The sequence below is a fragment of the Oryx dammah genome, unplaced genomic scaffold (genome assembly GCF_014754425.2).
Source record: "Oryx dammah isolate SB20612 unplaced genomic scaffold, SCBI_Odam_1.1 HiC_scaffold_8, whole genome shotgun sequence".
In the NCBI taxonomy this organism is placed as follows: Eukaryota; Metazoa; Chordata; class Mammalia; order Artiodactyla; family Bovidae; genus Oryx; species Oryx dammah.
The window spans coordinates 35,130,645-35,262,369 of record NW_024070192.1 but is presented as its reverse complement, the minus strand read 5'-3'; the positions used below and the strand labels follow the sequence as shown (position 1 = coordinate 35,262,369).

Sequence of the window (131,725 nt, the reverse complement as noted above, 5' to 3'; positions counted from 1 at the left end):
GGAAAAACCATAGCCTTGACTAGACGGACCTTAGTCGGCAAAGTAATGTCTCTGCTTTTGTATATACTATCTAGGTTGGTCATAACTTTTCTTCCAAGGAGTAAGCGTCTTTTAATTTCATCGCTGCAGTCACCATCTGCAGTGATTTTGGGGCCCAAGAAAATAAAGTCTGACAGTTTCCACTGTTTCCCCATCTATTTGCCATGAAGTGATAGGACTGGATGCCATGATCTTCATTTTTTGAATGCTGAGTTTATGTTATGTTGAGTGTTAATGTTGAGTGTTAATCGGCTATACCCCAATAAAAAATGAAAAGTTTATATTAAAAATAAAATAAGAAAAAAAAGTTTAAAATATATGAAAAAGATGGCACTAACCAGAAGACCACTGCATGACCCATTTCAAGGTGATTGTCGGAGCTAACACCTGTTGTTGTGCATGTAACCCCTGCCCCCCATGTACCCATGAAAATCCCCTTTAAAGTCTCTTGCCCCCTGATCGGCAAGGAGGAGTTGATTTTTTGGGATATGAGTCACCTTCTTCCCTAGATTGCCAGCTTCCTCAATAAAGTCATAGTTCCTTTTACTCATCTCTCAGGATTGTATTCTTGAGAGATGAACAACTGAACCTGAGTTCAGTAACAAATCAGTAATAACGCTATTTTACAGCCGAAACACAGAAAGCAGACTAGCTTGCCCTAACTTGTATACCTGTAAATAACAAATCCAGGCCTCTTGGCCCGAAGCGCAGACAGTTCTCAGGATGACCCGTTGCCTGCCCAAGACTTCCTAGTGCTGACCAGCCCACTCCCGTTTCCTAATCCCCAGCAAGCAGACAACTCAATGTTTTGTGTATTTCTTTTCTTTTTACTCTAAAAAAATCCAGTTGACATTAATAACTTGCAAACCATAGAAAGCAGCATGGGTTTCAATCTCCTCGTGCCTCTAAACATCATTCTACATTTCTCAGACACCATCCTTCCCCCTTCCCTCTAAAATCTTAGATGAAAATCCAGAAGCCCTAGATAGAAGGGCCCCAAACCAGGACCCCTAGGGCAGGTAAAGGCATTGAGGAAATAAATTAGGGGAGAGGAGGCTCTTAGCTGTCATTGCCTCTGTCCCGACGGGCCTCACAAACCCAGCGGTAGGACCTCAGGCAGATGTCATCATTCCAGCGGCCCTCCGCCGTGAAGTGGGCACAGTCTTCACCCCCTCCGAGCCCATGCCCATACCAGTCGTCTGGCTGCTCTGGTGCCCAGTTCCTAAAGAGACCAGAGAGACGTTGGACCCCAGCGCCTGAGACCCTGAGCCCAGCCGTGGACCCCTGGCCCCCGGGACCTGCCAGGCTGGGATGATGGGCTGAAGATGAAGGGGCAGAGCCTTGGGGTGAGACTCTGAGCCCAGCCATGGACCCCCGGCCCCTGGGACCTGCCAGGCTGTGATGGTGGGCCAAAGATGGAGGGGCAGAGCCTCGGGGGCGCACACACTCACTTGAAGCCCGTCTCGTAGTCCGTCCCGTCCACCCATTTCCAGGGCCCATTTTGATCTGTGAGGCCTATCCAGGTATGTACAGGGCCCATGTGGTGCTGGATAAATTTCTGGGGAGAGAGGAGAGCTGGTGACCTCTCCTTAGACCTGCCAACCTCCCAGCCGGGCCTTACCAGAACCTCACCTGCTCCTCCCAGGAGCCCACCACCACCAGGTGGGCATTCTCCAACTCGCAGTACTTCTCAGCCTCCGGCCAGGGCTTCCCCGAGCGAGAGAACCAGTAACAGCTGCCTTCATAATCGATCCAGTTCACTGGGCAGCAGGCCTTTTCAGAGCCTGGGGTGGGAGTCAGCGGGGGTGGTGAGGGGCTGAGGGGAAGTGGGTTGGGCAGGCAAGCAGGACTGGGCAACCCTCACCCCCTCACCATTGCCCTGAAGGACAGCCATCTGACAGCTGAGGCTTCGCAGGTCAGACACAAACTGCTTCACGTGGAGCAGCAAGCTGGAGTGATCTGGGGAGACAGGGCAGAGGGGGAGGGGGATGAGGGTAGGGGAAAGCAAGAAAGTCACGATGAACACTGGGGCCTGGGAAGGTTCTGTCATCTGCCTACTGGGGCGTGAAGACAGATCGCAGATACTTCTGCCACAATGCCCCTTGGTTTGGTCTGAGAGACCGCCGTATCCTGCAAGCGCATGTGCACTCACACACACACACACACACACACACACCCTCGCTGACCTGCATTCAGTTCCTGCTGCTGTTTCTCCAGCTGGGACTCCAGGGTCTTCACCTTTCTGCCCACATTTCCTCCTAGGGGAGAGACTTGCTCAGTGTCTCAATGGCCCTACTGTTCCCAGCCTCCCAGCCCCAGCCCTCCTCACCCTGAACACTCAGGGCCTTGACCTTGGCCTCTGTGCTCACTGTGAGGTTGCTGAAGGTCTCTCTCAGGGCGCTGAGCTCCTCCTGCAGCTTGGAGTCTGGGCAGAAGAGGGTGCAGACAGGACAAAATGAGGGGGCTGCTTCCCACATCACAGCAGCCAGCTCTACCGACCCCCGCCCCCTCACCATATCACCTTGCTCCCTTCCCAAACACCCCCTACCCCCTGGGGAACCCACTCTGGGATCCGATCACACAGAGAACGACTAGCAGCAGGAGGCTAAGGCCCATGGAGACCAGGAGGAGGCTGGGTCCGGTGCAGAGACGCCGACTGAATGAATGAGGAGGAGGCGGCCCTACAAGAGAGGAGGTCAGGCACTCAGGGATAGATGGGAGCCTGGGGCAGCTCTGGGGTCCTAGGAGGAGGGCAGCCTGAGCCTCCTCTAGGAGACTAGGAGGGACTTTATAGATGAAGAAATCTGGGCGGTAGGTGACCGGGAGGAGCTGGATGCATCGAGAGGTGAGAAGGGATGCGAATCTTTCTGCGGGAGCCCTACCCAGGCTCTAGGCCTTTGCTGGCACCTAGTGGCCAGATCGAGTCACTGCCGCAACAGAACGCAGAGCCTGGAGAACGGAGTTTGCAAGCTGGAGACTGGGGACGAAGGGGTCTAGCAGGTGGGGCAAGAGAAACGGGTTTCTTGTTTTCCCCGTGAATCCCACTCCTCTTTGTCTGGGCGCAGGGAGGCAGAGTAACCAGACTTCAGGTCGACCAAGTTGTGCCCACCGGGGAGCCCTGTCTCAGTGAGCTGAAATGCGGGGGCTTCCCCTCCGTTTTTGCTGGGAGTCCTTTCCCCCATCGAAGGGCACTGCCCACTCCCTTCTGCCAAGCATTCCATCCTGGCTCAGCACCAACAGAAACATCTCTGCTCACAGGAGAAAGAAAGAGGGCTTGACTCATCCTCCTCCAGTCAGAGCTCCCTGAGGCCAGCCACAGAAATTTTCTCCTTGACCCAAAGGATCCCCGACACCTGTGCACTCATACATACTCACACTCACACACACACTCACACACATACACTTGGCCAAGGCTCACGGGTGTTGGAGGAGGAACGAAGAAGAGGGTCTAACTTCTTGCAGTTAACCCGACATCCTCTGGGCAACCCCCTCCCCAGGGTCCTGAGAAGTCGGTGACAAGGCGAAGGGCAGGAGAAGCATGAAGGAGCCTGGGGACAACTGCCACCAAGAAAGGGTCTCCAATCCTACACCCTGCACCTCCCCTAAGAGGGGTGGCTCAGACACCACCGACCTCATGAGCCCGGCAGACCCAGGGAGAGGCGGGGTCAGGGAAGGGGGCGAGAGCCACCCAATGCTCGCCTTTCAGAAATAGGGGGAGGCGTCCCCTTACTTTTTCTGTGCTGATGGCCATTCTCCTCGTTGTCCAGATGCTGAAGATCTTGATACTCCTTTGTCATGGTAGGGCCGGCTAGGCCTGGGACCAGGTCAAGGCTGGGGTTAGGGCTGAGGCTGGGGATGAAGAGCTGGGGTGTGGGGTTCGGTCCCTTTCCAGGTGATCAGCGACTGCGTGGAGACCTTTCTTTTTGCTCGAGTTCCCTCCAGGCCTGACATCCAAAATCTATCTTCTGAAGTTTTTCTACTTCGTTTCCACCCCTCCGGATATGGATTTCTTTCATCCCCTCCCCCACCCCACTCCACAGTTAGTTCCGCCACCTCCTTTCTTCCCCCCACCCCCTTTCTTCCCCTTTTACTTGCCAAAGGTCTCAAGGTTGACTTGTGGGTCCCTCAATGCTGCGCAGATCCCAGGCTAAGAAACAGGCTGAAGCCTGGATAATTAGCACTGACAGCCCTGGGTGGTGGGAGGGGAGGGGGCAGTGTCCATTCAAGGGCCCTGAGCCCTGTGCGTCTGCCTGTCTGTGTGACTGTGTGTCCAAACACACCAAACCTGGCATCTCCAGTGCCCGGGACTTTGGACGTAAACAGAGGTAGAAATGGATTTGGAACTCAGGGAGGGTGTGGGGGTGGGAGCAGGGGTGAGTTGCCTCACTTTCCTTCCCAGGGATGGAGAGTCTCCTTATTCTGTCCCCCATCCTTGCAGGCAGCCATCCCACTCAAGGAACTGTTTGGGAGAGGTCCAGACCAGGAGGGGCCGGGGTGCAGCTGGCTGGTTCCCCTCTGCCCCACTCCCCTTTTACTTCCTGTCTCTGAATTTCCCAGAACTGTTGATCTCTCCAAATATCTCTGACCAGGATCAGAGGGGCTGAGCTCTGCTCTTGCCCAATCCAGACCTATGACCCTGGCATCTGAGCCTGGGCCTGGCTTCCTGGGGCTCAGCTACCAGACACCCCAGCCTGGGGCTGAATGGCTCTCCTGGGGAGTAAAGTCCTCCAAGCTGCCTGGGGGTCAGGGAGTGGGGGCGGCAGGAAGGCAGGCTTTTCGCCCCTGCTCAGCTGGATTAGTGCCAGCAAACCTCCAGTGACTCCTCTGTGCTTCTCCCTTGTTGCATGTGTTGCTTCTGTCGTCAGACTCTTTGTGACCCCGTGGACTGTAGCCCGCCAGGCTCCTCTGTCCATGGGATTCTCCAGGCCAGAATACTGGAGTGAGTTGCCATGCCCGTCTCCAGGGGATCTTCCCTACCCAGGGATCAAACCTGCGTCTCCTGCATTCCACTGAGCCACCTGGGAAGCCCTTTCCCTCATTACCTCCTCTCATTAGCCCCAGAGCACACCCCTATTTGATTCGGAAATGAGGAAAATGAGGCCCTGAATGGTAAGAGCTTATCCAGAATCCAAACAGCAGAGGCAAGCCTGAGATGTGGATAGCCGGACTCCCGGGACCTGTGTGCTGCTCCCAGAACCAGGGTCCCATCCTGTCACCACAGCTGGGCCCCAGGGTCCCAGAGATACTAAAAGTGGTCCCTCACAGCCCCATTTGAGAGTTCACCGAGGGCTAAATTCTGGGAGTGTGTGGATTGGAATTATGCTAAATCAGAAACTGGGCTTCCCTGGTGGCTCAGTGGTAAAGAATCTCCCCACCAATGCAGGAGTCACAGGTTTGATCCCTCGTCCAGGAACATCCCACATGCCAACTAAGCCCAGGCACTGCAACTACTGAGCCTGTGCTCTAGAGCCCACAGGCCCTAGAGCCCATGCTCCACAAGAGAAGCCACTGAGGTGGGAAGCCTAGGCACCACTAGAGTGTAGCCCCCGCTTGCTGCAACGAGAGAAAAGCCCACACAGCCACTAAGACCCAGCATAGCCAAAAATAAAATAATCAATAAAAAAATTAAGAATCTGGACGATGTTAATGATGTTAGTAAGTCTTGCTTTAGACCCCAAATATGACATCGTGGGAATCCTATGTTATGGATACTTCACTGAGAAAACTAGACTCGAGTTAGAAGAGTTTACATTATGTGAGAGATTCAGGAACACGTCCCTTACGTAAAATAAGTCCTGGCTGCACCCTCGTTTGTGACTTGAAAAGCCTCACGTTGTTTGCATGCACTGGGACTGTGGCCAGTAATTTTGGTGACTACTGGGCTGTTGATTTGGCTTGCTCTGGTATTATCAGTTACAATCTGGTTTATTCAGGCAAACAAACCTACGCTGTTTTGGTCAGAATAGCAGTCACCCTTACAGGAGCGAGGATTGGAAGGAGTTTCTGGGCGATGGAAATGTCCCACTGCTTGATCTGGATGTCGGCTGCAAGGCTGCTAGTTTATAAAACTGCCGAAACCCATACCCTGAAGATCTGTGCATTCTTCTATTTGCATATTATACTGGAATAAGATGTTATACAAGCTGGTTCTACCCTAAAGCCATGTTCCCAAAGCCATTGCTTAGGGAGCAGTCTGTGAACCAGTAACGAAAAACACCCCAAAGTCAACAACTTTAGGGTGAGAGTCAGAGGTGATGAAACACCATGAGGAAAGCCAGATAAACAACATGAAACACCAGTGGCTGACTTACAAGCCAGCTCTCTCTGTGAAACCAGAGATAACCCTGAGAAACCAAGAAGTAGCTAAAAACAAAACAATGCCACATGGCGGTAGACACATGCACCCTGAGAACTCTTGACATCTATCCCTTTAAGAATATATACCTTGGGAATTCTCTGGTGGTCCAGTGGTTAGGACTCTGTGCTTTCATTGCAGCGGCAAGGGTTTGATCCGTGATTGGGGAACTAAGATCCTGCAAGCTGTGTAGCACAGTCAAAAAAAGAGAGAGAAAATATATACTTTGCAAGGTCTTCAGAGACAGAGCCTCATGTGTTCATTTTCTATCGCACCCCAAAGGTGGCGGCTTGAAACGACACCCATTTATTAGCTCACAGCTCTTTAGGGCAGAAGTCCAAGAGGAACCCCAGCTGAGTTCCCAGCTCAGGGTCTCATGAAGCTGAGATAGAGGTGCTGGCAGGACCATATTCATTTCTGGAGGCAAAGAAGAAGAAGAATCTACTCTCAAATACGTTCCAGTTGTTGACAGAATCCAGTGCCTCACAGCTATAGAACTGAGGACTCCGTCTCCTTGCTGACTGGAGGCCGGGGGCCACCCTCTCTTCCTCGAGGCCACCTGCCTTCCTCATCACATGACCCCTCCATCTGCAAAGTCAGCAACAGTGCCTGGTATCCTCCTGGAACTCCAGGTCTCTCTGATTCCCCCTGTGCTCATGGGATTAGATTAGGCCCACCTGGAGAATCTTCCTGTCCTAAGGTCAGCCGTGTATACAACATACACAAAAACTCAAGAATGGGAGTCCAAGGGACTTCCCTGGTGATCCAGTGGTTAAGACTCCATGCTTCCAATACAGGGGGTGCAGGTTCAGTCCCTGGTCAGGGAACTAAGATCCTGTGAGGTACAGTCAAAAAAAGATCCTTTGAATTAAAAAAAATTTTTTAATTGAAAAAAAAAGGGGAGTCAGAGGTGATAAAACACTTTGAAGAAAGCCAGATGAAGGACACAATACACTGGATGCTGAATTACAGGTCAGCCCCCTGTACGATACGTATGGCCATCTGTAAGTTTCACTACCTACAACATAATGATTGAGAGCGCCGGCAGCATGCTCACAGATGCTGGGGAGGACAGCGTGGAATGTCCCAGCCACTGTTAGAACTCGCCTCGTTCGTTATGCAGAGCAACCCTGTTCCTTCTGAGTGCTCTTCCCCTTAGGATACCGAGCACCTACCTGCAGAGAGCAATTCAGAGAGCCTGGGCTCCAAAACTGGTAATCCCACCTCCAGGGTGGTCGAGAAAGGCTCCCTAGAGGAGGTCTGTGAAGCTGGCCTGAAAGAACAGGAAGGATTTTATCAGTTGTAATAAGCAAGTTTCTCTTCAGTGGGCTAAACGGCCAGAGGGGTGGCTTGGGCCGCCCTGAGGAGAGCCTTGAATCTCAGGGGAAGGTAGCTTGAATGTCATTCAGGAGCACAGAGGTCTCCTGACTGGGAAGACATGTGCCCCAAGGGGGTCACAAGATCATCCATTAAGAGGGTGGCAAGAACATTTAGGGAATTTCCTGCCAGCCCAGGGGTTAGGACTCCATGCTGTCACTGCTGAGGGCCTGGACTCAATCCCTGGTTGGAGAACTAAATTCTCAAAAGTTGTATGGTCGTGCCAAAAAAAAAAAAAAAAAAAGCCTTATATATGTTTTTATCTCTTTTCTTTAGATGTCTACTTGGGGATATGCATTATAATGTACATGATAGACTTGTACAGTGGTGTATGTGTAATCTATTGCTGTAAAATGATCCCTCAAAACCTGAGCAATTTAAAACAAGGAATATTTATCATCTCAGTTTCTGGGGGTCAGAAACCTAGGTGCAGCTTAGCCAGTTGGTTCTAGCTCAGAGTCTCTTCGGAGAAGGCAATGGCACCCCACTCCAGTGCTCTTGCCTGGAAAATCCCATGGACGGAGGAGCCTGGTAGGCTGCAGTCCATGGGGTCGCTAAGAGTCAGACAGGACTGAGTGACTTCACTTTCACTTTTCCCTTTCATGCATTGGAGAAGGAAATGACAACCCACTCCAGTGTGCTTGCCTGGAGAATCCCAGGGACAGGGGAGCCTGGTGGGCTTCCGTCTATGGGGTCGCACAGAGTCGGACACGACTGAAGCGACTTAGCAGCAGCAGCAGCAGCAGAGTCTCTTATGAGGTTGCAGTCGGATGTCATTCAGTGCTTCGTTCGTTTGAAGACTTGACCGAGACTGCAGGACCAGCTTCCAAGGAGACCCACAGGACTGGCAGGTGAGTGCTGACTGTTGGCAGGAGGCCCCTCCACAGAAGTGTTTGAGCGCCCTCACAACATGGCAGCTGGCTCCCCCCAGAGCAAATGATCCGAGAGCACAAAGTGGAGGCTGAAATTTCTTCTATGACCCAGCCTCAGAAGTAATGCTCCATCATCTCCACAATGTCCTAATGGTTCCTCAGTGCAGAAGGGAACCACGCAAGAGTGTGAATGCCAGGGGGTGAGAATACTCACCCATCTTGAAGGGTGGCTGCCACAGAATGGCCAGAATTATTAGATGAGTGATATACACTGGGGGACACTCACCTGAAAGCATTTTACTGATGTTGGCACCTGAACAACAAAGTTAAAAGCCTGACTACAGTGGCCCACCACATGTCAATCCACTCTAGTATTCTTGCCCGGGAAATCCCCATGGGAGGAGGAGCCCGGCAGGCTACAGTTCCTGGGGTCACAAAGAGTCAGACATGACTCAAGTGAGTTAGCACGTACACACGCAGGCACAGGAGCCCGTGAGGAGCTGCAGGCAGGGTAGTGGTGAGGTCAGAGCTGTAAGCTGAGCAATGGCCTGGCTTTGGGGTGGCCAACGGGTCAGAGGTGCCCCCCCTGAGAGGCAAAGCGCTCAGCCAGGAGGCCACTGATCTGGTCCCAGTGAGAAAGTGTGAGGCTTGAGGCCAGAGAGGGAAGGTAACCTGAACAAAAGTTTGTAGAGGACTGAGTGGACCTCTGGAGAATAGGGATTTCTGGTGATGATAAAGCCAGAGTTCTGGGTGCTGCCCTGTGATGAGGGCACAGTGTGAAGAAAGCAGCCCAGGATGGAGTTTCCTCCTGTGGGGAGAAGCAGAAGAAAGAGCCCTAGGAAGTGGGGGTGACCTTCAGGGCCAGATCTGGGGAACCCAAGTGCCAGATTAAAGATGGTCAAGGAGAAAGGGGACTGGGCCTCCTATCAGGGTGAGTCAGGAAGAGGGAAGTGCTTTTCTGGCAGCTGGAGGCAGAGCCCTGGGCAGCTAGAGGACAAAGAAAGGGTTGGTGGGGACAGGGTGTGTGTGGACACTGGGAAGAAAGGCTATTGATGGCCAGAGGTCCCCAGGAAGGATGTAAAAGGGATGGAAAACTAGTGCAGCAGAAAGAACCTGGAGGCCACTGTCAGACGGATCTGAGTTCATTTTATGTGGAAAGTGCTTTAATGCCCACCTGAGTCAGGTCAAGGTTAAATTAAGCTCATGAGTGGAAAGCCCTTAGCACAGTGGCACATACCAAGTGCTCTGTGCACACTATTTTTATCATTGTTATTAGCAGGACAGCCAAGAGTTGCATTATCTCAGAGCCTCTGCAAGAGGGGAGAGGGGAAGGCTGGTCAGCAGAGCAGGGCGTGTCTTTCCCCAAATCCCAGAGGGTGTGAGCAACTTCCCTGGGAAAGAGCTGGGCTCCTGGGGTGTCTCTTTGACACCCCCAGGTGTCTCAGCACTCTCTGAGTGCTTTCAACCTGGCATTTGGAGTGGACCCCAGACACAGGTTGGAACTGTAGCCGCCTCTCATCACCCTGCAGGCCGCAGAGTCACATACCCAGTACCCCAGTAGAAGAGGTGATGACAGAACAGCTAGAGGGGCACAGAGGAGGCTCAGTGCCCACCTTCCAAAGAGGGTGACCTGTGGTTCCCCAGGTCTAGCCAAGGCTGACTTGGCCTTGAGTGGAGGGAAGACAAGAGAGGCTGGGGAGATGCACTTGGGCTGGAAGGGCTCAGTGCCAGGAGTTTAAAACGTGACCTGATAAGCCCACCCAAGGGCTACAGCATGCCCTCCCTGGGACGGAGTCAGAGCCCACCTTCCCCGCCCCCCTCCCCCTCCCATGGGTGGTCCTGGCCCTGGCTCCACTCTTTTGTGCTGGGACAGCCAGGATCCTGTGACCCAGGACTTCTCTGGGACTCCTCCTTCCTACTTTGATTTAGAGGGTGAAAATTTTAAAACTCCAAATGCTTCCAAGTTTATTTAACTTTCAATTTTATTCAGTAACAAAGAATAGATCAAGAGGCCAAGAGCAACCATCCTTTGGCCAGGCAGTGTGCCAAAGGTTTTATGTGTTTTTTCCCCTTTATTCCTCGTAAGAATCCAACCAGGTGGTTATTGTTGCCATTTAACAGCTAGGGAAACCGAGACCCAGAGAAGTGAAGCTCTTTGGCCAGTGAGTGACACCACATCTCATCTGAAACTCATGACCACCTCCTCCCTGGCTCTCTACTGCCCCCTATCGTACCTTCTCCACCAGGACCCTGGGCAACCTGGCCACTCCCATCTTAACCGCCCTCCAAGGGGACTTTTCACAGCGTTTATAACAGCCACATGGTGTTAACGTGGCTACATGGAGAACACAGGTTTTGCTTCCATTACTGTAATTTTATTACAGTGGTGACAGTGAGACCTGTAACTTTTTTTTTTTTTTGCTAGGCTCATGAGTAAAAATTGGATATAACAAGGCTTTTCAATATTAGGAAAGATGAAGGAATAAATAGCAACCTACTTGCTACATTTAACTTCTAGAGTCTTAAATTGCTTGAAGAAATTGGATCCCAAAGATTACAGGTGGGGAATTTTTAAGTTTGTCCATATACCACTGGTGCTCAAAGAGGCTCAACTAAAAGAATTATGGGCTGACTTACATAACAGCTGTGGCTTGAGCAAAACTTTTTGAAAGAGCTATCTTATTTTGAAGATTATGACTGTGGAGGAACCAAGGTGACTGGCAGTGGAAAAAATCAGTGGAATTTTAAGGAATGTGATTCATTAAAATTTTATTGACTTAGATAAATTTTGCCTATGTTATACACAATTCAAAAGAAAGAATAAACTCTTTACACTTAAAAAAAAAAAAAAAAAAACCACTGACTCCTCTGACCCACTTTGTACTTCTCTCTCTCCCCCAACCCTGCTCCACTCCCTGACCTCCTCCTGCTCAACACTACAAACTCTTTCCTACTTCACTTCCTCTACCTGGCACACTCCCCCACCCCAGACTTTGTCCCCTCTCAACTCAAAGGCTGCTCCAAGAGACCTCCCTGACCAACCTGTCAACCAGCAAGGACACACCCCCAGCAGTTACTTCCTTTCTTCAACAGAATCATTCCCTTAAATTCCCTGAACACCATTACTTCTCACTGTCTGTCCCCATTGATGAGACCCAAGTGCCCTGAAGGCAAGGATACTGTGTCCCCAGCATTTCAACACTGCCTGGAACCAGGGGAGATTCAAAATAAGTATTTGTTGAAGGAAGTAGATGGGGGTGAAGAGAACACATGCTTTTAAAAAATAATAAATTAAAAAATGAATAAAAGTGGTGAGGGGTGGGGGGGGGGGAGTCAGCTTTTGAACTCATTGGAAAAGTCCCTAATGCTGGGAAAGATTAGGGCTGGAGAAGAGGGTGTCAGATGAGATGGCTGGACAGCATCACTGATACAATGGACATGAACTTGGGCAAACTTTGGGAGATGGTGAGGTTCAGGTAGACCTGGTGTGCTGCAGTCCATGGGGTCGCAAAGTCGGATACGACTGAGTGACAATTGTGTGGGAACCCACTGTAAAGAGCTCTTTATAGATTTGGAAGAATTCATCCCAAACTGCTAACACGCTTCTCTCTAAGGGGTATATGGAATGAAATGGGGAAGGAACTTTTTTTAACCATATGTATTTATATATTTATTTGCAGTTTTATAAGGTACATGTATCAGTTCTGTAATCTAGAACACAACGCATGCACAAGTAGGGGATTTTACCCCTTCTTGGTGAATTCTCCTTAACCCCTTAAATACAGATGCATTACCTGCACACACCTTCCTCGGCTCAGCTTTCTCCCTTCGGGCCCAATGGTAGAGAATGTGAGCACAGCCTCAAACCATTTGCTCCTATACAGAACCATGCTAAAAGAAGGGTTATTGGGAAAAGTGGTGCTTTCCATCCAAGCAAGACCTCAGAATCACCTAGGAGGTTTCTTGAAAGGCAGACGGCTGGGCCCGGCCCCCAGGACTGGCCTCTGCTGGATCCAGTGCTGCTCAGAAAACCATGGGGCAGTCCAGAGAGGACCCTTGGTTTAAGGGTCCATCTCTGCCTCTAGCCTTGAATCCAGTCAAGCTAGGGCAGCCCCCACCGTCCCAATCCTCTCCCATACCTACCTCCTCACCCCCATCACCTGAACACTGCCCCTGAGGGTTAGTCTTTTCCATCTAACTCTTAACTTTGTCAGAGATGGCTACAAAAACTGCCCTTTTGCACAGTTCAGGACTTAACCACACCACCTCAGCCTTCCTTTCTGGGGTCTCTGAATGAGAGAGAAATGGGTAGATGGGATCCCCCCAGTGGTGCCAGCAATGGCTCATTTATGCAGTAGTTGAGGCTGGAGTAAAAGGAACCTGTCAATCATATGAACAGTGGCAGAAGGGAAGCTGGGAACCAGTATCCAACAGAGCACCTGAGAAGCTTCAGTTAGGACCGAAAGCCAGCAACATCTGACTCCCTAGAACCACATTTTCTCCTTCGTAATATATTTTATATATATACATTCTTAGTCGCTTAGTCATGTCTGACTCTTTGGGACCCCATGGACTATAGTCTGCCAGCTCCTCAGTCCATGGGATTCTCCAGGCAAGAATAGTGGAGTGGGTTGCCATTACCTTCTCTAGAGGATCTTCCCTGACCCAGGGATCAAACCAACATCTGCATTGCAGGCAGTCTTTACTGTGTGCACCAAGAGGGAAGCCCACATACATACATATATACACATATACATATATATAATGGACCATTTCCCTTTTTGCCTTGTGTACCAGGAAGTTCAGAAATCATATTCATCCTCATAGCTAACACATTGGTTTCTATTTTTATCTTTGGTATCACATTCTATTTCCCCACCCTTATTATCTGCAAAATTGCTTCAAATATCTCCTACAGAGAAGGGGCAGACATAGAGAAATTAAAAAAAAAAAAAGAAGAAATCCAATGAATAATTATGCAGCATTTCTAATGGGCACACTTCTGTGAAGGTCATTGCCAGAGCCCAGCTCTGTCCACAGAGCTCCATGAACATGAATGAACTGTCTTCTCTGGTTTTCTTTAGAGACTGACAGCAGACTAGGCTGCCGGACAGGGCTGAGACGGCTCAGAAGAGGGGTCAGGGCTGGGCTACGTTTGCAGCTCCTCTTCCTGGGTCTATCAGGGACCTAGGATGGAATTCCATCCCCGCCCCCACCCCAGGCCCATTCTTTGCTGGAGCCTTCATCTGCAGATTCCTCCAAGGCCCCCTTCAGGCCACTCTGTTCTGTCTGTGGGTAGGTGGGGGAGGTGATGGGTGTTGGGGGAGAAGGATCTGACTTTACCAGACCCATCCCTATACTCCCACCCGGTCTCCCTCCTCACCCGGGTCCCAAATAATCAGGCCACACAATGGGTTTCAAGTATCCGTCTCTTCCTTTCACTCTCTCGAAAGAAAAAATAAATAAATTGCAGAAGGCGGCAGCATTTCCAGTCTTCCCCTGGCTCCCAGACACCCACCCCCAACCCTGCCCCCCCTTCCCTCCCCCCCCACATTCCCACTCCCTAGACCCATCCCTCCCCATTCCCAAAAGAAAAAAAAGGAAAAAAAAAAAAGAAAAAAATCCCCAAAAAAAAAAAAAAAAGCCACAGTTAGACCTTCCACTCATGCAAACCGGCAAAGAAAAAAGGTGGGGGGCATGTGGAAGGCAGGGGGCCCATCGTGGAATCCCCCCACTAATCCCCCCAAAACCACCTTTGAGAAGAAAAAAAATGGAAAAAAAAAAAGAGAAATCAAGGGACCTGGGGAGTTATGATGGGGTCAGGAGTGACCCCAGACCCTGCCTCGGGGGGAGCGCGGGGGCCTGCAGCCCTGCAATGGGTGCTCCTGGAGGGGGGCCCTGACTTTCGGAAAGTGTGTGGGAGGAGATGGGGGAGAGCAGGTGGCCCCCCAGTGGGTCTGTGTGTGCGTTGGGGGCGGGCAGGGGCAGGAGCAAGGGGTCCTAAGGAACCAAGGCTCGGGATCAGGAGCCTGGGGCTCCCCCCCAGACCCCAGGTTCCTGGGGTTCTGCAGCCCAGTTCTGGGGTGCAGGGATACATGCAGAGGAGTGTCCCCCCTCCAGTGAGCTGGATCCAGTTAGAAAGGAAATAAATAAGAAGGGGTGGGAGGGAGGCTGGGGGTTGGAAGGGCTTGGGCAATTCAGTCCAGACCAAGGGCCCGGGCGGTGGAGGCAGGGCGAGTCCAGGCCAAGCCAGGGCAGGAATCAGAGTCTCTCTCGGGCAGGGACCCAGATGTAGGGGCCTGAGAGGTCCTCGATGACTCGCTTCACCTTGTGGTAGATCTCCTCAAAGCTGTCACCCTCCACGATGGCTGGGGGCAGGGGCAGGGAGTCAGGCCCAGGGCAAAGGGCACCTTCTCCTAATTCTCCAGTCCATGAGCCATGGGATGCACCCACCCAAAGGGGATACCTCCTTCTAAACCACCCATCCTGTGGGGGCCCCTCTTTTGAATCTGAGCCAACGGCACCTCCCGTGCTGGCCACGGGCTAGCCGCAGCCTCACCTGAGAAGCACTCTGTGAATTCCTGCTCCAGCTTGGTGGCTCTGTCGAAGGCTTTGCGGGCTTGCTCCTCTGTGATCCGCTTATTAATCTCTCTGTGGGGAGTGAGAGAGACACAGACCTGAGGGTGGGTCCTGCCCTGCCTCGATCTCCTCTGTCCAGGGATGTTAAGTTGCAACCACTATTTTCTTTTTTTTTTTTCTTTTTTTTTTAAATATTTATTTGACTGAACCAGGTCTTAGATGGGGCATGTGGGATCTAGTTTCCTGACCAGGGAATGAACCTGGGCCCCCTGCATTGGAAGTACAGAGTCTTAGTCACTTGACCACCAAGGTCCCCACTATTTTCTTATTTAGAGCATGAAGCAAAAAGTACAATTCCCAATATCCTCTGGGGCCACAGATGGGCCCCTCCCCATGACCCACCCCAGCCAGGTGTGGCCACTTCAGGGACCTCTCCAGAACCTCATCCTTCCAGCCAGCAGCCCAGTGAAGGGATTGACTCTAACTCCCAACAGCCCCGATGCCCAGCAGGTGTGTGTCCCAGGGGTTGCTGGGAGTTGTAGTCCCACCTAGCCCAGGGCAGAAGAGGAGGGAAGAGGCCTGGGCTTCCCTGGGCCCTCTGGGTTCTAACTCCAATTCCCCTCAAGGGCTGCTAGAGCTGCTGTCCAGGGTTCTGAGGGAAGAGCTCTGAGGCCCAAGGCTTGGTGTGGGAGAGCCGAGGGGAAACCCCCTGAGACCATACTCACAGAACATTCTCCAGGGAGCGGGGGCGGATGAAGATGGCGATAGGGTGCAGGTGGGCCGCCTGCAGCCGGCGCACGGCATTGGCCGAGACATCGAGGATGCAGTGCTTCCCCTGGGGGCAGGCAGGGTGGGTGGAGGGGGACCAGCAGGTGGTGGGAAAGGACAGACAGAGGTGGCAGGACAGGACCCACACACAGGACGTGGAAAAGTGGAGGACATGAGATTGGCCAAAAGGGAAGTGAGATGGATGTCAAAAGACGTGTGGGCAAAGAGAGTGGAGGCAGGAAGGGTACAGACAGACAGAGTGAAAAAAGGAGAGGGACAGAAGGAGAGCAAGGGAGGGGCCCACACAGGAGGGAGGGGATGGAGGGAACAGGGAGGACAGGCAGGGAGGGGACCCAAAAGATGGCGCAGAGCAAGGCCCAGGGGGCGGAGTCAGGCAGGCAGGGCGAGAAAAGGAAGGAGAAAGGAAGTAGGGTAGAGGGAGGAGGGCGGGGAGGACGGACAGAGGACAGACAGATGGAAGGAACAAGGAGAGACAGATGGGAGGGAGGAGAGGCAGATGGAGAAAGGGGCCGTGGAGGGAAGAGAGCAGGGTGGGGGCAGCAGGGAGAAGGTGATCGCAGGGGAGTGGGAGAGGCAAGTGGAGACCCCAGGAAAGGCGAGGGGGGAGGGGAGAGGGCCAAAGGGAAGCCGGCAGGAGGGAGGGCCCAAGTTGTAGGGGGCCAAGCCACCAAGGGCAAGGCCACAGGAAGAGAGGTGAAATGGGGCAAGGAGAGGGGGAGAGGGGACAGATGGCAGCATGGAGTTTGGGGTCAGGGACCGAGGGAGGGAGGGAGGAGGGGGCGGGGGCGGGGGAGCAGGGCACCAGAGAGCAGGCAGTCAGACAGAGTTGCCCAAGAGGAGAAGGAGGTGGAGGAGCGGAGTGGAGACCCAGCAGGGAGAGAGACAGAGAGAGAAAGAGAGTTAGAGAGCTGAGGAAGGCCATGGGGAGGAGGTGGAGGGGGACGGGCCGCGGCTCCTACCTGCTCTGCCACCTCTCGCACGGACTGGACGCTGGTTCCATACAGGTGGCTGTTGTACTGGCCGGCCTCAATGAACTTGTGGGCCTGAATGTCCTTCTCCATTTTCTCCCGGGATGACACAAAGTGGTAATCCCGGCCATCTATCTCGTACTCCCGCTTGGGCCGCGTTGTATCTGCCAGGAAGTCACCCCATCCCCCAAAGATCTAACCACCATCCCTCCAGCTTCAACCCTGCCTACAGCAACCCCCCGCAGAGAGCCCAGCTGGTCTTCCAGGGAAGGGGGCTGCTGGGGAGACCGAGGCCAGGGGAGAGGGGTGGAGCTGCCTCCCCCAGCACCTCTGGGTCATCCGAGTCCCAGGCCTGGGACGGTCCCGGCGGACGTGAGGGTGGCTGAGCAGCACCCTTGTCTGAGAACCCTGTGTTCGGAAGTGGCTCTGCCTGTGACCCCTTGGGCACCCCCCACCACCCCCCAAGGCCCTGCACTCACGGGGAACACAGGATCCGAACTTGTCGGGGAACTCGGAGAGGAGATCATCGTTGGCGCGGTCCTTGGTGGGCCCGAGGATAATGATGGGGCGAGCATAGTGCACTGAGGAGAGCGTGGCGGTTAGGTGGGGGCAGAGATCGGGGTCAGGCAGGGGGGGTGGGCAAAGCCGGGGCAGGGGGGCTGGGCCAAGGCGCGCTGCCAGGGCTCACCTTCCATCTGTGTCACCGTCTCGTAGCTCAGAACCGAGTCTTCTCGACCTAACAGGAGGCAGGGCATCTGTAAGGGCCTTGGAGGCAGGGGATGCAGGGCCCCCACCAGCCTTCCCAAGGACTCAAGAGAAGCCCAGGGCTCCTCTCCCCGAAGGTCTTCCCAAGCTGACCCAACCTACCCTGTGATCCAGAGCTGGAGCCCCAATCCTAGGGAGACAGAGCAGGCCATGCAGTCAGTCAGGAGTCCAGACCCAAGAGCGCCACACCACCTCCACCTCCGCTCTTCCACCAGGGCTCCCGGCCTTCACTTACCTTGGCCTTTAACCGTGACCACTCCCGTCGCTCAACCCTGAGGGATACATGGAGGGATGGGGGTAGAGAAATGCCCAGTGAGGGGCCCTCTTGCCCCCACCCCCAGGGCAGCTGAGAACTCTGTCTCCCAGCAGCCCCTAGGCCCCATGCTCCTAAATGAGGTGTTTGTCCCAAAGGCTCATGTGAGTCATAGGGCTCATGTGAGTCATGGTGGCATGAAGGGTCAGCAGACAGATCCCCAAGAAGCTGGGGGTAGACCCATGCCTTCCCTGCTGGCTGCCCACCCTGGGGCCCTTGGGAGCTTCAGGGGCAAGAAGGCTCACCGCCGCTTGCTGGGGATAAAGCCGATGTCATCGGTCTCGCTGTCGGAGTGGACCCGCCTTGCCTGCCACCACTCCTCATCGCTGGCGTCAATGACATGAAGCACATCCCCGAAGCGGAAGCTCAGGGCCTGGCTCAGGAAGCCGCAGTCCTTGGTCTTGTCATAGTCAAACAGGGCCCTGGAGGGCAGGTAGCCTCCAGTCAGTCTGGTGAGGGCCAAGGCCCCCGAGACCCAGCCCAGAGGTTCTGCCTAGGGGTCTACAGACCCGCATGGCCGCTGGTGGCTTTCCCAGAGATGCTGTGGATTCTGAGGAACCCCAGAACTGTGTGGGAACCTAAAACTCTACAACTATGAACAGCCATTCAATCCTCGCTGTGTCAGCGATCAGACAGCCTACGGATCGGGGGTGATTTTAAGAGTAAGAGTGAGAACAGCACCCTCCTAAGAAAGCAGCTGCAATATGCATGCACGTCACAGTCACAGGGGTAACAAGGACCCAAGTCCAGCTACCCTCAGCAGTAGAGTGGCCTTAAGTGACAACCTGTAAGTGACAACTCCAGGGTCAGGACAAGGGAAGGAAATGACCGCAGAGACACCAAAGATGCTGAGCAGAGCACCAGGGCTAGAAAGATGGGAAGGGACTCCAAGATCATCAGCATCATCTGGGAGTCAGAACCAACCTGCCCTGGGAGCCAACCGGACCCGGCAAGGAGAGAAGGGCCGAGCGAGGCTGATTTGAGCCAGGCGTCTTGGCAGACAGTGGTGCCATTCAGGAAGAGAGACACTGACTGGGCAGGACGGAGGGCACGCACGCAGGGGAGAAAAGGTGAGCTAGCTCTGGGACATGCTGAGTGTGAACACCTGTGGGACAACCCCAGGGTTGTGTCCAGAAAGCAGATGGCTGGAGCTGCAGGTCTGGACCGTGGGGAAGAGGTCAGGCCTGGGCTGACTGCTCTGAGAGACACTGGCAGAGCAAGCAGAAGGGGAGGCCATGTGAGCAGACTGGGAGCCCAGAGGGAAGGAAGGGAAGAAGCTCGGACAAAGCGCCTACACCTGGGGCAGATAAGAAAGAGGAGCCCAGTGGGAGAAGAAGCCCTAAGAAGGTAGCAAAATGCCACCCGGGAGACAGGGTCAGCTTGGAGAGAGCAGTGGTCCCCTTCCCCTGGAATGTGTTATCCCATGAGGATATTCCAAAAGTTGAAAGGCCCCCTGCTCTGCCAGGCATTAACCTTTGAGTTACCAGACTGTGCGGCAGCTGGGGGTCCCAGGGGAGGTGCCAGGGTGACTAGGGGCTAGGAAGCAGTAGGGATCACTGAGGCTGAGGCTGTTTTCTAGTCGCTATGGAGCATTTCTCAATGCTAACCTATGCGTCTCCAGCCCTAGAGTGGGAGGCGGGACAGGAGCCAGGCAAGATTGAGGGAGAGCTGGGTGGGGGACAAGGGGCCATGAAATGAAGAGGGGCCCAGCCAGGAAGCCTCTGACCTGATATAGAAACCCCTTTTGGGGTTGCTCCGCAAGGAGGCAGTCCCTGAACCCAGGCTGCTGTTCATGAGCTGTTCCCGAAGGTCGTGGATCTTGGCCTCGAACCGGCTGTACTCTGAGAAAGGACAAGAAGGTTCCTGAGCTCTGGCCCATCCCTACTGTCAGCCTCTTCCCTCCCCCTCCCCCAAACTCTGCAGAAGCCAGGAGACAGAGTTCTGAGCACCATGTGAGAGGGGGAGCTTCAGGCTTGGTAATTCCCGTTTAGTTACTCAGCCATGTCTAACTCTTTGCAAACTCATGGACTGTAGCCCACCAGGCTCCACTGTCCATGGGATTTCCCAGGCAAGAATCCTAGAGTGGGTAGCCATTTTCTTCTCCAGGGGAACCTTCCTGACCCAGGGATTGAACCCGTGTCTCGGGCCCAGTACCTTCGGGTTTATACTGAGCGATGATCGTGACCGTCTGACCCGCGTTCTTCAGGGCAATGGCAGCCTGCTCATGGCTGGCATTGCGGAGGTCAACTCCATTGACCTAGAGAGAGCGGGGAGACCTTGAGTCACTGGAGATGGGGGCTGGGCTCCAGCCTACATGAGCTCTGGCTGGAGGGGAGGGGGCGGTCCGCAGAGCTGGCCTTCCCTTACCGAGAGGATCTGGTCCCCCTTCCGCAGCTCCCCACTGAGGTCCGCAGGGCCGCCAGCCAGGATGAAGGAGATGAAGATGCCTTCACCATCCTCGCCACCCACGATGTTGAAGCCCAGGCCCGTGGAGCCCCGGTGGATCACAATCCGCCTCGGTTCTCGGGGGACGTCTTCCTCCCCAAGCAGGTCCTTGGCCACGGGGGAGTAGCGCCGAGGGGAGGTGGGGGTCATGGCGGTGGGGTAGTCAGTGCCCAGGTAGCTGCTGTGACTGATCTCATTGTCCAGGTGCTGGGAATAAGCTGAGGGAAGACATGGGCGGAAGGACGGATCCATTGGAAAATGCACGGAGGGAGACAACGCCCACCACTCCACCTCCTCCCCAGGAAAGCAGCAGAACCAGGCTCAGGGGAAGGGGACGTCACTGTGCCAGAGAAACAAGGCTGGGGTGTAAGGGGACATCTGGTCACAGCAATGTCAGGGGGCAGGAATTCACAGGTCATGGTAGGGGTGGGTTCTCCTAGGGGTGAGTGGATCTGAAGGGTACATAACCTAGGTATGCCAGGGGTATGGAACCAAGGGGAATATTAATACCAGGCTTTGGGGCTTTTAGTTCAGTTGAACCATCTCTTATATCATCTATAACATTCCTCTCCCTTTGTTTCCCCCCTTTCGTGGTCATTCATTTGGTGAGAAAACGAGGTCATTTGTCTAGCAGGATTTCCCACCTTCTTTTAGGAAACAGTGGGAAACCCTAACAAGTAGATCACTGCTTACATCCCTGCCCTGCATCTGCTGTCAAGTGGTCACGTGTATAGAGACCCAAGTTTAATTTTTGACAGAAGTATTTCCTAGATGCTGCTGCATACTTTCTGCATCACGACATAACATGATGTCAGGTTGCGTTTTTTGAGATACAAATCTGTAGGTTGGGGTGTTGTCAGCCTGATCCATTCATTATAAAGGTCGCCATTAGCCTCTCACCTAAGAGTTTTACCAGCTACTGACCATCACTGCCTGGACTTGACAGTTCACTGAGGATGGCAAATAGTGCCCATGGATATTTCTTTCTTTTTTTTTGAGGGAGGAACATTTATTAGTCAGAATTGGTCTGTAAAAAAGAATGTTCCCAGGTCAACTACTGGTCACTGTATGGTGCAATATGCATAGGAAAAGAGAATAAATGCTTGACTCTTTCCCTTTGCTTGCCAGTATTCAGAATGTACAAGTTCCCTAGCATCTTCCAAAGGTACCGAGTTGTTTTGAAGTATCCTTATAATCCTGTAGATTTTAAAATATTTACTGAGTTCTGGTTAAATGGCCAGTTTCAATTTGGCTCCTGCCTTTGACACAACTCTTGAATATCTTCCTTGCTTTCTTCGTTTAAGGTTTAAAAGATAACTTGTTCTTTTAATGCTTTTGCTAGAAAATGGGAATGTTCTCAAGTGAAAACTTGGTGGCTCAGATGGTAAAGAATCCACCTACAATACAGGAGACCTGGGTCTGATCCCTGGGTCAGGAAGATTCCCTGGAGTAGTGCGTGGCAACCCACTCCAGTATTTTAGCCTGGAGAATTCCACGGACAGAGGAGCCTGATGGGCCACAGTCCATGGGCTCACAGAGAGTTTTCCTAATATGAAAGATGTTACAAGTTCATCTTACCCATTCCCTGCTCAAGTCTTAGATCTGGCCCTTTCTCCAAGGAGCCAAGGTTCCCTCTGATAGGTTATGGTGTCTAGAAACAAGACCATGTGATTTTAATATGGTCTTACAGTATGATTTCAGATTTGGATGAAGTAGTCACATCTCATTATTCTTTTCCAAAAATTCCTTAGCTCTTCTCCCAAATGTAATTTTCCAGTTGGGGGTGGGGGGGTGAACATTAACATTCTGATGAGGATTGCATAAAATTAGAGAAAAACTTGGAAAGGGTTGAGATCTTTAGCATATTATGTTTTTTGCATCAGGAAACATGCTGTGACTTTCCAGTTCTTTAGTGTTCTTTTATGCCCTTCGGTAAAGTTTCATCATTTACCTGATATAAATCTGACACAGGTCATTTACTGATATAAATCTGTCCTCTGGTCAAGCTTATTTTTCTAAGAATTTTTTTAGAGATGTTTTTAATGTGAACCATTTTTAAAGTCTTTATTGAACTTGTTACAATATTGCTTCTGCTTCATGTTTTGGTTTTTTGGCTGAGAAGCATATGGAATCATAGATCCCTGACCAGGGATTGATCCATACCCTCTGCATTGGAAGGTGAAGTCTTAACCACTGGGCCACCAGAGAAGTCCTCTAAGAATTTTATAGCTTTTTTCCTATGGCAAAAAGGATCTTTCTACCCATTATATTTTCTTATTGCTGGGCAGTCACTAGTTCTTGCTTTTTATCTTACATATAGCCACATTCTTAACCCTACTTATTATTTTTAAGGTTTTCATTTAATTCACTTAAGATTTTAATCTAGATGGACAAAAGTATAATTTACAAATAAGGATTAATCTGTTTCTCCCCACTGAAATGTAACATTTATTCTTTTTTCTCTTGCTACCCTGCCTGAAATCTTTACAGCAGTGATTCGAAGCAGGGTAATTTTGCACCCCACCTCGCCCCCAGGGAACATTTGGCAAAGTCTAAAGACATTTTTGGTTGTTCTGACTGGAGGGGAAGGGTACCACTGTCATCTGATAGAGGCCAGGGTTGCAGTTAAACATACTACAGTGCACAGAACAATGCCCCCCACAACAAAGAATTGTCAAGTACAAAAATGTCAATAGTCCCAACGTTGAGAAACCCTGCTCTAAAGCAATGTGGACTAACAGTAGCAGGAAGAGACTTCCTTGCCTAGTTCCTAACTTAATGGACACACAGATAAGATTTTATCATTACAATGTGTTCACTGTTTATTTCTGATAACACTTTTCAATCATGTTAAGGAAAACTCCTCTGTTCCTAGTATACTAAGTTTCCCTCTCAGAATAGGATGTTGAATTTCATCAAATGCCTTTCCCACATCTGTTTGAAATGAACTTACTGTTTTTTCTACCTTTTTTTTTTTTTTTTTGCCACGCTACTTGGCAGGTGGGATCTTAGCTCCCCAATGACCAGGGATCAGGGATGGAACTGGTGGCCCCTGCAGTGGAAGCACGGGGTCTTAACTGCTAGACTGCCAAAGAAGTCCATCCCTCCCTTAACTTTTTAAATACAATGACTCATACTTAGAGGTTTCATAATATGGAAACACCTTTAATTCCCTGAAATGAACCTGACTTTGTGACAATGTTACTCCCTTAGTATGCCACTGTTTGTTTTGCAACTATGTTATTAGAAACTTTTACATCTCTGTTCAGAAGCAAAATTAACCTATACTTTCCTCTTTTTTTTTTGGCTGAACCATGGGGTTGCAGGATCTTAGTTCCCTGACCAGGGACTGAATCCAGGCCACAGCAATGAAAGCCCGGAATCCTAACCACTAGGTCACCAGGGAGCTGCGTACTTTCTTACATTATCCTTGTGACCATTTTCAGATGCCCTTATAAAATGAAATGTGAAATGTTTTATCTTTTCCTATGCTCAGAAAAAGCATAAGAATTACCTATTCCATGAGGATTTGATAAAATTAGCCATAAAACCATCTAGTGCCTTCTGGGGGAGGGACTATTGACAATCTTTTCTAGTTCTTTGATGGTGACCAATTTTCCATCTATTCTCCAACCAAAGGAAGTGACAAAGGTTGTGGCCAGCTCAGGGGAAGGATCTGAAGAGGCAGGGTCAATGGGGATGTTATGGGGTGACTGGTTGGGGGCATGGGGAGCTCCAGGGTTTGGAGGGCTCTCACAGGTTGTGATGTCTGGGGGAGCATAGCTGTCACTCAGGTAGGCATTGCTGGGCTTGGCCACCTTTAGGTAGACCACATCGTACGTGTTCTTCAGGGCTGCCACGGCATCCTCATGCATGACGTCCTCCAGCCCCACGCTGTTGACCTGGGGCCAAGGGAAGCACAGCTCAGACAGAACCGGAAACAACCTCAAGATGGACGTGCTGAAGGCGAGCCCATCAGGAAGCCTGGGCAGGCACCAGGCCAGCAGGCAAGACCCAGGTGTGGGCTAGAAGAGTGATGGGGGTCCCCACTCACCGCTAGGATCTTGTCTCCGATCTGCAACCTCCCGTCCTTGTGGGCAGCACCCCCTTCGATAATCTTGGTCACATAGATGCTGTTATCTCCAGGGATATGTTGGTTCCCGACACCTCCAGCGATGCTGAAGCCAAGACCTGGGCGGAGGGAGGGCAGAGGTGGGTCCCCAGGTCCCCTGGGGCAGAGGACAGCGGGAGGCGGGTGGCAACCTAACTGGGTCGCTACCTTTAGGCCCCTTGATGAGCTTGATCTCCATGAGCTTCTCAGCCGGGGGCTTCCGGCGCATGACGTAGAGGCGGACGATAGAGCCTGCCTCTTTGAGGGCCTCCACCGCCGCTGAGTGGGTCACCTCCCGCACGTCCACTTCATTGACAAACAAGATGCTATCGTTGACCCTGAGGGCAGCAAGGTGGGCCTGAGCCAGGAGCTTCCTGCCGCCCTGGTCCTCCCTTTCAAGGGAGCCAGCACCCTAACCCGTCTCCTCTCCCCACCTGAGACGGCCGTCCTGGGCTGCAGCCCCACCCGGAATGATCTTGGTGATGAAGATGGAAGGGTCATCACCGATGTGGGGGTTATCAGTGCCACCTGCGATGCTGAAGCCCAGACCCGAGTTACCCTGGGTAGAAGGAGGGGAAGAGGGTCAGCTCCCCTCACCGCCTACTCTAGACTGGGTGAGAGGGGAGGGGAGAGGGTTGGGGAGCTGTGACCGGAGCAGGAAGGGACAGGGTTAAGAGGCTGGCCACTGAGAAAACACGGGCACAGAGAGAAGCACAAACAGGGGGCAAGGGGAGAGGACCTGGGCTGCATGAGCCTGCTCACCCTTTCCAACGTGATCTCCTCGTATTCCATTTCCCCCTCTGTCCCGTTCACCTGCAACTCCAGCACGGGCCAGAAACACAAGAGCCGTGAGCCAGACTTCCTGCCTGAGCACCTGACCCTACCCTGCTGCTGGGACTTGGCCTTCCCCCTCCCTTCTGTAACAGCCCCGAAATCTAAACAACTCACATATCCCGGGGCTTCTAGGGTATCTGTGTTGACAATCACAGGGGGAGAATTGGCCTGTGAGGGAAAAAAGGAGATGAAAAGCTGCCTGAGCCTTGGCTCAAGAGGGAGCCTGTAACCAAGAGATCCCCCCACCATGGCTACCCTCTCAGCCTCTTAACCTGGCCCGCTCTGTTCCCCTTGACTCCCTGAAGGACCCAGCCTTGATCCACGTTACAAACACACAAGTACACGTGCTGGCCCCAGCTCTGCCCAGCCCAGGCCCCCTGCATGTGGAAGGAGGTGTCTGAGAAGCAGGAAGAGAGAGACAGCCAGATGGGGGAGCAGCAGATGGTATAGAGCCGGGAGAGGGGGGGCCGGCTGGGGGGGGGGAGCTTCTCACCGGATGTAACACCACAGAGTGCTACATGCCTTATGTACTACACACACATACCACAGGGCTCCTGTCCACTAGGGCCTACCCCATCCCTGTCCCTATCTACCCACTAAAACCCAGATCTTTTCATAACCCTCCCGCAGACTTGCCCCTCATTTTCACACACATGTGCCCTAAACCCTGGGCCCCCGGAATCCGGGGTTCCCCAAGATGCAGGCCCCACCCACCTCGCCCACCCACCATTCAATCTACTCCTTCCTCTAGGGATCCTGTTGCCAAGCAACGGTATCTAAGCCCAGCCAAGGCCTGGGGAGACCCACCTCCTGGAGGCCCTGTCGCCAGGACAACGGGAGGCGGAGATGGGGCGTGGCCTAAAGAGACCAGATTCCCAAAGGCAGAATCTGGTCCGCTAGCCCCGCCTCTCCTGCTCTGGGCCCCGCCCCCCAGGTAGCCCGGCCGAAAGGAGCCCGGGCTGAAGAGGTGTGAGGGCGCAGCGCCTCCTGAATAACCTTCCTTCCTCCTTCCCCTACGCCCCTCACCCTACGCAGTGGAAAGAACGTCAGGAAAGGGGAGTGGTGAAAGACATCCGGGTCCTACTCTCTCATTACTCTTACCCCCACCCCTGGCCTATTTCATCTGGGAAAGGGTTAAAGTGGGGTGTGCCCAGTTCCCTGACGTCAGTAGCCTCGACACAGCAGGGTCTCTAGATTCTAGGGCAGGGCCGCTTTAGGCCGGTCCTAGGGGCTTCCCCAGTTGCCAGGGCAACCGAAGCCACGTTTCCATAGCAATGGGGGAAGGCATCCAAAAGCCTCCTTCCGGGGTCCCCAACCTGTCTCCTCCTTAAACAAATATTTATTTGGAGCCTACCAAGCGCGAGGCACTCATCAAGGATTCCCCAGACTCCTCACTCTCTCCTTCCCAAGGGATCTTTCTTCTCTCCTACTGCGATATCTCAGTACTACATATTTTCAAGCTTCGTAATAGATTTCATACCCATAAATCTATTAAATCCATCCTCTGACCCTTCAAATCTCAGCAAATGCTACTATCCAGCCAATAGCCACTGACTGCCAACATCCCATCTGCATGTCCCTCCTCTGTCCCACAGCCTATCCTCAATTGCCATCCCCATCCTTACCCTAGACCTCCCTGCCCGAGGCTCCATCTTTTATCCCCAACTACCTTCATCTCATCTCATCTGTGTAGCTGTAGATAAAACACCCCTCTCTCCACCCAACCCAATCTATCCTCCAACCCCAGCCTCCGTTCTCCATCCGCTTCCCCGCCCTGTGCCCCTGTCCAGGCCCATTCGGCATCAGCCTCCTGCTCTTATCCTCCATCCTAACTTATGATCCTCAGAGGGATCACCACCACTCCCCCTAACTTCATTCTCTGACCCTCAAGATTCTATACCCAAATCACAATCCTTCATTCTCAACCCTCTGAAAACTGAGGCTCCTCCTGCCCCCCAGCTCAGGCCTTGTTGTGGGTCTTCCCTCCCACACCCAGGGCCTCCAGCACTCACTTCCCTCTGCTTCCTGGATGCAGATTCCAAGTCTCCCTACCTCTGTACGACCACCTTCACTCCTCTTCCCCTTCCCCAAGGACTGAATGGCCCCATCTTGAGGGAAAAAAAGCATCTCTAGTCTGCTTTCCTTAGTCCTTGCAGCCCCCAGCCGTCCACAGGAATTCTCTGCACCCATCTCCTCCTCTCCTTGCTCAACCTCCTCCCTGATTCCACATCTCATCTTTGCCTGTCTCCTGTCTTAGGACCTCTCAGCTTCCTCTTGTGTCTCCACTTTTCTACCTGCAGGAGAATGGTATTTCCCTCTCCAACTACTCTCCTACCACCTCCTTCTCACCCCAGAACCTACTGCTGCCCAGCCTCTGCCTCCTCATTCCCAGGCTCAGGAACTCAGGAACCTCCTCTCCATCTTCTTGGTGAAACGTCAACAACTTCCCCTTTCCTGGGAACATCCCACAAGATCCTAGAATCTCACCCCTGACCCCAGTGTTCCCCTGAACCTCACAGCCAGCCTGGTACACTCCATTCCTCCCAGCCTACACCCCCAGAAGAGGAGACTGAGGGGGAAGATGGGAAGTGGCCTGGAGAATGGGAGATCTCAAAAACAGGGCCTCCCCAGGACTGGAGAAGGGAAAACATACTGTGAGCACAGAAAAGAAGGGGAAACAGGTGGTGGTGAATAATAATGGGGGGGACACAGAAAGAAATTTGCATGGAGGTAGAGTCCAAGAGGAGGAGAGAGAGGAGGCATAGGAGGAAAGGACAGAAGTGATGAGTAGGGAAGGGGGTTAACACGGAGAAAGGGAGCCGGCTGACCCAGGCAGAGGACTCATCCTGGCCAGAGAGCCTGAACTGGGGATGGGGAGAGGGAGAAGGAGAGTGCGTGGGAGGAAGAGAGAGACAGCACCCAGCACCAGCCAGCAGAGAGGGAAAGGCAGCGAGGCGGGGAGGGCACAGGAGGGGTGCAAAGGCCTAGGCAGGGGACAGAGGCAGAAAGGCCGGGCAACCAGAAATCTCAGGCCAGACAGATGGAAAGGGCTGGAGAGCCAGGCCCAGAGGCCGGAAGCGGGGGGAGGAGGCAGCGAAGGGCCAAGAGCAAATGAGGGCAGCAGGAGTTCTGAACAGAGCTCTGGACACAGAAAATGGAAACGGAGGTGGGGGTGTGTGAAGGAATGAAGAGGGCCCAGGCGCTGGGAGCATCCTGGGGAACGCACGCATCTCAACGCACGTGTGCGCACACACGCAGACACACGCGCGCACACACACAACGGCTGTAAACTCTACACCCTCTCCCACTTGCCTGACCTCTGTTTCTCCTCTTTGGGAACCAGGTGTTTCCAACGCCCCCAATGCCCCCTCCCCTGGCCCCAGGAGCCCAAGCCCAGCCCACCAGCCCCAGCCCCCCCCCACCTCCGGCTCTCGCCCTACCGGGCCTTGGGGGTAGTTGTAGCTCCGAGGTTCCAAGGGCTGCACTGGGGAGGGGGCCGCCTGAGTCTCCTACCTTGAGGGGGGAGAAGTGGGCGTGGCCCACGACCCCTTGGACGGCCTCGAGGTGGGACAAGTTCCTCTCCGCCACGTGCACCAGCTCGGGGGCGTTTACCTGGTTGGGGAGGTGGGCCGGGCTGTGCTCCAGAGGGGGCGTGTCTTCATCTTGGTAGCGGTATTTCTGGGGACGGGGACGGAGGCGTCACGGGGGCCGGCCCAGCGCCTCGGGCTCCAGGCGGCCCGGCCCCGCGCGCCTCCGCTCCCCCGCCAGTGCAGTGCGGAAGGCCCTGGGGCCTGACCAGCTCCTCCCCCTCCCTGTCCTCCAGCCCATTGGCTCCCCTCTCTCCACCCTCCCCACAGCCCCCTCTCCCGCCAGGCCTTGGCACCTCTCCTTTCTTCCCAAATCCGCACCCTCCCCGCAACTCTTCCAACTCCCAGCCTAGGACCCCAGCCTTCTCCCCAGCACACCCCTCCTCTTAAGTCCGTTTCTTCACCCCTTTCCCAGAGCTCTAGCCCCTCGGCCACGTGCACCCTCCCCTTCTCTACCTCCATCCCCAGCATCTTTGCCTACCTCATCAGCTTCCCCCCACTTCCTCTTTACCTTAAGCCCATTCCCCATGTTGTAATCTCCCTCCTTCGAGTTGCTTCTCCCATTCTGTACTCCATCCCACCCCGCTCCACCCTCCTTGCCTCAGTCTCCCTACTGCAGCCTCTGCCCCAGGAAGAAATCACTCCCCAGCACTTTGCACGCCCCGGGCAGGGACCACAGGCAAGCCCTTCAACTAGCAGGTACTTGGCATCAGCCCCCCCCCGACCCCCCCCCGCAGGACAAAGTTAAACCGGTCCAGCTGGCCTTGCTGGTTCCCAAGTCTTCGGTAAGGGGGCCCCAGGACTCCCCCACCTCTACAAATGCCCAGAGGCCAGCCAGCTAATCGGATATACTAGAAGAAGGGGGGAGGGCGGGGGGAGGAACAGAGATGGTAGGGCTCAGAAAGGGGGCAGGAATAAATGCCAGCTTCCAGGTTCAATAACTGCGGAAGTGGGTAGAACCTCAGAGTAAATTCCTGGTCTCCCTTTGGCCTTTAGGAGTGAAAGACCCAACCTGACCCCTGATTCCCCTTCCTAACTCACTGCATACCATCTCAAGGGCCTCCCTTACTAGCTTAATACAGACACCAGTAAATGAGATTAACGGAGGGACCAGAGAGGAGGGCAGCTGGAGACAGTAATGAAGGGTAGCGCCTCTGCCCCTCACAGAAGCAGACCCTTCCCAAGGCCAGGTTCTATGAAGGAAGGGGAGGGCTCTCCCAGAGACTGCAGAAGACAGACTACACTCCCCAGTACACGTGGGTAAAAAGAGAAGGCAAGATTTCCCTCTCAAAAAAAGTATCTGAAAAGCTGAGAGGACCCCAACATTCGGAAGACAACAGTTACAAGATCAAACTGGAGGAAGCTTATCAAGGTCAATGCCTGACACAGAGTATGATTCTGAAAATTCTGAGGATGAGGAACCAAGGCTGAGGATGTAGTCCACTTTGGCCATGGTTAAGGATAAAGTAAGAGAATAGGAAGAGGAAAATGGTCCATTAAGACTCTCCAATCCAGAACACAGAGACAGCTGAGATCAAGGAACACCTTGATATATTTTGTTTTAAGGCTGCACCATTGAGCATGCAGGATCTTAGTTCCCTGACCGGGGATCAAATCCATGCCCCCTGCAGTGGAAGTGTGGAGTCATAACCACTGGACCCTGCTAGGGAAGTCCCACCTTGATATGTTTGAAGTCTTAAAGAAAGAAAACGGGCTCATCAAGGTACACTTTGTTTTCTGGCCTTGGAGACAGACTTGGAGGAAAAACTCCTAGCTCCCTCCAGGTTTCCATACCAAGAACACAAAAAGTGGAGAAGGGAAGTTAGGAGAAGTAGAAATTAAATAATCCTCCTCCAAGCTGGGCCCTCTTGGGTAACAGAATTCGATGAACTGAAAGAGGTTGTTGTGCCACATTCTGAAAAGGTGGTCTTCAGCCTGGATAGTGCAAGAACTGAGGGACAGAGCCCCAAAACTGGAGGGGCCAGGGAGGGAAGGAGACAAGGAGACTGCTCCCCTCTTCACAAAGCCCCCAATTCCCTGTGTGACAACTGAGGCAGGGCCAAGGGTTGCAGCTTCAAGTTTTTGGAGTTTGGGACGGGGCAGGGAGGGTTTGACCCCAAAGCCCCTCCATCTTCGGCCCACCTCACAGAGAAAATTTCTGAATCCCGATGAAGAAATGTCAGGATGCACACAATGAAAATGGAAGCGTGGAAAGGGACATTTCACTGTTTATTCTAGAAAGGAGATGAAAGAAAATTTGTAGCACACTGAGACTGCAGACACCTCTCCCTTCCATACCCCTGTGGGGGGGCGGGGTGTCTGGGACTGAGAAAAAGGCTCCTCCTGATCCAGTGACAAAGTCAGGGAGATAGGGAACAAGGAAAGGATTCCAGAGTTCCCAGAATGTGGCTGAAAGAGGTTAGGGCCTATGTTCAGTCCCTGGAAATTTTTAAAGTAAATGTAGTAAGGAAAAACCTCTGGAGAGGTGGGGGTGGGAGAGTCATTAGGAAAGTACAAACTGGGGGGTGGGGGTTGAGGTCAGCACCTCTCATCCCAGACTAAAGGACTACTAACACAAGGCAGGCTAGGAAGGAGGGTCCCCTCTTTACGTTACTGGGGCTCAGGGCCGCAACCGGCAACAGCTCCAGTGCAATTGGGACCAAGTCTGAACCCCCAATATATTAAGGCACAGGTAATATTATTAAGGCACAGGCATAGGATAAGTCAAAGGCCTGAGGTCGCTGTTACTCTTTTCCCTTTGGCCCCCTCTTCACCGCCCCAGTTGCAAGAATGACCTGGAACGGAGGCTTGCACCCCCAGAATAGAGGGTTGTGAGTGAAAGTGAATGATTATAGGAGGGGCGACCCACTGCGCCTGTCCGCAAGACACTGCCACCCAGAGACCCCGCCAAGCAGAAGGAGGAGCGACAGCACTTGAAGCTTGCACCCCGAGATTTGGGGGGTCCGGAAAGAGGGGAGCGGGGCCGGAGCCCGTACCGCGGCACGTACCACGCAGAGACACATGGAGGCGAATCTGTTCCGAGCCGACATGGAGAAGGGGAGGGGGACTGAGGGGAGGGGATGGGTGGGAGAGCAAGGGTCCCGGGGTTGGGGGGGGAGGGGCAGGGGGGCGGGGGCGGCGGCGGCCGCGGCAACTGGAGGCGGCGGCCGGAGGGGGGGGGTGACGGCGCCTGCGCAGTGCGGGAGAGCGTCACGATGGGAGAGAAGGGGTGCGGGGAGACCCTCTTAGCCATCAACTTCCCTGGTTCCAGCTGTTTCTCTATGAACTTCACCGTGCACAGTATACTCCTATTCATTCACAAATACAGACATTCCTAAAATTACCAATTTATCGCTCTGGTTCTCTGGGATCCCTTGTGCTATCTAATCTCCCACCCCTAAAATCACCAAGCCCCTATTACAAAACCTCCCTGGACTCTCAGGGTGCAGGGAAGCAAGCAGCACTTCTCCCTCAGGTCAGAAGGACCCCCAAGGGGTCTAAACTGCCTCCCACAATCCCCTCCCCCAACCTCCCCAATGATTGTTAATGTAGACAACATCCCCACAGATGTCAAGACGTCTCCTATTCTAACCATCAGTAAAGCTCCACAGGATAGCCAGACAACGTTTTCCAAGAGTTGAAGGACCACAGATCCTGTTGTGCCCTCAAATTAATCTACCCTTTAAATCAACCCTTTTAAAATTATGTCTGTTCCCCCAGTCTGCTAACAGAGACCTTGAAATTAGTGCAGCTATTACCCTTGTAAACATCCAAATAACCAGTCCTCAGATTCATTTGGGGTCCCCTCTCCAAATCCTTGAACCTAATGAGATACTCATGACTTTTCTAACATACCATACCCCAGTACCACCAGATCCCATTTCAGGGAATACTTAAGGGACCTTAAAGTTGACCTTCTGAATTCAGTTGCAACCTCTTCAGTTTATTACCAGACTTCTAGATTAAGAGATATTTCTCTATTCCTTTTCTGTACTCTTTAAATGTATACATTATTCCTTTTTCTGGCTGCCCTCCTCTACACCTCAACATTCCTCACCACCCCACCCGCCATGATTCTGAATTTCAACTTTGTTGGAAGATTACTCCCAAATATATCTATCTCCCCCACACCTACGTCTCAAAAAATGTTTACCAAAATAAGATCTGACCTGCAATTTCCAGTGGCCCACAAATCTCCCGTAACACACCAAAATGACTGCCTCTGATCTCTTCCATTTTGTCCCAAACTGAACCTGAAAGCATCTCTTCTAAATATTCTCCCACTGAACTCCCACCTTTTCAACTCTTAAAGCCCAGCAAGCAATCTCCTAAAAGCTGCTTCTCTGGCTTTTCTAAAATGCCTACAAATGATAGAGAGGACGGATTTCCCTAGAACCTGACCCATGCCCCCTCTCTTCCCGTTGACTAGAATCTGTTAGATACGCCCCCACGATGACCCCCAAGGTCCTAGTTTCGTATCTGGATAGAATGCTTGCTTGTATCCTCAGAGGGAGTCAGTGCGGAAGGGGCTGAACTGGAAATTCCTTACAGAAAAGAAAATGCACAGGCCCTAGTTCTCCACCAGTGGGCGCTATGGCCATTAAGACCCTCCCCCATCCCCCATTTCCTTTTTCCCTCCATTTTCCGTTTCCCCGTTGCCTGGCAACACAGCAATCAAGGACTTTGCCGTCGCCTAGCAACCGTCTCCCTGGAACATAGCGTTGAGGTAGGAGGTTGTGCTCTGATGAAATCTTAACAGTCCTCCATCTTAGGAAAACTGAGACGTCAGATCGCCCAACCCCCGGATTTTCCTTTCCAAAGACCCCTACTCCCCGCAGTTTCTTAGACAACAGGCCCCTCAAACCCTGTCTCCTCTTTGCACATGTGACCACGCCACGCCCCTGTCGGGTCAGCCCCGCCCTCATTTACCCAGTCCTAAGGCCCCACCCCTTTCTGAGGTTGTTTGCCCGCCTCCCTTGGTAGAGTAAGCCAGACCCCGCCCACCTGCCTCCAGGAGACCACGCCTACGTCCACTTCCCGCCCATTCGCTCCCCCGGCCTCGCCCACACTGCCCCTCCGCCACGCCCCAGTCGACCAATGAATGAGGCCGTAGGCCATACTGCCCCGCCCCCGACACCTTAGCTTTGCCCAATAAGGACCACCCGGAGGGTTTAACCGCTTCGCCTCCGGGACTCTAGCCAAATACCCCCGGTCTTTCCCCACTTTCCTCCCTCCCCCACTTGTTCTGCTCCGCCCTCCGCCACCCTCGCCCGGCCCTCAAGTCCGCCACGCAACTTCAGTCGTCGCCGGTTACCATGGCAACGGCGGCAGCAGCGCGGGGAGTAGGGGGAGGGACGGGGGCGGAGTGGGAGAAAGAGATGCTCAGAGACACCGGCAGAGAGCGAGGCACAGAGTAAGATTAAGTGATAGCTATAAGGCAGAGTTAGCGCAAGGCACAGGCCCTGGCACATAGTAGGCATTCAGTAAATATTCCTTAAATTACTGCGGCAGAAATCTAAATATAGGCGATGAAAGATGGAGGAGTCAGATGTAGCTGGGAAGCTCAACGACCGCAAAGCATGAGCACCCTCTACCCCACCCAGCATTCTGGGGGGACAAGTGCCATGTGCCCCCCCTGCTGGCTCTTCCAAAGCTAACCCTCCGCTGCCCTGGATAGAGATGAACCACAACTCCCAACAGCCCCAGGGGCAGCAACCCTCTAACATTGACGGTTCTCCTGCCTCAAAGCCTTATGGGACTTGGAGTCCCCGCCATCCCGAGACTGACAAGTTTTCCGGCCAAGGAATGTGGCAAGCCTGGGTCTCCACGCCTCTGTAAAACCCCAAAATGCATGATCCTCTCTGCGCAAGACTCTTTCCTTCGGGGATGCTCAACCCTGAGCTCCATCGAAGAAGCAGGATTCTTGAAGGGAGATGAATAAACCCATCCTCCCAGAATAGCTACCAATGCAGACAAGGCCCTCACCCTCCCTTCTCATATGTGCGTTCACGTGTTGGAAGCAGAGCCCACACATTCCAACTGGCTTTCTGTGTACACCTGCACATAAGGGACCATAGCCAGAAAGCCTAAGGCTAAGGGGCAGACTAAGGGAAGGAGTCAAGAGGAACTGAGGCTCAGACAGACCTTAAAGGAGAGAAGGCCAGAGAAACTGAGGCAGAAAAATCCACTGCAACTACAGGAGCTGGGAAGAAGAAGCAATATGGGAGAAAGCCCAAGCCCACAGAATGGAGGATAAGCAAGTAGCCCTCAAGAGAGGGTAGGGACTTGGACCTAAAGGTCCTCAGCCTTCAGTCTCCTCCAACCATGCTCACATATGCACAACACATGTGCAGATGCATGTGTATGCATGTATGTGAGTTTGTGGCAGGGAACATGTGTGTCCTCAGCTCCCTGCCCTGAGAATCTGCAGTTCCCACTAAATATAACCCCCTCCCCAGCCTGTGACTCACCCAGACCCCGCCTCCCCGGCCCCCACTTCCTGTCCCACCCCCCAACCCCCAGCTGCCTGCCACCCGCCCAAGCCTCCCTCCACATACCAGGCTTCCAGCTTTCTAGTCCCAGAGTCTTAGAGCCAAGACCCAGGTATTCTGCAGCCCACCAGAAGCTTGCCAGTGTTCCCCATCCCGGAGTTCCTGCACTTGGCAGGCTCACAGGGACACCCTTCTACAGATCTTCACTGCTGCTTGCCCAGCCCTCCTCCTACACCTTTTCACCCCAGTAATTTTAAATCCAGGCGTCCTCTCCCACCTTGATCCCAAGGGTCAGAGGTAACAGGAACATTCCCTTCCATCTGCTTGTCTCCCTCTTTCCCAACCAAGGTAGATACAGTGTGGGAGGAAGTGAGGATGCTGGACACCTGCCTGGGCCACCCCCAAAATTTTCACCACGCACCTGGTACCCCTCCTTAAATCCCCTCTCCCCAAGCCTCTCATCCTCTTCCAAAGAAGCTGGCAACCTCAGCTGCTGCAGCTTCCTACCTCCCCAGGGAGTACCCCGAACCCTAACCTCACCTGGTCCAATCCCTCAGGTGATTCTGTCAGGTTCCAGTTCCCTGACAACTCCCAACTATCCCCATTCTATATAACTGACCCTGAAATTAACAGTCCCCTCGAATTAAGAGCACCCCCAAATGCATATAAGATGCTTCTTTTATAATCTGAAGGCCCACTCCTTCCCTGCCAGCTGACACCCCCAGACCAGTCAGGTACTCACAACCAGTAACCTTCTACCTTCAAGCCAGGAGCCCCCTGAAATTGGACAAGGCAACTGGAAGCCAGCTTGTCCCCCAGGAGGGAAGAGGAACCCCCCCTCACATAGTCCACCTTCTAACATACACCAAGCAGGGCTCCCATGTGAGCCAGGCTTCTCCTTAAATAAGTCTCCCTCAACATCATCGGTGAACCTCAAAATTCACCAGATCCCCAAGTCACAGAATACCCCCCAATTTTCCATTTCTCCACAGGTACAAAGGGATCACTCCAGGGGGCACCTGTGGCCAAACCCAGCATTATCTCAGATGTGAACCCCAAACTAAATTATGACCCCCCTCCCATCTGCTGATGCTCTCATTCCAGGGCCCCCAGCCGCAGATTAGGCCTGACTAACCCCTCCCCACGAACTCATACCCTCCCCCGAGTTTACAGGGCCCCCTATCATGCTTACCTTGGTTGTCACTATACAGAGACAGTCCATGTTGGGGGGCCTGGCCGCAGCGGCGGGTAAGGGGCTCTGACTTCATCGGAATTTCGTTCCTCCCCTCCGTGGGTTCTCACCCCTCCCCCCTCCGCACCCCACTTTTGCAGGGGGGGCCAGGATGGGGGGAGGGGTGAGAGGGGAAAGAGGGGGTTGGAGAAGGGAAGGGTAGGGGAGCGTGGGAGGGAGGGGAAGGGGGCCCTAAAAGGGGTCCCCAGTGGAGGGGAGGGGGCTTAGGGAGTACACCCCGATTCTCAGGAGGGGCGGGGGCACCGGGGGCTGGCAGCCCCGGGGTTCGGGGGCTGGGGCATGAGCTAAGGTGGGGGAGGGGAACTGGATGTCGGGGAGCCCCGGGGTAGGGGAAGGTCTTGCCTAACGGCCAGGGGCTAGGGGCCGTGGCGGGGGAGTAGGGTGGGGGGGTCGGAGGCGGCAGCGGCCGAGGGAGCCGTGGAGCCGAGGAGGGAAGGGGAGAGAGGAGGAGAGAGGAAGCAGGGGGAGGGAGGGAGGGAGCGAAGAGCGAGAATGGGGGGGTGCCTCGGTAGAGTTAACTCCTTCCGCGCTGGCAGGAACCCGGATAATGGGAAAGGAGATGGAGGCAGGAGCCCAGAGGCCCTGAGGCAAACATGGAGTCCCAGCCAGCCACCAGCGAGGACAGCAGAGAGGCAGTGAGGAGGGAGTTTATTTCTCAGAGGAGGAAGCACCCACCCAGCCTCTCAAAGACTGGGAGCACCCAGGGTGGTTGAGATACTGGAAAGAGGCCATGGTAGGGGGTAGGGAGTGAGGGAGGGGCTGGCAGGAGGGAATCCCTGGGGGCCTAGGGCTCCCTCAGGATTTATAGGAGGAAACCTGAAAAGTGATTTCGTCCTCGACTCTTAAGTGCCTGAAACTGGGGCAGGTAAAGAAGAGGGGGAAGCAGGAGAGCAAATGGACCACAGGAATGGAAAGAGAGCACTCCCCTCGGCCCTGACTCAGGAGGTCGTCCCCGGGGACCCCCAAGTCTCAGGTTCTTATTAGCAGTAGTTTGCTCACTCCTCCAGCCCTGCTGCACCCTCAGGAATTCAGAGCCCACCCCCCAACCCCCTTACCTGACTCTCTGAGATGGAAGCCTCATAATAGTCCAGGATGTCTGTCACAGGAAGAGAGCTTGAGTTATCTCTCCCACCCCAGGCCTCCCTGGCCACCCCTGCCATCACCTCATCTCCATCCCCATCAGGTAAAGGAGGAACTCCTCCAGTCAACACTGGTGGACACTGATCCCTGATTTCCAGGTTCCCAACCAGCCCCCAAGTTCAGTAATTGCCCTCGCAAGCACAGGCCAGCCCTTGTCACTGCTGCCCCTCAGAAAACTGGGGCTACTCACCCAGCAAGGCTTGGAAGAGGTCACTGTGCAGCACCGTAAGGAGAGGGGGTGCCCATCGCAATAGTGGGGGTGCCAGGAGCCAGAGGGCCGACTTGGGAGCTGGTGAAATGCAAGTGAGGGGGAGGGGTTGGGACAAGGAAGAGACAGAGGGACCAACACACTCAGACACACTCACCTCCTCTTCCTCAGCCTTTGCCTTCTCAGCCCAGACTCTCTAGAAAGGTCCAGGGAGAGGGATCCCTGGGTCCCAGGCCCCACCCACCCCCAGGCCTCCCCTTCACAAGGACGCCTGTTTTTCACCTCTTGGTCCTGGTCCCTCAGACATCTCTCTCTCCTCTCACTTTAATCTCTCTAATCCACCAGGGTTGGAGCTGAGCTGTCTTCCTCCCCACCCAGTGTGAGCTGTCAGGTAAAGTAGGCAGTCTCTGACCCGCCCACAGTCCCATTCTTCTAGGGTCCTCAGGTACTATCATCACCACCTCCTTACACCCTTGGCCTCTCTCCCCAAAGCCAGGCATGACCACTACATTTTCCTGAGGGCCAGGAAAGAGGATTAGCCCCAAAGTGCTCTGCTTTGGAAGCCCTAAAAGAAAGGAAATTGTCACTGTCTCTTGGGTTTGTCCTCAGTGAGAATGGCAACAAGATGGTCATACATTACCTAGAATTTCTTGACCCAAATCTAGACGTGTGTGTGTGTATGTGTGTGTGCGTGCGCGCGCACGCGTGTGCGTGTATGCGTGCGTGTACGTGTGTGTATGTGCATGTGTGTGTGTGTGCGCACGCGTGTGTGTGCGCGCGTGTGTGTGCGTGTGTGTAGGGGACAGGACATGAGAACTCCTACAGTTCCTCTCAGGCTTGGGAAGAATCCATCTGCCCAGAGGTCCAGCACATGGTCTCAAGGAAGAACAAGAGGGCACAGACAGAGATGTTCAGGAAGGTGTCAGAGACCCTAAGGGAAAGGCAGCAAACCTGGGGGGTCCTCTCTATTGTGAAAATTTAAGTGTTTCCAGAGTTAGTGACAACTCCTAGGACTCAAGATAATATGCCTGGGCAATTCACACCCACCTGGAGTCACCCACTCCTTTATTTCCCTCCCTTTTGTGTTGGCGGAGACGGATTTGAGCAGGACCTCAGAGTCCTCTTTCCATTCCCCTGCCTCTGGTATCTTTCTTACACTTCTCTCTTTCCATCTCTCCCTTTTAACTCCAGCTGGGAAGTCCTCCCTTCAGTCTACCCTCCGGGGGCAGATGCCTAAGTTCCTCCTTCTTCCTTCTCAGCCTATCTCATCACCCCGTCTGCTGGCTACGGTCCAGTTCGTACAAACTAGTTCATCTAGTTCGGATGAAGCTGTTTGGGGGAAGACAACATTCGTTTGGAGATGACCCTAGGTCAACCAGATTGCAGGGGCTATGTGGCGCTCCGGAACTACAACTCCCAGCATGCTCCGGTGACCGGAAGCCCCGCCCGCCGTGACCCGATGCATTGTGGAGGATGAGTCAGGGACGGGGAACTAGACTGGCAGGCGCGCGACAGCTCTAGGTCAGCCTTTAGGGCACCGGCGACCGAAGCGGTTCAGAGATGCGGGCAGCGAGAATGGCTCCGAGCATGGGGCGGCAGCTGCTGAGGCTGCAGGGCGGAAGGTATGTGTGTGACAGAGGGGAGCGGGACGGGAAGCCCAGGTACTGAGCCAGGACTGAACACCTACTCCCCACAGCTCGTGGTCCAGTGCGCTCTTGGGGCAGCCCCGGCCCGGCCCTGCCCGACGACCGTATGCCAGTGGGGTCGCCCAGGTAAGTGACAGCGACCTTTAAGGGATGTGAGAGCCGGAGTCCGCTTCGGCTCCCACCTCCCCGCCGCCGGCAGGGGTCTCCCTCTTGGTTTCTCCTAGTCACCTGCCAGTCGCCTGGCGCCCAAAGTAGGGGAAAGGGCAAACCAGGGTGCCCTGAGGATGAAATAGAGGAAAGGTGTCGGATGCGCCCTCCCCTATTCCGCTTTGCTCTTTTTGGCACTTCAGAACCCCTTTCCCCGGCCTCCTTAACCATCCCTTTCCCCAGGCGGCTGTGGACCAGTCTGATTCCCAGCCTTCTGAGGCTTCGACCAGGGAAAAACGGGCCAACTCGGTACGTGGCTCCGAGCTGTGGAGGATCCAAACCGGGGGCAGACCCACCCCACACTGTTCCCTGACACCCCTTCCCTTCTCCCTGCGCAGGTATCTAAGTCCTTTGCTGTGGGGATGTTCAAGGGCCAGCTCACCACCGATCAGGTGTTTCCATACCCGTCTGGTAAGGAAATGAGTAGGCAGAGCCGGGCGGGGACTGGCAGCTTCCCCTGACCACCTGGCCTGACCTGCCCTGCCTTCTCGCCACTCCCACCGCCTCAGTGCTCAACGAGGACCAAACACAGTTTCTCAAAGAACTGGTGGGGCCCGTGACCCGATTCTTTGAGGTGAGCAATGCCAGCCTGAGGAATAGAGGGCGTGGTTCCCGATGGAGAGGTTAAGGAGCCTGGAGGTGAGATCCTGTGCCTTCCCTAGGAGGTGAACGATGCTGCCAAGAATGACATGCTGGAGAGAGTGGAGGAGACCACCATGCAAGGTCTCAAGGAGTTGGGGGCCTTTGGTCTGCAAGTACCCAATGAACTGGGTGGCGTGGGCCTCTGCAACACCCAGGTGAGGGAGTCCCCACAGTCACCTCCTGGGTCCCAGTCTTCTACTTTCTTGCCCGTGGGGCAAAGGTCTCTGCCATGAGCCGCCCTGGGGGCCTGTGGGATGTTTCTTAATATGAAACTACTTGCAGTTCCCAAGGGTCATGGACCTCACCCAGGTTCCCAAGTCCTAATGGATCTCAAATGTGGGGATTGCCTGAGGATATGGTAGGGTACTTGCCTCCCACCAAGACCTAGAACAGACCTGCCAGTGTCCTCTGCCATTGGCCCACTTGCTCTGTCTACTCACTTTGCAGGGACACCCAAGTTGGGTTCTTTCCTGCTGCCCATGCTTCCCTGTTAAGAGCGGGTCCCCATTTAGCCAATTACAGCCCCCAATGCCTGTTTCCCCTCCAGTACGCCCGATTGGTGGAGATCGTGGGCATGTATGACCTTGGTGTGGGCATCGTCCTGGGGGCCCATCAGAGCATCGGTTTCAAAGGCATCCTGCTCTTCGGCACAAAGGCCCAGAAAGAAAAATACCTCCCCAAACTGGCATCTGGTGAGGCAGCCCTAGAAGAGCCAGAGATCGGGGCTTGGCAGATTAGGCCAGCCGTACTTAGATCACTGCATAGCTGGGTGTGTTGGCTAGGGTGGGGGGTCGGGGAGATTCTGGGAAAAGACATTCAGAATTCACTGAATATTGCCAGAGGCCTTAAAGGGGGATGGTTGTGCTCCAGGGGTGGGTGGTGGCCCTAAAGTGCCTTCCGTGCCCATCGGAACCCAGGGTAAAGGAGTGCTGTCTCCAACAGGGGAGACTATAGCTGCTTTCTGTCTAACGGAGCCCTCCAGTGGATCAGATGCAGCGTCCATCCGATCCTCAGCTGTGCCCAGCCCCTGTGGAAAATACTATACCCTCAACGGAAGCAAGATTTGGATCAGGCACTCTTCCATTTCTCCCTCCTCTCCACCTTCTGCCCAATCCAGGCCCCACTGCTCCATCCTCCATGCCCTGACCGCCTCTCATTTTTCCACAGTAACGGGGGCCTGGCAGACATCTTCACGGTCTTTGCCAAGACACCAATTACAGACACAGCCACGGGCGCTGTGAAGGAGAAGATCACAGCTTTTGTGGTGGAGAGGAGCTTTGGCGGTGTCACCCAGTGAGTGGGCTGGGGTGGAAGAGGGGGAGCCAGGGAAGCTGAGTTCCAGGGCAGATGGCTGCCATAGGTCACCCTGGATGTGTGCAAAACCCAGAGCATGTGGATAGTATGTTCCCTCTGGGCCTAACATGTAGGAAACTGATTTCAAGTTTGGCTCCACCAACCATTGAGCAGAGCAGCACGATAAAGCCAGGCCTCCTCAGCCCTCTGGGTATGCTGGGGAATGCTGCCTGCACCTCTTTTGGGCTGGCTCATAAGGAATGAGGGACTAATTCCCCCCACCCCAATGGCAATTTCTCCATCCTGTCACAGTGGGCCCCCTGAGAAGAAGATGGGCATCAAAGCCTCAAACACAGCAGAGGTGTACTTTGACGGAGTACGGGTGCCAGCAGAGAACGTACTGGGGGAGGTTGGGGGCGGCTTCAAGGTCGCCATGCATATTCTCAACAATGGAAGGTTTGGCATGGCTGCAGCCCTGGCAGGCACCATGAAAGGCATCATTGCTAAGGCGGTAAGTACCCTGCCTGTCCCAGGCCAGCCTGAATCTAAGCCCAAGTCATACTGTCTCCTTTTCCATGTGTCCCTGTCCCCTGCAGGCCCTCCCTCCACAAGAGACCCCTCCCCACCAGGAGATCGCTTAGGTCTCCATCCATCCTGGACTGACTCTTGACTGGCCAAAGCCCATCCGTCCCAGTGCAGCCCAGCCCCCCTCCCAGAAAGAGGAGACTAGAGAACCATAGTGGGACATGTGTCCTCTTCCAGGTCGATCATGCTGCTAACCGTACCCAGTTTGGAGAGAAAATTCACAACTTTGGGCTGATCCAGGAGAAGCTGGCCCGGATGGCTATGCTGCAGTATGTGACTGAGGTGAGGGCCGCCCCCTTGTCCCCAGAGCCCTTCTTCCCAGACGGGTCAGACTACAACCCCCAGCAGCACCTGGGGCAGTGGGTCTCCAGCTTTACACCAATGCCCTAGGGGATGCGGGGAGGCATAGCCAGTTCAGCTTCCACAGGATGGGGGAGCCATGCTGTTCCACCGAGGTGCTTCCAGAGGTCCCTGAAGTGCAGTCTATCCCACCCCGCCCTCATCACTTCATCCCTTCCAAGAAGTCAAATGCCTGCAAGCCCCTGATGAACTGACCAGGGGACCAAATGCTCGGACGTGCCTAAGCCATGGCATTGGAAGGTGAAGGGAAGGGCCAAAGGCCAAGGCAGACCTGGTCTTGTAAGATCTGGGTGACCAGATCAAGTCTAATGCAGCTTTTTTCCATTTCACTTCCTATGTCCCAACCTCAGTCCATGGCATACATGGTGAGTGCCAACATGGACCAGGGATCCACGGACTTCCAGATAGAGGCCGCCATCAGCAAAATCTTTGGCTCGGTGAGCTCCCAGGCCTGTGGGCAGGGAGAGCCAGGTTTGGGAGCCTGGCTCCAAAAGCAATCTGGGGTGTTTCTGTTCCTAGGAGGCAGCCTGGAAAGTGACAGATGAGTGCATCCAAATCATGGGAGGCATGGGCTTCATGAAGGTACAGACGCTTCTCTGCCGGGGTGGCTGCAGGGCCAGGAAGAGGCAGGTGCATCCCAGCGGGGACGCGTGATCTGTCTTCTCCTGTGGTAGGAGCCTGGGGTAGAGCGTGTGCTCCGAGATCTTCGCATCTTCCGGATCTTTGAGGGGACAAATGACATTCTCCGGCTGTTTGTGGCTCTGCAGGGCTGCATGGTAAGAGGGAGGAGAATCAGGGGGAGTTGGTGGGGAGGACAGTGAGTCCTGACTATGGGGCTGTCCTCCCCTACAGGACAAAGGAAAGGAACTCTCTGGGCTTGGCAATGCTCTAAAGAACCCTTTTGGGAATGCCGGCCTCCTACTAGGAGAGGCAGGCAAACAGCTGAGGCGGTAAGCTTAGAAACCAGGGTGTGGTGGGGCGGGGCGGTGCATGGCAACTAACCAGTCACCCTCTGGCTTCCTCTTAAGGCGAGCAGGGCTGGGCAGTGGCCTGAGTCTCAGCGGCATCGTCCACCAGGAACTGAGTCGGAGTGGTGAGCTGGTACGTAAGCAGTCAAGGTGGAGGGGCAGCCTGCATCAGAAGCTGAGGGGCCAGGACCGGGCCTCATCTCACCCTGGGCACCATCCCATCTCCTCAGGCAGTGCAGGCTCTGGAGCAGTTTGCCACTGTGGTAGAGGCCAAGCTGATAAAGCACAAGAAGGATATCATCAGTGAGTGAGCACATCCTCGTTCCCACCCTCACTTTCCTTCTTCCTCCCCCTAACCCACTCACTGCCCCCTCTGCCAACCCATCTACCTGGCAGATGAACAGTTTCTGCTGCAGCGTCTGGCAGACAGTGCCATTGACCTCTACGCCATGGTGGTGGTTCTGTCCAGGTGAGGAGGCAGTAGGGGAGACCTGAGTCGCAGTGGTGGGTGGGTGGGTGGGTGGGGGGGTCCCTGGGCCAGGGTCACAGCCCAGATGTGTTTTTCTCCTGCTTCCCACTAGGGCCTCAAGATCCCTGAGTGAAGGCCACCCCACAGCCCAGCATGAGAAAATGCTCTGTGACAGTTGGTGTATCGAGGTGAGATCCAGAGTTACTAAGTACAGGGGGCTGGAGGGGATCAAGGGACAGGTCTGAACCCCCTCCTTCCCCCTCCCTCCCCAGGCTGCAGCCCGGATCCGAGAGAACATGACTGCTCTGCAGTCTGACCCCCAGCAGCAGGAGCTCTTCCGTAACTTCAAAAGCATCTCCAAGGCCCTGGTGGAGCGGGGCGGCGTGGTCACCAGCAATCCCCTTGGTTTCTGAGTACTCTCAATTACAGCCTAGCCCAACATGTGCCTTTTCTCAAGCCAAAGCCCAGACCCCTTTCCTGCCCATCCTGATTCTACATTGAAGGGGGCCCCAGCCCATGACTGTGCCTGCTCTCAGAGGGAGCACTTACTGCCTCACAAATAAAGTTTCCAACAAGTCACACTCTGCAACTGTATCTCTGTCCTTTCCCTCACTGCCTGCCTCCCTCCCAAAGAAAGGAGCCAGAGGCGCAGGGAGTTTGCCCCTATTGCTTTATTTAGTGTTTATACAGGTGACTAAAATAAATAGAGTAACAAAAGCAGCTACACGGCCCCCAATACCAACTACCCCAGCTTCCTTTGACGGCTGTCTAGGGGAACCAACCCCCTTCCACGTCCCAGGGTACCAATGACTACCCTCCCACCCTGCTCAGGACAGAGCTGACTGGGCAAATGGATAAGGAGGTCACATTTAGGGGTAAGAAGGAGGGGCCCAGGAGACAAAGATTCTTCATATAAAAGAAAAATTATCTACTAAAAAAATAGTCCCCAAAATGTAAGAAAATCTATTTTAACTCCCCAAAAGGCTTATAAAAAACAATAAAGCTAAAAATAACCAAAGGTCCCTTGTTGAACCCCAAAGAAAAGGGGAGGAACCAGGCACTGCTGGAAAGTCACAGTGGCAACAACCTCACAGCAGACAGCAGCCCACAGGACAGGCTGAGTCCAAGCACCAGAGGAGTGATGAGCACATGATTGACAAGACATCCAATCACAGGACAGGAGCACCAAACACTGACAGCCGATCCAGTGTGGCCCCACCGTGGGCTCTACATGACATCCACAAAGAACTCACTGGGGTTGCCCATGGCCATGTGGAAGCTTTGGCGGCTGGCAGTCAACTCTGGGGGCACAGAGCCCAGGTCTCGGACTGGAGGGGCCCCTGGAGGCTGCACTGCTGGAGGGACAGGGGGTGGGGGTGGCGGCATCATGACCACCATCATGGGGTTATAAGGGAGGGCCATACCAGGAGGCGGGCCATAGGGATGCAGCCCTGGGTGGGCTCGGAGATTGGGAGCACCCCCTGATGAGCCCCTGGATGGGGGAGGGCCCCCATCACCAGTCCCACCAGGTTCCCCACCCCGCCGAAGGCTGCCGCCCCGGCTGGAAGGCTCAGACTCACTGCCACTGCCGGACTTGGACTCAGGGGCCCGATCCTCAGGCCTCCCCGTGCGCCCCGCCCCCCCATCGCTTCGCGTCGACCCACTGCTCCGGCTCCCTGTGGGGAGAGAGGGGATAGGAGCAACTGAGCCACAGCCCAGGTTCTTCAGCCTCCCCAGTCCCTGCTCTAGCCTCTGCTCCTTGGCTTTGCCTTGGCCCCCACATCCAGACCCAGCTATGTGGGGATGGGGTGGCAACTTACCCTCACTGTGCTGGCTGCTGGCACTGCCTCCGGCGTAGGTGTAGGACGAGAGCTCGTGGTAGGGTGGGGGCTGAGGACTGTATGGGTGTGGGGCTGGGTACTGGTATGAGAAAGTGGGCAGTAGGGGCCAGGGGGTGGCTCCAGGCAGAGGAGCCAAAGTATCCTGGTCTGAAGCACCACTGGAGCCATCGTTGTCATTAAGAGACAGGTTGACTAGGTCTGGAAGGCAGAGAAGAGATCAAGGATCACTGAGCTGAGAAGCCAGGATGCCAAGACATCGAATGAGGAACCGGGAACGGTTTCCCCACAACCATCTGTGGCAGGGGTTAATGGGAGGGCCTCTGATAAGGAATGTCCCACCTGCCACAGCCATCAGGGCAGGAACGCGGCCAGAGCCACCCTTAGTCCCATGTCTCCCCTCCCCAGCAGACACAACCCTGAACCTGCGCACAGCTCATCCAGCACAACAGGGGTGTATGTCAACCCCCACACCCGTCATCAGCCAGTGCAGGGGCCAGTGAAGGACGCTTGCGGCTCAGCGTGCACAGCAGCCCCGGTTGGGTTTCTGGGCTAGGCCTCGGGCTGGAAACGCAGGACAAGACCACCAGGGCCACTCTAGCTGGGCCAGGACAAGGGCACTCACAGCTCTCACAGCCACCACTGAGGTCTCCAAACACGTAATAGCACTGCTCAGAAAAGGTGATCTTGTTCACAGTGTGCCGGATGAGGCCTGCCTTGAGTAGCCCACTGGCGTACTTCCGGGCCTCCCGCCGCTCGGGAAAGCCCTCCACGTGATGGTACAGCCAGTCCACCACATCCGAGCCTGGATTGCGGAAGACAGAGAAAGGCCTCAAGTTCTTCTCTCTAGCTTTCACCCCCTTTCCCAGTTTTGGCCTCCTCCTCTTCCTCCCCCACCACTTGCCCAGAGCCCAGCCACACCCAGGAAGGCGTTAGGGATGGTGATCTTGAGCCACATGCGGTCCCGAACTTCCAGTCCCGATTCTGGAGCAGCCATGGCCTTGGTCACAGACGCCATGTCTGTGTGGATAGAGAGGCCCCGGCCCTCACAGCCTGATGGAGGACAATCAGGGAGTCAGAGTTAGGACCAAGGCCCATGGAGCAGTGGAGTCACACCACAGCAGGTGGCATTCCAGGGAGCGAGGATGAGATAGGCCAGCGGGCTCACCATCAGGAAGAGAGGATCCAGAAGTGATGGTACTCATGGACGAGGAGCCTGGATAAGCTGGGAAGGTGCCAGTCAGTGCAGCAGAGTGTGAGACCCAGGCAGCAGGGTCGATCGGCTGGATGGGCTCATCTGCAACAGCAAAGGCCACCAGGATGGTCACCTCTCAACCACAGAGAGCCACCCCCGTCCCTCCTCAGACTCCTGTTCCAGCTCCACCGTGCCCCCCTATTACGCCACTCCCTGTAGCATGGAGGCCAAGAGTACCCACTCCTGCCCTGTCCTCCTAGCTGTAGGACCCCTAAGCATCACTCACTTCGGGGGAGAGTGAAGTAGGCCTGGGGAGAGGGATCCCAGCACTTGGCCACTGTCAGCACAATGGGGCTGTGGAGAAGAGAAGGTCAATCAAGTGGGGGTAAGGGCAGAGGCCTGAGGAGAGGGGAGGCCTGGAATGAGAATGGGTGAAGGACAGAAAGAAGCAAAGAGGAGAGACCAAAAGCATGACTGGGCCTGAGAAAGTGATGGTGAAAGGCTCCACAATAAGGGTGACTAACACAGGTCACTCTTTAAAAACATACTGCTGAGTAATTTAAGAGAGAAGACACTGCACGATCCCACTTAGACAAAGTCCAAAAACAGGTAAAACTAAAGTGTGTTGTTCAAAGACATGTGTATGGCCAGTCAAATGAGGACCAAGCACACAGCTGTGGTGACGACCAAAGAATCAAGAGCCTGGTTGCCTCTGGGAGAATGAGACACGAGGAGCCAGGAGGGGACACTGCGGGGACCCTGTGTGGGTCAGCAAGCTTCTAGGTCATGACCTAAGCAGTGGGGACATGGCCACCTGTTCACCCCAGACTCATGACATCACACATTTTTGTTTTATGAACTTTTTGACCAGCTCTATCTTATGTTTCCCCACTCTGTATTATGACAAAACCAAAAAAAAAAAAAAAAAAAATTGAAAAGGCAAAGAAAGAGGACTGAGGACTTGGACCAGCACACAGGCTCACCCTGGCTTGTGCACGATGTCCCTCAGCACCCGCACGGCATCGTCGTTGCTCATGTTCTCAAAGTTCATGTCATTCACCTGGCAGGAGGGACCATGGGTCAAAGGCGAGAGGGAGGGGCTGAGAGCGCTGGCCAAGTCAGTGCGTGGCCCTGCTCCAGCTCACCTGCAAAAGCATGTCCCCGGGTTCGATGCGCCCATCAGCCGCCACAGCCCCACCCTTCATGATGGAGCCAATGTAGATGCCACCATCTCCCCTCTCATTGCTCTGGCCCACAATAGAGATGCCCAGGAAGTTGTACTTTTCTGTGGAGGGAAGCCAGGTGATGAGGGGAAGCGCCAACTGCATGCCCCCGCAGGGACCCTAGAGACCAGATCCTCCCGGCCCCTCCATACCCATGTTGAGCGTGACTGTGATGATGTTGAGAGACATGGTGGAATCGGTGACGCTGCTGAAGGATGAGGCCTGTGGTGGGCAAAGGGGAAGGAGCGGGACTGCCTCTAACACCCCGGGACAAGCGACGGGATTCTCGGGCCTCGGACCATCTAGCCCAAGGCCCGAACCCCCAACTTCCCCAAGGGAGGTCCAGCTGACCCACAAGAAGCCCCTCACCCTCTCCAGGCGGGGTGGCCGCTGTTTCCTTCGCCGCCGGTGGCGCTTGAGGAGGCGGGAGGCGCTGCTCTGCTCTGTGGAGCTGCTGAACCTGCTGGGAGGTTGGGCAGTGGTCATGGGGCCAAAGGAAAGGACGGGAAGGAGGGCTAGTGCCCTGGGGAGATCCGAGGAGCCTCACCTGCTCATGGTGTCGTCCTCGTCGGAGTCCCCTAGGCTGGTGCTCTCCAGCTCACTGGTCATGAGGGTGGAGGAGCTCTCATACCCCGCCAGGTGGCGCTCCAGCCTGGAGGGGCCGCTGGGCCTGTGGCCCCCTGCTGAGGAGGAAGAGGCACCTCAGGAATCAGGCTCCTCACTGCATCTGGCCTAGATGCTTCTGTTCTGTGGAGCCAACCCCTCCCCAGCTCCCGCTCTAGCCGGCCTCCAGGCCCGGTTCCCCTCACCGCCATGCTCACTGCTGTCTCGCCTGCGAGGCCGCTCCCGCCTCAGAGACACCACTGACTCTGTTTCTGTCTCGGGCTCCAGGTTTTCCCGGCTGCTGGACACATTAGGGCTAGATGGGCAGAGAGGGTTCTCAACCTCCATCAGTGGGACAGGGCCCCAAACCCTCGGCTTCCCCTTCCATGGGGCTTGGATTCCCTCCTCATCTCCCTCCCCTGGATGCAAGAATCCCAAGGACTCACTGGAAAGATGGAGGCCTGGAGTCCCCAATGCCACTGGTCCTCTCTGGGGGCAGAGGGGGCAGAGGTGGGGGTGGAGGAGCCACGTCTGTCCGAGGCTCGTGGGCTGGGGACGCCATCTCAGGTTGCGGGTTATCTGATGACACTAGCTAGAAGGGTACCAAAAAAACACAGCTCAACAGGGAAGTGAAGGCCTATGAGGTAGGAGTAAGAGAAAGAACTAGAAAAGGCAACAGGGCCTGAGAGAACCTGGAGAAAAGCAGACACGAAAAAAGCAGCAGCAAGTGTTAGAGGCTCCAGAAAGGGAACGCTGAGAGCCTCCAACTGGCTGGCTCTCCAAACAGCTAAGGAGGAAAAACATCCCAACTGTCCAGTGGTTAGGACTTGGAGCTTTCACTCTCAAGGCCGGGTTCAATCCCCAGTTGGGAAAGCCACATGATGTATGGCCAAACACAAAGAAACAAACAGGTAAGGAAGCAAACAGTCACAGATTGCAGCAGCTGAGATGGATGGGCACAGGCTGAGGCTTGGAGGAGCTGGGAAGTGCCAAAGGGACTGGTCCTCAAAGCCAGGCCGCTTACCCAGGATACTACCCTTCCATTGAAGCAGGGAAGGCGGGCATTGTCATCTGAAATCTCTTCCTTCACCACCCTGCCAAGAGATAAGATAAAGGTCAGTGAAACTGGAGCGGCTTTCCCCACTCCCACCTACATTTGAAGTTTCTCCCAATCTTCATCCAGCTCAAGGATGTTGATTTCCTCCCACCACGGCAAATCCTCCTCTCTGACATTGAGTCACTTCACTCTTACACCCAAGAAATCACCAAACTGAATTCCCTTTCCTTATTTCTCCTTCTCTCCCCAGTTCATCCTTGGGTTCAGCGTTGTTCCAGAGCTTTCCAAGAGTCTGACTGAAACCTCTCAGCCCAATTTCAAAGGCCTTCCCCTAAGGCTGCCCTAGCTGCCCCAAATATCTAACCTTAGAAGCCTCACAGGCAGCCACCCCATTCCACACACAATTGCCCCACAAAGGCTTTGTGCTCCTCGTCTATGTCTCTAATCTTATGCTTTCCTTAGTTTTCTCTAACTCACTTTCAGATGGATGTTCAAATGTACTGTCATCTAGTAAAAACACCCATTAGATCAAAGAATGGTACTTAGTAGACTGAGCTCCTAAGGAGTGGTGAAGCCCAGATCCCCGTTCCTCTGAGCCTCACCTGGCACAAACTCTGCATTAAGCAATTTGCTCCTCCTGACAGACCCCAAAGCCCAGCCCTGAGGGCGATCTCACCCATGGGTTCCTTCAATGGACCAAACTTGCTCCTTCTTTTCAACCACCACACGGAATCAACAGTGCTAATTTTGTTCAACACCAAGTTCAACCCCAAGTCCCTGACCACACAGCAAAGTACCTGATGCTGCCTAACACTAAACTGATAAAACATACTGATCACGAGACATTCTGCCCTGAACACTCTCACACACATTCACCCCCAAAATTAGGACCTCTTGTCTAATTAACCCTTTAGACTAATATGATTCTAGGACCCTGGATATATGTCAACTCAATCCCATCTATTATTAATGTGATGACACAGCCCAGCGACTACCAATCTGTCTCAGCCTAACACTTGCATTCTTCACAACATAATCCAGTCTCAACACAGTCCAGCCTGCCAAGTGATTTTATCCTGTATCGCTGTAGCCTAGTTCAAGAAGTAGACTCCATGCTAATAAAGACAATGACCATTCACCAAGAACATACATACCATGCACTTGTACTAAGCATTTTACTCTGGTTAACTGTTTCACAGATGAAATCAATGAACAAAGTTAAATGCCCCAAGTTATATAGTGCTGACAAACAGAAGAACCTTGAATTTCAATACAAGGTACTCCTAAGACAGTACCACCATCCCAACATCCAAGTCTTTCTAGGTAAAGTCCAGTCTGTTCAGCTTTCCTAGAATCCAAGCTATCCCGGCCTAAGCCAGCCTCCCTTCAAGAGCTGCGATTGAGGACAAAGAGTACAGTCCTAAAGATATAAAACACAAAAAGGGCTACCCTGAATTATTTAAGGTTCCAGACTATTCCAAATTATCCAGGATAGCCCGAAACTATTCTAGTATAGGCTAGAATGTCCCCTCACGCAGCTGTCTACACCAATATAGACTAGAATATCCCAATACAGCTGTCTGTACTAACATAGACATGGTCAGCCCTGTGTACCCCTATATTGACTATCCCCCAAAAAACTAGACCTCCAAAGAAACAAAGATCAACAGAACCCAGTGCAGACCATAATGGCAGCTCAATACAGCACACTGCCTTAGTACAGACTAGAATATCCCCCAAACAATCCTGTCTGCCTTAGTATCAGAGAGAACATCCCAAATTGGCCCAGTATAGCCCAGTTGACATCAGCAGGTTTCCCAATATCCCTCCACAACCTGTGTGGCACAGGACTGCTCACAATGTAGTTACCAGAGGATACATCAACCTACCTCATCGCTGTCCAGAACACCCGAAAATAAATCAGTGTACTACTCCAGTATAGCCTAATCTTCTCTAATCTGGTTTAGCAGTGCCCATTCTGTCCTCCTACAGCTGCGTGCGCCTCAATCTATCCAAGCATAACGTTGTCCGTCCTGGGATAACCAAATCTACACCAGCACAGTAAAATCCGCTCCACTAGTGCCCAGAAAATCCCAGCATGTCCCAAGGTAGCCCGATGCCCCTCGATATCACCCACTACACAAAAGCACAGCCCCCATCCATCCTGTTCTAGGCCTCGCGCTCACCCGAAATCCTGATCCATAGACTTGAAAAAGTACTTGGCGCCCGCGGGCCGCTGCAAGACGCTCTTGAAATCGCCGAGGGTGATGCGCTCGGCGGGGACGGGGATCTTCACCAGGTAGGGAGTCTCTTCTTCATCCAGGTGGTAAATCACCTTCGTCTCCCCAACACCACCGCCCCCCGCGCCGCTGCCCGCCATGGTCTCGCCCGCGCGCTCCCGGGCTCCGCCGCCCACCCAAAGGGGCTGTTCGCCCCCGCCGCGCCTGCGCAGTCCCGCGAACCGACGCACAAGCACCAGGACCGACACAGCGCCAGAGAGGTGTGAAAGGGAGGAAGGCGGGGGTCAGCGGGGTGGCGGCGGCGAAAGGGGGGGCGGGCCGTGGGGCGCTACCCAAAGCCGCGGGCGCCGCCGCCGCCACCGCTTTCGCGAGTGCCCTCCAAGCGCCCCGCCCACCTCTCCCCACGTCACGTGATCAGAACCGACCCCCCCCTTTTCGAAACGCCTCTACCACGTGATCCTCTCGTGATCACGTGACCTCTCGGCTCCGCCTAGTACCCCCGCCACATGATTGCTGCTTTCAGCAACGGTCTCCCAACCTTCTGCGGCTCCTCCTCCTTGTGTGTCCCCACCCGCGTCCTCCGACTACCCTGACCAGGCTGGGCTTTGCCCTCAGGGGGCAAGCAAGCAATGCCTGCACGCTTTATCTGCTCCGGCAGGGAGCTCCAACTTTCCTGCGTTGGAGCGCGCGCGTGGGAGGTGTGGGTGGGAGTTGGGGGAGGGGGATGGTCCTTGACTGGGGATGAGGCGGGGCAAAGCCAATTGAATTGAGGTCATAGGATTGGTGGGAAAGGCGCAGTCAGATCATTTTCAGTAGAGAGGTGGGTTTCAGCCCCTCCTCCAGCCAGCTTTTCCAAAGCCTCCCTCCCCAGCACGACAGTCAGTGAGGGCTATAAACACAGAAGAGCCCACTCTGCTTTATTTACAACACGCAGGCTGTCTGTACAAACAGCTGGCCAGTATTATTAAAAACAAAAGAGGTGAGGAATCGTCACCTTTCTGTTTTCCTTCCTCCCTTGGCCAAGCTCTGGTTGGCACTCCACCTCTGAGCTGCCACGCTCAAAAGGGGAAGTCCTAAATTAAAAATACAACCGGTGTAGAATAAATGGGGAGTGAGATAGAAGAAAAGATGAGGGAGGGGAGTGCTATATTTACACTAGAGTTTTATAGACAACTGTCCCACTCCATCCCAGTTCTAACCCTGGCCCAGAAACTGAGCAGTGGCACGGACAGTGTAAGTGTCTAGGGACCCAGAGAGCCTCCCACCTGCAACTGCAATGGGTCCAAGTTCAAGTCCACAAGGTGGGAAGGAAAGGTAGGGTAGGAAAACCACTCATTTCCAAACCAGTCTCCCTTGGGAATTTCTGCCTCGAAGTGGGACATCTCAGCTTCAGGGAACATGTTGACCCTGAGGCTCAGTTCCCAAGTCACGTTTCCATTTGAAGTTCCAGCCTGGAGATGGCATGTGTCAAGGTTCTCCAGATTTCGGAGGCCCCCCTAATCGCCGGGCCTCTGGCCGCAGTTCCTTGCATTTCTGGCAGTAAAAGAAGTCAGGAACATTGGTCTTCTTAATCTTAGCACAGGAGAGGTGGATCCACGTCCCACACAGGCTGCACTCAATCATGGGCCGGCCTGCAAAGGGCTTTCGGCAGTAACACGTGATCAGATCCCATGAATCATCACCTGGAAAAAAGAAGGTATGTTTGGTGTTCTGAGTTCTTGGATCCACACTACCCCAAGACCCATCAACCCAGTTGCTCCTGGGCAGCCCCAAATTTCTCACCTGATTCTACCATGATGTCCTCATCCATGACCCGCATCTCGCCTTCACTGGAGCTGGCATCTCCATCTTGGCTTGTTTCAGTGCTGCCCACCTCCTTGCTTTCACCGTCAGTGGGAGGGGCTCCTTCGGGGTGCACTGTGGCAGGGGGTCTAGGAGCCTCAGGTGTTGGTAGCACAGGGGCTGGGGCTTCCCCTCCTACCATCGCTGCCATCTCTTCCTCCTCCTCCTCCTCCTCTTCCTCCTCCTCCTCTTCAGAGTCTGTATCACTAGGGGGTGCCCGGGGAGGCCCAGGAGGTGGGAGTCTATCCCCTCGCTCTGCCTTTTTCAACTTCCGCTTCTTGCTCTTCTTGATTCGAGACCTCTTTTCCCCATCCCCAGGGGCTGGGCGGGGCCTCCGAAGTACCCCAAAGCCTGTCCCCCCTCCTGGCCCCAACTTTCGATTCTTTCGGTCCTTCTTTCGAGGAGGCTGGGAGAGGTCCCCCTGGGAAAGGGGCACTGGGGTGAGAGCAGCAGGGGGCCGGGAAGCATGTGTCAGGGATGTGGGGGACAGTGGAGATGCCATTTTGGGCCCATCTAGATCAAAGAGAGAGTCCTTGAGTTTCATCTTCTCCAGCAGAGTGGCACTGTCAGGGGCCTGCAGACGAGGGAAAGTGGACCTTGGGGGTCCTGGCTGGGTGGGACCTGCTTGAGCCGCCCTTCTCTTGGATGACTTTGCTTTCTTAACAAAGGTCTGGATGGTTCTGAGATCTGAGGGGGCTGAGTCCCAGCCGTCGCTATCTGCCGCACTCTCACCTCGCAATGGAGAGCTGGAGCCAGAGGCTGGCCAGTCACTTTCCTTAAAGGACAGAAAAGACCAGGGTCAGAGGGGGCCCAGCCTTATCTCAGCTCCTCTACATACCAAACTTAACAGACGAAAATATCCTTCCAAAACCACCAAATCTCACTATATTCAGAAAATTTATCACCATCCCCATTCTCCTCAGCATTTCCTCTTGAACACTTCCATGTTACCTCTGCCCTCAAATCCTCACCATCTCCCCAACACCCACTGCCTTCACAACACTGCGTCCCCTAGACCAGAGCAGTATTACTTCAGCTGTTTCTGTGCTTCATTTGTTACTATCTCCAGCTTCCTAACACTTATCCCAGAGGACCTTCCATTAAGAACACCCCAAAACCATTCACTGCACTCAAGCTACCTATCTGTTAATTCCACTCCCACCCAGATACTAGTTCTCCCACCAGAATTTCCATTTCCTTAAGTCTTTCACATGTAATTTTGAGGCTTTGTATATAAAGTAACAAAGTCTCATAAGCTCAAGAGCTCCTCTACAGCCCTAGGACACCACCCTCCAGTCAGTTGTCCTTCTGTCCCTACCTCCTTGCTAGGGGGGATGTAACCTGCATAGGCCAAAACAAAACTGCAAAATTTGTTGAAATCCTCAATTGTCCTCCGACGTTTCTCTGGTGGCTGAAAAAAGAAAATCACACAGAGTTTAAGAGGGGCATCTCCAAAGGCATAGTCCCCAGAGGGAGGAATCAGGAAAAGGTGGAAGGAGAGAGGAGAGGCCCGGGCGGGGGGTGGGGGTGGGGGCGCGGCTGCAATAATATTGGGCTGCAAAGGAATGGGAAACCCTCACCTGAGTCTCTGGTTTAAGGGTCGGAGGTGGATCTGTAAAAGCAATAAAAGCTGAGTCAAGGCACTAGGAAAGAGTCGGTGTGAAACCCCACCTCTCAACCTTCGCGGTCCCAAGTGAACCTCCTCCACTCCCAGGTCCTTCAGCCAGGCGAGCAAGCCCCCAGCGGTGCTGGGCCCGCCCCTGCTCCCCCTTCCGCCCCGCGAGGGGCGGAGCCTGGGCGCGGCGCCCTCTCAGGCCTCGCTATAGCGCTCCCCTCCCCCCCCCCCCGGGGCCTGGGGCCCCGCCCCCCCCAACTCAGGGTTTCTCTAGACTCCGAGCTCCTCGGCTCTCTCCGCGCCCCACCCCGCCATACCGCTCCCTGGACCGAGCCCGGGCTGCCGCCTGCCCCTGTCCTTCACACGCGCTCAGTGCCCCGAGTTCCCACCCCGCCGCGCTCTACCGCCCCGGGCCCTCCGCGCCCGCACACGCCGCCCGCCGGCCCCCAGGGTCCAGGATGACCACGCCGAACCGCTCCCCGCCCTCCGGCCCCTTCTACTCGAGCACGAGGCCCGGCGCGCCCCTCACCCCCCCACCCCCAAACACACACGGGCTCACACATCCAACGCCACTTCGCGGCCGGGACAGACCAGAGAGCTCTCACCCGGACGCGGCCCCACCTGCCCCCCCATGCCGCGCTCCCCACAATTTCGGCGTCCCTCCGCCCCCATCCGGGGCTTTGGCCCCTCCCCGTCTCAAGCTCCTCGGGCTCCCCGCCGGGCCCCCGGGCCCAGTTCCGAGCTCTCTTCGGCCGCCGCCCCCCCTCCGCCCCCGGACTCGCCACCAAGTCACTAGACTACGGACCCCTAAACTCTAGCCCCCACCCCAGCTACTCTGCCTGCCCAGCAACCCCAGCTGCCGCCGCCGTTGCCCCCCTCACCCTCCGCAACTCCCAGGCTCTAACCCTCGCCGACCAAAACCCCCCTCCGGCGCAACTCGCCGGCCTTAAACCCCCACCCCGCCCCACCGCCCCCAAAACTACCCTGCTCTCGTCGCTCCCCAGCTCCCTCTCCCCACAGCTACCCACCGACATAAGTCCCTCTACCGGAGACAATGCCCAGGCCCCCTCTTCTCCCCACAACTATCTGCCCACCCCTCCAACAATCACCGGGCTACCTCCGGCGGCAACTACCGGGAGCTCCGGCACCACCGCCACCAACTCCCCCACCTCGGCGAACTACCGAGCTCCTCACTCAATCCTCTCCTACATCCTCTCTCCTCAACAACTCTCCGGCTCCCAGATTCCCCTAACCTCTCAGTTCTAGGGCCCCAACCTGCCGGAGGCCCTTTCGGCCCCCTAACCCTCGAAGCTCTGGTTTCCAGCTCCCACTCCCCCATCCCACCCCACCCCCTCTACACACACACAGCGTCTAATCTCCAACTACCCCCGGCCCAGTCTCGCACTCCTCTTTCCTCCAAGGTCTCTCAACTCGTCACTCTCCCACCTTCAGGGGCAGGCCCCCGACCCCCTCCCCGCGCTCCCCTGCTGGGCTCCGGGGCTCGACCTCCAAGTTTGCCAATAGATTCCTCGCCCGCCCCCCGCCGGCTCAGCGCCCTGTGCCGGTCGAGAGCTCACCTTCGGGACTGGGCTCCGCCATGGCTTCCAGCATCGCCCCCTACCCTCCTCCCGGTTCGGCGCCCCCCTCCCCTGAGCCGGGGATCCCGGTGCCGCCTCCGGTGCTTGGTGCTCCTACTGCCTCGCTCCACAGAGGTGTCTGTTTCGGCTCGGTAGTGACTCAGTCCGCTAGCCGCTGCCGCCACCTCCCTCTACCACAGCCTCCCGCACTCCCGGACCGGGCCCCCTCCCCCCGCGCCGCCGGCCGCCTGCTCCCTCCTCCTCTCCACCCTCCCTCCTCCTCTCTCCCCCTCCCTTCGCGGGCGCTAACGCGCAATGCATCAAGGGGATTGTAGTCAGTCCGCGGTGAGCGAGAAGGGGCCTGTATAAGCATCCGGAACTTCAATTCCCAGCAAACCACGGACTGGCGCAGGCGCACTAAACTGCTCTCCTCCCCCGGGGAGTGGCGGGGAGATTGGGAGCAGAGGGGAGGGCGGAAGAGTACGCGCAGGCTCCTGGGATATGTAGGCTAGGCGGCGCCAAGAAAGAACGGGAAGAGGAGATAAGAACTCTCGGCCACCATACTGCCTCAATTCTGCAGCTTTCTATCTCCGTGGGGACCACCCCACTTCCGGCCAGACAGAGAAAGGCTGCTGGGAGATGGAGTTCTGGTGATAATGGCTCCCTCCTCCCAGTTTTCTCCCTCCCTTGGATTCCACTCCACTGGATCCCTCACGCCGGCACGAAGTCTGGCAAAGCGACATACATCTGAGAACGGAGTCCTTTCACTAGCTCCCATACTCGAAAATCTCTTCCTTAATCCAGAAAGTTACGACACAGTTGGATGTTTTATCTGAAGCAGGTGCGTTCAAACTTTATCCACAGGAACCCACTGTAAAAAACTTTAATAACCTCAGGACCCAACCCATATACACGTATATAAAACTGAACTTTCATGAAATGATATTCAGTATTCCATCCATCACAACAAAAGCACACTCTTTATATACACAAGGAAAAGCCCAACATAAGCAGAACAAACCAAAATATACTATTCCCTCTAACCTACTCTTTTCCCACCACTTGAAGAGAACAAAAGGGGGAGGGGAACAACACAAAGAAAAAATCCAGTTCAGCTTGGTGGTGGTTTCCTCTTTATTCATGTGCCTCCTACTTTCCCCCACAATTTCAGTCCCTTCCATCTACCCCCCAAAAAGAAGGTAGTGAATAGAAAGGATTGTTGGGGCTCTGAACCCGTTGGGCAGTTAGAAAGGGAACAGAAACCAAAACAATCACCAGATGTGACAAAGACTGACAATCAAGAAGTCTAAAGCAGAATGGGAAAGGTGGTAAAGAAAGGGGAAGAAAGAAAGGAGAGGTATTAGAGGCCATCTCCCCCATTAACCCTTGTGTTAAGAGGGTCTGTAGGAGAGTCTCAAACATTAGGAAGTGCAGGTCCTGAAGAAGGGAGGTGGTGTTTGAACCTCAAGGAGGAGTAGGTCAAGGAAGGGGGGCCACCTCTCTCTTTGTAGAATGGGACCCCCCACCTTAGGGGCAGCAGCTTCACAGACCGTAGACACTTTCATCACTGTAGGCAATGTATAGAAAGAAGTCTTCTTCATGGTGTTCCTGGGATGAAGATAGAAAATAACAGCATTCAGGCATCTGAGTTTTAGTTACTTGAACCACCCACCACTGGGACATATTCTTCCACAACCATTCTTTTTGAAGACCCCAAACACCAGTGCTTTGACTTCCCTCTCACTTGCTCCAGACCATAAGTGCTGGGCAGTATTATCCTATCCACAGTCTTGGACAATAAGATCTCAAACTATTCTCTACTGCCTTGGAACACGGAATGGCTGGAGGGGAGTCTGGACCACAGCAGTTACTCTGGTTCACTGCCCTGTCCAAATCCCTAACCCAGAACGATGCGGCAATCTTAAGGGTGAATATAAAATTGAGAGCTAAGTAAGCCAGCTGGTTCAAGAACTGCTGACTTCAAACTTTCTGCCCCTCAAGCGCTTCCAACTCCTCCCCAAAGCCTCCTCTACTTCCCAGGCACCATACCTGGTACAGCTGACCCATTGTGGCACTGGTGGGCGGAATGACGTTGTTGACGAAGAAAAACAAGGCATCCTCTGCTCGGAGATGAATTCGCTTCCGGATTAAGAAGTAGAACTGACCAACTGCCAAAGATACAAGGCTTGATGAAAGTCAGAGATCACAAATACCCTCAAAAGAACACCTGCTATGTGGAGTGTCCTCCATCAGAGACTGCACTCCCACCCCCAGGAAACAAATCTGAGTACTGGGTCAGGTTCCCACCTGTAAGATCAGAAGGCACCAGGTATTTCTTTTTGTCCAGGTCTCCTATCCGAGCTTTAGGAGCCTTTTCTACTATCACCTGTTGAGAAGATAAAAATTAGCAGACACTAGGTACACAGACGCACAGCTCCATCTGTCAAGAACTCAACATTCCTAGCACCCACACGTACCCCAGACTCATTTCTCTTTGTCTCTTAACACGCGGCGCAGCCCTGAATAGGAATTCTGACCCCATTGACTCTAATTCACCTAAACATCCAGGATCCCTGAATACGGCGTCATAAAAACAATTATGTTACTCAGACGAGGATGACTTATTCGGGCCAACCAGAGCTTCAATTTCAAAAACCCTATGTGAAGTTCAGACTGTCAAACGCCCCACAGCCTCCCACGGGAACCCCAAGGTCTGTCTCTCGAGTCTACATCTCACTTTCAGCTCTATTGGTACCCCATTCCTTTCATCTCCGGTCCCAGAAACAGCGGTTTGGGGCTCGTTCCCAACGCCGCCACAACCGGCAGCCTGATGCCTGCGCTGTGGGTCCCGGACTCAAGCCCAGGCTGTGGCGTCAGCGCCAGCGCCCCGCGCCCTCGGCCCTGGCTACTGTCCTCACCGGGACCCGGTCCGGGTATTTCTTTCGGATCTTTTCGCCCTCAGAGCGGCGCTTCTCGAACGGATGCTCCTCTTTATACACGAACTTCATCCTCCCGGGAACCGGGCTGGACCGGGCTGGGCTGAGGGAACCCGGGGGGGGGCCGGGACGGGGGGCGGCGGCGACGGCAGCGACGCGCGGGCGGATTCAGCGGAGCGATCTCCGGACTTGCGCCACTTCCCTATTCACCAACCCCGCCCCCGGCCAACAGGGGCCTCCCAGGCTGCTATGTTACGCCACTGACGTAACTGCCCTAACGCCAGTAGCGTAGCACCACCTACTGACCTCCTCTCCCGCCGTCAGCGTAATCGCTTTGGAATCAATTTGTAAATTACGCAGGCGGCGTAGGAAAGATGGTTGCCTTTTGCTATCGTCGGAAATAACTGAAAATCCATTTCCCGACTTTCCCCTCAGGGAGGTAACGATGAAAAGGGCTAAAAGATGGTAATCGGCTCTCCGAAAGCTCTTTTCGGAAGTAATGCAGAGGAAAAGCAGATAAAGGATAGCTATTCACGAAATCTGTTGGTACGCTGAAGGCGGCCGTTGACACCAAAACAAAGTAGTACCCAAATGGAGGAAGAGGTCTCCGGAAATAAAGGAGGGCAGAAACGAAACCTGTGTTTGGAGAGACGCACTGGACGCTTAAGTTCCAGTAATGAGTGGACCAATAGGGACCGGAGAGGAGGTCTGAAAGGTAAGGACTACGTCAGCGCGGAAGAACACTGCTGCTGTGTCCGCGAAAATCATGTGATCTCAAAGGGCGGAGCGTCACGTGGCGGGCGCGAGGAAGTAGAGCCGGCTTGGGGAGGAGGGCCCCGGGGAGGTGGGGACGTGAGGCCAGGTCAGCCAGGGGGCTGGGGAGCCCGCCGCTCGAAGGAAGCGCCTGCTTGGCTAGTACATGCCAGTCTTCCAGACAAAGCCCCGCCTTTCTTGTCGTCGAGGTTTCTACTCCTTTAATACTTCGTCCTACTGCACTGAAGCTCAGGTTCTCTCAGGACATACAGCTGTCTCTTCACTCCCCGCCAGGGTGCCCATCCTGTCACCAAGACCCTTCCTGCCAGGGAAAGCCAACACTCCCCTTCCCCCTACACTTAGGGTCTACAGCAGGCTCTTCTCTGCCTAGTGAACAGGGTGGATGTTAACAAAAACCCCTCCCTCGTTTCCCCAGACCCCAGAGAAGTACCTAGGGCAGCTTTGGTTTCAAAGTTATAATGCATGGTTTAAAAGAGAGAAAAGGAAAAAAGAGAGAGAAAGCTGGTTACAGATCTGAGGGAATCTAGGAGGAAGGGCAAATAGAGGGAAAGTAAGGGAGGGGACAAGTTTGGGGGAAGTCCAGTGGCCCAAAATCCCAGTTTCCCACCCACAGCCCAGCCCTTGGAGTGAAGAATTAGATCAGTTTTGTACAAGAGTTTTTAAAAAATCAAATCACAACAAAGCTGGCTTCGCTTCTCTTTTGAGCCTCCCGGATTACCGAATGTCTGTCTCACTCTGGCCAGTTGTGTCTCTCCACCAGACACTGTTGCGGCTCTCCTAGGTCTCCGCTTATGTCCCAGTCTGGGGTTTCCAGGAGTGCGAACACGAAGTTAGAGTGAGGCTGCTTCAGAATCTGGCCCTTGTGTCCATCCAGACTCCGTAGGGAGTGCAAGGCTCCCAGGGCAGAGAGGGGTGGGAGGGGCAGACCCTGCCCAGACAGTCCTCACCGTTGGACAGGGCATCAGACGGCATCCTGAGGGCTCACCCTCCCCTTCCCCCCCACCCCAACTCAGGTGGAGGGGGAGCAGCTGTCACCAGAGCCTATGTTGGTGAAGGTTTCGGCTCAGCACAGAACGAACATCAGCGGTGAACCTGGGACGACAATAACTTGCATTGGTAGAGTCCTCATGGGGACAGCCTCCTCACACTAGTGTAAAGCAGCCTCACTGAAGACGTGGGACAGAAAGAACCATTTTTTCATGAGGCTGAGGTTCAGTTTGCCCAAAACCCAATGGCTAAAGGTGAGTTTTCTTAAGACCTAGGTTCAAAAATTATATTCTTAGGGAAAAGCGGTAAGGAGGTAAAACAGGACAAACTTTTATTCCTTCTTGGGATGCCCTACCACTCCTCTCCTCAGAAATCTAGGTGTCTAGCTTCCCTTACCTGAGGGCATCCAGCATTGGAAGCAGGTTGAGAAGGGCGGTATCACTGGGATCACTGAACCAGGATTTGATGGGGATGGCATTGTCTAGGGTGGGTGAAAAGGCACATGAGAATAAAGGGTTCAAGAGAGAAAGGGTGTTTTCCCTTTTATTTGGGGGTGGTTACTTTACATAACCTCCCTCCCAAACTCAATGACCTAAGTAAAACCTTCTGTATTTATCTTCCAAAACGAAATTAAATTTTAATCACCGTATCTCATACTAGGGTAAGGCTTCTAGTCAAACTTGTGCCTTGTGTCTTACCTAAAGCAAATTTTATATGAAAAATCTGATTTATGAAACAGATATTGGTGGGGGGAGGCAGGGAACACTCTCATATGAAAGAAAAACAGCTTGCATCCTGACCTACTGTAAACCAGGGAATCCCAGCCCCATGCATTCAAAATACCTCCTCAGAACCACTTTCTAGTTCTGCCAGACTCACTGCCTTCTCCCTTACCTGGATGGCTCCTGTAAGCCCCTGGGGAGTTATCCAGGATCACAATGCTGGAGAGGTCACTGTGGACCACAGAGAGGTCCTTGATGTAGCTGCCCAATTCCAAAGTGCAGTGCTGGAAGGCAGGGTGGGCTGGGCATCAAAAGGAGACTCGCCCTCTGTGATTGCTCCCCAATCCCAACAATGCCCACAGGCAGCCAGTTCCCACAAAAGGGGATTATGTAGTACCCCCACACACACCCTTAGAAGGTCCCATTCCTGGGTAGCTGCCTCAAACTGAAGCCCCTCCCTGATGGCCTGCCTCCCCAGACTCATTCTTAGGCTTAGATTCTAGTCCCTTACCTGTCTGTAGTATCTCCTCTTGAGAATGCTTCTGCTATTATCCAGTTTATCTGCCACAGCAGAGCCATAAATCTCCATGCTTGCTGTGAACACCACCAACTCGTACCACTGGCTCACCTGAAATAGATCAGAGAAGAGGAAGCTGTCAGAGAGGTGATTGTTCATTTGGACATATAGTTCCCTTTTACTAAGACTCCAGTGTAGACCTTCAGGCTTTTCAGCAACACTGCATGTCTCTGAAGACACAAAATTTTGAAACTGTCCTTAAGACTCCAAGTTTTAGGCATCATACCCACTTAAGATTCACAGATCCAAGAACAAGAGAGCAGAAAAGCCATGCAAAAATAGAATTGCATCAGCATAATAAATGAACCCTAACTATGGAAAGCCCTTCTCTGACCATCCAACCACCTCCCCTCTCCAAAACTGCCCCTGCCCATTTCTCTTGATCCCTTAATTCCTCCAAATCCTTTACATTCCCAGAGCCCTAAAATCATTCCTTCATCCCAGAACTGCCTTCAGCTTCTGCAAACTCACCACTTCCAAGAAGAAATCCACATGGGGCCTCTTATGTACAAAAAACCGGACGGGATGTTTGTCTATTACCACCTGCGGAGGAACACAGCAGGGCTGGGAGAACTCCTAAGCACCTCCACCCAGGCCTCAAGGACACCCCCTACCCTCCCACTGCTTGCTCCCTTTTCAGGCTGCCCCCATGGCCCAAGGACGAGGCCAGGGACGAGGTACTCTGGGATTGGGAAAGAATCTGAGCAGAATTACAGACACAAGTTATTCCATCACTTCGTACTCCCACACACCTTGAGAATGAAGTCAGGAGGCGTTCCAGGCCGGACTGTGGGCCTCAGGACCCCATCATGATGGGAGTGAATAAGTGTCTCATCCAGATCCAGCACCAGGATCTTCCTCTTCACCTGGCCTGAACCACAGGGGAAGGGGTAACACCAACCTACCTCCAGCCAAGACCTCGAACCTGACCTCACCTAGGGTTGCTCCCAGCCAGCATACTCACTTAGCCGATTCCGGGACACAGGAGATAAGGGGAGGATGTCATATCGAACAGTTTGGTACTGAATTACCTAGGAATAGCAAGAGAGAAGGTTAAACCCTGGACAAGGAAATCTTCCCCACTAACAATAGGAAGCACATGTTGAACATTTACTAAAAATTGAAGTGAAGTGAAAGTCACTCAGTTGTATCCAACTCTTTGCGACCCCATTGGTATAGTCCATGAAATTCTCTAGGCCAGAATACTAGAGTGGATAGCCTTTCCCTTCTCCACGGTATCTTCCCAACCCAGGGATCAAACCCAGGTCTCCTGTGTTGCAGGCGGATTCTTTACCAGCTGAGCCACAAGGGAAGCCCCTATAAATTGGGCATGGTATAATTTAGGGTTATTTATGTAATACTCAAAACAACCCTAATAATAATTATAACAACAATATTACCCATGTTTTAAGGATGAAGAAACAAAGGCTGAGAGAAGTTAAATAACCTAAGACCACACAGCTAGGAATTAGTGGTTTGCCCCTCCAGTAAGAATGAAGACCATGAAAGCATGGATTTTGTCTTGATCATGGCTGTATTCCTAGAACACTATTGCAAGGGTGGTTACTCAACACTAGAATCAATGAAATGATGGAGCCACGATTGTACCCTTGCAGTCCCACCCAAGAACCTGTCCTGTTACCCACGATATTATCCTGCTACGTGGAAATGCATGGCCCTGCCTACCTCCACCTCAAGAATTCTTTGTGACAACTCCCATCACCTTGTGTTGGGAGCTGAGCACCTCAGAATCCTTAGTGGACAGAGGGTAGGTATCAGGAGGGGAGGTCCTTGGGTCACTAAGGGGAAGAGAGGATGAGGGAATCCAGGGGTTGTCAGGTCAGCTAAGTTCCTCTGGCTGGGGGCCACCAGGCCTATTTTAACCAGCCACCTGTCCATTTCTGTCCCTACTAGCCAAGTCACAAGCTGCAGAGAACCTCAGCCCTCTGAACAGCCTCCTTATCCTGGTACCCAGGGCAAGGCAGAGAACACCGGAAAGCCCCACTCACCAGGCAGACTGATAGAGCACCGAGAAGGCCAGAGTGAAGGGCTGTGAGTGGGAGGTGAGGAAGGGACAAGGATGTCAGCAGCCTGGCCTTCCAGCTTCTCCATCTCTCTAGAGGCTCCTGTTTCCAACACTCAGGTCTCTCGCATGCAGAGCTTGGTGATTCCCTCCTCTGCCCTTTTCTTCTAAGCACAGTCCATCCCTAGGCGCCAAGCCTCACCAGAACCAGGCTGCTCCCCACTTGCAAACCAAAGGGCCCTCTCCCCCTAACCCCAAGGCATCTGCCCTTCTTTTCTCGCAGGGCTGCCGATGAGAGCCGCAACAGCTCGGGTGTCCTGTCCTGCTATCTCGGGTTGCACATGCTGGGCATGTAGGGAATGCTCTAAGCATCTGCCAGAAAGGGGGCGGGGGTAGAAACCAGACTGGAAGGAAGGAAGGAAAGGAAGACAAAAGGCTGTGGGGTCAAGGAACCTGTCTCTAGGTGGGCTGGTGCACACCTCTGCACCCAGAAAACAGCTGCTATTTTCTCCCCTAAAAGAAAGGAAAGCAAGGGGGATACTCTCTGCAAGGCCAGGAAGAGAGGACAGCACCTAACATGGAAGGAAAACCCCAGGAGGTAGCCACGCACACATCTCAGCATCTCTGACCTCAGATTCTTCTTAGTTCCTAACCCTTGTCTTGGGGAAATAGCCCTGCCTACAACCATGACCACCCAGAAACAATCCTCACCCTAAATCAAAAAGTGAAAGTAGACTGATAAAGGAGACACTGAAGCCAAGGCCAGGCCCATTCCACCACTACCACTCAGGGCTGTCTGGAAGTTTGACCTAGGCAGCCCCTACCAGATTTTATTTCTTCCAGTTTTATTGAGTTATGCCAGAGTACAGACTGGAGATTCTCAACACCCCAACTCCCTGAGTCCCTCCCCAGCCTCCTTCAGTGTATTCTCCCCCATGGGGGTGAGAACACACAGCACATTTATTATGTTAGCCTAAGGAGATTTGACCTTGGAGAAAAGCTATGGGGGAGGGAACCCAGAGATACACTCCCCACAGTATCCCTCACAACGCTGGGGTCTCCTGGAAAAACAAGCATGCCCTCAGATTGAAGTCTTTACAACTGACAAGCACCGTCTTCTGATGAGGACACTCAAACTTTAATGTGCTCCCTTCTGCAACTAAAGATGACCATCATAAACGCATTTTTATGCGTTTTTCAATCCCAGAGTCTTGATAAGCCTAAATATTCACACTCACACTATGAACTGGGTTTTCAGGACCTTTTGGGAAGAGTTCCCTTAATCTGAACCGCAGGAGCTTCTCCTGCACACCCAGGGCTTTTCCTAAGTTCCCATTCTTGTTTGTCACATATGCCCTCCCACCCACCCCCACCCTTGGCACAGGAGCCGGTATATTCCTTGTCTTAAGACCAAACACACACGGAGATTCCAAATAATAGGAGGGTCTTTGACTAACCCACATCGATGGATCTGCTGCCATCAAACAGGTGTTCCCCGCCTATCGGTTTCTTTAGCAACAACTTAAGCTTTCTTAAAGAGCGCTCCACCCACCACCCTGGCCCCCAAGAATTGCCAAATCCTTTTACCGTCTAGCCCCCCTCCACCATCTCGGTTCTACCGCAAGGGTCTTCCTTTTTCCCATCCCACCTCATGCCCAGCTACCGGTGCTCTTGCCCAGCTACCGGTGCTCTTGCCCAGCTACCGGTGCTCTAATTCTCTAGCGGTAGAAGCTGCCGCCAAGACTCGGTTCCTAGGCCCAAACAGAGGCCCGACACTTTCCGAAAACCCTTGAGCACAGCTGACAGAGGTCCCCACCACCACCAGCGCCCACCCAAGGCTCACCGTGCGGATCTGCCTCCGCAAAAGGTAAATGAAGAAGCTCCAAAGCTTGGCGGCGAAGGCCACGAACGTGCGCAGCCCCAGCAGACACTGCGTCCGCATCATCCCGATGACCCCGGCACCGCCGGCCCCGGGGCCCCCGCGGCCCAGCTCCGCCAGCCCCCCGGGGGCAGCCCCCCGCCACCGGGAGGGGGAACGGGGGCCCCGAGTGGCAGAAGAGGCTGCAGAGAGGGGCACGGAGCGGGCGGCTCACAAAGCCACCCACGACGAGGGGAAAGCCCAGCGGAACGGGGAGCTGGGGGACAGGCGTGGGCAGCCCGCGGGGGCCCACATGGGCGGGGAGTGGCACCGACGGCTTCGCCGAGATTGCGGGCCGAGGCAGGTCGGGCTACAGTGGGGTCCTCCGAGACCAGGAGAGAAGGGGATGGAGAATTGGGGGAGGGGGCTGTGGGGGAGGGGGTTAGGGAGAAGGGAGGGAAGGAGAAGGAAGGGGGAGGGGAAGGGGGGAAGCGGAGGGTGGCCCGCTGCGCAGGCGCGCTAGGGGGCTGCCCGCGGGAAAGGGGCGGGCGGGGGCAGCGGCGCGCGAAGGGCCGCGGAGGCGGTGGCGAACGAGCCGGGTGAGCCAAAGACCCAGGAAGAAGGGGAGGGGGAGCCGAAGGACGCGGATGGCTGGACCAGAGCGGCCTCCCCCTCCCCGAGGTCAGGGGCGCCTCAACCGCTGGGGAGCGGGGCTGCAGCCTCTGCAGCTGGATTTCCCACTCTGACAGGCGCCATTTTACCGCCCAAAGGGCTCCCTCCTCCTTTCTTCCCCCCTCCTCTTCCCCTCTGACACTACTTCCGGTGGTGACGTGTATTCGCTTCACCTGGACTAAAGTTCCCCCTACTCAGTCTGTGGGGGTGGGGATAAGGAAAGTGGGGCGTGTCCCGAACCAGGCCACAATATTGCGCGTGCGCGGGGGCGGAGCCTGGAGCAAAGCAGGCCCGCCTTGAATTGCACGGGCTGAGCGGAGTGACGTCAGTTGTCCCCGAGGCTCATACCGTCGGACGGGCTCGCGCGGCCACCTCCCCCTCCCACGGACAACTGCCCCAACGGCTCTTTCCGCCCCGGTCACGGTAAAATTGTAAAGAGGGACGTCGTCCCTACGTATGTGTACCAGCACTCAGGAGGCACTATTCCCCGTGAGCCTTCCTGGGGTAGTGAACTTAATCACCTCTCCAGACTATACCAGGTCTTAGTGGTGGGAGGGATCGTGGATGCCCCGCCCCTTTCATGTGGAGGGGGCGGGGCAGTGGACAGTGACGCCATCAGAGGGCGTCCGAAGAGGGACGGGACGCGTTTTGGGAATGTTGGAGTCGCTGTTGGCTCTTGGTGGCCTGGTGCTGCTTCGGGGTGAGGGTCGAAGGCACAGGCACTTCGGAACAGGGCTCAAGGGGCGGAAGTGGAGAGGAGGGGCCAGAAGTCACAAGCCAGGGGTGGAGGTCTCGACCATTTGGTGAATGCGAAAACCTCAGTATTCTCAGGCTGTTTGTTACTCGCTCTTTCCAGATTCCGTGGAGTGGGAGGGGCGTAGTCTCCTGAAGGCGCTTGTCAAGAAATCTGCGTTGTGGTGAGTATCCCGCAGCGTCTCGCCGTTCCATCCGATGAGGGAGCCTGGGTCCCACTCTGACAGTCCCCCTCATCTCTCCCTCAGTGGGGAGCAAGTCCACGTCCTGGGCTGTGAAGTGAGCGAAGAAGAGTTTCGTGAAGGTTTTGACTCCAATATCAACAGCCGGTGAGTACAAATTGGAAGAAATTTAATTGGATTTGGGACTAATGTTGCTGAGGAATTTCCCTTCCAGCAACAGGGAAAAAACCTGATATGTAGTAGTGTGAAAGTGTCAGTTGCCCAGTCGTGTCCGACCCTTTGCGACCCCGTGGACTGTAGCCCGGGCTCCTCTGTCCATGGGATTTCCCAGGCAAGAATACTGGAGTGGGTTGCCATTCACTTCTCCAGAGGATCTTCCCCACCCAGGGATTGAACCCAGGTCTCCTGCTTTCAGGCCAGTTCTTTACCATCTGAGCCACCAGAGAAGCTTAAAGCCTAGTCGACAATTCATTGAATGGAAATGGGTCTTTCAAAGGAGGTAGGAATTAGTAAGTGGATTGATGAAGAGTAGTTATCTGGAGAATCCAAAACAGGGACTACAGAAGATGAATTGAGTAATAAAAGGGCAACGGTACAGGCTAGCATTAGAGACTGCCCTGGAGAATAAGAATAAACACATTCTGCCTTTTGAGTGAATCAGATTGTAGTGATCAACGTATGTCAGCACTAACTGCAGGTTACATAGGTATTTGTCCTACAAACAGAAGGAACAATTTATGCATAATTGGGGAGATACGGAAGCCATCTGGCTTCCCTAGTGGCTCAGAGGCAAAGAATCTGCCTACTGTCCAGGAGATGCGGCAGAAGCTGCAGGTCCAATCCCTCGGTTGGGAAGATCCCCTGGAGAAGGAAATGGCAGCCCACTGTAGTATTCTTGCCTAGAGATCCCGTGGACAGAGGAGCATGGTGAGCTACAGTCCATGGAGTCAACAAAGGAGTCGGACACCACTTAGTGACTAAACAACAACATGGAAGCCATACCTGTTTGTGGGAGATGCAGGAGCTTCCTGAGGTCAGACAAAGAGCAGTATCTGCTAATAGTGAAAAGAAAAATTTGAAAGGAGAGTGATAACATCATATCTGTTAGAAAGACTCCACACTGTGGAGAATGGGTTGGGCCCCAGGGGGATGGGGGGCGGTGAGCCTGGACTTAGGGAGACCAAGTGGGAAGGGTTTTGCAAAAATGCAGGTTCTCTCAGATGTAGAAGTGCTGGTTAAGAGCTAGTTGTGAACCAGGAACTGTGCTAGATTAGAGCAGTGATTGAAGTAGACAGGATTCGTATTCCAATGAAATCTCAGAGAATAATGGTAGAAGGAGACAGGCCTGGCTTAAGGCAGGGTGGAGAGTTTGGGACAAATGTAAAAGGATGTTAGCAGGTACACCTTCCAGGACTTACAGACTGATGTGGGGCAGAGGAAAGCATCCGGATCAGGAGGTCCCTGAACCCTTGTTGGATGGTTAAGAAAAATTGTTCCCTGGTCTGGATAGTTAGCTGGATAATGGTAGTTTACATCTGCCCAAATTTTGTATCCATTGTTAGAGTAGACATGATGCTGTAAAGATAACACTCGCAAGAGAGGCAGGGGATACAAAGGAGGTGTCTGGGAACAAGTTCTGCCACTGTGAAGCTTTCCCAGGATCTCCAGTCCATGCCAGTTTCTTTTCCTGAATTGTTATTCTGTCTGTAGTTCGTATGATAGGACTTGCTTCTTGATGTTCTCTAAGCTGTTTTACAGGCAGGAACCATGTCTCAGGTCCTCGCCTTCCTCTTTATCCATTCAGAGAATGATATATTTTAGGCACCACTCAGGAAATATTTGATAATGATGATAGTTAACGTTTATCAAGTGTTTACTACTTGTCAAGCACTGTACTAAATGTCAGAAGGTTGGTATTCCTGTTTTATAAGTAATGTATCAGGTGACCTTGGGCAAGTAGAACCAAGCTTGGAGCTCAGGGCTGTTTGACACCAAAGTCTGTGCTGTCAATCACTATATTCTACTTTTCAGTTTTTTAAAAAACAGCTTTTCACTAATGTTTAAAATATTAGTGAAAATCAAGGAAACCGAACCACAAAAATCAGAAGCCAAAGTTGGAGATGGCGGGGGGCAGGGGAGCAGTATAATCATGCCTTTTATTTTCCCTTTATAGGCTGGTTTACCATGATCTCTTTAGAGACCCTCTCAGCTGGTCAAAACCTGGGAAAGCCCTTCCTGGAGGGCCCCTGGAAGCCTTGAGGGCCCTGGACAAGAGGACAGGTTCTGGCCCTGCCACCATTGCTCTTGATTCCCTCAGCTGGTTGCTGCATCACCTTCCCTGCCCCACACTCTGCCAGACCCTGCATGCGCTGAGCCGTCAGGACTCCTGCCCTGGTGAGGCTCCTCATTTGTTTCTTCCCCTCATACATTCCCCCTGCCAACCATGTGCCCCTTTCCACCCTAACAAATATATCAAGGATCTCCAGTTGGGCCTTCTTCCATCACTTTGATCTTTATTCTGTTTCTTGATTGCATCATAATGCTATCAATCACTCTTTTTTTTATTTTCCAAGTTTGTGGTTTTTTTTTTTTCTCTCATTCATTCATTCAACAAATGTTAAATATATACATACAGTGTTGGGTCCTTGCCTTCCAGGAGGTCAAAGTCCCGTTAAGGGTACAGACTAGTAAACAAGCAATTTACTGGATAGCCTGATAAGGACTGTGATGATAAAGGAACATGCACAGAGTACCTTAAGGAATGTCTTGAAGAGCGAAGGGTCAGTCAGGCCAATTTGTCCAGCTGATAGCTCTGGGACTAGCCCTAAAGTACAGTGGGTCCTAGGATGGGCTTTAGAGTCAGATACCCAGCTCGGTACACAGATGTTTGGTCTGACAGTGCTTAGTTTCCTCTGTAAAAGTCGAGGGAGAATGGAGTTTATAGTATTAGGATGAACCACTTGGAACTGTTGTTTTTATAGGTCAGATATGATCAGATGTTAGCAGTTTCATACAGTTCAACCTAAAAATGCAAATCTTTAGTGTAGTGTCTTACACTAAATGCAGCTAAAAAAAGAGGGAAGATGGGAGGGGATCTAAGGCACCAACTGGGATTTTTGGCAAGTTCCAGACACAGCAGGTAGTTCAGTGTACAAGAGATGAGGCTGAAGGCAAGTGGAGAACAAACATTGAAAGTGTGAGTTCCTTCCTGGAGGTCTTGGGGTGCTCCTGAGGATTGAGGTCAGAGCAGTGCCTTGATTCGATGTACGCTGGAATAAGAATGTGTATTAAGGTGAGGCCTGAAAGAAGTCAGAGCAGGGTGGTGAAACTGACTGAGGTCAGTCAGGATCTGGGCAGAGTTCTGAGAAGATGTGGGCCTCTGATGTGGGCGTTTTTCTTCCTCTTCACTGTTTGATCCCAAGCATCCCTGGAATGCTCCCTACTGCCCTTCGTGCACATTTCTTGTCCCTCTACAGGTGACACCTCCCCAGATGAGCAGGTGCATGTGCTGGGCCTGCTGCATGAAGAGCTTCACAGCCCAGGCCCTTTGGGAGCATTGAGCAGCCTTGCTCAGACCGAGGTGACCCTGAGTGGTATGATGGGCCAGGCATCGGCTCACATCCTCTATCGGAGGCCGAGACAGCGCCCCACCCACCAGGTCAGGAGAAGCGGGGGACTGGAGGTTGAGGTCAGACAGAGAGTGAGAGCAGTAAAACAGATGATATGATGGAACACTTCCCTGGGCCCTCATCGTAGCATTTCCCCCATTTTATCTCCTTTGTGAGATGCCTTGTGAGGTAGATTGTTTTATTATCCCCATTTTGTAGCCTGGAAAGCTCACATCCTATAAGCTTAAACAACAAAAGACACTGCCTTCCAGGAAATGGAAAAGGAGAAAAAGCCAAAAGTTGTCCCCATGGAGAGGTTTGACGGGCTAAGAGGTGGAACGCATGAGCTGGAAGAAGCCAGTCAGATAGGTGGCTAGGAGCTGGAGTGGCAGCTCCTGGTTCTCTGGTTTGCTCAGTAAGATAGAAAAAACTTTCTTAACCCTCTTCTTACTTCTCCCCAGACTCAGTGGTTCTCCATCCTTCCTGACTTCAGCTTGGAGCTCCAAGCGGAGCCGCCACTGGAATCCCAGCCCCGCTCAGATCCTCATACTCCCTCGGTACCTAAGAGAGCCAGGGCGGGAACAAGGGGATGGGATTTGGGGTCTGGAAAAAGGAGGGGGATAAAAACTGCAGACATTGGGGGCGTGGGGTCAGGGATTCCAGGGATGGTGCAGAGCAGCAGCTTCTTCTGTACCTGCAGGTGGACCCCACTACTCATTTGACTTTTAACCTTCATCTGTCCAAGAAGGAGAGAGAAGCCAAAGATAGCCTGACTCTGCCCTTCCAGTTCAGCTCGGAAAAGTAAGGTTGGGGCCTCAGTGCCCAAGTCCCTGAGTTGAGCCCAGCATTGGGCCTAAGAGGTGGGGCGACAGCAGTTGTTGATTAACTTTCTCAACTTTATAGGGGCTGAAGTCCACCTCCAGAGTCAAGTCTGGGGAGTGGCTCTCTACCCACCCAAACCCCAGCAGTGTCAAAGGGCCTCGATGTCTCTTTTCTCTCCATTAGCGCCTTGGGTCCCAGCTCCACTGATGTCCCCAAAGTAATCTGGGCCTGGGCTGAGCCGGACTAGACCCCAGGGAAGTGGCCCTATCTCCAGGTAGCAGCACTGGGAGGGCAGGAAGCTAGATGGTATGCCAGAGGCAGGTAAATAAGGGCTTAGTAGACACTTGTTCTGTGCCCAGCATGTGGGCGGGTGAAGCAAGACTACACAGTATTCTTGCCCTCAAGCTGCTAAGAACTTAGGGTGTTGAAAGAGCTGTCTCCAGTTGATGCTACACAAGGTCAGACAAAGGGATTTAGCCCAAAAAGACATGGAAGCCAGAGAGGGAGTGACTGTTACACAGAAAGAGGGTGTCCAGATGTGACCCATTACCTACCCTCCCCAGCACCAATTTTCTCCTTATCTCTCCTCAGACAGCAGGCTCTACTGCGCCCTGGGCTGGGCCAGGCTACCAGCCACATCTTCTATGAGCCAGATGCTTATGATGACCTGGATCAAGAAGACCCAGACGATGACCTAGATGTTTGATTGTCTAGGAGATTTGACTAGACTGCAGTAGGAGGGGAAGAGGAAGACTACGGGCCCGTAACCATCCTTCAATGTGTGTGTTGGCCTTAGCCCGTCTCTGCTCCATCTTTGTTCCCTGTTTCTATGGAGGCCTTGCCGTGTGACCCATGAGCCAGGGAGCAGCTTCCAGTGAGAAGAAAAGTGGGCTGGAGGCATAAGAGAAAGTGACAGGATAGGAACACCACCTCCCCCCAAGCCTAATAAAATATTTTATTTTGTATTAAAAGCAAAAGTTCTTTGGTTGCTATTTAAGCAAGAGTCGCAAGTGGACAGGACTGGAGGCTAGGCGTGGATGAGGGAAGCAGATGCCCTGAAGGGATGGAAAAAAAGCCTATTTTCCAAAACATATTTTTATTACTGTACAAAAAGCACACCCTCCCTTTTTTGTCCCCCCCACCCAACCCCCCAGGAAACTGTACAAGGTGTGCTGGGCTAGAGTGACCGAAGGCTTTTGCTTGGCACCCTGCCCACAGGCTGAGCTCTCTGCCCCAGGTCCTTTCATGAGGCACCTGTAGGCTGCCAGGTTGGGGCAGGGGCATCCCAGCTCACACGTACTCCTTGGCAGAGTTGGGCTTAGGGTAGGAGCGAGGCGCACGGTATCCAGCTTTGCTCTCACTCCCAGGACAGGAGCAAGAGAGCAGTGCACCTCCCAGGAGGACCAGAGCAGACCCTGCCCAGCCAATGAAGATGGCAGGACCAAATTCATACCTGTGGAGAGAAGGGATTGCGGTCTCGAACCCTGGCCTACCTCTCCCAACCCCAGACCCCTTAGGAGACAGGGCTCTCATACTTACTTAACATTCATGGGGACCAACGGGTTATAGAAATCTGAGACAATCTGATGGCCGTACCAGGAGCAAGCTATCAAGGCAGCAAGACCTGGGGAAAAAATGGGGATTCAGGTACTGTGAGCCACCCCCAAACCCGCACTGTGTCCACACTTACCCCTTCAGGATGGTTAAGAGTCCTTGTCCCCACCTTGGACCTGTGGCTCACCTGCCAAGATGAAAATGATGCCTCCCGTCATGGCTATCCGGGCCTTCTTCACTTTGTCGTCTCCCCCACAGTTGGTACACTTCATGCCCATCGTGGCCACGAATGTGGCCAGGAAGCCCAGCACCAGGGAGACCACCATTAGGGCTCGAGTGGCCTGCAAGGCCGCTGCGGAAAAGGGGTAAGGATGCCATCCTTGCTGGAAATGACGGGGCGACCCTCGGACCGATTCAGACCCCGAGTTCCGGGCCGGAGCCGGCGGATCCCGCCCCCTCCTGACTCCGTGGCCTCAACGCTCTGCCCCGCCCTCTCGGCTCTAGGATCCGCCCGAGGCGCCAGGGTTTCGATGAAACTGCCCCTCGGAGGGGGAAGGGTGAAAGAGGACGTCGAAGGAAAACAGAGGTGGTGACCTGAGCCCCGGTAGCGGTGGCTGCAGCCTCGGCGTCGCCCGCAGTCCTGGCTCTCGTCTCAGCTCTGACCCCACTATCGAGGCCACGGTTTGTGGCTTCGGCTAATCGGCCGATAAGATTAGAAGCCGCAGGCGGCGGCCCAGGGGGCAAACGGGGCGCGGCTCCTCGGCCCTCGGTTCGACCTAGCGGCCCCCAACCCAACCCCGCGGCCTCCAGCCCGCGCCGCCTTTTGTCCGAGAAAAGGGCGGGAGATGGCGAAGACCTTGTCCTCCTCGGGGTAGGGGGAGGGGAAGGCCGCGCCCCGGGACTCAGCTTACCGGGAGCGGCTTGGGTCGCTGGCCGCTCGGCCGGGAGACGAGGCGCGTCCGCGGGCGAAAAGGGGCTCAGCCGGACCCGCGCACGTGCAGTCCCAGGACCTCGGCCCTACCGCTTCCTCCTCTCCAGCCGCGCTACCGGGCAACCCAGCGCGTCGGGCCGTGGGGCCTCGAGCCCGGCCCCTCACCCACCCCGCGACCCCGGCTCTGGAGCATCCGCCCCGTCGGTCCCGCGGTCTTACCCGGCAGGGAGAGCACCGAGTCGTACATTTTGCAGCTCATCATGCCGGTGCTCTGCGTGACGCAGTCCATCCACAGCCCCTTGTACATGGCCTGGGCGGTGATGATATTGTCGCCAGCGTACGAGCTCATCTGCCACTGCGGGATGGCCGTGCATGCCACCAGGCCCACCCAGCCCACCAGAGCCATGGAAAAGCCCAGCAGCTGCAGGCCCGAATTGGCCATTTCCGCCCTCTGAATAGACGGGGGGCGCCTGGCGGGCGAGTTTTAAGTCACCCAAAGAGGCAAAAAAGAAGCTGTTGGTCGACTGCTTGCAAATCTAGTCTTCGGAGTAAACAAACCGACCCCTCAGGCGAGGCGAGAGTCTCACGGCAGAGGGGAACAGGACTGGTGACCGACAAAAGCGATCCGCGAAGGCCTGGCGGCTCCCTTGGGCGCTCGGCGACTCTTCCCAAACAAAAGGTGGAGGGGCCGTACGGGCGCGGCCTCCGGGTGCTGGAAGTCCCCAGAGTATCCTGAGCTGTCGGCCCGAGGCTGCTGTGCGAACTAGAGGTCGCTCAGCGGTGAGCGGGCAGGTGCGGGCGGACAGGTGCCGCGCACCTGAGTATAAGTAGGGCGTCGGGGGCGCGCCCCCGCGGGCACCGGGAGCGCGAGGCAGGGAGGGATCGAGGGGCGGCCGAGGGTGACCTGACGTCACCGAAGGGACACTCACCTGAGCCGGAAGTCCTTGCCCCCACCCCTCCTGGCTCAGGTGTGGAGGAAGAAACCTGAGCACCAGCGTCACGCCCCTTCACTTACTGGGCTCGGCCCGCTGGAGGGGGAAGGTGGAGTCCTCTCGGGAGTCCCGAGTTCTGAGGAAGCCCCTCGGACTGGAGGTCCCTCGGGCGCTAGGACATCCCTTCCCCGCTCCCGGACAGGTGCGCCGGGAACGCGGCGGAGCCTGAGCGGGAGAGATGCCCCAGGCTAGCCCTGGCTCCGCCTTCCCTCCGCAGGGACTCTCGGCTTCTACTTGCTCTTTATCCCGCCCTACTTTCGCCCCTACCCTCTGTTCTACTGTTTTTCTCTTCAGTCTCCTTTCCTCGCCGACCCCACCTTCCGGGGACCCCTCAGAACGGTCCACTTCAGCCGTCTAATTAGAGTCTCCACCGCCAGAGCCACCGCCTAGCGCCCAACCGCCCCTCACCGCTGTCGCCTCCACCAGACACCTGGCTTCCAGAAGCGGTGCCCCAGCACCCATCTCCTCCGCCCCCTATTCCGATCTGCTGGACGTGACTTAATGGCGGGGCCCTTGGCACCCCCCCGCCCCGCAGTCACAGTCCCATCCCGCCTCCAGTGTCCTTTCCGCAGAAGGAAGAAACCACTGAAGCCAGAATCCAGCGAAGGGAGGGAGCAGGGTAAGGCCCGGGTCAGAGTCTTGGCCACACCCACCATTCTCTTCCCTTGGAGTTTTTCCAGCCGGTCCTCCACCTTTCGCTCTTCCTCTTCCCCCAGCCCTGCACTAGTTTCTCACCCTCATCGGGAGCCTGGACCTGCCTGTCTGTGTGCCCTCTCCAGCCCTCTCACCGTGCCGTCCTCCAGAACATCTGGCTCTAATGTGGCCTTTGATTCAGTCCTCAGACCCCCACCTCACCCGCAGGTTTCTTCTGTCACGCTCCCTGAGTTCTGTCCCATCCCACCAAGCATCCGCCACTTACCCATTCCTCCCTCCTCTGTTATCATCTCCCCTTCCTGTCCTTTCCGCTTCCTATTTTACTCCTCGTCTTTTAGTCTACTTTTGTGCCCCATCTCCAGCCCCCTTGGAGCCCAGCATCACCCAGTAGCCTTTCTTTGCATCTACCCTAGAGCACATCCCTGCTCCCTCATGGTCCAGTTTTCTTCCAATCTTCTCCAACCTGACAACTCTCAGGCTCACACACCTTTCTTACTCTGTCTCTTTCACTTAATTTTTTAACCTCAAGTCTCTCATATTTCCCATCTTTGCTCCTCCTCCTGAAACATTTCTCTGTCTTTCTTTCTTTTATTCAATAAAAATATTAATGGGCCCTTCATAGTCCTAATTAACCTGTTTTTCTGTAAAATGCAGACTTTAAGGAACTCTTTATTATTCAATTTTTCTACCTTTGATTAATGGTGAGTTTTTTATTTTTTTAAGGTGATTTCCAGCTCTGAAAATCCACATTCTTTTTTTTTTTTTTTCCACGTTTCTTGTTAGTTAAATATATCCAGCTCCTCTCCAAGCTCAGTGAGACCATCTCAGGCCAAGCCACCATTACCTCTTGCCTGGACACTGCAACCACCTCCAAATCAATCTCTCTGCTTCCCTGCTTGTCCTTCTAAAATCTATTTTCCAGAAACAAGTTTGTTTTTTTAATAGACTTTTATCTTATCACTTCCTGTTTAAAATTCTTAAAACTTCCAGTGGCATTCTTTGGCTCCTATTGCTCCACTGGATTTGCAAATAAATGTTACACTATGGTTTATGAGACTCCATGTGTCAGCCACACTTCCTGAACTATACAGTGTTCCTTCCCACCAGAGTGCCTCTGCTCTCTGTTCTCTATGCCTGGGTGCTCTTCTCATCTACCCCCACCCAACCTGCCTTCTACCCAGCTAACCGACTCATCCTTAGCTATCAGCTTAAATATGACTTCTCCTGGGAGGCCTGGCCTGAGCACCCCACCCCAGACTGAGTCAGATCACCTTGCTGAATGTTCTCACTGCTACCTGTACTGTACGTTCAACGTTCTTATCATGACTGGAAGCTATTCACTTTGTGTGATTATTTACTCAACGTCAGTCTCCCCACTATACTATAAGTTCCAAGAGATGTGTCTGGATTTTATCCCCAATAAATAGCTGATGAATAAATGACTAAATTGCAAATTAACATGATTTTCATATACTGATTTGACAAATATTTTCTGAGACCCTGTATAATGTACGAAGCACCATGCTTGACACTGGGGCTACAGCTGTAAACAAGAGGACACTGCAGACTTCCTGGTGGGCCAGTGGTTAAGATTCAGTGCTTCCAGTGCAGGGGGCACAGGTTCAATCCCTGGTCGAGGAAGTTCTGCATGGCATTCTGTGCTGTCAAAAAAGAAAAAGAGGACGCTTCATTCAGGTAGCTTAGATTCTAGAAGGAGGAAGCAGGCAATAAAGACATAAAATGGTGCATGTTTTCAAAGCAATAAAATAGGGCAATGTGATGAGGTTGGGTCCATTCCAGAGTAAGGTCAGGGAGACCTACCTAGGAAGGGACTGTTAAATAATGAGCCACCCAGGAAGAACCATATTATAGGCATAGGGAACAACAAGTGCTACGGCCTTGTTTCTTTTGTCTCTTTGAGACTTGTATTAACTTAAAGCAGGATTGCTCCACCTCAGCACTGTTGTGTTTGGGGCCAGATAAGTCTTGGTTATGGGATGGTTCTGTGCATTATAGGATATTTAACAGCACCCTGGACTTCCACTGATTTGATGCCAGTATCCTCTCCCACATCCCAGTGTGACAATCAAAAATGTCTCCAGAATAAACAAGGTCCTACTGGATAGCACAGGAAACCGTATTCAATATCCTGTCATAAACCATAATGGAAAAGAATATATATATATATATATATATATATATATAATCACTGCTGTACAGCAGAAATTAATACAACATTGTAAATCAACTATGCTTCAATAAAATAAATTAAAAAAAAGAAGAAATCATTGTCTCCAGAGGTTGCCAGATGTCCCAGTGATGAGATGAGCAAAACTGGTCCCAGCCTAGAACCACTGATTTAAAGTATCACCAGTCACCATCACTCTGAATTTCTTGCTCTAGAAACCTTTAAGTAAAGAGCCAGGTATGAGGAGAAAGTAGATGGATAGTTGGAATTAGCCAGTGTTGGGATTTTGCTAAAAAGAGAGAAAAGGGGGAGTTCCCTGGAAGGCTAGTGATTTGGACTCCAGGCTTTCACTACTGTGGCCTGGGTGCAATACCTGGTCAAGGAACTGAAAATCCTAAAAGCCAAGCAGTGTTGCCAAAAGAAAGAAAGAGACAGAGAATAGAGAAGGAATTCTAATTTGCACTAGAGTGATTATGTGCTAGATTGCTGCTATAAATTGGGTATTAAGGAGAGCAAACATAAAAAGGAGTCAGTGGATAGTGAAAAACTGATCCAGTCAATGGTTTTGAAGTCTCCGTAAAGTGAGAGAAGTGGGGATACATGAATGGATGATCTAGAAGCCTAGGAGGTGATCATCAGAGGTGGCAGGCTTGAATTCACTAAATTGGAAGAGGGTATTGTTAGAGATAACAAAGCCTTGGATAGGGGCCTGAAGGTGGACTGAAGAGAAAGACAGTTGGAGATGAGACTGAGAGCTGAGAGGCCGTGAGTAAATGGAGTGTCCTGGTGGGTTCTGAAGTCAACAACAATGATGATGAGAACATAGGTATAAAGAAGTCGACAATGAGCTTGATCAATACCACAAGGAAGAGAAAGAAATAGATTGTGCAAAAATTGATAAGGTCAAAATAAAATTGATTTGCAAACGATATAATCACCTACTAGAAAGTCAGATAAAAGCAACACAGAGTCTGTCAGAACTATCCATGGTGTTCAGCAAGTTTGCTGTACACAAGATCCACCCACAAAGAGAGTCACTAGTATTTTACTACACCAGCAATAACTAATTAGAAAATATAATTTAAAAAGTAACACTCAATTTGCATCACTGGCAAAAATTATAGAGCATCTTGGAACTAACCAAGTATTCATAAGACCTCAATGGAAGAAAAATTTTAACTCTACTAGGTCCGTCTAGTCAAAGTCATGGTTTTTCCAGTAGTCATATATGGATGTGAGAGTTGGACTATAAAGAGAGCTGAGCGCCAAAGAGCTGATGCTTTTGAACTGTGGTGTTGACTCTCTTGAGAGTCCTTTGGACTGCAAGGAGATAAAACCAATCCATTTTAAAGGAAATCAGTCCTAAATTCACTGGAAGGACTGATGCTGAAGCTGAAACTCCAATACTTTGGCCACCTGATGCGAAGAACTGACTCATTGGAAAAGACTCTGATGCTGGGAAAGATTGAAGGCAGGAGAAGGGGAAGACAGAGGATGAGATGGTTGGATGGTGTCACCAACACGATGGACATGAGTTTGAGTAAGCTCCAGGAGTTGGTGATGGACGGGGAAGCCTGAGGTGCTGCAGTCCATAAGGTCACAAAGAGTTGGACATGACTGAACGACTGCACTGAACTGAAAGAATATAGAAGATGAACGAATACAGAAATAGTCCATGCTCTTAAATGGGATAACTTAACATTATAAAGATATCAGTTGTCCCCAGAATAACATACAATTTGATATATTACCAAAAAAATTCAATTGGTGTTTTTTTTAAAGATATTAATAAGTTCACCTTAAAACACACACACAAATAGTTAGGTCTTCGCTGAGAAGAGAGACAAGAGGGGTCTTGCTCTTCCAGAAATTTAAACTTGTTACAAAGCACTCAGCAACAGTAACTGTATAGTATTAGTGCAAGAACAGAGAGATACACCAATGGAACAGAATACCAGAGACAGAGGTACGTACATATATATCAAAAGTGCGTGCTGTATGCTAAGTCACTTAAGTGGTGTCTGACTCTTTTTGACCCTGGGGACTACAGCCCACCAGGCTCCTCTGTCCATGGAATTCTCCAGGCAAGAATTGCAAGGAATTCTCCAGGTAATTCTCTCTGCCATTTCCTTCTCCAGGGGATCTTCCCAACCCAGGGATCAAACCCACATCTCTTATGTCTCCTGCATTGGCAGGCGGGTTCTTTACCATTAGTGCCACCTGGGAAGCCCATATCAGAAGTGGACATGTGGTAAATGTGGTGGGAATAAGAGAAAAATTTATTGGATCCCTAACACCTAAAACAAGGATGAACTCTAGATAGATTAAAAAGACCTAAACATGGAGAAGAAAATGGCAACCCACTCCAGTATTCTTGCCTGGAAAAGTCCATGGACAGAGGAACCTGGCAGGCTGCAGTCCATCGGGTTACGTGACTGAGCACGCACAATTGAGGAGGGTAGAGGGAGATGGATTGGTAGCAATAAACTGGTAGAACTAAAAAAAAAAAAAAAAAAGACCTAAATGTGGGGACTTCCCTGGTGGTCCACTGGTTAAGACTCTGTGATCCCAGTGCAGGAAGGGCAGGTTTGATCCCTGGTCAGGTAACTAAGATCCCTGCTGCCATGGTACAACCAAACAAACAAAAATGTAAATCTAAAAACTATAAAGTTCTTAGAAGAAAAGGTAAATTTTGATGCAAAAATGGAAAAGAACACATGCAAAATTTAAAAATCACAAATCCTAAGGGGAAAATTAGTCATTTTGATGATACTAAATTTAAAGGTTTCTGCTAAATGAAGTTCACGAAAGAAAAATTAATAGGCAGACGATAGAACAAGAGAAAATATTTGCAATATCCAAATATGACAACGAACTAATATTATTTGTTTAAATGTCTTGCCAATCAACAGTAAAAACATTCCAAGAGAAAAATGGGCAAAGAATACATGGAAGGGATTTGCCAAAAAATAGAAAGGAAAAATGCTAACAAGAGTTTAAAGGGAAGCTCCAAGCCATAAGTAATCAGAGAAAACTGAAATACAATATCACCTTTCACCTACTGAACTGACAAAAATTGACAAATTCTCATTTATTTAAAATCTCATATAGTCCATTCTGATGGATCCCCTGGAGAAGGGAATGGCTACCTACTCCAGTATTCTGGCCTGGAGAATTCCATGGACTGTATAGTCCATGAGGTCGCAAAGAGTCGGACACAACTGAGCAACTTTCACTCACTTCATAGTCCAATTCTGGATTTTAAAAGACTGACCATCTGAAGTGCTGGTGTGTGGAGGTACTGGAACTTTTAGATATTGTGGGTGGGCATGTAAAATGGGACAACCACTTTAGAAAACAATTTGGCCAATTCATAGAAAGTCACACACTACTGTCTGTTGCTAAAGTTTCCCAAAGATGCAAGAAAAACAGTGTCCTGGCACTTTCTGTCTGTCTGATGGTGGCAGCCCAGATTGAATAGGGAAATACAGGGACAGATTGTTTGCAACTCAGAAATGACCCTGTGAGCAGTAAAACCTGATTTACTAAAAAAAAAAAAAAAAAAAGAAGTTACACACACACGCACACCTGTCATATAATCCACCCATCCTACTCTTAGGTATTTTCCAAGAGAAATGAAAGTACATGCTCATTTGAAGACCTGTATGTAAATGTTCATGGCAGCTTTATTTGTAACAGCCACAAACTGGAAATAATGCAAATATCCATCAACAGGTGATGGACAATCTAACTGATTACTATTGATAATCAAATCAATAATACTTCACAATAAAAAAGAATAAACTCACAATACACGAAACAACATACATGAATCTCAAAATAGTTATGGGAAGTAAAGAAGTCCAGACAAAAGGAGTAGAATCTGTGTGATTCTATTTGCATAAAATTCTAAAAAATGCAAACTAGTCCCTCATGACTGAAATCAGATCAGTGGTTGCCTAGGGGCTGACGGGAGGAATTACAAAGAGTGTTTAGGAAACACAGAGGGTGATGGGTGTGTTCATTATATTGATTCTGGGGACAGTTTCAGAGGTGTATACATGTCAAAACATCAAATTAGCTGTTAACTAGATGTATTGTGGTAGTCATTTTGTAATATATACATATATCACTGTAATATATACATATATTTTGTAATATGTACATATATACACATGTACACCTGAAATTAAAGTTACATGTCAAAAAAAGAAAAAATAATAAAAAAATAAAAAAACAAAAAACAAAATAAAGTTACATGTCAATAACACCTCAAGATAAAATCTTTATTTATTTATTTATTTATTTGGCTGCATCAGGTCTCAGTTGCAGTATATGGGATCTAGATCCCCAACCAGGAATGAAACCTCGGCCCCCTGCATTGGGAGCAGGGAGTCTTAGCCACTGGACCACCAGGGAAGTCCCAAGAAAAAATTTTTTGCCTTATCAAACTGTACATTTTAAATATGTACAGTTTACTGTTTGTCGATTCTATCTCAATAGAGCTTTTCAAAAACCAAACAAAAACAATAAACTGTATCTATTTCTGTCTTTTCTAAGCACTAGATGAGTATTACAGTATTCAACTTCATTAAAACCCTAAGATGTGGATACTATTATTATCTCCCTTCTCATTTTACAGATGAGGTAAATAAGGCACAAAGAGCTTAGGTAACTTTCCCAAGGGCGCAAAGTTATTAAGTATCAGAGCTGGGACTCAAACTCAGGCAATTCAGGCCCAGAGTCCGTACTCTTCACTCGGCTGCTTCTGGGTAGATGCTGCCTGAGAGGGTGGTGTGGTAGTAGCAGAACTCTCCGGAACTCCTGATAGAAGTGGAGACTGTGATAGCCATTCTCAAAAGCAAGCTGGTAGTTTTTAGTCAAATTAGGTAGAAGTATACCCTATGACTCAGCAATTCTGCTCATGGAGATGGATATAAATAAAGACAAAGACATAGGCAGAGGCAGAGACATAGCTCCATGATCACTGCCACATTATTTGTTGTGGTTGGGAAGTGGAGGTGATATGGGTGCCTATCAGTGGGATGACTGACACTGTGGAGCATTAAGCAATGGTACATTATGCAATGAATCAATAAATTATGCAATAAAATAATTATGAAACCATCACTTGGATAATCACAGAACATGAATGGGTTTTCAAAACATAGTGCTTACTGAAAATAAGTAAGATCAGATTGAAAGATATAAACAGATGCTGTGTACTGGGTTGTGCTCAGTTGTGTCTGATTCTTGGACTGTAGCCCTCTAGGCTCCTCTGTCCTTGGGATCTCCCAGGCAAGAGTACTGGAGTGGGTTGCCATTGCCTTCTCCCGGGGATCTTCTCGACCCAGGGATCCAACTCACATCTCTTGCATCTCCTATATTGGTAGGCAGACTCTTCACCACTGAGCCACCTGCACATAAAACAATTCATATTTTGCAAGAATACAACAAAAGGGAGCCTTGAATGCATTGGGATGGTGGATTTTTGAGAGAAGACAACTGAGAAATGGATGTGGAAATAAAAAAGGATAATTTTTTAAATAAATATAAGACATTGATCAGTGAGTATCATGTACCAAGAACTGTGCCATTAATTCAATCCTCTGTACCTGAGACCCTCATATATTGACGAAAACAATGATGGGACAAAGGGAGGAGATGGCATTGCTGGAGCTCAGGGGTCCAAGGTTTCCCTTTAGAAGCTGAAAGCGAAGTGGGCCTGAAGAGTAGGAGCTGGAGGCAGAGAGAGTGAAGAAACATCCTGGCTTTCTCCTGTCCTTCAATCTCTCACCTCCTATGGGCTATATCCAGTCAGAAGACAGTGAATATGGGAGTTTGAAAACAAAAGCTGGAGGGATCAGCTCCCCATGTCATAGGGCAGAGCTTAGAAAGGGCTACAACTGGTTCTGAGATCAAATGAGCTAAGGATTAATTTCTAAGCAAGATGAACGCACACATGCTCCAATGCTAAATGCCCACAGTGTCCTGTGTCTCATTTCTTCCCTTCCCATCCTCTCTCAATTAGTCTCTTTCTCCCACCTTCCCAGCCATTTTTCTCCCTCCCTCCCGACTCTCATTCCCATTGAATCTTCTACTCCCCATCACTTTCTCCTTTCTTTTTATCTTCTTTATCTAGATCTGACTTGCTTTCCTTGATTCTACTTTCCCTGGGGCTTAAACTCCTAGAAGCATCAGAACAAAGCATCTGAATGAGACTGCGAAAGTTCCTTGACCCGAGTGCCAGGAGACACCCTAAGGCCTGCATTCTATCTGCTACCCTGACTTTTCATATGGCTCCAACCTGTGCCTCCCTCCAAGCTCCCTTTTTTCCTCTTGGCACCTTTCGCAGCTTTCCCTCTCTCCCTGCCCTCTTCCCTTCATGGCATTCCAGCATCCCTGGTTTTCCTTTTACCTTCCCAATTACCTTCCTTCTCTGCTTCCAACAATCACTTCTGCTCCTTTTTATTCATAAGCGATTTGTTCTCAACTAAAGAACTGTCCACTGTCAAGTTCAACTAAAGTTCTCAACTAAGAACTAAAGCAGACTTTAGTTCTTCTACTTTAGTTCCCCTTGGTTAGGTATGTGGAACCATTTACCAAAGGGTTCCCCCATTCATGACTGTTCCCCAGTCCATATTCCTGACCATCAGGAGCAGACCCTCATTTCATTCATTCAACAAATAAATATTGAGTGCTCATCCTGGGTGAGCTGGGTGTTGAGGATACAGAGGTAAACAAGATGATTATCTGTCCTCAGGGTTAATGTGCAGAGAAGAAGTTATGACAATGTACCATCCTAAGGACACATGGTTTTCTGAAGCAAAGCCAAGGAAGGTATCGCAGGGGCAGGGGCGAGGGGAGAGTTTTTCAGAGAACCAGTGAGAGTCCTTCGGTATTCCAGACTAAGGGATTATTAGTAGCCACCAAAGAGTGAAACAGCGCAGTGTGTTCTGGATACAAGAAATAGTTAGGAATTGACTAAAACTTGAGGGGAGGGGATAGAAAGTGAGGCAGAGAGAGGAGGAAAGGCAAGAGGTTTTGTTCACTCTGAAAGGGGGTTAGAACTTGACAGTGGGCAACAGAGACTTCTGAGGGGAGAGTGAGGAGGTTGAACTCTTTTTGAATTGTACTCTGCCCCTCCTTGTAAAGGAAGAGGAGCAGGAAGACCAGGCAGGGTGATGGCTGTCTGAACCAAACTGGCCACAGTACAGGGGGAAAAAATCAGATGAATATGAGGGTTTAGGAGGTCAAAACACCAATGCTGCTAACTGGATAAAGGTGGGGAGTGCAGGAGAGGAGGAATTAAGCATGACTTCCTCTTTCTGATAGGAGTGACAGGTTGGCTAACAGGACCGTTTACTGGGATGAGGAAGTTAGCAGGAGAAGCAAGTTTGCACATGCTGATCATGTGAATTGCCCACCCAGGAGGCAGCTGAACACTCGGATCTGAAGCTCCAGAGAGAGGCCTGGGCCTGAAGTAATGGAAGCCTTAAAGATGTGGAACGAGGGGGGACAGCGGGCAGCAGACCACCCCGGCCCGATCCTCTGCGGATCCGCGCTCTCCCTCCAGGTGGCACTAGAGCCCCGTGCTTTTGAGTCCCGTTCTTCACAGCGCGCGCTGTCGGTGCTCAGAGCGTTCCGCTGCTGCTCCGGGGACTTGCCAACTCTAGGTCGCACCCTCCTCGCTGGGCATTCAAACCTGGAGCGACCTCCAGAGAGCGTGTCCAATTCGTCCACGCGGCCAGCACATTCTTGGCGGCTCAGGCACCTCAGGGCTGGTGACGTGGTTGGTGTGACCACCTGTCCCTCCGGCTACCTCCAGGAACCAACGTGGGGAACGGGTGTAGGGGAAGGGCCAGAGAGGCAGTGCTCCGAACACGGATGCATGGAAAGACGACCCCCGAGGCCAGACACCTGAGCCGTTAGGAACGGAATTTCTTGTGCCCCGGTTCATCTCCGCGTGGGAAGCCTGTCGCGGATCCTTTAAGGCTCCATCTCCCTGTCCTCCCCCGCCCAGGACAGGCTGGGACACCCGGGACCTGACATTTGGCGTCTCCCAACGTGGGAGCTAAAAATAACCGCTGTGGGTTACTCCAGGCCATTGCTCTGCACCCACCCCGCGCGCCGGCTAGCGCTCGGTCTCGGGCCGCCCGAGTTCTCTCCTGGGCAAGTTTACCTGGCCCGTCCCCTCCCATCCCGTGGAAGTTGCTTCTTTACCCCCGAACCTCGGCCGGTGGGCGGAGACTTCACATGAAGGGGAACAGGGCCTCCAGGTTTCCCGGGACCCTGTTCGCAAAACTTCCCGGAGGCAGGCTGGCGGAAACCCGAGGGGCGTGTCTCACCGGGCACGCTGAGGGGCGTGGCCTCGCTGGCTTACTCCACAGCCGGTGCCAAACTCTCAGCCCCAGGCTCAGGGAGGGGCGTGGCCTGCTGGGGTGTGCGGGCTCCTGGCCAATGGGTGCCGTGAAAGGCGTGGCCCTAGGGGCTGCGGGGGCTGCTCTCCGGGTCTTTTCCCCCCAGCCAAGCTTCGCCAGATTCCCAGGAGCTGCTGTCTGGCTCCTGGGCTTGTGGCTGTGGGTCCCGCCAGACCCTCCCTCCGCACAAAGCTCCGGGACCCCCATCACGCCCGCGTCCTCCGCCCACCAGGCTGGGGTCGCAGACCCCCCAGTCGCCTCCCCCTCGTCTACTGCAGCTCCTGCGTCTCCAGTTCCTAAGACAAGATGCCGTCGGGCTTCCAACAGATCGGCTCTGAAGTAGGGTTTAGCATGAGGGGGCGGGACAGGGACAAGGGTCCCGCTTTTCTCGGGCTGGGGTCGCGCTTGGGGTCAGCTAGGGGGCGGTCCTTGCGCAGGCGCAGGGGGTGGGGTGGGGGACTGGCTATTTATACCCGAGCGGGACAACCCGTGACTGTCAGATTCCAGTCACTCCAAGAGGCAAAATGAGTCTAGGGGATCATTGTGGGCAAGAACCACAGCTGGATTCTGCGTGTCCTGGGTTCGCCCTCTTCTCTAGTTCGCGGCGCTTTGCGCCGGGATCGAGGACTTCCTGCCCTCAAGAAAGCAGATTCAGGCGAGTCTTGCCCTCCAGGAGCTGTCCGTCTGTCCCGGCTGGCCAGCCCGCAGTTTTTCGAAGACCGGAGGTGCTCCGTAGGTCCACCCCCACCCCCACTCTTGGCAGTCCTCCAGGACGCTGAACTTTCCCTCGGCCCTACGGTTGGTGGAGGGGTAGAGGGGAGTGTCAGCCCTCCCTCCCCCAGCTCCGGTTTCCTTTTGGAGACAGTCTGTGCCGCCAGCGGTCAGCCACCAAGGCTACCGCCCCTCACACCACCTTCCCGCCCCCATCCCCTGCGCAAGGCTCGCTCAGGCAAAAGCCAGCATGGCCCCCTGCCCTTTGTCGCAGCTTGGAGGGGGAAGGGAGGAGGCTGGGGCGGAGACAGAGAAGGCCATAAGCCAGGAGGAATGACCGCGATGTCCTTTTTGGAATTGTCCTTCTTGAGCCTATTGGGGGCTTCCAGGAGCCCGCGGAGAGAACCCGCAGATGGAAGAGAAGAGAACAGAGACTGATGATGCTAACACACTTGTTACTTTATAAAAGCAGCACCACTGGGGCCACTCAACATTCAGTTTTGATTTTCACACTTTCACTTGACAAGCAACATCACCCCCATCTCTTCAGTTCAAAGTGAGGAAGTGAGTTACCTAAGGTCGCACAAATCTGAACAGGGGTCTCTTAAATGCCAAGCCTGTCCCAAGGTTAGAGAGGAATTGTGAGACCCAGGTTCTCAAACGTTTCTCTGCTTGCTGGACTCAAACATCAGTGTCTCCTTCGTGCCCTGGTACTCTTGGGTTCTTCCTGCTCTTGTTTACACTGAGATCTTCGATTGATTCCTAATATGGGTCCACTTTCCCTCATCCCACACGTTGGATGAAACCCAGCATCTTTAGACTCCTACTGGGCCTGGGCCCCTGGAGGAAGGAAAGATGCCACAGTTCCATGTGACATGCCACATTTCCATGTGACATGCCTCCTCTCTGCTTCTGCCTGCCCAGGATGGGGAGCCCCCTCGGCAGCGAGTCACTGGGACCTTGGTCCTTGCCGTATTCTCTGCTGTTCTTGGCTCCCTGCAGTTTGGCTACAACATTGGGGTCATCAATGCCCCCCAGAAGGTGAGAGGCTACAGTTGGCAGAGTGGGGTGCCCAGACAAGGCGGGGGGGAGGGGGTGAGCAGAGAGGGAAGAGTCTAGCAGCTAATAATCACTCCTTTGCTGTGCCCCCAGGTGATTGAACAGAGCTACAATGAGACCTGGCTGGGGAGGCAGGGGCCTGAGGGACCCAGCTCCATCCCACCAGGCACCCTCACCACCCTCTGGGCTCTCTCTGTGGCCATCTTCTCTGTGGGTGGCATGATCTCATCCTTCCTGATTGGCATCATCTCTCAGTGGCTGGGAAGGTATGGGGCTGGAGGGTAAGGGTGGAGGGACAGGAAGGGAGCCAGAGCATGGGTTCCTGGACTCACACAGCCCCACTCTCTGTCTGCCAGGAAGAGGGCCATGCTGTTCAACAACGCCCTGGCAGTACTGGGGGGCACCCTCATGGGCCTGGCCAAGGCAGCTGCCTCCTACGAGATGCTCATTCTTGGACGGTTCTTCATTGGCGCCTACTCAGGTACCCACAGGCACTGTGGCCCTGCGCAGGGCCTTGCTCTCCTTCACTAACCCTGGCCTTGGGGAAGGGGTGGTGGTGGTGGGCAGCTGCCCTGAGAAGCTCTCTTCTTCCCTCTGCTCAGGGCTGACATCGGGGCTGGTACCCATGTACTTGGGGGAGATCGCCCCTACTCACCTGCGGGGCGCCCTGGGGACACTCAATCAACTGGCCATCGTCACTGGCATCCTAATCGCCCAGGTGACTGGGCCTGGCCTCCTGGGAGGTTGGGCAGGGGGTTGGGGCTCTGGGTACAGGCTGAACATCCTGCCCTCCTTCCCTGCCTTCTCCCACAGGTGCTAGGCTTGGAGTCCATGCTGGGCACAGCCACCTTTTGGCCACTCCTCCTGGGCATCACCGTGCTGCCTGCCCTCCTGCAGATGGTCCTGCTGCCCCTCTGCCCGGAAAGCCCCCGCTACCTTTACATCATCCGGAACCTGGAGGGGCCCGCCAGAAAGAGTGAGCTCCCGTGCCATCCTGCGGGCACCTGTGCCTCTCCCAGGCCCTCTGCCTGCCCTCTCAGGCCTGACCCCCCTCTCACTTCCAGGTCTGAAGCGCCTGACGGGCTGGGCCGATGTGTCTGAGGTGTTGGCTGAGCTGAAGGAGGAGAAGCGGAAGCTGGAGCGTGAGCGGCCCCTGTCCTTGCTCCAGCTCCTGGGCAGCCACACCCACCGGCAGCCCCTCGTCATCGCCATTGTGCTGCAGCTGAGCCAGCAGCTGTCAGGCATCAATGCGGTACGGGTATCAATGCGGTGTGGACGCAGCCACCTCCAGGAGGGGCAGGGTTAGGGAATAGCCCCAGAGGAATGAAGAAGGGAGCAAGCCTCTGCTTCATTAAAATTCAGGGTCAGTCCAGCTTGGTGTGGCTTCAAGGGAGGAAGGAACATCCTCGTCATCCCCTTTTCTTCTGGCCCACCTCTAGGTTTTCTATTATTCGACCAGCATCTTTGAGTCAGCAGGGGTAGAGAAACCAGCCTATGCCACCATCGGAGCCGGCGCGGTCAACACAGTCTTCACCTTAGTCTCGGTAACTGCTGGCCTCTGAAAGGGTCCCCACCATTGGCTTCTGGACATACCTGGATGTCCCAAAGATCCAACCCTTGGTTGACCCCAACCACCCAATCCCTCCCACGTCCCAAGCCCTGAAGGCCCCTGGCAAGCCCTGACTCTCTCTGCAGGTGTTCTTGGTGGAACGGGCTGGGCGCCGGACCCTCCATCTCCTGGGCCTGGCAGGCATGTGTGGCTGTGCCATCTTGATGACTGTGGCTCTGCTTCTGCTGGTGAGGCCTGAGGAGAGGGAGGGGGACCAGCCTCCCAACCCCAGGGAACTGCCCCAAGGGGCTCTGTGGACAGCAGGGTCATTCCTCAACATACATGCCTTTGACCTTGGGCCCAGGCCGTGTGCCAAGACCATGCCCCTGAGGGACCCAGGCTGCATGCACTTCCTCCTGCTCTAGAAGGACACTGTAGCATTAGCCTGGCAGCCAGTGGGGAGAGCCCCTGTCAAACTTTAGGGATAGTAATTCCTAAGAACCCAGCTCTAGAATCATGAGGGAATCGACATAAGATCCTGAATCAGCACAGGGCAGCCAGCTGAATGTGAAATGCTTGAAGGCCTGTTCTAACCTAGGTGGCAGGTCCCCTGCCTGTGAATGGCTGGTAGGGTTGATGCCAGTTTCCTGGGTGGAGGGCAAAGGAAGATCCTGAAAGACCTGACCTGAGTTCTCCACCCTCCCTGCCCGGCCCCCAGGAGCGGGTTCCAGCCATGAGCTATGTCTCCATTGTGGCCATCTTTGGCTTCGTGGCCTTCTTTGAGATTGGCCCTGGCCCCATCCCCTGGTTCATCGTGGCCGAGCTCTTCAGCCAGGGACCCCGCCCAGCGGCCATGGCAGTGGCTGGGTTCTCCAACTGGACATGCAACTTCATCATTGGCATGGGTTTCCAGTATGTGGCGGTAGGTCCCCTGCCCCCACCCCCATCTCCCACACCGTCAGCCAGAGGAGGGCAACGCATCACTAGTCCAGATGCTTTCCACTCAGCATCCCCCCAGCCCACCTCACCCATAGACTGCTGTTTGGGGGATCACTTTAGTGGACCACGTAGGTTCTGAAGACCACCTGCTCCACCAGAATCAAAGCAAAGAAGGGAACTGAGCTAGATGGAAAACAACAGAGCTGTCTTCAAAGCCAACTACTGGCATAACTTACTTAGGAGTAAAATTACAAACTTCGTATTAATAATGCAAATGGCCAGGAATCCACTGAGTGCAATAACCCAGGATGGTAAGAGAGGGAGAAACCAGGAGAGATGGGGTTCAGAGAATTCTCTTTTCACTAAATTCTCCTGGTAATTTCCATTGCCCACCAAGGAGCCACCTGCTTCGTGCAGGGTCCCAGTTCCCTGTGAGGATCTTTGGCCCCAAGCCAGTCCTTTAGTCCTGGCTTGCCCAAGGCCACCCGTTCCCTCCCCTCTGTCAACACCTCTTTCTCCACTTGTCCCAGGATGCTATGGGTCCCTACGTCTTTCTTCTATTCGCGGTCCTCCTGCTTGGCTTCTTCATCTTCACCTTCTTAAAAGTGCCTGAAACCCGTGGCAGGACGTTTGACCAGATCTCAGCCGTCTTCCGCCGGACACCTTCTCTTCTGGAGCAGGAAGTGAAACCCAGCACAGAACTGGAGTACTTAGGGCCAGATGAGAATGACTGAGGGTCCACACAGGGGTGGGAGAGCCAGTTCTCCACTTGCCCAGAGACTCCCCTCCTTTCCTCTGCAGCACTTTAACCCTCTCTTCCCCATTACTTCCAGGGCAGAGAAAACCCCTGCAGCCTGGTAGGGTTGGGAAGCTGGAGGGAAGGGTGGTCTGAGCACCCCCTCATTCCCCTCGTGTGACCTCTTGGATTATTTGTGTTGTGGTTAGGCAGTGGCTGTGGGGTGGGTCAGTCTCCCTTCCGTCCCCTCCTTCGATAGCCATCCCCACCCCACCTCAGCTCCAGAATACTTGTGCCCTGGCTAGTGAAGGGGGTTTACAGGGAGGAGAGACTCTAGGACTGACTTTCCGGTGGGGGTGAACCAAAGCCCGAGAGCAGGACAGGAGAAGAGAGATCCAGTTCCTGCCACCTTGGACTCCTCCCCTTCTGGCACTTCCTAGGAATTCTTGCCACAGACTCTGGGTGAAAGGGGAGGGGGTCTGTCTGTCCCCTCCAGGGCAAAGGACACACCCCCCTTCCCAAGATCTAATCTCACTTCTCACACAGCAGGCTCAGTCCTCTTGCTCAGCCTTCCAGGGCGAGAGGGAACATGCATCCATCCATGGTGAGAGGAAGGGACAGTGGGCTCCCCTCTAGACTCAGGGTTCTGGGCTCTACCCCCGTTGCTCCGCAAGGCTGCCAGATGGGGGCCCCGGCTCTTCCCTCCTCTCCCATCCTGGGAGGGTATTATACCCACAGGCTTTTGACCAACTAAGGGCAAGAGGGATTTGAAAGGCTGCCTGTAAACACTGGGCTGGGAGGAGCCTTCAGATATTTTTGTATATGTTTGAAAAAGCAGGGGCAGGGAGAAAAAACTGAAGGTCTGTTGTACTAAATGTATATATAGAGAGATCCATATATAAAGTTACTGTATGAGATACGCATCCTGTCATGTGGAGACACTCCAAGACGGGCTGAGACCCAGACCACAGCCTCCCCACCCCCGCCTCTTCATCCTGCCTCAGTTCCAGGTCACAGAATCTTCTGGACTGGACGCTGTCATTCATGCCTCCACTTAAGAGCTGGAATCATTGCCTTTGTTAACAGTAGTAAAGCCTCAGTAAGTTGAAGCTGTAGGTGCCAGACCCTGCTCTTGGCAGTTCAGAAATCACTCATTCTACCGGGGGGCAATATTCCCATTTCACAAATGGGAAAAGTCAGTGTCCCAGGGATGAAGGCACTTCTGCAGAGCTGCACAGCTAGAACCGTGGGAACAAGGATCCAAGAGTAGGCCCTGCCCACCAACCCCTCTCCCTCCTGCCATCCTCAACAGTGCATTACCAACAAGGCTCCAAACAGAAAAGAGGCAGAGACCAAGACAACAGGAAAGCCCGTTTTTGTTTTTACTGGAGGCTCAGGTGGCACATGACAGTTCATAAAATGGCTTCAGAGGTAGGGGGAGCAGGGAAACAAAAAATAAACTGGGGTGGGAAAGAAAAACAACCAGGAGGGGGAAGAGCTGGCTGGTTCCTTCTCAGCCTGATTTAGGGGAGGGAGTTGATGCCTCTGAACAATAAGGATGGATCCCTTCCTTCAACCCTTGGTAAGGGAGAGAGGAAAAAAAAAAAGCAAAAGGCTGTTGCTTTGGCCCTCCTGAGTCTCAAGGAATGGGGGGAAAAGCCGGTGTTTTGATGTCATGAATTGTGGGAAAGAGGGGAAGGAGGTGCTGGGTAAGATACAGGTCAGTTGGAAAAACTGGCAGATACCTGAGAGGAAGAAAGATGGAAAAAAGTCACACCAGCAACTTATCACCACCCAGCCCCACCCCCGCCTCTTGGTACCCAGCCCTGGGCCTGCCACTCACCAGATGGTGGCTCTGGGTGTCCTTTGAGTTGGAATCACTCCAGTATGGTGGTTGGGGGGTCCCCACTGTTGATGGGGGCTGAGGTCTAGAGAGAACAAGGGTGGTCGGCTGAGACCCTCTTGTTCTTCCGGGCCCCCAGCTTCAACCTCTTGCACCTTTTCTCTTCCCATTCCTCCCTCAATTCCCATCCACAGGCTGGTGCTGGGGCTCCAGCAGAGCCGAGGGAGTCTACAAGGGGCGATGTGGGCTCCAGCGGCTCTGCTGGGCTCTCCTGGTGGGTGGGTTGGGGAGTGGCTGCCAAGGGTGGACCCGGCAGTCCTGGCTCTTGGGTGTCAGGCTGCCTTGAAGCCAGGGTGAGTGGGGGCAGGGCCAGGAGAAGAGGGGACAAAGAGAGTGGAAAGGGAAAGGAAGACAGGAGTGGGGGAAGAAGGGACAGGGGGAAGTTGGCTGGCTCCAGGCTTTTCTTTCCTTCTCTGGCCCCCCCACACGGACAGTCCCAGGTCCTCACCTCTGGGGCTGTGGACTGCCTGGGTCCCGGGGGCTGCTGCCGTCTCCGCTGGAAGTAGGGGCGGTTTCGTGGGCGCTGGGGCTCGGGTCGAGAGCCGTCCGTGGGGCCTTGGCTGGGCTTGGTTTCGCCATCCCCACCTTCTGTGGTGGGCTGCTGAGGTGGCCTGGGGCGGAAAGGCCTGGGGCAAGAAGCGAGGACCCTGAAGGGACAGGAGCCCAGTGCAGACCACGTCCCTCCCTCCTAGGATCCCCCCAGCAGGGGGAGACTAGCTTGCCTTCCCGTCCCATCCTAGGGGTGCCTGCTAACCCTGAGCACCTGGGCAGTAATGGCTCAGTGGCCCAGCCCTCCTGACCTCTGGCTTCAGGCCCCTCCCCTCCCCATCCCTGGGTCCCCACACTGGCTGGTGAAGGGGAAGCCAGGGCCCAGGAAAGGGAGTCTCACCTTCGGTACCGGGGCCGGAATCTGGGTGGGGGTATCCGCTCATCCCCCTGCTGCTGGTCTCCCTCCAACGGGGCTGTCTCTTTGGGTTCTACCCCATCCGTGCCCTGGGGACATGCAAAGGCCGGGGGCGGGGAGCTCTGTGGCACCAGCTGCTTCCGTGTCCACAGCTCTTCCCAGCCCATCTTCCACCCCGCTTCCTCTGGGCTCCGGCCTCATTAACTCTCGCTCCTTCTCCAGGATGTGGGTAGCTGGTTCCCATGTTGCCAGTCCCCCTCACCTCTATGGGCTGCTGCTGGTTGGGGGGCCGAGGGCCTCGCACGAAGCGCCGTCGGTAGAAGAAGGGTGGTGGGCGCCGTCGTCTGGGCCGCTGCCCGGAGTCGTCCGCACGCTCCCCTTCGCTGCCTGGCTCTGTTCCACCCGATGGAGCCTCTGCCACCATGGGTGGTGGGGCAGCTGGGCGGGGCCGGGGGATGAATCGGCGGAACCTGCGTCGGTTGGGGGCATAGCGGCTGCCCTTCACTGGCACCCCCCCAGGCCCAGTTACGTTAGCAGCTTCTGCGCCCTGGGGAGGAAGGTGGGGAAGAACTGGTGAGAACCAGCTCCCACAACAGATGCACAACCCTCCCAGTCTGGCTTGAATCACTCTCTTCCATCCTTCCAGATAACTGCCCCCTCTCCAGCTCCTCTAACTTCTGGTTCTTTCCACCCTCCTCAGAGGAACAGGGGCCAGTGGTGTTTGGACCCTTCTGGAAGGGGCCACATCTGCAACTGGTCCTTTTGAAATAGGTGCCACTGGACCGTCATGAGGCTTAGCCTGGAGGTGTGGTGGGGATGGAGAAAGAGGGCTGGCAGCAGGTGAGCATCTCGTGGAGGGCTGATTCTGAGAGGAGAACATGGGCACAGGTGCCCCATGGAGAAGAGACATGGGCTTGTTGAACTGCAGAGAGCACCCTGACTGTGACAGGGGCACCTTCTTTAGGACACCCCTTGAAGCAGCCAGAGCCTTAAGGATGACAAGTTCTGCTCGAGAACACGGTCCCGGTCCCACAGCCTGTGCTACCCGGGCACAGCCTTGGTGGGGGAACCTCCAGGGCACCCTCCCCTAGTTTGGCGGGCTCTCCAACCGCAGCCCCCGAACCTTCTCTCCTTCCACGACATCGAACTCCACGGTCTCCCCATCCCCAACGCTGCGCAGAAACTTCCTGGGGTTGTTTCTCTTAATAGCTGTCTGGTTAAGGAAAGGCCAGGAGAAAGGTGAGAATGGCCAGGAACTCTCGAACCCCTGTGGGGCCCACCACCCACTTCCATTCTTTTCAAAATTTTACTTGTAAGCTGGGGCTGGAGTATGAAGCAAGGAGAAGGCAAAGTTCAGCAGGGGAAAAGCCACAAACTAGGGGCCTTGGAACAACTGTGTAGTTACCACGGTCCCCAGGACTCACTCCCTCTTCCCCTGACCCCTTAGGGATTTCCAGAAGGGAAGCAAGAAACATGAACTCAAAAGCCAAACAAAAAGCCAATAGTCTTAAGTTGCAAAGTGGGTAACAGGTACTGTGTTTCTTACCTCAGTCCCACTGAGCTCGCTTTCCACCAAAGCAGTGGTTCTCAAACTGTGCAGGCATCACAATCACCTGGAGAGCTAGTTAAAACAGGCAACTGGCCCCGCCCCCAAGCCTGACTGATTGGCTAGGTCTGGGGTGGGCCTGAGAATCCAGATTTCAGGAGATGCTGCTGGTGCGGGGACCACACTTTGAGAACCACTGCACCCAAGTAGCGCTAGCCTGTGTCCTTTCCCTCGGACACCGCCTGTGATTCGTTCCTGGGATGTTCACAGGTTCCAGAAGGGAGTGAGCCGTGCCGTGCCCACAGGACAACAAGCACATTTCTTACAGAGACAACCCAACACAAGTGGGGCCAATGCAGTTAATACAGCACCTGTGGGATGGATAGGGAACTATTTCCTGGTGGGAGGTGAAAGCTGGAGAGTCAGGACTTGTGCTGCTAAGAGGACAGTGGCAAAGACCATCAGGGAGGGCAGGTTCCTCCCCTCAGAAAGCCATCCCGGCTCTTACCTGGTGAACAAAGACATCCTCCTTGGTGTCATTCCTGCAGGACAGGATGGGGTGTTAGGTGATGATTTTGGTAAGGCACTCACCTCTGCTGAGGCCTCCCTAGCTGCCCATTCCCAAGACCTGTGGCCCCTTCCTCTCTACCTTCCATTGCTGCTTGGGATTAAACAGGGTCCAGAGAGTGAGACAAGAGCCAATAGGGCCCCCTGAAGTGGGTATGAAGAGCAGATCCCTAAAACCTCCATGAAAAACCTGGGCTTCATGAGGAAAGGGCTGCAGGGTCAGCAAAGGCACCTTGAAGGAGCTGGTTCAGCCTTTACCTGTGGACCTCTCCACCCTCTACCCTGGGGCACCTTAGAACCTGGTACTGCCAGCCAACAACCCCTGCTCCCCAACCCACGGGTGGAGAATTCCTCTTAGTCTCCTTCCTTCTGCAGTCAAGGAGGGAGTGAGTAGGGACAGGAGCAGAGGTGCAGAACACCTTTGAGGAGGGAAAACTGTGTCAAGAACTGGCTCCAAACAGCCCACAAAACTTTCTTCTCAGCCTGGAGGTGAACCCCAGGGTCAGGTCCCCTCTCAGTACACCAAGAGATCAAGGGTAAGAAAGAATATATTAGATCATTCTCACTACCTTGCCCATCACCCTAGTTTACCCTAGCACCCCAGTGGGGGGGTTGGTGTGAAGAGGTCTTCCCTCAGAACCTCCCAGGAGTCCTGTTTCCAGAATTAAAGAAGGACCCTTCCTTAGAACAAGTGTTCTGGCTTTAAAGCACTTGGATCTGCACAAAGGTCAGCCTGCTAAGAGGGAACTGAGGCCTCCCAGGAGGGATAGGCCGGGCAGGGTGCCTGGACTCGGGAAGGGCCCACTGGGGGAGACCTGACTCCGCTCAGAATCTGACACTATGGCCCCTCCCAGTTTGGGGGTTGCGGGGGTGCTGTAGGAGGAAAGCAGCAGCCTCAGGCTGGGCTGGTGCCTTCTTTCCCCAACCCTCACCAGACTCAGTCCCGTCAGGTGGGGGATTCAATGAGCTAACAGCTCTCTAAGGGAGATGAGTTATGAGAGTGCTATGTGCGCTGCCCGAAACAGGAAATGAGTGAGGATTCCGGCTGGAGGCACAGAGAGCAGGTACATACTGCCCCAAAGGTGGCGGCAAACTAAACCAGAAGGTGACACAGACCAGCTGCGAGGATCAGAGCCAGATTTGCCAACTTCCTAGATCATTAACCCTCTGCTGCCCTTGAAGATGTGGAGAAGGCTTCGTCATGCCCACATCTGTGCTGTGGTTAAAGACTTTCAATCAGCATCAGCTGGACATTGCAACCATGTGCCTTGCCGGGGTAGAGATGAGGCTGGGAAGGTGTCCAGTCCCATAGATCAGTTTGGAAGACACCCATTCCACCCCCTCCCTGGGTTCCTCAGATACCTGTTGATGAATCCGTAACCATTCCGCACGTTGAACCATTTGACAGTGCCCAGGACTTGGATTGCTGCCAGGCAGAGATGCAGTGGGGGCAGTAGGATAGGGGGAAGAGATGGAGCTGGACTCAGTTTTGGGACACTCCAAAATCTAACCAACCTATTATCTATTAAGCTACACTTCATGCCAACCAGGTTTTACCCAGTAGCCCCAAGGCATTCTTACCCAATTCCACTAAATGCAACTGCCCATACAGCAGGGCTCAGGATTTCAAACCTCTTCCGATTCTAAGGCATGTTCCTCACATCCTACAAATCTAAGCCCTTAACCGAGAAGTGGGTACTTACTTGGTCCACGAAGTTCCGCCCTCAGGTCATAACTGGGGTTTCTCTAGCCCTCCTATTGTAAGGGTCACTAGTGCACTTGCGTCCCGGGCTCAGATATTTACTTAATACTAGACCAAATCAACAAGATCGAGTCTCCTGCCCCGGGGGCGTGGTCAGACCCTAGCTGGACAGGCCAGCCACTCCTTCTCACCCAGGAAGACACTGCAGAATTTCCCACCAGGTAAACTCACTAAGGTCCGCTGGTCCTTTGAGCCTCGAGCCATACCGGCCTTCAGCTTTCCGGACCCCGCCGGGCTCCACGATGCCCCTCCCCCAGCCCGTCGACACCCCCCCCCCGCCTCCCCCTCAGAGCCGCCCTGGCACGTGCCCCGCCCCTCACCCAGCACCGGCTTGTCCGCCTGACTCCGGGCCGGGGGCGCGGGGGTTCCCGAGGCCGCCGTCGCCGGGTTGCCAGGGGTGCGGGGGCCTGGCGCCGAGGGGGTCCCAACAGCTGGGCCCGAGGCCGTTCCGACCCCGCCGCTGCCCGCCCCGCCGCCTGCTTTCTGTGGCTCCCCTGCTGGCACCGGGACCACCACCGCTACCACCCCTGCCGCCGTCGCGGGCACCGTCGCCGCGGGGGCCGCTGTCGCCACCACTGCCGCCTCCGCCTCGCTCATCCCGCTGGGTCCAGTACCGGCCCCCGCCGCCACCACCACCACCACCTCCTCCGCCGCCGCCGCCGCCGCCGCCACCGCCCCGGCCCCTCCCCCTGGCTCGCGAACCCACCGCCCCGCTCGGTCCTCGCGCCCCGAGCCTAGCCTGCACGCCGGCAGCCGGCCCTGAACCGAGGCCAATCGTAGCCCGCAGCCGCGGCGCGTGCAGGCCCCGCCTCCCGACCACAGGCCAATCCTAGCGGAGCGACCCCAGGGCCCGCACGCCAGCCCCGCCTCCCGGACTTCGCGCGGAGGCTGAGGCCCCCGCCCTCAGCCTAGTAAGTACACCTGGGCCCCGCCCCGAGGCCGTCACGTGACATCCCCAACCCAACCCATTGGCCGACGGCCGCTTTCCCCTCCCCCCTCCGCCCCTTTCCACCGGCCGCGGGAAATCAAACGGGCTGGTCGCGCCCCAACCGCCACCTGGCCTCTACGCGAAGGGCGGGGCGAGGGCGCAGCTCCAAGGTTGCTCCTGACAACCCGGGCGGGGGCCTGAGCTCGTAACCTTAGTCCTGGCTGTGGGCGGCACGGCTCACTTCCATTCTAGAGACCACCTTTGCCCGCACACCGCCGGGTGTGACTGCTTTCTCCCAGCCTGCCCGACAGTCTCCCTAGAGGATGCCCTGTACCCTGGTCTGTGGGATCAGCCCGCGGGGCCAACCAGACTTTCCCAGGTCTCGGTTGCTCTCTCAAGCCGAGCACTCTCACACTTGTTGGGTTGTTCTTGACGTATGATTTGCATACAGCAAAATGCACAATTCTTCGCTGAGTTTTGATAAACGCGTTCATCTATGCAATCAACACCCGAATCAAGGTGTTTTTCCTTGCTCTTGAGCCCTTTCCGGGCAGGTCCAGATTCCTCACAAACCATCTTTTCCACCGGAGATCAGTTTCAGGATCCACAGTAGTGGGTGCTTTGGTCTCCGGCTGGGCCTCGCTTTCCAGCTCCCTGCCCTCTCCCTGGCAGCTCCCTTTACCTTCTTTCTTTTATCCAACTAGTCAGGCTCTTCAGACTCAAGCCGAAGTGACATAGTGACTACTATGTCTCTATAGGTGACTTCTTCAAGTATCATCTTATATATCACTCCTCACTATCACTTCATCCTTTACTTTTCTCATGGCATGTTTGGAAATAGAAATTGCTTATTTACATTATTCCTGCCCTCTCCTCCGAAACTCTAGACCAGTGAACTCCATGGCAAGAACTGTGTTATGTTTGACGCCTGGAACAGAGTCTGGCACAACATAAGCGCTCAATATTTCTTGAGCAGATAAACAGTCCCCATTCCACAGATGGGGCTCCCCTCATAGCTCAGTTGGTGAAGAATCCGCCTGCAATGCAGGAGACTCCTTTTCCATTCCTAGGTCGGGAAGATCCCCTGGAGAAGGGAAAGGCTACCCACTCCGGTATTCTGGCCTGGAGAATTCCTTGGACTGTATAGTCCATGGGGGTCACAAAGAGTTGGACATGACTGAGAGACGTTCACTTTCATTCCACAGATGAGAAAACTGAGGCCCGGTGCGAGGTTTGCCCCGGGTTTCTTGGGAGCCCTGGTATCAGGCCTCGGAGTTACAATCTCCCACCCAGAAAGATGCCGCTCCAGAGGTCTCTCCCCCCGAGGGCAGTCTCCTGACCCCAGCAGGACGGGTATTTTTAGCCGGGACAGCAAGCCCCAGGGCACCACACGTGCAGCCACGCGCTGCCCGGACCCACGTGCGCTCCACCCGACCCCGCCCCCGCCAGGCAGGCGTCCGCTTTCCAGCTGCGGCCGCTGCTAATCCCGGTACCGGCGCGCCCTCTGCCTGCCGCTTCGGGAGGCAGCCTGCCCTGGCTTCCTCTCTGTCCTTCCAACTGCTACCCAGCCCGCCCCACCGCTCCAGCCCTTTCCTAGTTGAAGATTCTATTCGCCCAGGGCGTTGGGTCTGGAAAAACAGACAAGATGCGAAAACAACTAAATCAAGTCCAGGATGTAAAGGATACAGAAATGATCACCCTCTTTTAGACTATTAAGGACCGACTTACCTGTGTCCTCCCTGGCTTCCCTGGTGGAGGTAGTGGTAAAGAACCTGCCTGCCAATGCAAGAGAGGTAAGAGACGTGGGTTCAATACCTGAGTTGGGAAGATCTCCTGAAGAAGGGAATGTCAACCCATTCCAGTATTCTTGCCTAGAGAATTCCATGGACAGAGGAGCCTGGTGGACTACAGTCCACTTCAGTCTCAAAGACTGAAGCAACTTAGAATGCACAGCCTGAGCTCCAGGAATAGGAGAAGCAGAAGACCAAGCCTGGAGGAACAAAAGAAAAACCACAGAAACGTGGGGAAGGTACAAAGGGAGCTCAGGTGTGACTGGTAACTAAGGTTAGAGGATGAGAGAGAGGAGGCTCACAGGAAGGGTGAGCCCTGTTGGTAGTAAAATTGAAAACGTCAGGAGACCAAGGGTGGGATGGTGCTACAGGAAAAAGACTTTTGGCAGACGAGACATGAAACAATACTTAGACATGCAGCCGTTATAAACTCTCCTTTCCCTTGGATAAGAAGTAGCAGGTGCCACAGAGATTTGCAAATTTCTATCCCTGTTCAGTTGAAGGGTTTGTGCATGTAGTTTTCCTGTTATTTCATTATTTTTAACTGCTGTAGATAACAAGGGCTCCAGGTTTCCTCCTCTTTCTGTCCCTCTCTTTCTGTCATTTCCTGCCCACCTGCAATCTGGCCGATCTTGTTCACTGTTAATAAATAAAAACCCCTGCCTGCTCAACTCTTGCTCTACATCTGTCCATCACCTTAACAGCAAACTTCCTGAGAAACAAGTCTTTACTGTCTCTACTTCCCCATCCTTCTTTCATACCCCACCAACCCAAACCTAGTTTCTGTCCCCAGCACTCCACTGAGACAACTTTGGCAATGGTCCACAACCTCTTCCTGAGACATTCAGGACCTGGTTTGAGGTTCTCTTTCAACTCCAACCACAGAAGTGTTCCTGCCAAAGCTTCCACAGCCTAACCTTCCCCCCATGCCCTCATACCTGTCTTCCTGTGCCTCGTTCTCCACCAGCCTCAATCCTTCCTGGACTGTCTTCTGCTCCCTACCTTCTGTAGGACATTTTATCCTTTTCCCTGATTTTGATGACTCTACTACTGATGGTTCTTAAACCCTGTGTCTCCAGCCCTGAGTCTTTCCCACCTTCTTAGCAGACTCTGAGCCAGGCATCCTCTAGCCAACTGCACCTCAGTCTTCTGAAACCTAAGTCCTCATCCAGGTTCCTCTTTTCCCACTCCCATGCTGGTTTATGTCACCATTTATCCACAATCATTCCTTGGTAGCCATTCATTCTTTGTAGAACAGTTTCCCCTGGATGCCCAGGCTCAGCACAGCAAAGGTGAAGATTTATGGTACCAAATTGAAATATTTGAATGATTTACAAGATATGGTTGCCTCTGTCTGGCTCCTAGAACCAAACACTCAGCAACTTTCCCCTCTGACTTTCTCCATGCAGCCCAAAACAAGGTCTGCTTCTTCTCCTCTCTTCTAACACTTGCTCTCTTATTTCTCAGCTGCTACCGAGTATTTCATACCTACAGCTCCTTCTCTCTTCCCGCATTTGCTCTTTAGCTAGTGTTAGCTCTGCCCTCTCCTTTTCCAGGTTTTGCTAACACTCTGCCAGATCCTTGACCTTTTCTCCACCCTCTCTCTACCTCCTGTCCTAGCTACTATATCTGATATTACTTCCTGCCTCCTTCTTGAAACCTCCTCCTTGTCTTGCTTGTTGTTTTTTTTTTTAACCTAATTGCAGTAAGAGTTAATATCTATTGAGTACTTAGTATGTGCCACATGCTATGTTAAACACGTTCAATGTCCTCATTCATTTACTCCTTACAACAGCCCTGGGAAGTGGATACTAGTATAATTATGCCCATTTTCCAGATAAGGAAACAGAGGTGTGGTGAAGTTAAGCAATCAGCCTAAAATCACACAGTTGTGGAACAAGCCAAGCTGAGAATCCAGTGCAGAGTAGCCCACCTCCAGAGCCCAGCTTCTAAGCCATCAACCTCCTTCAGCTATGCTGGGACTCCGCTTTCACATCTTCCCTAACAATCCCTTGGCCCCACTTTCCCTCTAGTCCTTTCCATATGTCAGACTTTTCCTTCAAAACTAATTTTTTTAAGTTACTTTTTAAAATTGAATTATAGTTGAATTGGGGCTTTACAGGTAGCTCGGTGGTAAAAAATCCACCTGCCAAGCAAGAGACAAGGGTTCCATCCCTGGGTTGAAAAGATCCCTTGGAGAAGGAAATGGCAACCCACTCCAGTATCCTTGCCTGGAAAATCCCATGGACAGAGGAGCCTGGTGGGCTACAGTCCATAGGGTTGCAAAGAGTTGGACGTGACTGAAGCAACTAATCAACAGCAACAACACAGTTGAATTACAATGTTGTGTTAATTACTACTGCCCAGCAAAGTGACTCAGTTATACATATATACACATTATTTTTCATATTCTTTTCCATTATGGTTTATCACAGAATATTGAATATAGTTCCCTGTACTGTTACAGTAGGGCCTTGTTGTTTATCCATTCCATATATTCCAGCCTTCAAAACTAACTTTCTTAAAAGACTGTGTTACCCAGGCACTGCTTCCTCCCTTGGGGTGGCGGGTGTACATGAGGAAAGACACTGACATCTGCCCAGTTACTTAGTTCAAGGGGTACTTTTTTGCCTTTGTTCTTTCACCTCTATCTGTGTGACAGGTGTGACTGGAGACCATCCCTTTCTTAGACTTCTCCATGGGCTCCTCAGTCTTTTATTTGCCCCTTCCTAAAGGCCAGAGTCCCCAGTTCTTCTGTCCTGGCTCTATAACCTTTGGAGAGCTTGTCCACTCATACTGCTTCAGCGATCACCTGTTATGGGTAGAACTGTGTTCCCCTAGAAAATATGTAGGAGCCCCAACCTCTGGTACCTGTGAATGTGACCTTATTTGTAAATAAGATCTTTGCAGATGAACTCAAATTAAGATGAGGTCATTGGGCTGTGCCCTAATCCAATATGACTGGTGTCCTTCTAAGAGGAAAGTACCATGTAAAGACAGACGCATAGGGACATGGCTGTGTGATGATGGAGCAGAGGCGGAAATGCGGCAGCCGCAAGTCAAGGAGCCCCCCGAGCTACCATAAGCTGAAAGAGGCCAGGAAGGATCCTCTTTTCAAGACTTGGAATAGAGCACAGCCTTGCCAGCATCTTTACTTCAGACTTCTGTCCTACGGAACTTTGAGAACATGTTTCTGTTGTTTTCAGTACCAAGTCTGTGACACTTTGTTACAGAAACCCTAGGAAACAGACAACCCAAACACAGATGCCTCCCACCCAGACCACCCTCTTCCTCAGCTTCCACAATACTAAACCTGTTCTCAAAGTTCCAGGGATTCCCTGTTTGAATTAACTTCACTGACATTTACTGAATACCTTCCTCTGAACATGAGATGGGGAAGACAAGGGTGGGATCATAACAGTGCTCCTTAGCAACTCTGTGCATCTTCTAAAAATAGTTCAGGTGGGACTTCAGGTGGGACTAAAATAGTTCTGGTGGTCCAGTGGTTCGGACTCCATGTTTTCACTGCTGAGGGCCTGGGTTCAATCCTTGGTGGGGGAACTAAGATCCCACAAGCTGCACAGACTGGCCAATAAATAACCAAAAATTGTTCCAGTGTTTTGCAATAAAATATGCATACTCATACTCGACCCCTGGTCAGGAAACTAGGATCCCACATGCCTCGAGGTGTGGCAAAAAAAAAAGTGCTGAGGAAATAGTGGTGAATTGGAAAGACTGATGCTGCAGCTAAAGCTCCAATACTTTCGCCACCTGATGCAAAGAGCTGACTCATTGGAAAAGATCCTGATGCTAGGAAAGATTGAGGGCAGGAGGAGAAGGGGACGACAGAGGATGAGATGGTTGGATGGCATCACCAACCTGATGGACATGAGTTTGAGCAAACCCTGGGAGACAGTGAAGGACAGGGGAACCTGGCATGCTGTAGTCCATGGGTTCAAAAAGAGCTGGACATGACTGAGTGACTGAACAACAAGATCTTCCCTGACCTCACACAACTTACAGTCTAGTAAAGGAGGTAATAAGTCAATAGAGATACATGATAATAACAGATATAATAAAAGCCATGAAGGAAATGCACAGATTGATGTGATGGAGGAGAGGAGGATGTAGGGGAATAGTCTAGAATTAGGCTCTCAGGAAGACACTGCTAGGAGTTGTGTTGCAGTTTATGCTGTAAACTGAAGGATGAGAAGAAGGCAACCAAATGTCGGGATTAGGGAAGAGAGCTCCAGGCACATGAAAAAAAAATTAGTGCAAAGGCCCTGAGGCAGAAAAGACTGGAAGAAAATAAGAACAAGAAGAATGACATAAGTAGGGCCAGACCAGCCAAAGCTTTGGAATCTGGATTTTATCCTAAGAATGATAGGAAGTCTTTGAAGGGTTTTAAAAGGGGGAGTGAGTGATATGGTCTGTTTTAGTTTTTCAATAAGCATTTTTTGGGGAGGCTGCTCCTCATGGCTTGTGGGATCTTAGTTACCTGACCAGGATTGAACCCACACCCTCAGCAGTTAAAGCATGGAGTCCTAACTACTGAAGACCACCAGGGAAATCCCCAATAAATTGTATCTTTTAAAGCAGTTTTAGGGACTTCCTGTGCAGGGGGTACAGAACTAAAAATTCCACATGCTTAGCAGTGTGACCAAAAATAAATAAATATGTAATTATATATACATATATTTGTGTTCTCAGTAGCTCAGTCATGTCTGACTCTATTCGACCCCTTGGACTATAGCCCGCCAGGCTCCTCTGCCCATGGGATTTTCAAGGCAAGAATACTGGAATGGTTGCCATTTCCTTCTCCAGGGGATCTTCCTCACCCAGGGATCTAACCCACATCTCCTGCATCACAAGGGGATTCTTTTACTACTGAGACATCAGGGAAGCCTATATATATATAAGCAATGTTAGGTTTACAGCAAAATTAAAGAGACAACACAGAGATTTCTCATATAACCTCTGTCCCCAGGCACTTACAACCTCCCTTACTTGATTTATGTTTATTTATTTATTTTTTTAAATTTATGTTTAAAAAATACTCCTTGGCTGGTTGCTTTGGGGGGAAAAAAACTGGAGGGAGGCAGAGATGATACAGCCTGGATGAATGAGGATGGAGAGAAGTGACCAGTTTGAAGTATGTTTGGAAAATAGCGTCTGCAGGGTTTGGTGGTAGACTGGACATGGGGGTGAGAGAAAAGAAATCAAGGAATCTAGGTTTTTAGCTTGAATGTGGGTAGATGATGATGCTATTTATTTCCATGAAAAACCCTGGAAGAGGAACATAGTCAAGAGTTTGGTTTGGAGCTTCTTTGAAACATCCAAGAAGAGAGCTCAGGCAGGCATTTGGAGGGATGGGTCTGTGGCTCAGGAGAAAGTTGGGACTGAAGTCAGGCATTTGGAGCCCTGCGCATAGATAGGAATTACGGCACAGGTCAGGCTGAGCTCCCTATGAAGTAAGTGTTGAGCTCCCTAAACTCATAGGTGAGGAGCTGGTCTCAGAGAGGCTAAGTGACTGGACCAAAGTGGTGCTGAAAACAACTTCTATGCACCAGCGCCAAACTGAGTCTCAGAGACAGACAAGAGTTCTGGGTGAAATAGAAAAGAATAGCTTTATTGCTTTGCCAGGCAAAGAGAGGCACACTGGACTCATGCCTCTCAAAATTGTGTATCCAGACCCCAGGAGGAATTAATGAAGAGTTTTTATGGCAGTGGTTCAAGGGTAAGATATGGGTGTGTGTGAGCCTGGACTGCTTTAATCCTCTCTCAGGTGGTCTCTTAATCTTTTTTTTTTTTCTTTTTGGTCTGGGATCTTAGTTCCCCAACCAGGAACTGAACCCACACCCCCCAGCAGTGGAAACATGGAGTATTAACCATTAGACCACCTGGAAGTCCTTGTTCTCCTAATCTTTTCTTTTTTTTTAAATGTGGACCACTTTTAAAGTCTTTACTGAATTTGTTACAATACTGCTTCTGTTTTATGTGTTTGGGTTTTTTGGCTGCAAGGCATGTGGGATCTTAGCTTCCTGATCAGGGATAGAGCCTATGTCCCCTGCATTGGAAGGTAAATTCTTAACCACTGGACTACCAGGCAACATCCTAAATTAATTTTTATTGGAGTATAGTTGCTTTACAATGTCTTGTTAGTTTCTGCTTGTAGAGCAAAGTGAATCAGCTATACATACACATATATCCCATCTTTTTTGGATTTCCTTCCCATTCAGGTCACCACAGAGCACTTAGTAACATTCCCTGTGCTATGTAGTAGGTTCTCATTGTTGTTGTTCAGTCGCTAAGTTGTGTCCAACTCTGAAACCCCATGTACTGCAGCACACCAGGCTTCCCTGTCTTACAGTATCTCCTGGAGTTTCCTCAAATTCATGTCTGTCGCCCCCTTCTCCTCCTGCCCTCATTCTTTCCCAGCATCAGGGTCTTTTCCAGTGAGTTAGCTCTTTGTTTCAGTTGGCCAAAGTACTAGAGCTTCAGCTTCAGCATCAATCCTTCCAATGAATATTCAGGGTTGATTTCCTTTAGGATTGACTAGTTTGATCTTCTTGCTGCCCAAGGAACTCAAGAGTCTTCTCCAGCACAATTTGAAAGCATCAGTTCTTTGGTGCTCACCCTTCTTTATGGTCCAACTCTCACAACCATATGTGACTACTGGAAAAACCATGGCTTTGACTGTACGGACCTTTGTTGGCAAAGTGATGTTTCTGCTTTTTAATATGCTGTCTAGGTTTGTCCTAACTTTCTTTCCAGGGAGCAAGCATCTTTTAATTTCATGGCTGTGGTCACCATCTGCAGTGATTTCAGAGCCCAAGAAGATAAAATACATAGTCATGTATTTATGTCAATCCCAATCTCCCAATTCATTCCACCCCTCTCCCCGCCTCCAGCCTTGAGGTATTATTTTCTTGGGTCTAAATCCTTCAAGAAGGGCTCACACCCAGTCAGTTTTGCTTTTTCCCTCTCCTACTGAGCTCCCAGGCCGTCCCTCATCCTGTTGAAGATCAATCTTTCTCCAGGTTCCTTAGCTCCGGTGTCTCCCCACCAAAAGAACTGCCAGGCTTCCAGACTGGGTTTGTTCCCATCTTGGTGCTCTCTCAGCCCCCATGTACCCTGCCGTCAGCCGCACTGCTCTGCTCTGCAGCTGCCTGGTTACTGCTTCACTCTGGCCACAAAGTGGGCCTCAGTTTCCACCTGGAGAGTGAATGACTGAGCAGATGAATGATAACAGCTAATGCTCTAGAGTCATTTGTGATGATCTCACTGAGTTTCCTTCCTCTACGAGCTGGGTCCCTATTCTGTCTCCAGCCCGATTCCCTACTTGCTTGGTCCAGTTTTTAAGAAACTTTCTGACTTCTCTCCCTAGCACCTGGGTTCTCCAAGACCTCTGGGAATGAAGGGTGGGGAGAATTCCTGGGCTTTTCTTTCAGGCCCAGAACCACTCCAGTTTCATTCTTCTCCATCTCCACCGTCTTAGCTTCCAAAGAAGCAAGGTCAAAAATCACAAAATATCCCTCAGGCATCTTCTCAGAGTGGTCTTCTTATCTCATACCAACTGCCACTCATAAACCCATCAGTCACTGATACTGAACTGGGCCAAGGTTATACATCTGTTAATCTCCTCCTCCCAACTGTGAGGCAGGGACCACACTGCTAAACTCACCACCCTTGTATCAGGAGTATCTGGCACTTAATGGACTCGTGAAGTCGCTCAGTCGTGTCCGACTCTTTGCGACCCCATGGACTGTAGCCTGCCATGCTCCTCCATCCATGGGATTCTCCAGGCAAGAATACTAGAGTGGGTTTCCGTTTCCTTCTCCAGGAGATCTTCCCAACCCAGGGATCGAACTTGGGTTTCCCACATTGCAGGCAGACGCTTTACCATCTGAGCCACCAGGGAAGCTCATTAATGGACTCAGTAAGTGAATGAACGGATGAGTGAGCAAATGCAGTCAAGGTTTCTTCTCTGATCCCAGCAGCTGGGTGCTACAAAAGTGGGTCCAAGAACCCCCCACCACACACCCTCACCTTAGCATTACCCACTTGCTCATCCTCAAACTTCATTTGGCATTCCAGATGGTACTAGTGGTAAAGAATCCACCTGCCAATGCAGAAGACATAAGAGATGCGGTTTGGACCCTGGGTTGGGAAGATTCCCTGGAAAAGGAAATGGCAACCTACTCCAATATTCTTGCCTGGAGAATCCCATGGACAGAGGAGCCTGGCAGGCTACAGTCCATGGGGTCACACACAGTTGGACACAACTGAAGTGACTTAGCACACATCCAAAGCTTCATTTGGTATGTATGACTTTCATGCAACCCTTGAAGGTAGAAGGGAAAATAGTCCCTGCCAAGGTCCTCTGATAAGGATAAATTCTCACCGTGAAACATTTGTACCACAGAAAACCCCCACCACTCCCCTGCCAGTTCTGACCTGGCTTTTCTTTGCATTTGGAAGTTCCTTCCATCAGCCGACAATTTATCTTCACATGCAACACAGAATCTGTTCACTAGGACCTGAGATGTATTTTTTAAAGGGCATAAAACAAAGAATGACGGAATACATGATTCATAGCAGTTGCCTCTGGTATTGGGTTTGCGGTTAGTTTTTTTCTTATTCTTTTCTGTAGTTTCCAAAATTTTTTCCACAATGGATTTGTATTTTTATAATAAAGGAAACTTAACAGTCTTTTTAACCATGTAAAACCATTCCTTTTGATACAACTGGAGACCTTTCCCTTCCAGGTAAAGGAAACGTGTTACAAAGCATAGCTGATTTGGGGACTTGCATGGTGGTCCAGTGGCTAAGACTTCGAATTCCCACTACAGGGGGCCTGGGTTCGATCCCTGGTCAGGGAAATAGCTTCCATGTGCCACAACTAAATCTAAAGACCAAAGATCTCATATGTCACAACTGAGACCCAGGGCAGCCAAATAGATAAACAAATATTGAAAAAAAAGATGTCTTCAACCCCAGTCCTACCCACCTTTCTAAGCCCAGCTTTGCTGTGAGATTAACGAGCGTGCACCATCTGGCTCTGAGCAAGAATTCTCCCCAAGAATCTCAGAATCCAAGAACCTGTAGTGGATTTCCCCATTCCTGTTTTACTACATTTATCCTCAGGAATGACTTGATTAATACATTATGTCCCCCAAATACACAGATTGAAGACATCTTTGACCTACCTTTTGACCTCATCTTCCTCGTTCAACTACCCACCAAATTCTGTCTATTAGATCTCCAAAAGGTCTCTGGTGCTCATCTTTTCCTCCCAGCCCCACCACCAGTGCCTTGATCCAGACCTTTATTCTTGTCTGCTTGGGCTACTGCCAGAGGCCCTTCACTGGTCCTTTGCTTACAGTCCAGCTCCATTGTTTCCTCTCAAACATACTAACTTTAATTTTTCAGAGCAGTTATAAGGTTCACATCAAAACTGAGAGGCAGGTATAGAGATTTCCCATATACACATGCATCACCTCCCACATTATCAATATCTCCCATTAGAGTGGCACACTTGTCATGACTGACGAACCTACATTGATAAATCATTATCACCAAGTCCATAGTTTCCATTAGGTTCACTCTTGGTGTCATAAATTCTGTGAGTTTAGGTCAATTTATGATTGTATCTACCACAGTAGTATCATACAGAGTAGTTTCATTGCCCTAAAAATTCTGTGTGTACTGCCTTTTCATTTTGATCTGTTACCCATGGCTGAGACGAGTTTCCTAGAGCACAGTGGCATCAGTGACTGGCATTGTCTCTCCAATACATACAAAAAAAGAGTGTGCTCTTTTGCACAGATGCAAGACTCCATGGTCTTGTCCAGGTTCCCCTTCCCCGTCTACGTTTCATTTACCACCTCTGCCCTCCATGCCCAACCACTGACACAACTCTCTCTCTTCACTCGCATGTCTTCCTCCACACTCTTGCTCCCACGGTTCCTATTGTTTGGAATGCACTTTTCCTTTATTTCTACCTTCTCCCCCGCCCCAAATTCCACCCATTTTTCAAAGTCCAATTATTTAAATACCTCTTACCCCAGGAACTCCTAGTCCAAACTCTCATTGCTTGTGATCTGAACTACATGACAACTTTCCAAGGGCCTTCTTACCTCCAGTCTCTCACCGTTTCAACCCACCTCTTACACCATTGCTGGACTATCTTGATCTAACACTATTTGAATACATCGGAGCTGCCTTCCCTATATTTTCCTTATGTGTGGTGTGCTGCTAAATGTTTAACAGCCAGCTCAGGGTAAAGCATGGAGAAGGAAATGGCAACCCACTCCAGTGTTCTTGCCTGGAGAATCCCAGGGATGGGAGAGCCTGGTGGGCTGCTGTCTATGGGGTCGCACAGAGTTGGACATGACTGAAGTGACTTAGCAGCAGCAGCAGCAGCAGCAGGGTAAAGGGACCCCGATCTGCAATATCTGCCAACTTCCATGGTGTAAATACTTCTGTGGTGCCAACTTTAAGTTACTAATAAGACTTTATTGAACTCAGAGTTAGTGGGAGGTGTGTACAGTTGGTTCTCATATGCCTATATAACAGTTTCCCTGGTAAATGGTAAAGAATCCACCTGCCAGTGCGGGAGCCATGGATTCAATCCTTGGATCAGGAAGATCCCCTGGAGAAGGAAACAGCAACCCATGCCAGTATTCTTGCTGGGAAAATTCCATGGACGGAGGAGCCCGGTGGGCTACAGTCCATGGCGCTGCAAAAGAATTGGCCACGACTTGGTGACTAAAGACACATGCCTGTATAATCAACCTTCACCACACCATTGGTTCCCGTTTACAACTCTCACTGACATTCTTTAAAATACTCTTTGTACTATACTTGCAGCTCTTTGTAAATCTGAAATTATTTCGAAATAGAACTTTTAAAAAGCCTACCAAAAATGTCTACCAGAACAGATTTAGACTCATTTGACAAACTTCTTTCTCAGCAAAATGTGGGTACTCTCTGAGAAAGAAATGAGGAAATAATGAATGCAATTAATTGCCAAGACATCCTCCAAAGCCAATGAAAGTCTGTAGAGGGAATTCCTTTGCAGTCAAGTGGTTAGGACTCTGCTCTCTCACTGCCAAGGACCCTGGGTTCAATCCCTGGTAGGGAACTAAAATTCCACAAGCCCTGCAGTGAGGCCAAAAAAAAAAGTCTATATAAGGGTAACTGGAGAGTTTTTCAAGAATATTTGAATTCTAAACTCAGTGAGTGAGTGTAATCATAAGAAAGTGAGAAAGGAATGTGGATGTCATTAAGACAAGATAGAATCTTACCAATTGTATTTTGAATCAGTTTTCAAAATCAGTTCTTATCTTCTGTGTGGACTGAAGACAATACTCAGTGTGCCAATCAGGAAAAAAAAAAAAAGGCCAGAAAGATTGTCTAATAATTTTCAGGGCAGTTTCAATCCAGGATTATTACTATTCCGAGATTCTTTCCGAAGGTGAGACAGGTAGGCCTCTTTCATACTGAAGACAAATGCACTATGGTCTTAGAGCTGTCATGAAGTAAGTGCAGTTAATTCCTTTACTTTGATTTCAAGATTCCTTGAGTAGGTTTTTTCTTTCCATTTATGTTTTCTTACAGAGAGGATGAACAGATGGATCAGCCAACACAGATGTTCTGTTCTCCTTGACTAATTCAATTCATTTAGAAAGAAGTTGATATGCCATTTCTTTGTCAATTTTTTGTGAGTCCACTTGGTTTCAGTCAGGTGTACCTTCACTCAACGTTAAATTTACAATGTACCAAATATTTGCCAGGCACAGTTCTAGGAGCTGGGGGCACAATGGTAAACAAAATCAGCCAGACTCCTGTCCTTATATATGTTATATTCTAATGGAGAAGACCGGACATTAATAAAGTAATCACACAAATAAATGGATTTGTGGGAACCAACAATCTGGGGTAAATGCTATAATTGTTTGCTCTGAGAATGTATATAACACAGTAAGTTGGCTTAGTCTGGTAGGTCAGGAAAGTGCTCCCTAAAGAAGTGATTTGATTGGCAAAATAAAATGCTGGGGCTTACAAAGCAGAGGACTGTACCCTGGGCTGTGGTAATTCCATAGATGCAATGCTAGCATGGTCTCCCAGATACCGATTGTCTCATTACTCTACAATACTGTGCAATATTCTGCCCTTCCCTTTCTCTGAGTGTGTATGTCTTAGCCTTCCATCAAAATTATTTGTGCCCTTTCTTTTTTGAATGGGAATTCTTGGGAGCTGTCATCACTCAGCCCCTTTTAAAATCATGGAGCTTGTGACTTAGGTCATCTAGAACTCTTCACCAACATCTCAGAGAAGTAAACCAATTAAGAACAAAGATGACGTTACTTTTTTTTTTTTTGGCCACCCTGTGCAGCTTGTGGGAATCTTAGTTTCCTGACCAGGGATCAAACCTGAATAGCCAGGGAATCCCTAACAGTATATTTTTGTTTTTTAAAAATAATTTTGTATAATTATTTAAACTTTTTATTTTTGGTGGTGTTGGGTCTTCGTTGCTCCTTGGGCTTTCTCTAGTTGCAGTGAGAGGGGACTATTTTTTGCTGTGGTGTGTGGGCTTATTGCAGTGTCTTCCCTTATGGTGGATTAGGCTCTAGAGCAGGGAAGCTTCAGTAGTTGCAGCACACTGGCTCAGTAGTTGTGGTGCCCCGGCTTAGTTGTCCCACAGCATGTGGGATCTTCCTGGACCAGGGATCAAACCCGTGTCTCCTATATTGGCAGGCGGATTCTTTACCACTGAGCCACCAGGGAAGCCCCCGAACAATACATTTTTAAAGTAACAGCTTTATCAAGATGTAATTCACACACCATACAATTTAATTATTTAAAGTGTACAATTCAACTTTTTTCAATATCTGAAGAGGGCAAGCATCACTCCGATTTTTGAACATTTTCATCACACCAAAAGACACCCTCTGCTCCTTTCCTTATAGTCATTAGTAACCTCTCTCCATGTCTTCATTTCCCCCTAGGCACCAGGGAACCACAGTCTATCAAATTTTGTCTCTATGGATTTGCCTATTCTGGGCATTTCATGTAAATGGAATAATACATTACTGTATGTGGTCTTTTGTGACTTTTATTTAGCATACATTTCATAGTTATGTCATGTTGCAGTGTGTACCCAGTACATCATTCCTTTTTTCCCCCCCTCTCTTTAAAAAGATTTTATTTTTGAATACTCTGGGTCTTTGTTGTTGCACACAGGCTTTCTCTAGTTGTGGTGAGCAGGGCCTACTCTTCATTGTGGCCTGTGAGCTTCTCTTTGCAGTGGCTGCTTCTTGTGGAGCACAGGCTCTAGGCAAGTGGGCTTCACCAGTTGCAACAGGCAGGCTCAGTAGTTAAGGAGTACAGGCTTTATTTGCTCCTCAGTATGTGAAATCTTCCTGGACCAGGAATGACCCTGTGTCCCATGCATTCGCAGGTGGATTCTTATCCCTGTATCACCATGGAAGTCCTTCATTCTTTTTTATTGTTGAATAATATTTCATTGTATGGATATACCATATTTTATTCATTCCTTCATCAGTTGATGGACTTTGAGTAGTTTCTACTTTTTGGCTATTATGAACATCTGTGTACAAGAGTTTTAAAACTGAGGTGAATTCACATTTTAAATAAACAGCTCAGTGGTGTTCACTGCATTCAAATTCATGGATTGTACAGCCACCACCTCTAATTCCAAAGCACTTCATCATTCTAAAACCCCATGACCATTAAGCCGTTACTGACCACCAGTCTGCTTTTCGTTTCTTTGAATTTGCCTATTCTGCATATCTCACATCAGTGGAATCATGTGACGCTTTTGTTTGGCTTCTTTTACTTGTAACATCTTCAAAGTTCATCTGGTTATAGCATGTATTTATACTTCATTCTTTTGTGTGATTAATATTCTATTACATGTATACACCACAGTTTGTTTATTCACTCATCTGTTGGCGGATATTTGCGTTTCCACCTTTTTACTACTACTGAATAGTGCTAAGTACTTTCCTGCAATGATTTGAGTACTTGTTCTTAATTTGGGGGTAATATACCTAAGAGTGGAATTCTTGGGTCATATGGACATCTTTGAGAAGAGCAGGAATTGGACTTTTAAACAATGCATCCAGGAAATTTGTTTTTTCCCCAAAGAAAATGGCAGAAATTTCAGAAAATTGAGTGGGAGGATTTGGGGGTGATAGTACAATGTGCTACGTAAATGTATTAATTCAAGCTAGTGTTCGTAGTGCACATCTACCGTGTCACATCTTAAACAAGAACCAAATCCAGGATATTGGATTCCAAGCCCAGCTATTTAGTTGCTTGTCTTGTTCCACAATATTGTCCACCAGTCTACGGAAGCAAACAAGGTAGCCACGAAGGTAGTGCTGAAAACCTAGAAACTAGGCGATGGCACCCCACTCCAGTACTCTTGCCTGGAAAATCCCATGGGCGGAGGAGCCTGGTGGGCTGCCGTCTATGGGGTCGCACAGAGTCGGACACGACTGAAGCGACTTAACAGCAGCAGCAGCAGCAGAGGTAGACGACTACAAATTTTCAGGAAAAGCAGCAGTTTTCTTCCCTACAACGAAGACCAGGGAAATTCATTGAGAGTTTCTGATTTCATGGTCACCTCTTATGAAAGGGAACATCAGTGGAATTCGATATACCACACTTTATAGAGAATTCTTTTCTAAGGGTGTGTGTGTGCGTGTGAGAGTCGCTCAGTCGTGTCCGACTCTTTGCGACCCCATGGACTATATAGCCTGCCAGGCTCCTCTGTTTGGACACCGCAGAGGACAGCTAAGGGAAAAGAGAAATGCCATGTAAATCTTACTCCAGGATTCAGTAGAATTGCCTCTATGGAAGCCATACGGACCAATACGGTCTAAGAATTTGAACAAGATGGTGGCTGGGGCGGGACCGCTCTATCTTTCCGGGTGAAACTCTATGGCAGAGTAGAAGCGCAGTTTTAGAGAAGTGAAGCTGAGATGGGTGGTAACTCGACCACACTAGCGCGCGGGGAAGAGTGAAGCGGAAAGAGCTCTCGCGCATGTCTGGAACGGGGGAGCAGGGGGAGAGGGATGGGTTTTGCGACAAGGGGCCCACCCCACAGTACAAGTTTTCTGAAACGTGTGAGTCTTTCAAGTCCAGCTAAAGTCGAGGTGGGGCGTTTCCAAGACGCATGCGTTCTAGACAAGACCAGCAATACAGTGGCGTGGTCTTTTCAACGCCTGGCGTACAAACGACGTCTGAGGTGGAAGGGGCGTTCAGCATTCCCAATACGCATGCGCCTTGAGGTCGAGGCGTTTCCTTCAGAGGGTGTGGAGTGTAGGACTCTTTATCGCGCAGGCGCAAGGATTGTCCGGTAGGGCTGGTGGTCTAACACGGGGAGGGCAGAGGAGGTTGAAGGGATTAAAAAACCGGATGCGCCTGCGCGTTGCCTACTGGTGGGACGAACTTAGGATTTGTGAGGGGCGGGTTCACGTATGCGCGTCATTGGATGGGTAGGTGGGAGGGAGGGTGGAGAGCAGGGAGTATCTGTGCGCTTGCGCAGTGCGGGGGTGGAGGGCGGAGGAGATAGATAGCACGCTTGCGCGGCTGTCACAGGGCTGCTTGGTTGGTCAGTGGGGAGTCGGCGCCTGCGTACTAAGACCCGTGTGCAGCAGCGGCGGCGGCGGTAGAGGCGGCGGCGGCGGCGGCGGCGGCAGTGGGCTCGGAGGCAGCGGTTGGGCTCGCGGCGAGCGGACGGGGTCGAGTCAGTGCGTTCGCGCGAGGTGAGAGCGGGCAGGGCGCGCGTGCGCGAAACCTTGACTTGGGCCTGGGAGTAGAGATGGAACTGCGCGAGGGTCGGGGAGGGGGCAGAGGGGAGCTGCGGCTCCGCCGCACGGGGTTCTGTCTGCGAGCCGCGCGAGGTGCGGAGAGACTTGGGCGCGCGACCCGGTTGGCGCGCGAGGTGACGGTTGGGGCTGGCCGGGTGACGTTGGAGCGACGCAGGGCGGGGGACGGCGAGCCGCGAGGCCGCCACGCGGGAGAGGCCGCCGGGCGGCCACGCCAGGGCGAGAGCCGGGGGCCACATCGGCCCGCCGGGGCAAGGGTACCTGCGCCGTTGTGAACCGGGAGCCGCGAGGCCACGTGAGGTGGGGGAGGGGGCTGTTCGGTGAGAGGGCATGGAGGGGGGGTTGGCGGCTGGCGGTGGGGGGGAGGGGAGGCGGCGTGGCTCCGGCCTGGCGCGGCCTTTGAGGAGGGGGCAGGCTGCAGTACCGGAAGTGCCCCCCACGGGAGGCTGCCCTCGGGGTCGGAGACCGCATGGCCGAACGTGGACGGGGGCCGCATGGCAGCGCGGGGACCCCTCCCCCCAGGTCCCGGCCACCGGAAGCCTCGGGCGGCCACATGGTGGGCGGGAGCCGGCAACCCCCAACGCGGAGAGAGCTGGTCTTCGCGGGCGCCTAAGGGAGCTTGGAATTTTGAGGAGTGGGAGAGCCCGGAGGCCCGGATCCGGATCACCTCGGAGAGCCCGCTGTGGGCATATGTTACGGCTCCCCCCACCTCATGGATCTTTGGAGCTTTCCCCCCAGCCCTCCTGTGAAGTGAGGCGGCCAGCCAGGTGTAAGTGGCGCTCGTCCGTGCTGGGAGGCCAGAGAAATGGGGAAACCGAGGGCGATTGGACGGGAGCCCAACTCTTCTCGGACGTTGCCGACGGCGCCTTAAAGTCCCGGGCAGATGAGTTACCCGCTGTGATAGGTGCTCTTCACCTTGTCACTGTCTTTGTCGTGGTGTCGGACCTGAGAGTGCCTGGTTTTAGGGTCCTTAACTCTGCTAGCCTAGTATAATTTATACTACTCACTACTACCAGCCTTTTGCTTTCATTTTATTGTCATTCACCACTCCCCACTCCCCCACTTTCTACTGACTGTACGGGCCGGGCCTGAAAAGCCGACAGGACTGATGCATCCTGGGAAAAGTGGGAGGGCCCTTGAGGAGAGGCTGGGTTCCTGGGTTCCCTTTGGGAAACCAGAGGTGTTTGGCAGGGAGATCAGTTAGAAAACAACTTTGCTTTCTCCCTTTCGGCTGTATCTGCAAATGCATGTTGGAGAGGCGGGAATCCCCCAAAGCGGCCTTGTGGTTTCCTGTACCAATGACGGGCTCTTGTGTGGATAGAGTGGGGGGGGTGTAACAGAGACGGGTGGGGCTCCCAGTCCTCCGGTCTCCACCCCCTCCCCCCTACATTAGCCCCGCCTTTTTGCTGGCTCATAGCTGCTCACCTAATTATAGCCCTGGTTATGTGTGGGGAACAGGGGTGGTTGGTTTCAGTGGCAAGTAACACCTGAGTCCTCCCTCGACCAAGAATTAGGCCTTTGCCCATATCAGAGATTTGGGATCCTAAATTCCTGGAGCTTTTGGTATTTCAAGCCACCCTTTTAGCTTTCATTTGGGGTGGGGATCCAGCTTATCTCCACTGCCACACACACCAGTTCTTCGGTATTTTTGATCTAATCAGCATTTAGTCTAGAAGCTATTTTACGTGGGTAAAGGGATAAAGTGCTGGGGGAAAAAATGAAGCAATGTTTCTAGAGTGGAGTGGGATGGATTGGAGACCCTGTTAATTCTTTCCTCACTGACCCTAGCTCTTTTTGACTCTAGTTGGAATCGTAGCCTCTTAAAATGGCAGATGATTTGGACTTCGAGACAGGAGATGCAGGGGCCTCAGCCACCTTCCCGATGCAGTGCTCAGCATTACGTAAGAATGGCTTCGTGGTGCTCAAAGGCCGGCCATGTAAGATTGTGGAGATGTCAACTTCTAAGACTGGCAAGCATGGCCATGCCAAGGTTAGAATTTCATTTCTGTACCTTGCCTTCCCCACCTGCTGTCGTCAGTGCTAGCCCTCTATCTTACTTAGCTCTTGTATTACTTATTACCATTTGGCTCCTGGTGGTCAGTACTCAGCCCTGGATACCTTTTTCAATTATTGCACCAGCCTTCAGCTTCCTCCTCCATTACCCTCCTGTGCCCCAGCATCCTTGGAGCCCCTTCCTTTTTCCATCTTTGTGTGTGTCCAATTTTTCTTCATGGTCCTCTATGCTCTGGCTGTTCAGTTGCTCTGTTCTTTTTCCTGGCCTTTGCTTTTTGTATTTGTCTCTCTGTTTGAGTCTTTGTAGGTGCTCTTTGTTTCCATGACTTTGCCCATGTTTTCTTCAATCCTAACATAAAATGCACCCCTCCCCTGGCAGGGCACCAGTGCACATCTCTGCACCTCTGTACATCATTGCTCCACTCTCCAGTTCCAGCTTTCCCATCACATCTCTGATGCAAGGTCAGAGTGCCTCTACCTGCCCTCTCTTTTTGGAGCCTGTTTGCTTACTTGGTCAACATTTTCCTTACAGCTTTCCTTGTAACTTCAGACTCCCCACCTCCCCCCCGACCCAAAACTTCAACCTGATTCATCTTTGAATTTCCTCTGCTTTTGTTCCTTAATCACTTTTTCTGTCTTCTATTGACTTGGCATTCGTCATGGGTTATCCCCACCATGTCTAGATCATTCTCTGTTCTTTCCAGTTTCCTTGTTCTGCTCGCTCCCAACTCCTTTCTATTTTCAGTTCTTATTTCTGTTTTCTGAATTCTTTTCTTTCTACCTTCCAAGTTCTCGGCCTTTTATGCTGATGTCAATAAAAGTTCTTGTAAACTTTTACCTAGGTTCCTCCTACTCCCCTAGAATCTTGGTCTCTTGTTAATGTTTTGATAGCTTGAGGTAACTGACTGCTCCAAAGCTGCCCTACAACCTTAACTGTGTGGTCAGCTGCAATTTAAGTGGTGGTCTTTTGGCCTCGGGCTCTTTTTGGAGCCCTTTAGTGAGTCTTTTAGTGTTTTTTGAGTTGATTGGTTCAATTCCAACTCTTTGTCCTGACAACCTAGTGTGACTTCCCCCCACCAGCCAGGGATCTCCTCTATCCTAGAGTATAATTGGATTTCTTTGATGTGATGTAGGTCCATCTGGTTGGTATTGACATCTTCACTGGGAAGAAATACGAAGATATCTGCCCGTCAACTCATAATATGGATGTCCCCAACATCAAAAGGAACGATTTTCAGGTACGTAGGTGGGGTAGTAGTAGTGGGGGGGTGGGGCAGTAGAAGTTGAGACTGACCAAAGACCTTGTGCTGAGAGAAGGGAGATGGGCAAGAGAGGGTATTAGGTGTTAGCTGTTTGCTGCCCTAGTTTGCCCATCACTCCCTCCATTCTCAGGCTACTTGTGCCCATCTTCAGTTTTCTTCTCTATCTGCCCCTAGCTGATTGGCATCCAGGATGGGTACCTATCACTGCTCCAAGACAGCGGGGAGGTGCGAGAGGACCTCCGTCTGCCTGAGGGAGACCTTGGCAAGGAGATTGAGCAGAAATACGACTGTGGAGAAGAGATCCTGGTATGGTGCTCCCAACTTTGTACCCAGCTTTGTTCTTTGTGCTTCTTCCCCTGCTTTGCACTCAGACATGACTCCCCTTCCCTGTGCTCTCCCAGATCACGGTGCTGTCCGCCATGACAGAGGAGGCGGCTGTTGCAATCAAGGCCATGGCAAAATAACTGGCTCCCAGGTGAGTGTGACTCCCCCCTTTCACACACCTTATTTCCATCAAAGAGCTAGATTAGTCTTAATGGTTACTTTCTGCCCTTTAGCATGGTCCTGCCCCCTCACCCTTTTTCCCTGTGAAGGTTTACCCTGTCTTACCTGGTTTCTCTCTCCTACCCAGGGTGGCTGTGGTGGCAGCAGTGATCCTCCAGCCTGCAGAGGCCCCCTCCCCCAGCCTGGCCCAGCTCTGGCCTGGCCCTTGGCTGGACTCCTCCTACACGATTTATTTGACGTTTTATTTTGGTTTCCCCTACCCCTTCAATCTGTCGGGGAGCCCCTGCCCTTCACCCTGCTCCCTTGGCCAGGAGTGAGTGCACCATGGCCTTGGTGAAGCTGCCCTCCTCTTCTCCCCTCGCACTACAACCCTGGTGGGGGAGACGGGGTGGGTGCTGCTTGTGGTTTAGTTTTTTTTTTTTTTTTTTTTTTTTAATTCAATTCAATCTGGAATCAGAAAGCTGTGGATTCTGGCAAATGGTCCCTGTGCCCTTCCCCAACTCTTACTTAATCTGACCCCTTATTTCCTCCATAGCCCTCTATCCCAAGCACCACCCCCACAGACTGGGGACCAGCCCCCTCCCCTGCCTATGTCTCTCCCCATCTAAAGATGGGGAGGGAAGAGGAGGAGAGGGGAGGGGACATGCCCCCTCCTCAGGCATCTGGGAGGGCCCTGCTCCCATGGGCTTCATCCTTTCCTGCGGGCTCTCTCCCCGACACATTTGTTAAAATCAAACCTGAATAAAACTACAAGTTTAATATGAAGTCCCCAACTCAGCTGGTTTTTCGAATTAAATGGATATTTATTTGGAAATCTGAAGAGTACAGGTTGAATGAACTCTGCTGCTGAGTTCATTACAACCAACCCTGCTATCACCCTGTGGTTCCTGCCAGCCACTGCCCACCCTCTAAACAGTCACAGTGGGAGGCAACACAGACAGCACCCAGGGGCAGTGGCAGGTAGATTTTATTGGCCTGGTAGTGGGACACTGGGGATCCTCCCCAAGGGCAGGGGTTGGGGCCAAGGCTGAAGATAAATCTGATGGTCACTTGTGGTAGAATCGTGGATTCTGGCTGTGCTGGATGAAGGGGAGCCGAGGGCCAGGCTGGCTGGTGGTTGCAAAGCCCGACTGGCAGCGGTGATGAAAGGAGGGCTTTGTCAGTGTGCACACCTTCCTGTCTACTCCGCACCAGAGAGCCACCCCAGGGAGGGGAAGGGCAAACAGGGTGCAATGCAGGGATTCTGAGGGACCCGATCACCACCCTTACCTTTCCTGCTGGTTGCATCTGCACAGGGAGCTGGGGTGAAGCCAGGAGTCCAGGGGCAGGATGCAGAGCTTGGGGATGCATGGGACGCAGGGAGGACTGCAGAGAACAGTGTCAGCAACTGAGGCAGCCTGAGGCTCCCCTTAGCATAGGCAACCCTTGACTTTGCAAGGTTCTACTCACTGAGTCAGAGAAGCCAGTCTGCTGGTTAGCATGTTCCATCTGCTTTTGTAAGGACAGGGCACCACCAGGCTGGAGAAACCCTAGGCCGGGAAAGAGGAGTGTGAAGTGAATAAAAGAATGGGGAAAGGAGGAAGGTAGGACACATGGAACTGGGCCCCAGCATGGGGTGTTCCCATCACCTGTCTGGGTGGGCTGAAAGTGGCTGTGCACGGCATAGGGCTGTGGCTGTGGCTGAGACAAGTACTGCACTGCAGGAAACGCGGAAGGTGCTGAGGAAGGCAGGGGACCATTAGAACCTCCTTGTAGCCTGTTCAACACTCCTCCCTTTGGGTCTTGAGGAAAATTCCTCTTCCCACCTCACCTCTGAGCTGCTGACTAGGACTGTAGGCAGGCTGCGTGGGTCCATAGTGAGGTGGGGGTTGAGCAGCTCCATAGGCGCCACCAGGGCTACCTTGGAATTGCCCATGCTCCGGGGTCCCTGCGAAAGCAGCTGCTGAGCCCACATAGTGCCGGGTCTAAGAAGGAAGAACGAGAACTCACTGCCTGTAAACTCCATGAAGCAGAAATTCAAGTCCCAGAACCCCCATTCCCCCTATTCAGGATGTAGACACACTCAAGACTTGAGTGCTGGCTGGTGAAGATGCTAGGGTCTGGGTGTAAGTAGGAAAAAAAATTCAGCCTAGACCATCTTCCTGCTCTTACCGTAAGTACTTGGGGTCCAAACATCTGTTTGGCTCTGTCAGCTGCCATGAGGGTGCCTGGGCGATTGTGTCCTCCAGGGCTCCCTAGAGAGGGAGAGGGGTGCTTCATGATGTTGCAACTCCCAGGAGGGCCCATTCTGACCAGTAGTTCCTTAATCCTCACCCTGCATGCTAAGGAGGTGAGTTCCAGTGTGAACGGTCAGGCCTTGCTGGTATGCTGCTGATGTCAGAGTGGTCAGGTCACTGGAGCAAAAGGAAAGCGGGTCAAAGACAAGTCTGTCGTGTCTCCACCCCCACACACTCCCCTTCCCATTTGCCATTAAACACTGATCTTTTGTTACCTGATCCCTGTTACACTTTGGCCTCGATTTTATTTTTAGTTCTTTAATCTCACCTCTGCTCTTTTCGCCTCCGTTTTTCTTCCTCATGTAAAACTTTTTTGAGCTGCAGAAAAAGCTGATGCTTCTCTTCCTGTAGAGCTAAAAGCTTCTCCTGCAACTTCAGGATCTGGGGAGGGGAGAGAAGATGAAAGGAGAGCCAAGAGAAGAAAGAAGTGGGAGAGATGGAGGGACTGCTTACTTGTTCCTTGGTCTCCTCTAGTGACATTCTCTCTTCCATCTCCTTTTTCTTCCTTCTCTCCTGCTCTTCCTTCATCTTCTGTTCCATCATCTTGTCCACTTCTTCCTCCTCTGGAATAAGAGGCAGAATGGGCAAGCGGCAGGGTGTTAAAATATTAGAACATTAAGAACTGAAGAACAGCAAAAACTGGTTATCCCAGTGCTCTGGAATAGGCTTCATCACTGTGAGGGGGCTGGAACGGGGAGGTTTATTAGGTGCTCTCCAAGGTCCTTCCCAGCTCCGGGCGTGGCCTTTTTTAACTCCCACCACCATCACCACGGGGCTAGCTGTCCCTCTAGCTTCGGCCGTCGTGCACTGGTCTGCTCGTGGGTGGGGGTCACCGTGGACCGCGGAGCGCCCGAACCGTGCGTCCTCCCGCTTTGAGCTTGGCTCACCCTGCCGCTTGCGCTCCCGCTCCATCATGATGTGTCGGTGCAACGCCCTCGCCATGGCGTTGGACAGCTTCGGACGCTCCAGAAGCGCAGGCATGGTGCTGCTGGGGACGCTCGGGCCGTGAGCGCCCGGCTCTGTCGCTGGCTGCCAGACCTCTGGCCGGGCCTGCGGGGAGGCGGCAGCTCAGTGGGAGCGCGCCGCGTCCAGGCGGAAGCCGCCGCCCGCCGCCCCGGTCACGTGCCCGCCGCCCGGCCGGGTCCACAGCGCGGGTCTTACGCGCTGCCCGCCACCCGGGCGCCCGCCCCACCCTACTCGCCTTCTCGTCGCTTTCTCTGTGGCCTCCCGAGCGGCAGGGCCGCGGCGTCACATCCGGCCGCTGGGCCGAATCCTTCCGGAGTCGGGCCGCCGCGGGCTCGTTGGTTGGGCGGGGCGGCGCAGACGGAAGTGCCGGCGACGGGTGCCCGTGGCGTCCAAACCCCACTATGTGCCCCATGAGACTCCCCGACCCGGCCTGCCCAGCGGGCGGAGCCCCCGAAGTTGGCGGGGCCGGGGCTCCTCCCGCGGGCGAGAGGCACGCGAAACAGGGGCCGAGGCGGCTGCTCTTAGACTGCGTTTATTGGCTCCTTATAAATCAGAGTCAGTAACAACTGTACAGAGGCCCGAGCCCCGGCCCCCGCCTTCCCCACTCCCGCCCGGGCCGGAACAGCAGCTTCGTTGGGGCACGAGGAGACGCCTCTGGGATTCACAGTAACCAGGGAACAGAAACGGAAATAAATTAAGTGTATGGGGGAGGAGTCGCGAGGAGTCATGCTCCCCAGATCAGTGCATGGAGAGGGTTTCCCGGGGTTTGCGGCCGGGCTCCCCACTGCGCCCTCACCTCGGAGGGAGGGACGTCCCCTTCCAGCCAGGGCACGGAGCCAAGCTCCGCTTCCCAGCTAGTCAGGAGCCTACCCACACGCTCCTGTGCATCTGCCAGGCTGAGCACCATGCATGTCGCGGAGCGCTGGAATGACCTGGAGGCAGTCATCATTCCGAGTCCACGGGCTGAGGCCCAACTGTGCTTGTAGTGGTGCGGCCTCGCCCCTCACTCCACCCGTACCAGCAGGGCATAGAGGAGCGTGGCCCCTTTCTCCTTGGTCACCCACTCAAGTTCAGCTGGGCTGAAGTGAGGATCGGGAGGCTCTCTGAGGGCCGCAGAAGGGGGTCCCGGGGTGTAGGAGCCAGGGCGCACACACACCTGGAACGCCACCTGGGCCTGGTGCGTCCGCTGGGATTTGGGGTCCCGGAATCTGTTAGGTAACAGGCAGAAATAGGGCAGTGAGGCCTCTGGCCCCAGTACCTCTGCCCCTTGGCACCTGCAACCACCTCAATTAGCAACAGGCCCTGCTGTTCCTAGTAGTCACTCCTTCCTTATAGGGGCTTGGCTGCAGCCTCATCTCTACCTGAAATGGTCTTCCTCCCAATGCCTGCTCGACTGACTCTGTCCTGCCCAAGTCTTTGCTCAGATTCACCTTAGTGATATCTACCTGGACTACCCTATCTTGTGTGCTCCAACCACACTCCTGATCCACTTCACCCTGCTCTACTTTTCGGTTCCATAGTACTTACTTGTTACCTTTAAAAATACTAAATAACTGTGGATAAACATTCTACAGCAAGAGAGGACATAAGTTCCACGTGACCAGGGTTCCCTTCTTTGTTCTTTGTGATAGAACAAAATAAATGGAACTTGTACAAAGACTGTGAATGAAGAGCTGGCTGGAGACTGAGGAACCAGGGAGACAAGGTGGACAGGAGGAATCATGGAGATCCATGTGGCCCTGGGCCCCCTCCCATGTACTCACTGCACTTTGGATGCCAGGGTCTCAGCCCCAGCATATTGGAGGGAGGGGGAAAGCAGCACTGGAGGTGGCTGCTCCTCCCGGGGAGGCGCACAGTTCTCTCCAGGCTCCTCGAACCCTGTCCCAGGCTCTCCCTTCAAGAGCCGGCAGCTCAGGATGGAAGCAGTGCCTGTGAGGGAGGAGAGCTGGGTCAGGGGGGGCCTCCTGCCACCCACAGGCCCACCTGCCCTGCTTCCGCTGGCGCTACACACCTGCCCCCAGCTCCCCTCGGTCCAGCACCCTCCGGACAGCCGCCACGTTGCTCCCATGGTAGGCCATATGCCACTTCTTGGTTAGCGTCCCAGCCTCCAGGCGGGGGTTCACCCTAGCAGGTGGACAGACAGGACAAAGGTCATTGGCTCCCGAAGGTCATTCCCCAGACAGGAAGTTTTGTCTTCTACACACCCTCTCAGGACCTTTTCTCAAGGTGGGTAAAGGACAGTGTGGGAAGTGCACGATCCTTCCCTCTATGTACCTGAGGTTGAACCTGCACCAGCCAAAGGGCAGAGCGTATTCACGGGGGGGCTCCCCTCGGCGCCTGTGGGCCTCATCCCCTCGAAGTTTTCGGCAAGACTCACAGTAGCACAGGCTACGCTTCGGCGGAGGCATGAAATAGTCCTCTGTGGAGAGTGAGCAGCAGACTTTGCGGCATGGCCCCCACCCTGGGGCTCAGCCGCGGCCCGGGGTTGGGCCGGGAATAAGGTGGGTTCTGGGGGCCTGGGGACTCACCAGGAAGCAGCAGCAGTTCCTGAAAACGGGAGCAAAGGGCATGGTACTCGCAGTTTTTGAGGGGGCTAGTGGTGGGCGGCGGGCCCCAGCACACACTCTCCTTGATACCTGAGGGAGCAGAGTGGGCCCATGTCATAGGGGCTGGAGAAGTACAAAGAAGTACAAAGTACAGAAGTACAAAGTTGGGGTGAGGTGGGCCCTGGCCCCTTGGGCTGGCTCACCATCCACCATGTCAGCTTTCTCCATGTCCCCTTGGGTTCCAGCACTTTTCCCACTGGCAGCCCCTGGTTCAGGGCTCACAATTGTCACCTACAGAGGAGAGGGGTAGTCAGTCAGGGTGTGACCAGCCCCCAGGGGCTGCTGATCCCTTCCATGAACTACCAGCTTCCCCTTTACTGGGACCACCCAGCCTCCCAGGTGCCACTCCTCCCACGGCCACTCACCTGCTCACACTGCCCATAGAGGTCCACGAGCGCGTGGCAGGGCTGGGGGACATCTGGCACAGCCACCCCCTGGTCCATTCCGTTGATATGGAGGTGCAGCCCCCCAGAGCTGTCCAGCCGCAGTCCCAGGATGGTGCCTTCTGGACACGTGTCCAGATTCGGCCCAAATTTCTCACAGATCTAGGAGGAAAGATCTATTGTCTTCAGGGAGATCAGACTCCCCACTGGCAGCAGCCATCGCTGCCCTTCACTAAGCTTTGCCAGTCCCTGGGTTTTGCCTCTACCCTTGCCCACTGCTTCAGTTAACCTAAAGTCCACCTTCCCTTTCCCCCCTTGCAACATTCTCAAATGGCAGGGATGTCGGAGGAGGCAGTGAGCCTGAGGCTGTCCAGGTAATGGCACTCATACCTCTGCCCACCTGCTACAGGGCCGCTATACACCTGTGCGACTATCTCCAGGGCTCGGGGCCCCACTTCTCCCTTGGCCAGCCACTCAACTCCCAGAGGCAGGGCCCTCTCCCTGCTCCCCACCCACCTTGAGGCCGTTGTGGAAGACCCCTCGGCCCCGCAGCAGCCAAGCTGCCCGTTTGAGGGCACAGGCGGAAGCAGGAAAGTTGAGCCTCTCCGGTGGGCAGGTGATGACTCCCAGAACAAGGGAAGATGTCCACTGCCGGTTCAGGAAGTCTATCCGCACCTGGGGAGAAGGCAACTGCTCCACAATCATAGCCTCCTGCGAAGAGGTCCCCCATCCAGCAGGACCGGTCTCCTCACCCTCGCCAGGGAGAGAAGACGGCACCCCAGAGTGCAGCCTGGGATGCAGCCTGTTCTGATACCTGGAGGGACCCGAAATGGCCAATTTGTTTGTGTCCTTCCCTCTTTCAGCCTTGGTCTTTCTATGCCTTTAAAAGGATTCTTGTCCCTGGGGGTTTCCTTCACCTGCTAACTGACATCTTCGCAGCATAATGCCCCCTCCCCTGGAAAGCATGCCCTATTCCCACATACAGTATCAGGAGCCTTCCTGGCCTCCCCAAGCGCCTCCACACTGCTTCTCTCATCACAGCCCTCAGGTGGGTACTTCCTGGAAACTGATGTACAACTCCCACCACAGGATACAAGCAAACACCCAGAAAGCTAAGGGGCATGCATGCCTTCCACTTCATCCTCCACTTGGGAAAAAAAAAAAGCCTTTCTGCAGGAGAGTTGGCCCTAGATCACCTGGAGCAAGAGGAGCTGGGGATAAGGAGGTGTGGCTCACCTGGACCAGCAGCTGAGGCACCAGGGGCTGGTTGATGACAACAATGCCCTGGTTATAGCTGGCCACTCGTGTGGCTGTACGGTTCCCATTCGACAAGAGAATATTCTTCCCGTGGTTCTCCAGGAACTCAAGGGCTGTGGGCATAATGGCCACTTGGTTCTGGCTCTGATAAGGAGGAGAGACTGAGCTGCTGGGGGGTGCCGACTCAAAACCGAAGCCACCCCACCAGGATGGACATAGAGCCTGCCAATAAGCCTCTGGCCATCCAGAACTAGATCAGGGAATCTGAAAATGACCTGGTGGCTGATGGCCCACCAACAGTCCATCCCTGAGCCCAATGGTTCCTGCTGCCACCTCTTACTTCCAGGACATGCTCCTCGCCTTCGTCATCCTCCTCGCCCTCACTGCCGGTGTCCGAGCTGGGGGAAGGAGGCTGAGTGCCTTCTGGCTCATCCAGACGAGTGGAGCTGACAATAGAGACACTCCGCACTGGCCCATATAGATCCAATACAGCCCACACACTCTGTGGGCACACAGACCAGAAGTTAGGAATTAGCAGAGGACCTCGATCCTCCTCCAGCCCCATGGAAGGTCTGGGGTCTACCTTGGCGATGCCGGTGGCTGCAGGACCCATATCCTCTCCGTCTACCAGGATGTGCATTGTGTCGTCTGCCCCTCGGCGAATGCCCACCCGGCTTCCCACCTAGGGCCAAGGTGTGGCAAGGACAAGGGCTCAGCCCACCTCTCCCCGCCGCCCCCACTCCAGGGCCCACCCCCAGCCCTGGGGTCGGCTGCCTCACCCCCAGCCTCTCCAGGTTCCGGCCATAGTTCATCCTCTGGAGCTGCCCGTCGCGCCTCACTTCACAGCTGGACACCATCCAGGTGGTCTTCATCCGGAGCTCTGGCAGGGAGGGAGGCAGTCCCGGGCCCCCACCTGCACCAGGCCCCATGTCCCCAGGTGCTAGCGTGGTCAGCCCTAGACGGAGGGAGCCGGCCCACTTCTCATCCAGCTCCTCCACCTTTACCTGGGAGACAGAGGAACCCTCAGAGCAATGCAGGAGGATAGGAGGCAGGCTGGCCCTGCCATGGAGGTTTGGTGGCCCCCTCGGTCACATCACCACAGCCCACCTCAAAGATTTCCTCAGTCTTGAGCTCCTTGGTGCTGAAGACGAGGCCATGGGCGTAGCCAGCTGCTCGCACTGCCCTCGTGCCGTCTTCCTCCAGAGCAATGTTCTTGCCACAGGTGCTGTGGAATCGGTGGACCACGCCAGCCACTATGGGAAGACAGCACCAGAGGAGGGGTAGGATTGGGGCAGCAAGCTTCACAAAGGACAGGGCGAGGCTTTCAGATGCAGCAGAAGTCGACATGACAGTCCCACCTCCAGTCTTTCCTCAAGAACTGTGACACCTCTTTCACCACAGCAGGACTCAGTCCCAAACCTGCCGTGCCCAGCGATGGTGTCCCAGCCCTTTGGTGGCAGGGAAGCATCCAGGCCCTGCGTCCAGGTGGAACTTCCTCCCCTCTTCTTGGCTGCTCCCCACCAGGGGCTGAGCCCTCCTCCTTCCCCTTGGTCTACTGCTGCTGCAGCCAGCCTGTCTAAACAGCTTGCCTGACCTGGAGGCTGCACCCCTCAGGCCCACCACAGGCAGACAGAGACCCTCCCCCGTCCCTCCCTGCCACCCTCTCCCTGCCGGCTAAACCTGGGGAGTGCAGGGGGAACGACTTCTCAGTGGCGGTGTTGCTGGTCGCCAGGCTGTTATCCATGGGGCCAGTGGCATTGGTGATAGACACTTGGACGCACTGGCCGTACAGATCCACCACCGCATACACTTCTGCGTAAGAACGAAGGTGTCAGCAGCCCAATAGCCTGGGGTGGGCTGGGCCGAAGGTGGCAGGTCGAAAGCCACAGAATAGTCACCTTTACCGGGAGGCAAGCCTGAACACGCAGCGCCTTGGTCCTGGCCGTTGATGAAGTAGTGCAGGTCGCCCTTGGCCGTGCGCATCATACCGATGCGGGCGCCGGCGCCCAGTGCGTCAAGATCACACCCGTAGTTGTTGCGCATGGTGTTCCCATCTTGCATGA

General features: G+C 52.9%; 14 protein-coding genes, 1 long non-coding RNA gene and 1 other non-coding gene across 36 annotated transcripts in view; 5 read left to right on the top strand and 11 right to left on the bottom strand.

The window, feature by feature from the left end:
- Positions 1-845: 845 nt before the first annotated feature.
- LOC120866084 (asialoglycoprotein receptor 1-like) lies at positions 846-4,494 on the bottom strand. The gene is made up of 9 exons (XM_040243560.1): positions 4,135-4,494; positions 3,770-3,853; positions 2,604-2,720; positions 2,369-2,464; positions 2,226-2,297; positions 1,912-1,998; positions 1,672-1,823; positions 1,491-1,597; positions 846-1,261 (listed from the first exon to the last, which is right to left on the bottom strand). The coding sequence occupies exons 2-9, from the start codon at positions 3,834-3,836 to the stop codon at positions 1,099-1,101; spliced, it is 861 nt and encodes a 286-aa protein (XP_040099494.1). The 5' UTR covers positions 3,837-3,853; positions 4,135-4,494; the 3' UTR covers positions 846-1,098.
- Positions 4,495-10,957: 6,463 nt separating this feature from the next.
- On the top strand, positions 10,958-11,053 carry LOC120867464. The gene has a single exon (XR_005721893.1). It is a non-coding gene; the product is annotated as a small nucleolar RNA SNORA1 (small nucleolar RNA).
- Positions 11,054-14,054: 3,001 nt separating this feature from the next.
- On the bottom strand, positions 14,055-37,184 carry DLG4 (discs large MAGUK scaffold protein 4). Of its 8 annotated transcripts, none has more exons than XM_040243546.1 (20): positions 36,718-37,182; positions 28,961-29,125; positions 25,562-25,615; positions 25,376-25,426; positions 25,048-25,172; positions 24,782-24,951; positions 24,557-24,693; positions 24,260-24,404; positions 20,425-20,720; positions 20,212-20,314; positions 19,784-19,898; positions 18,303-18,479; positions 17,980-18,016; positions 17,847-17,874; positions 17,668-17,715; positions 17,459-17,560; positions 16,971-17,143; positions 15,948-16,057; positions 15,203-15,294; positions 14,055-15,011 (listed from the first exon to the last, which is right to left on the bottom strand). In XM_040243546.1, the coding sequence occupies exons 1-20, from the start codon at positions 36,745-36,747 to the stop codon at positions 14,905-14,907; spliced, it is 2,265 nt and encodes a 754-aa protein (XP_040099480.1). In that variant the 5' UTR covers positions 36,748-37,182; the 3' UTR covers positions 14,055-14,904. The 8 variants fall into 8 exon arrangements, 7 of the variants coding, with proteins under 7 accessions (XP_040099480.1, XP_040099483.1, XP_040099484.1 ...); XM_040243549.1 differs by having other exon boundaries at positions 25,376-25,435; positions 29,060-29,125; positions 36,718-37,041; XM_040243550.1 differs by having other exon boundaries at positions 29,060-29,125; positions 36,718-37,041.
- A 2,399-nt stretch (positions 37,185-39,583) lies between these two features.
- ACADVL (acyl-CoA dehydrogenase very long chain) lies at positions 39,584-44,876 on the top strand. Its single transcript, XM_040243555.1, has 20 exons — positions 39,584-39,747; positions 39,822-39,897; positions 40,162-40,227; positions 40,317-40,389; positions 40,488-40,552; positions 40,641-40,775; positions 41,168-41,312; positions 41,563-41,692; positions 41,788-41,913; positions 42,226-42,424; positions 42,676-42,780; positions 43,209-43,295; positions 43,378-43,440; positions 43,533-43,634; positions 43,711-43,808; positions 43,887-43,959; positions 44,057-44,129; positions 44,223-44,295; positions 44,408-44,483; positions 44,568-44,876. The coding sequence occupies exons 1-20, from the start codon at positions 39,686-39,688 to the stop codon at positions 44,706-44,708; spliced, it is 1,968 nt and encodes a 655-aa protein (XP_040099489.1). The 5' UTR covers positions 39,584-39,685; the 3' UTR covers positions 44,709-44,876.
- Positions 44,877-44,948: 72 nt separating this feature from the next.
- DVL2 (dishevelled segment polarity protein 2) lies at positions 44,949-52,840 on the bottom strand. 2 transcript variants are annotated; one of them, XM_040243554.1, is made up of 15 exons: positions 52,398-52,840; positions 50,179-50,248; positions 49,601-49,746; positions 49,373-49,470; positions 49,099-49,234; positions 48,921-49,011; positions 48,704-48,773; positions 48,474-48,613; positions 48,312-48,388; positions 47,615-47,682; positions 47,302-47,430; positions 47,055-47,186; positions 46,759-46,938; positions 46,116-46,334; positions 44,949-45,971 (listed from the first exon to the last, which is right to left on the bottom strand). In XM_040243554.1, exons 1-15 carry the CDS (start codon positions 52,589-52,591, stop codon positions 45,523-45,525), a joined length of 2,199 nt encoding a protein of 732 aa, XP_040099488.1. In that variant the 5' UTR covers positions 52,592-52,840; the 3' UTR covers positions 44,949-45,522. The 2 variants fall into 2 exon arrangements, with proteins under 2 accessions (XP_040099488.1, XP_040099486.1); XM_040243552.1 differs by having other exon boundaries at positions 49,361-49,470; positions 52,398-52,798.
- A 509-nt stretch (positions 52,841-53,349) lies between these two features.
- On the bottom strand, positions 53,350-58,099 carry PHF23 (PHD finger protein 23). Of its 2 annotated transcripts, none has more exons than XM_040243536.1 (5): positions 57,486-58,099; positions 55,874-55,905; positions 55,612-55,704; positions 54,234-55,068; positions 53,350-54,133 (listed from the first exon to the last, which is right to left on the bottom strand). In XM_040243536.1, the coding sequence occupies exons 1-5, from the start codon at positions 57,517-57,519 to the stop codon at positions 53,919-53,921; spliced, it is 1,209 nt and encodes a 402-aa protein (XP_040099470.1). In that variant the 5' UTR covers positions 57,520-58,099; the 3' UTR covers positions 53,350-53,918. The 2 variants fall into 2 exon arrangements, with proteins under 2 accessions (XP_040099470.1, XP_040099471.1); XM_040243537.1 differs by lacking the exon at positions 57,486-58,099 and adding an exon at positions 56,468-56,495 and having other exon boundaries at positions 53,577-54,133.
- Positions 58,100-58,595: 496 nt separating this feature from the next.
- On the bottom strand, positions 58,596-61,316 carry LOC120866076 (GABA type A receptor-associated protein). Its single transcript, XM_040243543.1, has 4 exons — positions 60,404-61,316; positions 59,793-59,871; positions 59,535-59,653; positions 58,596-59,093 (listed from the first exon to the last, which is right to left on the bottom strand). The coding sequence occupies exons 1-4, from the start codon at positions 60,491-60,493 to the stop codon at positions 59,028-59,030; spliced, it is 354 nt and encodes a 117-aa protein (XP_040099477.1). The 5' UTR covers positions 60,494-61,316; the 3' UTR covers positions 58,596-59,027.
- CTDNEP1 (CTD nuclear envelope phosphatase 1) lies at positions 58,602-68,152 on the bottom strand. Its single transcript, XM_040243541.1, has 10 exons — positions 67,348-68,152; positions 64,446-64,512; positions 64,234-64,352; positions 63,953-64,024; positions 63,416-63,532; positions 63,077-63,188; positions 62,579-62,663; positions 60,404-62,287; positions 59,535-59,871; positions 58,602-59,093 (listed from the first exon to the last, which is right to left on the bottom strand). Exons 1-8 carry the CDS (start codon positions 67,447-67,449, stop codon positions 62,227-62,229), a joined length of 735 nt encoding a protein of 244 aa, XP_040099475.1. The 5' UTR covers positions 67,450-68,152; the 3' UTR covers positions 58,602-59,093; positions 59,535-59,871; positions 60,404-62,226.
- Positions 68,153-68,318: 166 nt separating this feature from the next.
- On the top strand, positions 68,319-74,371 carry ELP5 (elongator acetyltransferase complex subunit 5). Of its 3 annotated transcripts, XM_040243538.1 has the most exons (8): positions 68,581-68,734; positions 68,891-68,951; positions 69,036-69,116; positions 71,143-71,363; positions 72,446-72,627; positions 73,039-73,134; positions 73,278-73,378; positions 73,991-74,371. In XM_040243538.1, the coding sequence occupies exons 1-8, from the start codon at positions 68,599-68,601 to the stop codon at positions 74,103-74,105; spliced, it is 993 nt and encodes a 330-aa protein (XP_040099472.1). In that variant the 5' UTR covers positions 68,581-68,598; the 3' UTR covers positions 74,106-74,371. The 3 variants fall into 3 exon arrangements, with proteins under 3 accessions (XP_040099473.1, XP_040099474.1, XP_040099472.1); XM_040243539.1 differs by lacking the exon at positions 68,581-68,734 and adding an exon at positions 68,319-68,457 and having other exon boundaries at positions 68,891-69,116; XM_040243540.1 differs by lacking the exon at positions 68,581-68,734 and adding an exon at positions 68,557-68,573 and having other exon boundaries at positions 68,891-69,116.
- On the bottom strand, positions 74,335-77,436 carry CLDN7 (claudin 7). Its single transcript, XM_040243542.1, has 4 exons — positions 76,104-77,436; positions 75,141-75,305; positions 74,939-75,023; positions 74,335-74,852 (listed from the first exon to the last, which is right to left on the bottom strand). The coding sequence occupies exons 1-4, from the start codon at positions 76,324-76,326 to the stop codon at positions 74,690-74,692; spliced, it is 636 nt and encodes a 211-aa protein (XP_040099476.1). The 5' UTR covers positions 76,327-77,436; the 3' UTR covers positions 74,335-74,689.
- Positions 77,437-78,973: 1,537 nt separating this feature from the next.
- Positions 78,974-88,036, bottom strand: LOC120866077. The gene is made up of 2 exons (XR_005721587.1): positions 87,901-88,036; positions 78,974-79,191 (listed from the first exon to the last, which is right to left on the bottom strand). It is a non-coding gene; the product is annotated as an uncharacterized LOC120866077 (long non-coding RNA).
- Positions 88,037-88,134: 98 nt separating this feature from the next.
- SLC2A4 (solute carrier family 2 member 4) lies at positions 88,135-94,051 on the top strand. Its single transcript, XM_040243532.1, has 11 exons — positions 88,135-88,477; positions 89,774-89,890; positions 90,002-90,174; positions 90,265-90,389; positions 90,511-90,626; positions 90,722-90,884; positions 90,973-91,160; positions 91,348-91,452; positions 91,604-91,705; positions 92,176-92,379; positions 92,927-94,051. The coding sequence occupies exons 1-11, from the start codon at positions 88,445-88,447 to the stop codon at positions 93,128-93,130; spliced, it is 1,530 nt and encodes a 509-aa protein (XP_040099466.1). The 5' UTR covers positions 88,135-88,444; the 3' UTR covers positions 93,131-94,051.
- Positions 94,052-94,490: 439 nt separating this feature from the next.
- YBX2 (Y-box binding protein 2) lies at positions 94,491-100,470 on the bottom strand. 2 transcript variants are annotated; one of them, XM_040243533.1, is made up of 9 exons: positions 100,135-100,470; positions 99,415-99,478; positions 97,994-98,027; positions 97,063-97,152; positions 96,202-96,486; positions 95,925-96,028; positions 95,484-95,661; positions 94,976-95,060; positions 94,491-94,877 (listed from the first exon to the last, which is right to left on the bottom strand). In XM_040243533.1, exons 1-8 carry the CDS (start codon positions 100,409-100,411, stop codon positions 95,010-95,012), a joined length of 1,083 nt encoding a protein of 360 aa, XP_040099467.1. In that variant the 5' UTR covers positions 100,412-100,470; the 3' UTR covers positions 94,491-94,877; positions 94,976-95,009. The 2 variants fall into 2 exon arrangements, with proteins under 2 accessions (XP_040099467.1, XP_040099468.1); XM_040243534.1 differs by lacking the exon at positions 100,135-100,470 and having other exon boundaries at positions 95,484-95,682; positions 99,415-100,067.
- Positions 100,471-117,548: 17,078 nt separating this feature from the next.
- Positions 117,549-122,939, top strand: EIF5A (eukaryotic translation initiation factor 5A). 5 transcript variants are annotated; one of them, XM_040243527.1, is made up of 7 exons: positions 117,647-117,690; positions 118,166-118,332; positions 120,200-120,385; positions 121,542-121,646; positions 121,845-121,976; positions 122,072-122,145; positions 122,302-122,939. In XM_040243527.1, the coding sequence occupies exons 3-6, from the start codon at positions 120,221-120,223 to the stop codon at positions 122,132-122,134; spliced, it is 465 nt and encodes a 154-aa protein (XP_040099461.1). In that variant the 5' UTR covers positions 117,647-117,690; positions 118,166-118,332; positions 120,200-120,220; the 3' UTR covers positions 122,135-122,145; positions 122,302-122,939. The 5 variants fall into 5 exon arrangements, with proteins under 5 accessions (XP_040099464.1, XP_040099463.1, XP_040099461.1 ...); XM_040243530.1 differs by lacking the exon at positions 118,166-118,332 and having other exon boundaries at positions 117,549-117,690; XM_040243529.1 differs by lacking the exon at positions 118,166-118,332 and having other exon boundaries at positions 117,605-117,923.
- On the bottom strand, positions 122,692-126,423 carry GPS2 (G protein pathway suppressor 2). Of its 5 annotated transcripts, none has more exons than XM_040243517.1 (11): positions 125,652-126,423; positions 125,338-125,500; positions 124,904-125,013; positions 124,719-124,831; positions 124,488-124,567; positions 124,326-124,408; positions 123,985-124,138; positions 123,803-123,892; positions 123,624-123,703; positions 123,444-123,539; positions 122,692-123,304 (listed from the first exon to the last, which is right to left on the bottom strand). In XM_040243517.1, the coding sequence occupies exons 1-11, from the start codon at positions 125,826-125,828 to the stop codon at positions 123,221-123,223; spliced, it is 1,230 nt and encodes a 409-aa protein (XP_040099451.1). In that variant the 5' UTR covers positions 125,829-126,423; the 3' UTR covers positions 122,692-123,220. The 5 variants fall into 5 exon arrangements, with proteins under 5 accessions (XP_040099451.1, XP_040099455.1, XP_040099454.1 ...); XM_040243521.1 differs by having other exon boundaries at positions 125,648-125,734; XM_040243520.1 differs by having other exon boundaries at positions 124,719-125,013; positions 125,648-125,734.
- The window catches only part of NEURL4 (neuralized E3 ubiquitin protein ligase 4), an 11,878-nt gene continuing 6,085 nt past the window's right edge, over positions 125,933-131,725 (bottom strand). Inside the window, 15 exon segments of the mRNA XM_040243510.1 lie at positions 125,933-126,624; positions 127,180-127,345; positions 127,428-127,540; positions 127,691-127,835; positions 127,945-128,052; positions 128,166-128,253; positions 128,388-128,567; positions 128,922-129,080; positions 129,642-129,806; positions 130,003-130,164; positions 130,246-130,344; positions 130,442-130,666; positions 130,770-130,915; positions 131,343-131,474; positions 131,567-131,725. The exon segment at positions 131,567-131,725 is cut by the window's right edge and continues 11 nt beyond it. Coding sequence (XP_040099444.1) covers positions 126,420-126,624; positions 127,180-127,345; positions 127,428-127,540; positions 127,691-127,835; positions 127,945-128,052; positions 128,166-128,253; positions 128,388-128,567; positions 128,922-129,080; positions 129,642-129,806; positions 130,003-130,164; positions 130,246-130,344; positions 130,442-130,666; positions 130,770-130,915; positions 131,343-131,474; positions 131,567-131,725 — 2,252 coding nt within the window. The 3' untranslated portion in view covers positions 125,933-126,419.

Excerpts from the sequence above, each read along its gene's own strand:
- LOC120866084 (XM_040243560.1), bottom strand. The coding sequence starts at position 3,836 with ATGACAAAGGAGTATCAAGATCTTCAGCATCTGGACAACGAGGAGAAT. Across the intron at positions 2,721-3,769 it reads TGGCCATCAGCACAGAAAAA|GGCCGCCTCCTCCTCATTCA; the intron begins GTAAGGGGACGC and ends CCTCTCTTGTAG. Across the intron at positions 1,824-1,911 it reads GGCTGTCCTTCAGGGCAATG|GCTCTGAAAAGGCCTGCTGC; the intron begins GTGAGGGGGTGA and ends CTCCCACCCCAG.
- DLG4 (XM_040243545.1), bottom strand. The coding sequence starts at position 36,747 with ATGGACTGTCTCTGTATAGTGACAACCAAG. Across the intron at positions 17,561-17,667 it reads GACGGTGACACAGATGGAAG|TGCACTATGCTCGCCCCATC; the intron begins GTGAGCCCTGGC and ends CGCTCTCCTCAG. Across the intron at positions 15,295-15,947 it reads CGCTCCCTGGAGAATGTTCT|AGAGATTAATAAGCGGATCA; the intron begins GTGAGTATGGTC and ends CACTCCCCACAG.
- ACADVL (XM_040243555.1), top strand. The coding sequence starts at position 39,686 with ATGCGGGCAGCGAGAATGGCTCCGAGCATGGGGCGGCAGCTGCTGAGG. Across the intron at positions 42,781-43,208 it reads TGCTGCAGTATGTGACTGAG|TCCATGGCATACATGGTGAG; the intron begins GTGAGGGCCGCC and ends TCCCAACCTCAG. Across the intron at positions 43,441-43,532 it reads GAGGCATGGGCTTCATGAAG|GAGCCTGGGGTAGAGCGTGT; the intron begins GTACAGACGCTT and ends CTCCTGTGGTAG.
- DVL2 (XM_040243552.1), bottom strand. The coding sequence starts at position 52,591 with ATGGCGGGCAGCGGCGCGGGGGGCGGTGGTGTTGGGGAGACGAAGGTG. Across the intron at positions 48,614-48,703 it reads CACAGTCACGCTCAACATGG|AAAAGTACAACTTCCTGGGC; the intron begins GTATGGAGGGGC and ends TTCCCTCCACAG. Across the intron at positions 46,939-47,054 it reads CATCCCTAACGCCTTCCTGG|GCTCGGATGTGGTGGACTGG; the intron begins GTGTGGCTGGGC and ends TCCGCAATCCAG.
- PHF23 (XM_040243536.1), bottom strand. The coding sequence starts at position 57,519 with ATGCTGGAAGCCATGGCGGAGCCCAGTCCCGAAG. Across the intron at positions 55,906-57,485 it reads GGCGGAGCCCAGTCCCGAAG|ATCCACCTCCGACCCTTAAA; the intron begins GTGAGCTCTCGA and ends TTGCTTTTACAG. Across the intron at positions 55,069-55,611 it reads ACATCCCCCCTAGCAAGGAG|GAAAGTGACTGGCCAGCCTC; the intron begins GTAGGGACAGAA and ends CTGTCCTTTAAG.
- LOC120866076 (XM_040243543.1), bottom strand. The coding sequence starts at position 60,493 with ATGAAGTTCGTGTATAAAGAGGAGCATCCGTTCGAGAAGCGCCGCTCT. Across the intron at positions 59,654-59,792 it reads GGTGCCTTCTGATCTTACAG|TTGGTCAGTTCTACTTCTTA; the intron begins GTGGGAACCTGA and ends TATCTTTGGCAG. Across the intron at positions 59,094-59,534 it reads CAATGGGTCAGCTGTACCAG|GAACACCATGAAGAAGACTT; the intron begins GTATGGTGCCTG and ends TCTTCATCCCAG.
- CTDNEP1 (XM_040243541.1), bottom strand. The coding sequence starts at position 67,449 with ATGATGCGGACGCAGTGTCTGCTGGGGCTGCGCACGTTCGTGGCCTTC. Across the intron at positions 64,513-67,347 it reads TGCGGAGGCAGATCCGCACG|GTAATTCAGTACCAAACTGT; the intron begins GTGAGCCTTGGG and ends TGCTATTCCTAG. Across the intron at positions 63,189-63,415 it reads AGAGGAGATACTACAGACAG|CACTGCACTTTGGAATTGGG; the intron begins GTAAGGGACTAG and ends CCTGCCTTCCAG.
- ELP5 (XM_040243538.1), top strand. The coding sequence starts at position 68,599 with ATGCCCCGCCCCTTTCATGTGGAGGGGGCGGGGCAGTGGACAGTGACG. Across the intron at positions 68,735-68,890 it reads TGGCCTGGTGCTGCTTCGGG|ATTCCGTGGAGTGGGAGGGG; the intron begins GTGAGGGTCGAA and ends CGCTCTTTCCAG. Across the intron at positions 72,628-73,038 it reads GACAGCGCCCCACCCACCAG|ACTCAGTGGTTCTCCATCCT; the intron begins GTCAGGAGAAGC and ends ACTTCTCCCCAG.
- CLDN7 (XM_040243542.1), bottom strand. The coding sequence starts at position 76,326 with ATGGCCAATTCGGGCCTGCAGCTGCTGGGCTTTTCCATGGCTCTGGTG. Across the intron at positions 75,306-76,103 it reads CTCGGTGCTCTCCCTGCCGG|CGGCCTTGCAGGCCACTCGA; the intron begins GTAAGACCGCGG and ends CCTTTTCCGCAG. Across the intron at positions 74,853-74,938 it reads TTGGTCCCCATGAATGTTAA|GTATGAATTTGGTCCTGCCA; the intron begins GTAAGTATGAGA and ends TTCTCTCCACAG.
- SLC2A4 (XM_040243532.1), top strand. The coding sequence starts at position 88,445 with ATGCCGTCGGGCTTCCAACAGATCGGCTCTGAA. Across the intron at positions 90,885-90,972 it reads GGAGGGGCCCGCCAGAAAGA|GTCTGAAGCGCCTGACGGGC; the intron begins GTGAGCTCCCGT and ends TCTCACTTCCAG. Across the intron at positions 91,453-91,603 it reads CAGTCTTCACCTTAGTCTCG|GTGTTCTTGGTGGAACGGGC; the intron begins GTAACTGCTGGC and ends CTCTCTCTGCAG.
- YBX2 (XM_040243533.1), bottom strand. The coding sequence starts at position 100,411 with ATGAGCGAGGCGGAGGCGGCAGTGGTGGCGACAGCGGCCCCCGCGGCG. Across the intron at positions 99,479-100,134 it reads GGCGGACAAGCCGGTGCTGG|CAATCCAAGTCCTGGGCACT; the intron begins GTGAGGGGCGGG and ends TCTGCCTGGCAG. Across the intron at positions 95,061-95,483 it reads GGCAGTCCACAGCCCCAGAG|ACCTCAGCCCCCATCAACAG; the intron begins GTGAGGACCTGG and ends TGTTCTCTCTAG.
- EIF5A (XM_040243530.1), top strand. The coding sequence starts at position 120,221 with ATGGCAGATGATTTGGACTTCGAGACAGGAGATGCAGGGGCCTCAGCC. Across the intron at positions 120,386-121,541 it reads GCAAGCATGGCCATGCCAAG|GTCCATCTGGTTGGTATTGA; the intron begins GTTAGAATTTCA and ends GATGTGATGTAG. Across the intron at positions 121,977-122,071 it reads ACTGTGGAGAAGAGATCCTG|ATCACGGTGCTGTCCGCCAT; the intron begins GTATGGTGCTCC and ends GTGCTCTCCCAG.
- GPS2 (XM_040243517.1), bottom strand. The coding sequence starts at position 125,828 with ATGGGGCACATAGTGGGGTTTGGACGCCACGGGCACCCGTCGCCGGCA. Across the intron at positions 124,139-124,325 it reads TTGGACCCCAAGTACTTACG|ACCCGGCACTATGTGGGCTC; the intron begins GTAAGAGCAGGA and ends CTTCCTTCTTAG. Across the intron at positions 123,540-123,623 it reads AGACTGGCTTCTCTGACTCA|TCCTCCCTGCGTCCCATGCA; the intron begins GTGAGTAGAACC and ends TGTTCTCTGCAG.